The sequence below is a fragment of the Heloderma suspectum genome, chromosome 4 (genome assembly GCF_057233095.1).
Source record: "Heloderma suspectum isolate Gila_16-S chromosome 4, 16-S_ref, whole genome shotgun sequence".
NCBI classification, from domain to species: domain Eukaryota; kingdom Metazoa; phylum Chordata; class Lepidosauria; order Squamata; family Helodermatidae; genus Heloderma; species Heloderma suspectum.
The window spans coordinates 36,634,846-36,779,024 of NC_139461.1; the positions used below are offsets into that span (position 1 = coordinate 36,634,846).

The 144,179-nt window shown below is 44.6% G+C and overlaps 1 protein-coding gene, 1 long non-coding RNA gene and 1 other non-coding gene across 3 annotated transcripts in view; 2 read left to right on the plus strand and 1 right to left on the minus strand.

Annotated features, from left to right (window-relative positions):
• Positions 1–39,225: 39,225 nt before the first annotated feature.
• On the plus strand, positions 39,226–87,056 carry LOC146346701 (uncharacterized). Its single transcript, XR_014790018.1, has 5 exons — positions 39,226–39,610; positions 56,489–56,615; positions 64,867–64,982; positions 82,734–82,763; positions 86,499–87,056. It is a non-coding gene; the product is annotated as an uncharacterized LOC146346701 (long non-coding RNA).
• Positions 87,057–93,734: 6,678 nt separating this feature from the next.
• Positions 93,735–93,894, plus strand: LOC146346702 (U1 spliceosomal RNA). Its single transcript, XR_014790851.1, has one exon. It is a non-coding gene; the product is annotated as a U1 spliceosomal RNA (small nuclear RNA).
• A 21,937-nt stretch (positions 93,895–115,831) lies between these two features.
• The window catches only part of ZFPM2 (zinc finger protein, FOG family member 2), a 486,615-nt gene continuing 458,267 nt past the window's right edge, over positions 115,832–144,179 (minus strand). The window contains exons 6-8 of the mRNA XM_084848943.1: positions 123,472–123,678; positions 121,563–121,787; positions 115,832–119,381 (exon numbers count right to left, since the gene is read on the minus strand). Of these exons, the coding sequence (XP_084705069.1) occupies positions 116,884–119,381; positions 121,563–121,787; positions 123,472–123,678 (2,930 nt within the window). The 3' untranslated portion in view covers positions 115,832–116,883. The remainder of the gene's footprint in view (positions 119,382–121,562; positions 121,788–123,471; positions 123,679–144,179) is intronic.

Below are 144,179 nucleotides of genomic sequence, written 5' to 3' on the forward strand. Positions count from 1 at the left end.
GCTTGAGCTCAGTGGAAAGTACTTGCAGGCAAGTATGTCAAGTACTTCAATCCTAATAGGGATGGCGGAGAATTCCGCCACGGATTTCAGTGAGGCCTAATGCACTGGCATTCGGCCCCCCGAAATCCGTAGCGGAACGGCCTGCAACCTGAAGGTCACAGACTCCTCACAGAAAGAGGGAATGCTCTGCAGCATCATTTTGAAATGATCGGAGACATCGGTAAAGGCCGGATCGTGAAAGTGGGTGACTTGACTGCCAAGCGTCGACACTATAACATCAGCTTCACCCTCAAATACAATGACTTCAAGGTGGTAAGGGAACATCTTGCAAGTGAAGGACACATGAGAACCACAAGAATGGTGAGGCAGAGTGCTGCCATGTCTTCCTTCTTTGCCAAGGGCCACAGTCCAGAGACTCTCAGTAGTGCTGCTGCTGAGGCTGGCAGAGTGTGTGTCATGCTATCATGCATCAACACAGTTGTCTCACCACAGACTGTGGCATTAAACTCGTTTGTGCGATGTTTGGAGACTCTCTTGTGGCTAGAAAAATGCACCGTGGAAGAACCAAGGTAGAGTTCATATTGAAAATGTCCTTGGACCCAAATCAATAGAAAATTTTCTGCAGGCACTGGGTGGGCATTCCCATAAAAAAATTCCTTTTTCAGTTGCCATGGTTGCCTCTAACAAAGGGAACCATAAAATGTTTCCTGTGGCTGTGCATTACTTTGATGCTGAACATGGACTCCAGGAAAATCTCCCGGACTTCTATGAGTTACCATCAGAGACTTCCATCAGTGAAAGCCTGCCTGAAGAATGTGACCAATCTGAGGTTATCCACTAAAAATATTGTGGCGTACACTTCAGAAAATGCTGCTGTCAATTATGAGGCAAGGAGCTCTGTATTTTAAATACTAAAGGCACACAAAAGTTCACTTGTGAAGGCAACCTGTTTTTGCCATGTACTGCAAGAAAGCAAAGTGGCTGTCTGATAAGGCTTTACAAGTAGGTGAGGAAAGAAGGGAAGCGAAAAGCAAGGGAGAAAGGGGAAGATATACCCAACTGAATGCAGATTTCCAGAGAATAGCAAGGAGAGACAAGAAGGCCTTCTTAAATGAACAATGCAAAGAAATTGAAGAAAACAATAGAATGGGAAAAACTAGAGATCTCTTCAAGAAAATCGGAGGTATCAAGGGAACGTTTTGTGCAAAGACGGGCATGATAAAGGACAAAGAAGGCAGGGACCTAACAGAAGCAGATGAGATTAAGAAGAGGTGGAAAGAATACACAGAAGAACTATACAGGAAAGATCTGAATGTCCCTGATAGCCATGATAGTGTGGTCACTGAACTTGAGCCAGACATCCTCGAGAGTGAAGTCAAGTGGGCCTTAGGAAGCATGACTAACAACAAAGCTAGTGGAGATGACAGTATTCCAGCTGAGCTATTTGAGATCCTAAAAGATGATGCTGTTAAAGTGCTGCACTCAATATGCCAACAAATTTGGAACACTCAACAATGGCCACAAGACTGGAAAAGGTCAGTTTACATTCCAGTTCCAAAGAAGGGCAATGCCAAAGAGTGTTCAAACTACCGTACAATTACGCTCATTTCACATGCCAGCAAGGTTATGCTCAAAATCCTACAAGCTAGTAGGGGTGGATGAAAGTCACTTACCTGTCCTCGAAGCTTGTTCGCGGTGGGGGGGAGGCGCTTCGCTGCTCCCCCCGCGAAGTTCAGGCCGGGGGGGAGCCTTCCCTCCTCGCCCGGCCGAAATTCAGGCCGGGGGGGAGGCTTCCTGCCTCGCCCGGCCGAAATTCAGGCCGGGGAGGAGGCACCTCGCCTCGCCCGGCCGCGAACTCCAAAGTTTAAAAAAAAAAAAAACGCCCCCGTGATAGGCTACGTGACGATTAACGTAGCCTATCATGGCTAGATCTGCAAAGTCAGCCGTGATAGGCTACGTTAATCGTCACGTAGCCTATCACGGGTGACTTAAAAAAAAAAAAAAAGCGCATACGCAAATGGCGGCCCCCATAGGGAGCCGCCATTCGCGTTCCTTATTTGGTCGCTGTAGTCTACGTAAATCTTTACGTAGACTACAGTGACCAAATAAGGAACGGGAATGGCACCTCCCTATGGGGGCTGCCATTATCCGTACGCGCTTTTTTTTTTTTTTTAAGTCACCCGTGATAGGCTACGTGACGATTAACGTAGCCTATCACGGCTGACTTTGCAGATCTAGCCGTGATAGGCTATGTTAATTGTCACGTAGCCTATCACGGGGCATTTTTTTTTTCTTTTATTGGAATGGCGGGGGCGGCAGCTGGTCGAAAGACCGGCTGCCGCTCCCGCCCCGGACGAACACCCGCCGAACCGCCGGCCGGACCCGCCGCCGGGAGGGACATTCGCCAAAGGTAAGTCCCGTCCCGGGGGGGGGTGCGGGGTGCGGGGGGGTGCGGAGAATTTCTCCCCGAAACTTGTTCGGGGGGCTGAACACGTTGGCGCTCGGCCCCCCGAAGTTTCGGGGAGAAATTCTCCGCCATCCCTACAAGCTAGGCTTCAGCAGCATGTGAACCGAGAACTACTGGAAGTACAAGCTGGGTTTCGAAGAGGCAGAGGAACTAGAGATCAAATTGCCAACATTCACTGGATCATGGAGAAAGCAAGAGAATTCCAGAAAAAACATCTATTTCTGCTTCATTGACTATGCTAAAGCCTTTGATTGTGTGGATCACAACAAACTGTGGCAAAATCTTCAAGAGATGGGAGTACCAGACCACCTTACCTGTCTCCTGAGAAACCTGTATGAGGGTCAAGAAGCAACAGTAAGAAGCGGACATGGAACAACCGATTGGTTCAAAATTGGGAAAGGAGTACGACAAGGCTGTATATTGTCGCCCTGCTTATTTAATTTATATGCAGAGTATTTATTTATTTATTTATTTATTTCTAAACCGCTCAATAGCCGAAGCTCTCTGGGCGGTTCACAAAAATTAAAACCAAACAATACACAATAAAACAATTTAAAATAAATAGAACATTAAAACCACAATATAACAATACAACCACAATAAAACATAGCAGCAGTGCAGGAGTTTAAAATACAGATTTAAAACAGCAAAGCTAAAAATTTAGAAAGCTAAAATGCTAAAATGCCTGGGAAAATAAAAAGGTCTTCACCTGCCGCCGAAAGGAATACAATGTAGGTGCCAGGCGAACCTCACTAGGGAGCTCATTCCAGAGCCAGGGTGCCACAGCAGAAAAAGCCCTCCTCTTAGTAGCCACCCGCCTCCCTTCCTTTGGCAGGGGCTCATGGAGAAGGGCCGCTGACGATGATCTTAAGGTCCAGGCAGGCACGTATGGGAGGAGGCGATCCTTCAGGTAACCTGGCCCCATGCCGTTAAGGGCTTTGAATGTTAACACCAGCACTTTGAATCGGGCCCGGAAATGGACTGGCAGCCAGTGCAGCTGGAAAAGTACTGGCGTAATATGAGCTCGCAGGCCAGTCCCTGTTAACAATCTTGCTGCCCTATTTTGGACCAGCTGAAGTTTCTGGACCGTTTTCAAAGGCAGCCCCACATATAACGCATTGCAGTAATCCAGACGAGAAGTTATCAGAGCATGGATCACTGTAGCTAGGCTATCTCTGTCCAGATAAGGGCGTAGGTGGTATACCAGCCTAAGCTGATAAAAAGTGCTCTGTGCCACTGAGTTCATCTGTGCCTCAAGTGACAGTTCTGGATCCAAGAGCACCCGCAAACTACGAACCTGATCCTTTAGGGGGAGTGCAACCCCCTCCAGAACAGGTTGAATATCACCTAGCCGGGCAGATGAACCACCCACTAACAGTACCTCCATCTTGTCTGGATTGAGTTTCAGTTTATTGGCCCTCATCCAGTCCATTACCGTGCCCAGGCCGTGATTCAGAACAGCCACTGCCTCACCTGGTTTTGATGAGAAAGAGAGGTAGAGCTGGGTGTCATCCGCATATTGATGGCACCTCAGCCCACACCTCCGGATAACCTCCCCCAGCGGTTTCATGTAGATGTTAAACAGCATGGGGGATAAAATAGAGCCCTGTGGAACCCCATGGCACAACTGCCATGGCACAGAGCAATTATCCCCCAGCACCACCTTCTGGAATCGGCCATCCAAGTAGGAGCGGAACCACTGTAGTGCAGTGCCTCCAACTCCCAACCCAGACAAGCTATCCAGAAGGATACCATGGTCGATGGTATCGAAAGCCGCTGAGAGGTCCTGGAGAATAAACAGGGTCACACTCCCCCTGTCCCTCTCCCGGCAGAGGTCATCCCACAGGGCGACCAAGGCAGTTTCCATTCCAAAACCAGGCCTGAAGCCCGACTGAAATGGATCTAGATAATCCGTTTCATTCAACAGTGCCTGGAGCTGTCCTACAACCACCCGCTCAAGCACCTTGCCCAGGAAGGGGATCTTGGCCACTGGCCTATAATTATTAACATCCTCTGGGTCCAGGTTAGGCTTTTTCAGGAGTGGTCTAAGTACCACCTCTTTTAAAGCGGCAGGCACCACTCCCTCTCTCAAGGAGGAATTTACAACCTCCTGGACCCAGCCGGACATCCCCTCCTTGTTTGATGTAATAAGCCATGAAGGGCAAGGGTCAAGCACACAAGTGGTCGATCGGACTTGGCCAAGTACCTTGTCCGCAACCTCAGGCCTCAGTAACTGAAACTCATCCAATAAAACTGGACCAGATAGTGCTCTGAACGCCTCTACCAATGGAACTGCATTAATCGTGGTGTCCAATTCATGACGAATCTGAGCGACTTTATCTTCAAAGTGCCGTGCAAACTTGTCACAGTGTACCACTGAGGGTTCCGCCGGCTCTCTCCCTGGCCCAGAATGTAACAGGCCGTGAACCACTTGGAAAATCTCCTCTGGACGACACTGAGAAGATGCAATGCTGGTGGAAAAGAACTGTCTCTTTTCCACCCTCACCGCCACAGAGTAGGCTTGATAGTGCGCTCTTACCTGTGTTCAGCCAGACTCAGCACGTGTTTTCCTCCACCTGCGTTCTAGCCGTCTCCCCTCTTGCTTCATTGCCCTCAGCTCAGGTGTATACCAAGGAGCTGGCCAGGCTCTGCTCAGAGGGAGAGGGCGCTTGGGCGCGATTGTGTCAACTGCCCAAGTCATCTCTGCATTCCACAGAGCGACTTGGGCTTCAACAGTAGCACCAGCTGCACCAGCAGGAAAATCCCCCAGAGCCCTCTGGAATCCATCAGAATCCATTAATCTCCAGGGGCGGACCACTGTAATAGGTCCCCCACCCATGCAGAGGGGGAAGGCTGCCATGAGTCTAAACCTCAGCAGGAAGTGATCTGTCCATGACAAAGGGACAGATGTTAATTCCTCCACTTTCAGATCACCATCCTCCTGCCCAGCCGAGAAAACCTGATCAAGCGTGTGTCCTTTTATGTGCGTTGGGCCGATAACATGTTGGGACAGCCCCATGGTTGTCAAGGCGGCCATCAAGTCCTGAGCCGCCCCGGATACAGCGGCCTCGGCATGGAAGTTGAGATCCCCCAGGACCATCATCCTAGGGGTCCTCAACACCAGGTCCGAGACCACCTCCGTCAGCTCAGGCAGGGAGTCTGATGGGCAGCGGGGTGGGCGGTACACCAACAGAATCCCTAATCTGTCCCAGGTACCCAACACAAGGTACAAACACTCAAGATCTGCACTCGAATGAGCAGGAAGCCTAGAGAGGGAGATTGAATTCCTATAGACCACGGCAACCCCGCCTCCCTGACCCTTGAGTTGGTATTGCTGCTGCACTGAGTACCCAGGAGGGAACAGCTGGGAGAGGGTGACCCCTCCCAGTTCCCCCACCCAGGTCTCAGTAATACATACCAGGTCAGCCCCCTCATCCTAGGGATGGACGAAAGTCCATTACCTGATCCCGAAGCTTGCTTCGTGGTGGGGGGGAGGCGCTCCGTCCCTCCCCCCGAAATTCTGGCTGGGGGGGAGGTGCCCCGTCCCTCCCGCCTAAATTCTGGCCAGGGGGGAGGTGCCCCGTTCCTCCCCACTGAAATTCTGGCCGGGGGGGAGGTGCCCCATCCCTCCCCGCCGAAATTGTGGCCGGGGGGGGAGGCGCCCCGTCCCTCCGGCCGCAAAACCTCCTCTCCTGCCGGGACACAAATGGCGGCGGCCGTAGCCGCCGCCGCCGTTTGCGTCCCTGCAGTCAGCCGTGATAGGCTACGTAAATGTTTACGTAGCCTATCACGGCTGACTTTAAAAAAAAAAAGCGCGTATGCAAATGGCATACATAAATGGCGCGTATGCAAATGGCATTTGCGTTCCTTATTTTGGCACATGTAGTCTACGTAAACATTTACGTAGACTACAGCGAAAATAAGGGCAACGCTATTTGCATTGCCCTTATTTTCGTCGTAGTCTACGTAAATGTTTATGTAGACTACACGTGCCAAAATAAGGAACGCAAATGGCGGCGCCCATGGGCGCCGCCATTTCCGTACGTGCTTTTTTTCCCCCCAAATTCAGCCGTGATAGGCTACATAAACATTTACGTAGCCTATCACAGTGTTTTTTAAAAATCTAGCCGTGATAGGCTACGTAAATCTTTACGTAGCTTATCACGTTTGTTTGTTTGTTTTACTTGGAAATGGTGGTGGCGGCGGCCGGTCAGAAGACCGGCCGCCGCTGCTGCCGAACCGCCACCAAACCGCCGCCAGAGCTGCCGCCGCCAGGGACATTTGAGCAAGGTAAGCCCCGTCCCGGGGGGACGGGGGGGGCAGACCGTTTCTCCACCAATTTTGGGGGGCCGAATGTGCTGGCATTCGGACTCCCTGAGATTCGTGGAGAAATTCTCTGACATCCCTACCTCATCCACAATTAAATCATGGATGAGGGAGATTTTATTTTGGGCTGACCTGGCATTCAGCAGCAGCACCACCAGACCCGAGGGCAGACTGGTAAGGCTGCCAGGAACCATTAGGTTGGGGGAAGAACCAGAAGAGGGGACAGCTGTAAGGTGTCTACCCCTCTTCTCCTCAGCAGGCCTGTTAATCCCCCAATGCCATACCTCCCCCTGCCCGTGACCGCAGTTATAGTGGCACCTCTCCGACCCCCTGAATTGCCCAATAGTCCTCCCAGGCACATATTAAAATGTTGGAGTATAAAATGTTCAACAGTATAAAAGAATATAAAAGATAAAAGAGATAAAAGAGAACAGCAGCTAAGAAGGAGCAGATAAAGTCCACGTTTGCCCCTTTCTCCCTCGTCTTTAAAGCTGCTGCCCTCTGTTGCTGTTATTTGCTGCTGGTATCTGTGGCTGCTGGTGTCTCTGGAGAGGCAGGTAGGTAGGTCTTCAGGTCCTGTACTACGTGACTCCAAGTGCGACGCTAAGTGCGCACTTAGCGTCGCACTTGGCACGACGCCGAGGTGCTGCCTCTGACAGCCCCACCTTAAGTACCTGTTGGCGGGGGCAGAAGCAGGCTCAGGATCCACCTGGTGCAGCTGCTGGCTGGTCCTCCTTCCCCCAGGCTCCTTGCCAAGCAGCCTCTGGCAGCCCTGCCTTAAGTACCATCCAGCCACGCGCTCGAGCTCATCATGAGTACATCATGAGAAACGCCGGGTTGGATGAATCACAGGTCGGAATTAAGATTGCCGGGAGAATTATCAACAACCTCAGATACGCAGATGATACCACCCTAATGGCAGAAAGCAGAGAGGATCTAAAGAGCCTCTTGTTGAGGGTGAAAGTGGAGAGTGCAAAAGCTGGTTTGAAACTCAACATTAAAAAAACGAAGATCATGGCATCTGGCCCCATCACTTCCTGGCATATAGAAGGGGAAGAAATGGAAGCAGTGACAGATTTTATTTTCTTGGGCTCCAAGATCACCACAGACAGTGACTGTAGCCATGAAATTAAAAGACGCTTGTTCCTTGGGAGGAAAGCTATGGCAAACCTAGACAGCATAGTAAGAAGCAGAGACATCACCTTGCCGACAAAGGTCCGTATAATCAAAGCTATGGTTTTCCCAGTAGCAACGTATGGCTGTGAGAGCTGGACTATAAGGAAGGCTGAGCGCCGAAGAATTGATGCTTTCAAACTGTGGTGCTGGAGAAGACTCTTACGAGTGCCCTGGACTGCAAGGAGGTCAAATCAGTCAATCCTAAAGGAAATCAACCCTGACTGCTCATTGCAAGGACAGATACTGAAGCTGAAGCTCAAATATTTTGGCCACCTAATGCGAAAACTCCCTGGAAAAGACCCTGATGCTGGGAAAGATTGAAGGCAAAAGGAGAAGGGGACGGCAGAGGATGAGATGGCTAGATAGCCACTGATGCAATGAATATGGACTTGAGCACACTCCGGGAGACAGCGCAGGACAGGAAGGCCTGGCGTGCTATGGTCCATGGGGTCATGAAGAGTCGGACATGACTGAACGACTGAACAACAAGCACAATGCTGCCAAGCATGCCTGCCTGAAGAGCAGGTATGATGTTATACTTGGTTCATAAAGTATATGCTGAGTTCTCCAGGAACATGCTTAAAAGTGAGAAACTCAAAGACTGCTTTGAGGACCTAGGCATACAGTTCCATGCTCATTTCACCCATGGAAACACACGGTGGCGCTCTGTCTCTTCCCAGCTGTTGAGAGGCTAGGCTACTCCAGTCACGGCCTGCTGTAAAATCCTATTTGCTAGAACTTGGCGAAGAACAGATGAGCAATACAATCTGGCAGTTTATTGGTGATCAGGCAGATGAGGCAACCAGTGACACCACTTCCCAAATTTCTCATCCAGAGCTCTATCTCTACTTTGTACAGAATTTCATGCAAATTTTTATGAGGCTATAGGTATTTTGAAAAACACACACACTCAGTAAGTCCACAGCTTTACAGCTTGGTATGTGAGTTGAGGGAGAAACTGATTACTTGTAGGGACCAAGGATTTTATGGAGGAAAATTGTTTTCATGTATAAAACAGCTACCTGAATCTGAAAGGCTATCCTTCATTACAGACACAGAGCGGATGTATACTTGGGCAATAACGTACCTTGAGAAATGGTATGACCTTGAGAACTCACAACTAAAAGACTTCACAGCCTTTAATCTGGACAGAAAGTCAGAGGACCTATACCTGGACCATGTTTGTAAAGTGGCTGCAATGTAGATGACCTTTTGATGAGCTCCACCTGGTGCAGAAATTTCTGCCAGAGATGAGAAAATCACACCTTCCACTAGACCAGAAATGGGTAGAACTACTGAAGCACACAGAATCTCGATTTCTAGTATATGTTGTCAGTGCTGTGTGGGCCATCCCAGTAAGCAGTGCTTATGTGGAGAGGCTGTTTTCACACATGGGCAACATATGGACTGACGACAGGTATCATATGTTAGCTCCTCTTGTGAAAGCAGAGCTTTGTGTTTTAACTACAAGATGACCTGCTGCCAGTTTTTCAAATACATAAAGCGGCAACCACAGTTGCTGAAAGCTTGTATTTCTAATGTGAAGTACAGCCTAAACATTGCCTTTTGATTTTTCCTATAAATCCAGTTCTTCTGGCACTTGTGTAATGTTCTCTGATGTCAAAGCCTTTCTTTAAAACAGAGGTGGGCAAAGTGTGGCCCTCCAGACGTTGGACTGCAACTTCCATCAGCCCTAGCCAGCACAGCTAGGAAAGCTGGGAGTTGCAGCCCAATTACATCTGGAGGGCCACATGATTCCCACCCCTGCGTTAAAGCACGGGCATTGGTTGCCAGTTCTGCCCCTGCCAATAGTATTTGAAATGTACATAATAGCAGCGGAATGGCTAAAAACGCGTATAGCATCTTCTTCAGTATTGCTCTGCTAGTGATGCTATTTGTATATTGGGAAAACATCCTTATTCTGTTTGCTTCTGTTCTGAAAGGAAGAGAATAGCCTAAATCCAGTTGCTACTCCCAACTAGAGTAGACACAGTGAATCAATGGTTAAGTCCACACTTCTCTAAGTTCCATTGCTTCAGTGCATCTACTCTGGTGGGGACTAGCAATTGGACTGGTGATCTGACCTGCTTCTGTTATAGCAAGAAGTGCGGAATGAGATACTGCTGGACCCAGAGTTCAGCCAACTGAGAATCCGAGCTTACCTTTTTAAAAAAGGATCTAGCCCTTATGGTTGCAAAGATGTCACCGGAAGTGTGTCATAATGCCTGCTGAAATCTAAGTGTTTAATTTCTTCGATGGTGATGTAACCCACTTTAGGTTTTAAGAGACGTGTTACTAAAATAAAAATAAAAAAATGTTTCCCTGGCACTGTTGGTTCTCCTTTTCTCTTTTCCTACCTTTACCTTAATGCTAGAACTAATTCTGTAGTTGTGATTGTCCTGTCAACAGAGAGGATCCCCCCTCCCACCCCCCAAGGAGCTGCTGGCTATGGACTCATCTCAGCATCATGCAGCTACTACTGTGTAGATGTCAACAGAAGAAAAGCATTTCACATGCCTAGGTGTGTTTTGATAGTGGGGGAAACAATGTAAGAATCCCACTACTCTAGGATGTGGTATGTGGGCAAATGTCCTACAATTTCCATTGTGATGGCTGCATATGTGTAACACATGCGGTCGTGCTGGATTTCCTCACTGTTACAGTTGGGTGCAATACCGCAGTGTAGCTAGCTATATTACAGAAAAGGAGAGAAAAGGAGAGCCAGTGTGGTGTAGTGGCTAGAGCATTGGACTGGGAGTTGGGAGATCCAGGTTCGAGTCCCCACTCAGCCATGGAAGCTCACTGGGTGACTTTGGGCCAGTCACAGACTCTCAGCCCAACCTACCTCACAGGGTTGTTGTTGTGAGGACAAAATGGAGAGGAGGAGGATCATGTATGCTGCCTTGGGATCCTTAAAGAGGAAAAAAGGCGGGATATGAATGTAATAAATAAATAAAATTACAGTCTGAATCAAGGTATCTTGTGAAAAAAATGGTTGGATTTCTTTGAACACAGAATGATCAATGCAAGAAGCTTCAGTGGGCTGTGGATAATTTTGAGAGGGGTCCCCACTAGTCAAGCCTTACCAACAATAGCAGAATCCTAACCATGTCTACTCAGAAGTAAGTCACATTGAGTTCTATGGGGTTTCGTCCTCACTCAGTAAGTGTGTTTAGAACTGCATCCTTCAGGGCATCAGTCATTATCCTTGAGTGTTCCCATCTAACATCCCCACAACACTAGGCTCCTCCCTTACGAAAATGGCCTTCTGGTGACTGGCCTGAGGGTGCTTAAACCCTTCTTGCCAGAAGCAAATAGGCTAGATTAATTGTCCCCTACCCAGGCTTTGTAATGTAAACAGATGAGAAGGAATGATCCCCTCACTTCAGCTGGACCTGGGAACACCCCCTTTTAGCTAAGATTTCTATCTTAATTTCCAAGCACAGAATTTTTTTCTCATTTGTTAGACTGTGTGTTTTTTATTTGAATTACGTACTCTGAGCAACTGTGTTTGATGCTTAATGCATCATGCTTAATGACATCACCAGGACCCGCCTCCATAACGTCACCAGGGGCCACCCCGTCAGTCACATCACCAGGGGCTGTCTCTAGGTCTCACGTTTGGGCCCTGAAAATTCAGGGCCTGGGATGTTCCGGACCTGGCAACCCTACTGAAAACCAAGGTTTATTCCACATATGTTACGCACTTTTTGCAGCCTATTCTGCATCTTTTCCTTAATGATCCACAAATTATTTCAATATATTACAGACCGCTTCCAGTCATTTTGAACCCTCTGGAGGCCAAACTGGGCAAAATGTATGAAAGGTATATCCTGGAAACCTTACTCCAAATGGCTCACAAAATTCAATTTAGGGCTGTTCTTTTAAATGCATCCTACCAAAAAACTGCGGTGAATTCTGCATAGAATGTTAAACGCAAGCCCAGCGGGGCAACAGTCTACAAAGAAAATGCATTGCTTATATAGTCCCAGGTAGGTTGCTATGAAATTCATTTTCAACAGATTTTTTTTTTCTCTATTTGCCTCATGGCCTAAAATATATTGCTTGGCTCACAGATGAACTGTGGTTGGCTACCCCAGTTTATCTTGCAGACATTTTTTCCAAGCCTAATGACCTGGGGCTTCAAGGTCTGTTTTTGACCCTAACGGGGGAAATAACAAACTATCTAAACTACTGCTTGCCTCAATTGACCACAACAGCAATACTCTCAACAACATTGTGAATTTATCTAGCTACTCACTGAGTCTGGCAGAAGAGATTGTTCTTTCGTGGGGCCTATCCTTCTGCACCACCAGATCCATACATATGATACTCATTCTGTGGTGATCTAGAAGCTTTTTTCCACTGGCTACGACTCAAGGAATATTTCCACCATGACACTAATCATGTGTCCATGATTAGTGTCCATGACACTAATCATTCCACGACACCCAACTGACATCTTCCCAACACATCTCTGGACAGTGTACTGACACACATCAAGCATTCTCTCAATGCTACAGGAAGAAAAATTCTGCATGGGGTGTTCCAGTTTTTTGTAACCCTGGATTGGATTTCTACAGATCGCTTATGGCACAGCAACCAAGCTGAGGTAATCAGCAAAAAACAGTTTACCATACAATATCAGCCATGCGGAATGTGATGTGATTATGTGAGTGAAGGAAACTTTGAGGGGTTTCCTATGTTAGCTTCTTCCTCAACCCAAAATTACTTTGCCCTCCAATTTTTCAACTTGTATTGTCACCTGGGAGCAATTTCACACTTATTCCCCTGAAAACTATGACGAGTTCAGTTGACTTTGTGGTCCATTTTGGTGTATCAAGCTTTGCTAAAGTTTAACTCTAAAAATGTAGGAAAGTTTGATGGAACTCTCAAGTGATGGTGGACTTCAAATGCGATGCCGTAATCCATCCATGATGAATTCCTAGACTTGCTTGCTACTGTAAAAAAGTTGGTGCATTTTGCTTCATGCTACCTGAAAAAAATGACTTGCTTCATTCATGGCAATTAGAAACAAGCACTCCTAACAAATAGACCTGTCATCATGCTTGTGGCTAAAATATTGAATAGCTCAATATTGAATAGCTTTTGTGCAACACAACAAAACCCATCTGCTTCATTGAGTGTAATGAAGAAATGTGGTGTCTTTAATCACAGTTTTCTTATTAATAGTACTCTTTTTCAAGAACATCTCTAATATGCCAGGCTTTCCTTAATTATACTCTCAGCTTTCATATTTTTTAGGGGTATTGGAGAAATTTAAAAGATTAAATGGCTTTTTCACATGTGTTTTTGTGAAATGGTACCACTAGTTGCCATTTTAATAGTGAGCATCAGCACATTTTCTATTCTCTCAGGTGAGCGCTGGAGACAGAAAGTTTGAGACCTCCTGTTTTAGGCAATCCTTGCCCATCTTGATTGTCTTTTTAGTGCTGTTCACATTGCCACCTGGGGAAATAGTGCTAAACAGTGGGTGCAGAATGGATGCTGTCCGTAATAAGTCTGAGCACTATGCACACAGAGATGCATCGCGCACAGTGACTGCACACATCTGTCACAATCTAGCAGGACAGAGACGAATGCCAGAAACTGGCTTTTATATGTATGCTATTTATAAATCCGCTCTCAGCATTAGAGCTTGCTTCCTCGTTATATTATTATAAAATCAGCTTGGCTGCTGCCAATGCAATGCAAGACGTACTGGATTCCTGGCAGGGACCATATTCATCCCAGTGTTTCATGTTTTTTCCAGACTACACTTTGCATGAGAAAATAGGTGGATGGTAATGTCATATCAGAATAAGCCACAAGATATTAAACTCAGCCAGTTCAACAAAAGACAGAAGAGGCCAGGCATCCACTCTTCACATTCGTTTGCCAGTAAAGCCACCTTAAAAGAGCAAGAGCAGGACACACAGGCCTCTCCCACACCCAAGGAGTGGTTCTTGAGCAACATGCCTCCTACACCACCTTGCATCACAGGACACTGAGTAGCGACAGTGTTACTCCATCCTTGGCCTTGCCATACTCTCCCTATTTCTGGACCGTGTGTTCACCTATAAGTCTGTGGAAAACTCCCATTTCCACATCATTGTGCAATGCTTTTTAATCCGCACACAAAAATCAAAATAAAATCAGCCAGTGTGAGACCTTGGCATCTGGAAATGTAAGGATGAGTAAAAAATTACACATATAAAGAACACATTTCTAAACTTATTTTGTCTCAGTGTGATTTAAGCTTATTTTTATACTTTGAGCCGAAAACTGCACCAGAATATTTCGGAAGTGCAAAAGCCGGTGAATAACTAAGTTCCCTCCCATATATTAATCCAAGGAAGTGCAGATCAGGTCAGTTCATACCAGAATTCATAAACTTGTGCGAGACAGCAAGAGCTGACTAGATTAAGTGTTTGGGCGAATGTTTGCATTCCACAAGATGGGCTTGGAGGAATGGGGATGATCCCTAAATACATTTCAGCCTAAAGATGTTCCATCTGTAGGGACTTGAAGAAAAGGATTCCATTTGGTGTATTCAACCTGATGTTGAAAGATGCAGTGCTGGAACATGAGCCAGTTCATAGCTAAGTTGTCTCTCCTGGCCAACCTGGTTTCTTAACAGTGCCAACTTCTCAGAATAAGGACTTTAGATTACATCCAAGATCTACAGAGGCTAACTACTCAGGAGTGTTGAGACCTCTTGGATATTGTTTTTGCCCTGCTAGAACCAAAACCACAGAATTCAGCAAGCACCAAAGCAGCTGTGATGGACTAGTGTGAATGACAGCAATGGAAATGTCCAGCTCTGTGCAAGCTGCTTGCACCTTTGGCTGAAGCAAAGTGACAGCCAGTGTGAGACCTTGGCACCTGGATCAATAAGGATGGGAAAAACATACCTGAGAAGACTCCAAGGTCATTATGCAGTGGCACAGTAAATGGTGAAACCATAACATATTTGGGCTGGTTTGAGAAGATGCCAATATAAACTTGTCTGAGGACAGTAAAAGGCAATGGAAAATTGCAGGGAAAATGGTTACGTTTTCCCCAGAAAGATTTTGGACATGTACGGAAGGTGGGAGAAAATTCTACTGTCCGTCTTTTCCCCCAATTTCCTAAATGGTGTAAAGGTCTGGTCCATCTCTGATTAGCTTTCACCCTCACCTTTTCAATTCTAGTGTGAGTATTGTTTTTCCTTTTTCTCCCTACTTTCCTTTTTCTGTTTCTGCCTTGCTAGAGATAGAGAGATCTTTGTTGACCCACTACACTGGACTGATAGTATGTTTGGTACCAAAATGTCACACAGTTAGAACAGCTGGGAAACTTGGGATGCTTTAAAACTAGAATGGCTGGAAGAAGTATTAGGAGGTTGCAAGGCTGGGCCTGGTAATATATCAAATTGCTTCAACAGTAGTGTCTTTATCTATTATTCTGCTCTTTGATTCATATTACACAGCCTTGTTTATTCCATCATACTGCCTTAAAAGGAGATGCCATTATGTTGACACATACAGTCATTTAAGTTCACGCTATTATTATTTCACTGAGTATCAATTAATTGTTTAATTAGTTTCAGTTACAATCCTGAGTTTGTGGTCCTTCTGCCAAGTTCAGCTTTACCCACTGGGGTGCAAATTCAAACCCAGATTGGACACCATGACAACTATAGGTCCATCTCAAACAGCTAATCTATTAACAAAGTTATAGTAATACTCAAAACTCTGTTTCCGCAGCAGCTGTTATCAGTAAGACTCAATGGTTGGTTCTAGGTTCAAATAGGTGATCTAGAGATTACCAGCTTTGCCGGAGTTCTACAAAATACACTGTTGGGACACTACAGCTTTATGTACCAATTTAAAAATCTAAGAATAACAGTGATATGCTCCTGAGACAGGGAAATGTGGAATGTTCTTGTTTAATCTTTGAAATTTCGTAATGTATATGTGAGACCAATCAGCAAGAGTAATTCAAGAACAGCACCCAAAGGAGCATGCAGGTCAAGTCTTGCCTGATAGAGAGCAGAATGAGCAGTAGTTGCAGCTTGGACTTAACAGAATGAGTTGAGACAGAACTTTGGAAGTATATAAGAGGGCTGAGAGGACAGAGTGGGGGAAAATAAGCCAGGACAATCCTGAGTCCTAGCAGACTCTGTAGAAGTAGCAATTACGGAGTCCAATAGCTGTGAGGGGTGGAAAGGCACTATTTCATGAGAAGCCCAGGTAAAACAGCCTGTTTAAGGCTGCATTAGAGGAGGAAATAGGAGAAACCAAGGCCCACTCCTCCATCCTATGCTGCATGCTAGACTTGAAACAGCAGTTGGCCAGTTATGGAATGAGCATCACAGTGTACCAAAAGCAGAATGACAAAAGGTCCAGCCACAAAGATGTGGTCTAGGCAGAGTCCTAAGTCTGCTCCCTCACAGAACCTTGAGTTTAAGGCACACTGGCAAGGGGAGAAAGGAGGGTGAAGGGGCATAGTGAGGGAAGAAGAAACAGCTGGAATTGACAAGCACCGCCCAGAAATGGTAAGAGAAAGTAGGCATCAGAGCTAGAAAAGTCCACTTGCCTTTCTACCTATATGCAGGACATCAGGGATCCATACTTCAAGATCTTTTGTTTTATGGTGATGCTGTATTACAGTGTGAATAAGTTCACTCTAGTACTTTGAACACCGAGAACAGAAAAACATCTATTTGCCGAACAAAAATGTGTTTTTGTTGTTGCCCTATCTAAAAAGGTGTTGCCCTATCTATATAGTAGAAAATCATGGAGGATATAAGGTTGCAAATGTGTGACAGGGTGATGGAAGAATACATTATTTATTGGAGAAGCCAACCTGCCCAAGCCATATAGGAATGTTTATGCTGGTTTGTACTCAGTCAACACTCAACATAGATGGGTTTCTGGGAAAATTCTGAGAGGTTGCACATTTTAGCAGATTCGCCTCTCACCTGAGGTTCAGGGAAAAAAGCCTCTCTCTTCCCCCTCCTGCCCCAGGTTTTATTCCACTTTATCCATATACCCTTTGGGTTACATGGGGCAGAAGCCTCCTTTCAACACCTCATGGACAAGATCTCCATGAGGTGATTATTCTGCAGCTGCCAATGCAGAGGACATAATTGTCTTGGTCATAACATCTGATCCACCGCCAGAAGGTACTGCGAGTGCTATGAGAGGCAGGCTTGACCCCTAACTCAGCCAAATGTAAAACAGCAGAGACCAGTCTCTAGGTTTTGTAGTATGTACTGAGCAAGTACCTCCAGAAAAAGGCAGAGATGAATGCCCTGATGGATTGGGAAAGACTGGGGATTTATAAGGCAGTGCCACAATCCCTGGAATTTTTGAGATATTACAGACAATTCATTCTTCAGTTTGTTGTGACTGAGGCCACATGACAGAAAGAGTCAACAACGATGGACTGGATTATGGACTAGGAATAAGCTTTCCAAACTCTTTGGGTGGATCTTGTGAGTTCCCACCTTGCAAGCCCTCATTTTTGAGAATCCGTTCATTTTTACGAACAAATGCATTGGCTACAGGGCTTATCAGGGGTGTCCTGGCTAAGGAATAGGTTAGCTAGGAACATCCTATTCTGTAATTAAATAGAAAGGTGAACGCTTGAAAACAGTGATGTATCGGGGGGGGGGTACTGTGGGTTAGTTATTATTTTTGAACTTTGACAGCTCCTGTAGAGTTGGGAGTAACAACAGTGGGTGGAGCTTCTGTTAACCTCTTCACTTCTGTGTGTGCTGAATAAAGAAGAGTTGTGTTTGAGGCCTGCTGATTCTTGCAGTCATTCCTAATACCTATACAACATTTATTGTATAGGCAGCAAGGACTGTGAATCCAATTATACAGCTAACTGGTAAGCAGTCAACTAGGCCCACTTAAGGACTTGAGCAACTCCTGCACAAAAAAGAAAAAAGATCAAAATTAAAATGGTTGCTCTAGGACATATTGAAGAGTTTGCTAGGAGTCAACTTGTTTCCTGGGATTCTTATACAGAAATGCTTTCATTTTATCTTGAAGCAAATGAGATCACTAATCCTGAACAAAAGCGAGCTGTGCTCTTAACTGTTCGTGGGCCACAGCCATTTGCCCTAATAAGTCCCTCAGTGCTCCTATCTCATCCCAAACTAAGACATTTGATGAACTTTTAGGATTACTGAAGATACATGTCTCACCAAATTCTTCAGTTATTGTGCAGAGAGTTCAATTTCACAAACAAATGCAGCAACCTGGAGAGGGCATTGCTGCTTATATTGCAGAACTGCATCATCTTTCTCAATACTGCAACTTCGGGGATTTCTAGAGGATATGTTGAGGGATCACCTTGTCGGTGCGGTTTATGATGAAGGACTACAATGACGCCTCCTGTCCAAGCCAAACTTGATATTGCAATGGCTCAAGAAAAGGCATTAGCCAGTGAGACTGCATCACTATATGTCTCAGAACTCAAGAGAGATGCAAAGGATATAAATGCAATCCGGAGCTAGCAGGCTGAGAATTCTGGGCAGCGAGGTCAACAGAACGCAGGAAATGTACCCTCCATAAAATCTGCAGATAGGCCATGGCTTAGGCTGCTCAGGCTGTGGAGGGCCATATCAGCACTCTCTATGCAGATTCAAGGATGCTGAGTGCAAGTTTTGAAAGAAGGACTACTTTGAGTGAGTTTGCCATTCAAAATCTGTCAGCACAAGGCCAAGGAACTATAACAAAGCGTCACTCCACCTAGCATCCCATGAGGTTGATTGTCCACAGGGTAATGGAACTCAACAGCTATATCACATTCAGAAGGTCTGTGGCACGCAACCTCATGATTATGCGTTGAATGCAACAGTATGAATCAATGGCCGGAGGTGCAGAATGGAAGTGGATTCAGGGTCAAGGGTATCCATAATAATAGAGACACCTTTAAGCTCATATTTTCTGGGATCCTTGCTCCAAGGTTATCAAGTCCAACATGCGTTACAATGCAAAGAAGGTTGATGCTGCTGGATGCTGCACTGCAGATGTACCGTATGGCTCCTTCCAAGGGAAGCCTCCACTTATAATTGAGGAAAGACAGCGAAAAAAATCTCTTGGGGAGAAACTGGTTCTCATCAAGTGTCATTCCATCTGGTTCTATCAGTTACACCAATCTGCATGAAAGCCAGGAACGTGCCTTTTGCATTGTGGGAAAAAATTGAAGAGCTTGAGCATCTCATCAAACAAGGTGTGCTAGAACCAGTTACACAAACCCAGTGGGCTACACGCATTGTGCCAGTATGGCACAACCTAATGGGAGGTGAGACTGTGGGGGAATTACAAGTGCACTGTGAACAAAGCACTTAAGCACCATCCATATCCAGTGTCTGCTGTCAATCAACTCCTTGCTGTTCTTGGTGGAGGGAAGGTCTTTGCAAAACCTGATCTGGCCCAAGCATATCAACAGTTGGTCATTGATGATTCTACAGCAGATGCCTAACAATAACAACTCATCGAGGGGCATTCCGAGTAAAGCGTCTGCAATTCGGGATTTCTGTGGCCTCTGGACTGTTCCAACAATTCATGGAAACCTTACTTTCTGGAATTCCAGGTGTTGCACCTTATTTTGATGGTGTCCCGCTCAGGAGATCAACAGAGGAAGAATCTGCTGAATGTCTTCAAGAAGTCCTACATCATTTTGACACATCCGGCATTCATATAAAAAAGGAGAAATGTGAAATTGGAACCTCCGGTGAAACATTTTGGGGCTATCATACTGATGTGTCTGGTATTCACCCCATTGAAGACAAAATACGTGCAATTCACGATGCACCTCCTCCAAAAAACAAAGCAGGAACTTCAAGCTTTTGGGGGACTTCTCAATTTCTACCATGTGTTTCTTCCACAAAAGGTTACCATTGCTGAGCCACTGCATCGCTTGCTGGGAAAAGAAGTTCCATGGAAACGGAGCAGCCAGCATGAGAATGCTTTCCAGAATGTCAAACACTTGTTGAGTTCAAATTCTGTGCTTGTACATTATGCTGAAAAAAAGCCACTAATCCTTACTACTGATGCTTCTTCTTATGGGGTTGATACTGTGCTAAGCCACACATTCCCAGATGGTACAGAAGCACCAACTGCTTATTATTGGGACAGGAGGACCTTACCAGATGGATCGCGTTAATGGAGTTTACTTCTGGCAAAGGGAGCTGCTGCTGGAGGCGGAGCTACAAATCCATTCTGATACCTATGGCTTTAGGGTTATATTCAAGGATCGCTGGTGTGTTCAGCTTTGGCATTGGAAGGACTCTGGAATCACAAGGATCTAATGTACCTTTTAGGGATGTACGAAAGTCACTTACCTTTTCGAAGGGTGACATTCGCGGTAGGGGGGAGGCACTCCGTCCCTCCCCCCGAAATTCTCTCTGGCCAGCTCTGTTCCGCAGACATTCTGTGGAGCCGCCGGCCGGGGCCGCCCGCAGCCAGACATCTGGCCGCTGGGCAGCCTGCACAGGGACGCAAATGGCGGCTGCCATAGCTGCCGCCATTTGCGTCCCTGTATTTTGCCGTGATAGGCTACGTAAATATTTACGTAGCCTATCACGGCAAAAAAACAAACAGCAAACGCAAATGGCAGTGGCTATGGCGGCCGCCATTTGCATTCCCTTTTTTTTTTGCCGTGATAGGCTACGTAAATATTTATGTAGCCTATTACGGCAAAAAAAAGGGGGGGACGCAAATGGCGGCCACTACGCCATTTGCGCCCCTCTCTTTTGTCCTAATAGGCGACGTAAATATTTACATGGCCTATCACACGGCAAAAAAAAGGGAACGCAAACGGCAGCCGCTGTAGCCGCCACTATTTGCGTTCCCTTAGTTTTGCCATGATAGGCTATGTAAATACTTACGTAGCCTATCACGGCTTCCGCAGGGACACAAATGACGTCCCTGTGTTAGCCATGATAGGCTACATAAGTATTTATGTAGCCTATCACGGTTATATGGAAGAAGCGAATGGCGGCCGCAGATGCGGCCACCATTCGCAATGCAGCGCAGACGGCAGCAGGTAGGTAGGGTTGGCGGAGAATTTCTCCCCAAAACTTCGGGGGGCCGAGCGCCAACGTGTTCAGCCCCCCGAACAAGTTTCGGGGAGAAATTCTCTGCACCCCCCCGCCCCCGCACCCTCCCCCCGGGACGAGACTTACCTTTGCTGAATGTCCCTCCCGGCGGCGGTTCGTCGGGTCTTCGTCAGGGGCGGGGGCGGCAGCCGATCTTTCGACCGGCTGCCGCCGCCACCATTCCAATAAAACTAAAAAAAAACACGCCCCCGTGATAGGCTACGTGACGATTAACATAGCCTATTACGGCTAGATTTGCAAAGTCAGCCATGATAGGCTACGTAAATCGTCACGTAGCCTATCACGGGTGACTTTAAAAAAAAAAAAAAGCGCATACGCAAATGGCGGCCCCCATAGGGAGCCGCCATTCCCGTTTCTTATTTGGTCGCTGTAGTCTACGTAAAGATTTACGTAGACTACAGCGACCAAATAAGGAACGCGAATGGCGGTTCCCTATGGGGGCCACCATTTGCGTACGCGCTTTTTTTTGTTTTTTTAAAGTCACCCGTGATAGGCTACGTGACGATTTACGTAGCCTATCATGGCTGACTTTGCAGATCTAGCCGTGATAGGCTACGTTAATCGTCACGTAGCCTATCACGGGGGCGTTTTTTTTTTTTTTACTTTTAATTTCGCGGCCGGGCGAGGCGAGGCGCCTCCTCCCCGGCCTGAATTTCGGCTGGGCGAGGTGGGAAGCCTCCCCCCCGGCCTGAATTTCGGCCGGGCGAGGCGGGAAGCCTCCCCCCCTGGCCTGAACTTTGGGGGGAGAGCAGCGAAGCGCCTCCCCCCCACCGCAAAAAGCTGCGAGACCAGGTAAGTGGGTTTCGTGCACCCCTACAGGTAGGTGCTTCATTCTGGGCCCATTTCGCGGGGGGGGGGGGCTTCGTTCCGCCACGGATTTTGGGGGGCTGAATGCACTGGCATTCGGCCTCACTGAGATCTGCGGCGGAATTCTCTGACATCCCTAGTTCCTTGTGATCTTTCCTATTACAGTGGCAGTTTGGCTACGGGCAGATGTCCAGTCCAATGCTTTGGTACACTTTTGGTGTGACAACCAAGCAACTGTCCAGGTGGTTAAGTCATTGTCATCCAAGAATTCGCAAGACATGGAGTTGGTGAGATCTATGACTGGATACTGCCATCACTTCAATGTTCTTTTTTGCATGTCACATTCCTGGGCTGGATAACGGAATTGCTTATGCCCTGAACATGCGCAGCCCGAGTGTCTAGATTTGGGGAGCAGATTTGCTCAGGGAGATCCCTACGGCCAAGTGGGATCCAGATCCAATGCTGATAGTGTTTTGGGGTCTTTGAGAATTGAAGAAGAGGAAGCTATAAGGCAGTCATTAGCCCCCAGTACACGGGCAAGCTACGCAAGGGCAGGTAGGGAGTTCAACATTTTCAGGTCAGGATGGCGCTCCCCCTGTTATGGCCCATTTCTGTTGAACATCTTCTGGAGTTTTGCACGACCAAGGCCTGTCTATAGGTATGCTGAAAGGTAAGCTAGCAGGCTTGGCCTTTCGGGCCAAGATCAGAGGGACAGAGGATTCTTCTGCTGATTTGGGGGTTAGGTGAATGCTCGAAGGGTGGTCTTGATCATTCCCCCCTGTGGCTGATTCACAGAGTCCCATTACACAAGATCCTAGTCGGTCCATCCAACCAACAGGCTAAGCTGTGCTTCTGACAGTATGAAGCTGTATTGTTCCAAGCATTGTCACTGACGGCTTTTGGGGGGGCATTTAGAATGGGAGAGGTGCTAGCTGGATCTGGAGCTGACTGTTCTGACTGTGCCTTTGAATTATGCGGCCTGCAGATGGGTCTGGGAGTTTTTTTTTTCTGGCTTCGGTGGTCCAAGATGGACCAGAGATGTTGTGGATCATTGATATCTTTAGCTGCTGCTCCAAGGTGTGAGATTTGCCCGGTTACAGCCCTAGAAGCCTTCCTCCTGAGACAAGGCGACAATGCAGGATTTCTTTTCTGCCTGTTAACCCACTATCAATGTTGGTCTGTGGTAAAGAAGGCCCTCTGGGCTCTTGTCCTCGGGGCTTGTCAATTTGGCACACATTCTTTCCGTTGGAGCAGCATCTAGAGCGGACGATGCCTGGCTGGCTGGGTCAAGAATTCAAGCCACAGGAATATGATGTTCATGTGCCTTCAAAGCCTACATTCGCAAGTGAGTTCGGGAGTTATGTTCAGTTGGTTGTTGTTTATGTTATTGTTGTTTTCTTAACAGATCACTGGAGGAGACAGGAGCCTGTGAGGGTCCTTATTTGTGGCTAGAGTATGGTGTTCTGGATCAGCCGGAGGGCGGGCTGTTTGACTCTCAGAATGCAGTTGGAGCTCAGCCATATGGCCTCCATCCAGTGGGCTGGGAGATATGGCACACATTGGGGACATCTCCTCCATATGCTGTTTCAACCAGGTTTGGTGGGGGTCCCACCCCAGGTGTTGGTGCGCCACTGAGCTGGAATGACATGGGGCTTCTGAAAGGGAAGGCCCTGGTTCTGCAGGCTAAGGCAAATTTTGAGACCATTTGGCAGAGGTGGCCTGGTTCCCATATTGTGTGTGGTCCAATATGCTGCCTCAGCATAAGTGGATGGAGGGTGGGGGACCCTCGAAGCTTAAACAGGGCTAGGAAAAAGGTGAATGGTGGAATTAGGTTGGCCTTACAAGTTTGCTCGGGCAGAGTCCTGATGTAGCCTGAGATTCAGCCACTGAGGTTTGAACTTTACCGGGCCAATGGCACTCACCTGTCTAACACAGGCAACAACATATTTCTGCAGGATCTGTGTGTGAGGAAGTGGGATTTCATCCTCGGCAGGTGGGTGTAGGGGGCCAAATTTGAAACTTGGCCCCTTCCATTGGCAGGAATTGGCAGTTAAACAGGATTTGGTGGGCACTCAGAGGCACCTTCATGGTGAATGGCAAGTCCAGAGGGCTTCTGCTCAGGGGCTGTGCAGCCTAGGAGCCTGGATACGGTTTGTCTTTGGGACCAACCTAACTCACCTGCTCAGAGCTGTGAGGCACTGGGTGGAGGTGACTAAGGGAGGCCACCCCTTACACATATGGGTAGCTTAGGTAGCCGCGGTGGCTTAGTGGTCAAGACGCTGAACTGCAGACTGGAAGGTCGGCAGGTCAGCAGTTCGAGACCCGAGTGCTGCGTGACGGAGTGAGCTCCCGTCTTCAGTCCCAGCTTCTGCCAACCTAGCAGTTCGAAAGCAAGAAATTGCAAGTAGATAAATAGGTACCGCTTCGGCGGGAAAGGTGACAGCGTTCCGTGCACCTCGGTGTTCAGTCATGCCGGCCACATGACCACGGAAGCGTCTTCGGACAGCGCTGGCTCTTCGGCTTAGAAACGGGGATGAGCACCGCACCCTAGAGTCGGACACGACTGGTTGGGGACACCTTTACCTTTACCTTAGGGGAAGGGGCGGGACAGATCCCCCCCCCCAGTTTTATTATTTTATTAATTTCTTTTGGTAAGGTAGTCTTACAATAAGTTGTTACAGAAAGCTTACTACACTGTTTTTAACCCCCCCCCAAATAATAAGTGTGCTGTGTAAATTGCATTTAGTTGTTATAATGTCCAGATGCTCAGAGCAAAAAGGGGCATATATGGTTGTAAAGCCAGTTGAGATGTATGTTGAATAAAATTCCACCATAATGGGCCGGAACAGATCCTGCTTCTTAACCAGGCCAAGTGGCTCGCCCGGTATGGCAGGCTAGTTGCCTGCAGGCCCACTTAGTCACATTCCCGCACTTGCAGATGTAGATCCTGGGAGGGATTAATTTCCTGATTTAAATAAAGATGCCCTAATTTACCCAAACTCGGGGGTCTGAGTCATTATTTCCTCTGTTCCCTTCTCCATCCTTGATCAGATGCAACCTTCTCAGGTGTCCACACTTTATAAAAATGATGTATGTATGTGTACTTATTTGATTTATCCCCTGCTCTGTCCCATGGGCCCAAAGTAGGGATGTACGAAAGTCACTTACCTTTTTGAAGGGTGACATTTGCGGTGGGGGGGGAGGCGCTCCGTCCCTCCCCCCAAAATTCTCTCCAGCCAGCTCCACTCCACGGCGATTCCGCGGGGCCGCCCGCAGCCGGACATCTGGCCACTGGGCAGCCTGCACAGGGATGCAAATGGCGGCTGCCGTAGCCGCCACCATTTGCGTCCCTGTATTTTGCCGTGATAGGCTACATAAATATTTACATAGCCTATCACAGCAAAAAACAAACAAACAGCGAACGCAAATGGCGGCAGCTACAGCAGCCGCCCTTTGCGTTCCCTTTTTTTTGGCCATGATAAGCTACGTAAATCTTTACGTAGCCTATTACAGCAAAAGAGATGGGCACAAATGGCGGCCACTACGCTATTTGTGCCCCTCTTTTGCCATAATAGGCTACGTAAATATTTCGTAGACGATCACGGCCAAAAAAAAAGGGAACGCAAATGGCATCCCTGCGTTAGCCGTGATAGGCTATGTAAATACTTACGTGCCTATCATGGCTATAATGAAGCGAATGGCGGCCGCGGCCACCATTCGCAAAACAGCGTGAACGGCAGCAGGTAGGTGCCCCGTTTCACGCCTTTCACAGGGTGGGGGGGCTTCGTTCCGCCACAGATTTCGGGGGGGGCGAATGCACTGGCATTCAGCCTCACCGAGATTAGCGGCGGAATTCTCTGACATCCCTAGCCCAAAGCAGCATACAACAGTTTTTCTAGATGTTAGTAGCTTCATTCCCAATGGGGTCACAATATAAGGAATTCTTCAGTTCATCTCCCTGCATCAAGCTTTTCAGCTGAACACTTTTACAAAGCTTTCCCACTATGCCATCTTACTTAGGTTTATTTATTACATTCATGTCCTGCCTTTTTTTCTCCTTAAGGAACCCAAGGCGGAATACATACTCCTCCTCCTCCATTTTATCCTCACAACAACAACCCTGTGAGGTGTGGTTTCGCCTCAGAGTCTGTGACTGGCCCAAAGTTACCCAGTGAGCTTCCATGGCTAAGTGGGGACTAGAACCTGGATCTCCCGACTCCTAGTCCAACACTCCAGCTACTACACAATGCTGACTCTCATGTTTCAAGTACTTGAAAGGTTGTCACAGAGAGGAAGGCCAAGCTCTCTTCTCAATCATCCCAGAGTGCAGGACATGGACTCATGGGCTCAAGTGACAGGAAGCCAGATTCCGGCTGAACATCAGGAAAAACTTGTTAGAGCAATACAACAATGGAACCAATGACCTAGGGAGGTGGTGGGCTCTCCCACACTGGAGGCATGCAAGACGAGGCTGGACAGCCATCTGTCAGGGATGCTCTGACTTGGATTCCTGCATTGAACAGGGGGTTGGACTCAGTGGCCTTGTAGGCCTCTTCCAACCCTACTATTCTATGATTTTATTCTATGTAGTATATGTGAACCTGCTCATTCCTTAGCTCAGTGCCATGACCATAGGCAGAGCTTTATAAAGCAAGCACATTCATACTCCGTTCAACTGCTTAGTAGAAGGTGGCCAGGATCTGTTTTGGAAGATATTATACAAATCTGCTTTTGTCTTGACTCTGAAAGTCCAGCTCACAACATTAAAACCTATTGGGTACTGAACAAAGTAAAAGGTAAAGGTGTCCCCAACCAGTCGCGTCCGACTCTAGGGTGTGGTGCTCATCTCCATATCTGAGCCGAAGAGCCAGCGCTGTCCGAAGACGCTTCCGTGGTCATGCGGCCGGCATGAATATCAAAGTAGGAACATGTTATATCAAAGCACTTGTGTCCAAAGGCAAGAAAAGACACTTTACAAGCCATATACATACACCACCGCCCTGGTACTGTAGATGCCTGACAAACTAGTTTAATCCTGTGCTCACAAAAAGGATTATACTAAAAACCTTGATTTTCTTGATTCTAGTGATGGTGTCTGCTGATTGCTCACAAGAGAATTTTGTTTTAAAACATTACTACATGCCAATACAATCTTTCTTTGGCTGAAGTCTAGAAACCAAAAATTGTAAAATGTTAATGTTACTTTGTGCTCGAGATGTGGGGGTATCAGGCACTCGTTATATTTCCTTTATTTTAGTCCAAATTACTGTTTAACGTCCTCTAATAAATCAATATAAAAGAATTGGTTCCCCCCACCATATAAAACATTAATTCCCCCCAAAGTTCCCAGATAAGTGTTTAAAGTCAAATGTTTCCTCAAACCTACATGAACAGGGGAAGGGAGCAATCAGTGTTTAAAAATAGCATCCTTGAATACCTATTCTACATTTATTTATTCAGCTATAGTCTTCTCGTGAAGATTTGCTTATTGGGATGCTGGTTTGCATGCTGGAAGTTTGGCAAACCAGTCCTGAATACCCCCTGGCATAAGCAGCCATTCTCCAGTACCAGTGTTACGATGTTATACAGTTCTGTAGCTGTTGAATGCACAACCTCTTGGAAGAATGTTGTTCAAACAAATGCGCGCGCGCGCGGGGGGGGTGCTTTACTGCTTTAAGGCTAAAAATAGACCTGAAGTACTTTGCTTTCTTGTTTTCTATGTCATCAAATTACCATTGACTACGATAAACTATGTATTAATAGAAAGGCCAGACCTACGAAGCCAAAATCTGTGCTTTTATGGCAATGCTTATGAAAGTATAACAGTAAGTTCAAGCAGTAAATTATTCATCCCTTTATAAATCCTTCTCTTGGACAGGTCCTTTTCAACCTTGGCACAAGTCCATGTTGAACTGAGACATTTGTTGGAAAAGAAGATGCCATCTTGTAGCTAAATCACAAAGCATTAATCAAGGTGTGTCGCAGGGAAGGTAGTACAACAAAGGCCTCAGAGGAAATAAGTGAAGAGGCCTCTTACACGTGTGAGCTCCCAAAGCCTGCTAGTGCAAACAGTCTAGTCCAACAGTTTAAATAGCAGGATGCCATGCTCCCCATGATTTCCTCTTTGAGGAATTTGGAAAATGACCCCAGTAAATCAAAAGGAAGTATGACTAAAATGTCATCAACAAAAACTTAAAACCAGATTTCCCTCCCAAATGGACAAGAAGAAGTTTCATTAGGTATTGGGATAGGAAAAGAAAAAAAAAAGTGAATTTGAGTCAACCAACACAAGTTTATTTTATAAAAGGCCAGAGTAAATAAGTGAGTAGTCACTGATAGTCACAATATTTGTTTGCCCCCAAACTAAAGGTTCCTTCAGATGAGGATTCATTTCTTACAACTTTGAACTCAGTAGTTCTGCTGAACAAATGCAATCCACGCACGCACTCAGAGGGCAGTATCCTGGGGAATTGGTGCATCAGCTAATGCTATTAGTCTTGTACTACAGTTCACACTACTAGCACAACATAATTTATGTTATGCACTTGCACCCCATTTGATACTGCGCTCTGAGCACCTGCTGCTTTCTGTGTGTTCTGCATGGTCTATTTACGGTTCATATTAGCAGCGGCATGCACCCAAACGTGGTGTAAGAGTGAGACCATGTGCATAGTGTACACCCATGGAATGTAATTAGCACTGTCTGATGTGTACACATTGATATTTCTTTGCGATAAAGAGGGGAAATTTTAGAACAAGGTTGATCTTTCATCGACCTCTGTATTCCTTGCATTCCTGGCAAGAAGAATGTATGCATTAAGAAGGTATGGAGAGGAAGGAACTAGAGGATCGGCTATCCTTGAATTGATCGTAACCAACAGAGATGACTTAGTGGATAAAGTAGCAGTTACAGGAACTCTGGGGGAAAGCGACCATGTTGCACTTGAGTTCTTGGTTCTAAGGGAAGCAAAAGCCGAGTGTAGTCAAACGCGTACCCTGGATTTTAGGAAAGCTGATTTTCATAAACTCAGAACAATGATCAGTAAGGTCCCATGGCAAGTGACGCTAGCGAGAAAAGGAGTCCAAGATGGGTGGGAGCTTTTAAAAAAGGAAATTCTCAAGGCACAATCACAAGCAATTCCAACAAGAAGAAAAGGTGGAAGACAACAGAAGAAGCCAATGTGGCTTCACAAAAAGCTTAAGGATGACCTGAAAACAAAAAAGGACACATATAGGAAGTGGAAAGAAGGCCAAGTAACAAAGGAAGAGTGCAGGCAGGTAGCACAGAATTGCAGGGATGGTGTCAGGAAGGCTAAAGCTGAGAATGAGCTGAGGTTAGCGAGGGATGCTAAAAACAACAAAAAGGCTTTCTTCAGCTACGTGCATAGTAAAAGGCAGAGGAAAGAAATGGTTGTTAAGCTATTAAATAAGGATGGCAAAACGATAACAGATGACAAAGAAAAGGGAGAGGTGCTCAATTCCTACTTTGGCTCAGTCTTCTCCCAAAAAAGGGTCTATGACCCCCCTGGCAAAGGCGAAGTACAGGCTGAAGGGGCAGGATTGCAGCTTGAGATCGACAGGCATATGGTCAAGGAACACCTCATTACTTTGAATGAGTTCAAATCTCCAGGGCCAGATGAACTGCATCCTAGAGTCATAAAGGAACTGGCAGAAGAACTCTCAGAACTGCTGTCTATTCTCTTTGGGAAAACATGGAGGACGGGGGAAGTGCCAGATGACTGGAGGAGGGCTAATGTTGTCCCTATCTTCAAAAAGGGTAAAAAGGAAGAACCTGGGAACTACAGACCAGTCAGTCTGACATCAATCCCTGGGAAAATTCTGGAGCAGATGATAAAGCAATCCATCTGGAAGCACCTTGAAAACAATGCCGTGATTACTCGAAGCCAACATGGATTTGTCAAAAACAAGTCCTGCCAGATGAATCTGATCTCATTTTTTGATCAAGTCACCTCCCTTGTGGACCGTGGGAATGCTGTAGACATCATATACCTCGACTTCAGCAAAGCTTTTGACAAAGTGCCCCATGATATCCTGATGAGCAAACTAGCTCAAAGTAGGCTAGATGAAACAACGATCTGGTGGATCCACAGTTGGCTACAGAATCGGACTCAAAGAGTGCTTATCAATGGGACCTTCTCAAACTGGGGAGAGGTAATGAGTGGGGTACCGCAGGGCTCCGTCCTGGGCCCAGTGCTCTTCAACATTTTATTAATGACTTGGAGGAGGAGGTGCAGGGAATGCTGATCAAATTTGCAGATGACACAAAATTGGGCGGGATAGCTAATACTTTGGAAGACAGAAACAAAATTCAAAGTGATCTGGATAGACTGGAAGCGTTGGGCAGAAAACAACAGAATGACATTTAATAGGGATAAATGCCAAGTTCTGCACCTAGGAAAAAGAAACCAAATGCACAGTTACCAGATGGGGGATACGCGGCTCAGCAACACTACAAGCGAGAAGGATCTTGGAATTGTTGTCAATCACAAGCTGAATGAGCCAACAATGTGATGTGGCTGCAAAAAAGGCAAATGCTATTTTGGGCTGCATTAATAGAAGCATAGCTTCCAAATCCCGGGAAGTACTAGTTCCCCTCTACTCAGCACAGGTTAGGCCTCCTCTGGAGTACTGTGTCCAATTCTGGGCACCACACTTGAAGAAGGATGCAGACAAACTGGAGATGGTCCAGAGGAGGGCAACAAAGATGATCAGGGGACTGGAAACAAAGCCCTATGAAGAGAGACTGAAAGAACTGGGCATGTTTAGCCTTGAGAAGGGAAGACTGAGGGGAGATATGATAGCACTCCTCAAGTACTTGAAAGGTTGTCACAGAGAGGAAGGCCAGGATCTCTTCTTGATCATCCCAGAGTGCAGGACACGGAATAATGGGCTCAAGTGACAGGAAGCCAGATTCTGGCTGAACATCAGGAAAAACGTCTTGACTGTTAGAGCAATACGACAATGGAGCCAATTACCTGGGGAGGTGGTGGGCTCTCCCACACTGGAGGCATTGAAGACAAGGCTGGGCAGCCATCTGTCAGGGATGCTCTGACTTGGATTCCTGCATTGAGCAGGGGGTTGGACTCGATGGCCTTGTAGGCCCCTTCCAACCCTACTATTCTATGATTCTATGAAGGAAGAGTAGACTATGTGCAGCAGGAGGCTGATCTTTTTTTAAAGCATCCAAAGTACATGTGAAGTGAATTCCTCCTTGAGAGCGGATATAGTACCTTCTGTCCTTAAAGAAGCACAACCCTTACTAAACAGACCAACACTCAACCCTTTGAACTTTGTCAGCTACCAGCCAGTCTATACATATAATTTAGCATATGCAAATTTTGCCCTTTTTACTGTTATGTGTAAACAGCCACCCTAGCAACACAATACTGGAATGAGAGCTTATTAGAATAGTAAACAGGACTATAATAGGACTATAAAAACACCACTACAACTAATATAAAATCAAGAGCTTCCTAAGCGCCCTTTCCCACAGACGTGCATTCTCTGTGAATGACGCTCTAAACCCTGATCAGCCTCCAGTTCATTCTGAAGTGGATAATGGAATGGAGGCTCCTTTTCATCCCTCAGATAGCCTCAAGCTTTCTTCAAAGGACCCCAAAGAGGAGGAGCCTCATCATGAAGCTACTGAACATTCTCCACCAGTATATATAAAACATGTCAAGGCCTAGAGCGGGGAGCCATCATGAGGATAGACAACAGAATGTCTTTGAGAATTTCATGCTTTGTTAATTTCGATCAAATAAATTCATTACTCATAGCTGTAGAGGCAGTATACAATGCCACACAGCAGGTTTGGGGTGAGGTTAATAGCACCAGAGGTGCATTTTGGAGGCAATTTATGAAAGCCACTTTTCTGTCAGAATAGGGATGCCTTCATGCTGAGAAATGGCCAAGCTAATTCGTAAACTCTTGCCAACATATGCTGCAATACAATCATAAAGTGGTAACAAATCAATTCATCATAAAGCCACCTATCCCCTACATAGTATAAACCATTGATTTTAGAGGCAGTACTTGTTAAGATTTAGTTAGTGAAACCAATATCTGCTTTGTAGAGGTATCTAATCAATTACGGTCAAAGAATTCATAACTTATCGCCAGAGCTAGAACTGTACAAAGATTTAGGATGGTCAGAAGTAGTAGTCAGTGATGTTACATTTACTGAGAACCATTTACAATATTCAATATGTGTTCTGAAAAGGGGTGCAGCCTGCTGCTTTTGTATTTTACAGGAACCTATAGGGAACTTATAATTGAAAATAGCCCCCATGTGGCACTGGAGGATAAGAAACTAGATGTGTCAGTAAAATATAAATTTATGATTTTGAATGCACCTAGCTAGGCAAGCAGATTCTCAAATGTGTTTTGGTAACTTGGGAGTTTTAAGGATGAAATGGTTTGATTTTGTTCAGACAGTCACTAAATACAGTCAGTTCAAACACAGCTCCTAACGCCAAGGGATAGGATTCCTACTTTATCATTAAGACAGTTGACCAAAGAAAAGTTTAATATATCTCTGATTATACAAGGGAAAAGTTGCTGTGTGTTAATTGAACAGCCTTGATTCACTGATTCCCTTAGCTATGTCAATGGCACTCTGGGTGTTTCTTTACAAGGCTGTTAATCTGCTTTATCTACTTTTGGTTGTGTCGCAGAATTGAGATCCAAGCACTACACAAAGAATATTTCTCTTCCTGCTTTTCCACTACATAATCTCTAGATGGAACTGTGGTATAGAGGAATAACGCAAATACACATGTGGAAAAAGTGTTTTCTTTTACTTGAGAAAGAATACTCCATTTCCTCCGCTCTAAACCCCGCCCCCCTGGAAAGTGTTCATTAGAAACAGAAGTGAAACTGGAGGGTCACAATATTGTCTAAAGAACCCATAAAGAGCCATGAGTGGGGGAATGACAAGCACACAATAAATGCCTCATGTAGAAAAGCTCTCCCTTAACTTTCCAAAGGCCTTGAGGCCTTTGCAGTTGCAAGACCTGTGTTTAAAAACTTCGAATAAAAAATTGTTTATTGTGTGATTAATAACAATTTAGTACTTTAAATAGATGAGACACAACTCTAGCCAGATGTAAAAACTCCTACTCTACTCCTTGCATGTCCAGTGGAGGCTACTGCTATATAAAGTTTACTTCCTTCAGAGAAAGTAGAAATAAAAGGTCCATCAGAAGAGGAAAAGTGTCTGCCTTGTGGTGTGACCTTCCCATGAGCAAAAGTATTCAGGACAACTAGGGTACACTTTTGCAAGCTTCTAACTGAATACTTGTGGTTGCCCAGGATCTAGGTTGTTATTGCTCTGAATACACATTATCCAGATCCCCTCCAACACAGCAAGGCAAGTATACTTAAGTATGGTATTTCATCTTTGTTTTCTGAGAATCTGGGCATCTTGCTGCAAATTCCCTTTACCAATTTGCATTCACTTGAGTTCCAGTAGTGTAGTGGCAAATCCAGAAGTGCAGGATCCCTTCGAGATAGTCACAGCCACGCCTTTCTAAGATTGTACAACCTTGTAAGATATACAACCTTCAACTGGGTTCCAAAAACAGTGCAGCTGAGAGTAAGGCAGTGGTATTTCAACTGGATGCCTGAAAAAAAATGCAGGTGTTAAAATCTTTTTCACCCACCCACCCACTCACACACACACACACACATTTTAGGTTTTCAAAATAGGATACTCCATGGAAGCTTCACCCTCTCAACTCAGCCCTCATGGACAGATCCCTTCTCATTTAAACAGCCCCCTTGCACACTCCCATAGCGCCCCAACATTACCCATTAGCCTTGCCTAAGCGCCTTCATTATCTCTCTCCCATCCCGCAACAGAAACGTCCACACCCCCAGCTGGATTGAAACACACACACACACACCTCCTCTCCCCCCAACTGATTTTTTTCTGTTTCCCTTCCCTCCACCAGAGTTTGCCCAGATACATGCCAACCTTGTACCAAAAAGTGTAGCTGACAGAGCAGGTTGCATTTGGCAATCAGGCTTACTGTAGAAATTAATGTTCAAGAATTAACAGTGCAATCCAGTGGGTGTTTATTTTGGATTAAATTTACAGAGATCTTGGGAAGGTAGCTAAGGCTGAGTCCTATGCACACTTACCTGGGAGCAAACCCAATTGGCAATTGAACATGGTGGGACTGACTTCTGAGTAAACATGCATAAGTTTGTGTGATAAATCCTAAAAAGTGGCACAAACCAGCCACCTGCCCTGCCCCATAAGTAAATAATGGTGGCAGCGCCCCCCCTCCCCCCGCTGCCACCATGGCCAGCAGCAGCAGCCCTGAACTGTGGCCGGTGTTGCAGGAGATGAGGGCAGCGCCGGGCACGCAGGCACAGGGCAGGGACGGGTGGAGAAGCCAAGAGCTGAGGAGGGGAGGGGAGGGGGGGCAAGAGGAGGCTGCAGAGCTCCCTCAGGCTCCCTTTGTTTGGCCAGCAGCCAAGAGACAGCCGCCTGCACTCCCTCCACCTTCCCTAGCAGACTGCGACCCAGCTGGGTGCTGGCTTCAAAAAAGTGCTGGAGTGACGCCCTGGGGTGACCCACCACCACTACACCGCTGTTGAGTTCTAAACAAAAGAACTTCCCTTTTTTACTACCTCTTCCAGCAATAAATAGATACAATTTGGCTAAGCTCACCTCAAAACAATTGTAGGATTTGTCACGTTTGCTTAACATTATGATAGAAATTCTGTAATAGGCCTTAAGTAGGATTGCTGTTTTAAAGCTAACATTTGTGTGTGTGTTTTAAAGACAGCAAAAACAACCCTGAGTTTTAGTTCATCACAACCTCAAGAACCTATATGCAAGACTTCTTTAGGAGACATGTTTTCAAGAGAGTCACGTCCTATGTAGCTTAAACACAAAGATACAGATGCATCTCTGAAAGGTTTTGTCTAATTACATTTAATTAGTTTCCCCTCATTTCCTATCAAATTCTTCCTCAAAGTCCCTTTCCACAGGGACCAACAAGCACCAAAGTATGAAAAAGCAAAACACTTGGGAGACCTAACAGTGTTTTTACAAGCCTCAAAGTTGTTCAGGTTCTATTGATTAGATGTTTCCTATTTCCAAAATGCCACTGTTGAGTCTGTGTATTAAAAACCCTAAAACAAAGAAACAAACACTAGCAGCCACACAAACAAACAAACAACCCTGAGTGCCATCGAGTCAGACAGTTAACTGAGTGAACAACTCCAACTAATCCTCCCTGGGTCTTACTAAGCTCCTCCCAGTCAGGCCACTCAGACTACCCAGTTGCAGACCTGGACTGGGTTAACAGATTTCTAAAAAAATATTCTTTTAAAAAACTCCCCTAACACCCGCAGACAAGAGCAGCAGAGTTAGGAAAACTTTTCCCCCACAGAAGCATAAGGAGTTGAGGAGACCATTCTGCTGTTTGCAGAGCACACAAAACCATTCCAGGCCATCACACACTCCACCCTCAGCCTATTAAATATCATGATTGGAGGAGCAACTTGTATAAAAGTTTCTTTCTTTAAGTTCAGGTGAATAGCCAAATATCAGTAATTTGCCTCATCTGAGGGTATTTTTCAGACGTATTTCAGTAGAACTGCTGAGACAGATTTCAGTAGTCTTGGTTATACCACAATGACTCAGGCTACAAACTAGCATACAGCCTAAGGCCCAGAGTGTGCCCTGCAGAGCAGTATAAAACTAGTATAAGATTATCCTGCCTCTTCAAAATAGGCTGTTCCTTCACAGACTAGAATCCTGGAATGACTCCACTAGGAATTCTCCTCCTGGCTGTAGAATCAGGGAAAACTTATAAAAAGAATTCTACAATAAGGCAGTAACTTTATTAGAATCAACCACAGATGCACAAAACTGTCGACAACCATTTCAGACCTCCAGATCTGCAAGATCTTACCAAAAAAAAAAAGGGTGAGAGGTGAGGATGACAGTGTTGTTCATGAAGTCTGCATGGTCAGAGGCTTGAGGAAGAGACACAGACGTAAATATATGGCTCTCCTAGGCTGTTGTGCACCTATGACTATTGAACCAAACACATAATGGCTGTTTCCCCCATTTTTGAAAATATAAAATCCAGTAGTTGCTAGGATTTGATTCCAGCTTTAGTTGAAACACACAGGTTCCTTGGTCGGCAGAGAGCAGAAATAAAGGAAAGCATAGCAGCTTTATATATTAGCAAAGCTGGATATTAATTTGGGGCTGTGCACTAGGTATATTGCAGGGGTTCCCAAAGCAGCACCCATGGAGCACTCTAACAGTGGCCGTGAAGCTCTCCGCTCCCTGCCCCGTCCCCCCAAAATGTAATTTAAAAATAACTAAAAATGTTAGAGCACCAGCTTCTTCTTCCTGTTTCTGAACCTGCCACCGCTTCGCTGTTCTGCAGGCAGGAAGAGAAGGAAGAATTGCTTCCTGGGCCCACCCAATCTTGTTCCATCCCCGCCCCTCCTCCCTCTAGCCTTGGTGTTTATCTCCCCCGCCCCCAACTCTTTTCCTTGCTATTTCTCTCCCATCCCTCTAGCTTTCTTCTGTCATCTTAGCCCCATGCCTTGCTCTTTTTCTCCCACATATCCTTCAAACTTGCTGTTTCTCTCCACTCTCAGCCTCTAGCCTCAGTATTTCTCCCCCTACACCTCTTTATCTCACTCTTTCTCTCCCCTCTATCCTTTTGCCTTGCTAGTTCCCCCTGCCTCCCAGTCTCTAGCTGCACTGTTTATCTTCCCCCACCTCTTTTGACTATCCAGGCCCCTATGGCAGCCATTATGTGACTAGCCACATCCTCCATGGGAGACATTTTGTGGTGGTCCTCACAGCAGTTTCTTAAATTCCTGAATGTGCCCACAGTTTCAAAAAGGTTAGGGACTCCTGGGATATAGAGTGCAGCATTTTGCTATACCAATGAATGAGAAGTTTGCAGCAATGCAAAGTTTGTCCTAGAGGGTAAAACACAAGCAGAGATAGCAAACATTTGGGATATTGTGAGTCTAGGCAAATGCATATGTTGGTGGTTTTGACTGCTTAGGCCTTTCCTTGGCTGAGCTATTATCCCTACCAAGATCGATACACAGAGAGTATTTCCTCATCACAATGTGTAGTTCTCCATCCTGGCCCTATTATTCGATTCATCTGCTGTCTCAATTAAAAGTTTAGATATTTTTATATGCAAAGGGCAGGCAAAGGTCTGTGGTAGCAGGTGTATTATGAAACATCTGGTAATGGTTTAGGTGTAAGAATGGATAAGTCACAGATGAACCAGCACAGCCCACTCCAGGTTCAGTGCCTTTTCAGTTGAGTAAATTTATATAGTCAACATTTTATAATTTCAGCAAAAAAATCAGAAGCCCCTACTGCACAATGTACCTTCCAAATTTCCTCTAAGAACCCCCTGTTTTCCTTTGCTACAAGAAAGAAAAAGCAAACAAGATGGTTTAGAGGACAATCCTATACATATTTAGACAGAGAAAGTCCCACAGTTCCCAGCATTCCCCAGCCAGCCATGCTGGTGGGGAATGCTGGGAGTTGTAGGGTGTTGTTGTTGTTTTGTCTAAACATGCATATGATTGTGCCCTTAAAGTTGTTTGGCACAGGGAGTTCCTCCTGCATATTCAGTTTAGCCCAGTGCTCTTCAACATTTTTATTAATGACTTGGAGGAGGAGGTGCAGGGAATGCTGATCAGATTTGCGGATGACACAAAATTGGGCGGGATAGCTAATACTTTGGAAGAAAGAAACAAAATTCAAAGTGATCTTGATAGACCGGAGTGCTGGGCAGAAAATAACAGAATGAAATTTAATAGGGATAAATGCCAAGTTCTGCACCTAGGAAAAAGAAACCAAATGCACAGTTACAAGATGGGGGATACGTGGCTCAACAACACGACAAGAGAGAAGGATCTTGGAATTGTTGTAGATCACAAGCTAAATATGAGCCAACAATGTGATGTGGCTGCAAAAAAGGCAAATGCTATTTTGGGCTGAGGTAATAGAAGCATAGCTTCCAAATCCTGGGAAGTACTAGTTCCCCTCTACTCAGCACTGGTTAGGCCTCATCTGGAGTACTGTGTCCAGTTCTGGGCACCACACTTTAAGAAGGATGCAGACAAACTGGAGAGGATCCAGAGGAGGGCAACAAAGATGATCAGGGGACCCGAAACGAAGCCCTATGAAGAGAAACTGAAAGAACTGGGCATGTTTAGTCTTGAGGGGAGATATGATAGCACTCTTCAAGTCCTTGAAAGGTTGTCACAGAGAGGAAGGCCAGGATCTCTTCTTGATCATCCCAGAGTGCAGGACACGGAATAATGGGCTCAAGTGACAGGAAGCCAGATTCCGGCTGGACATCAGGAAAAACTTCCTGACTGTTAAACAATATCACAATGGAACCAATGACCTAGGGAGGTGGTAGGCTCTCCCACACTGGAGGCATGCAAGACGAGGCCAGACAGCCATCTGTCAGGGATGCTCTGACTTGGATTCCTGCACTGAGCAGGGGGTTGGACTCGATGGTCTTGTAGGCCCCTTCCAACCCTACTATTCTATGATTCTATGAAATTTGAGAACGTGGAAAGGCCAAGAAGTTGAGTAATCCACTGGAAGCCTATAGGAGGTGGCTCTTTTGGCACATAAGGGTCTGAGGATATTCCCTCAAGACAGTGTGCTGAGTGAGAAGCTCCTTGGTACTTCCAAAAGCATACTTCTGCCATTTAAAAACTTGCATAAAGGGATTAGATTAAGTCAGGGAGTGCCATGCAATTCTTTCTGAAGAGCAAGGTTTTGTCATCAGATGATTTCCCGTATTCGTTTCCTGTTATATTTATTTATTGCATTTATATCCCGTCTTTTTTCGTCCAAGGAACCCAAGGCGGCGTACATAATCTTCCTCCTCTCCATTTCATCCTCACAACAACAGCCCTGTGAGGTAGGTTGGGCTGAGAGTCTCTGACTGGCCCAAAGTCATTCAGTGAGCTTCCATGACCGAGTGGAGACTAGAACTCGGATCTCCCAGCTCCCAGTCCAACATTCTAACCACTACACCACATTGGCTCTCACTCTTTCTGGTGCAAAGGACAAAGCATGACAACTACTTAGGCCTTTAAAATGACTGCTCATGGTAGTAGCCATAACGACCCATACCTTGCTATTTTTAGGGCGCAATCCTATCGAGATAAATGTCATCCTCTGAACTCGGAGGTTGACGCCTATTGAATAGGCCGCCCTGCATTTGTAATTTTCACAGGTTTAGCTGCAGCTTGGGGGTGGGGGTGGGGCCTGGAAACCAGATAGGAAGATGTCTAAAACAGCTTCCACAGACCCCTCCCTACCCATGGGAACACCCCCTTTTCACCCTCTCTGTGCTTCTTTCGGGAGCACAGAGATTGCAGGGGTGTGGAAAGAACCACACCGGCTACAAGGGGGCAAACGACCTCGGTTTCCAGAAACCAAAAAATCCTATGGCTGTCAAGACAGTGTCTAGTGGCCATAGAATTGCTCTCCCCATTTTGGTTTATTGCATTTTCCAGGAGCGGTAGTGCCCCTTTACAGGTGGAAGGCTTCCATGCCTGCCTGCACTATTGAGTTCAAGGTTTGAGAAGATTTTACACACTATTTTCAGGGAATAGTTCATCTCTAAGGGCCCAGGAGTGAAGCAGGCCCAAAATACAAGGTAAGGCAAGTGTTTGCTTTCTATTACAGTACAAGTCTGTGCTCTGAGTTTTCCAGATAGCTTGTTAGCAACAAGTTCTTATTTTAGTACAGGGTGTTTTCATTTCTACTGTTCTTACAGCAGAAGATATTAATAAGGCTCATAGCAGTTTAGAATCGCATAGCTTGCAAAATAAAAAGTGTGGGATATTAAAATGCTACATTCCATTAGATTTTCTCTCGCAGCTAGAGAGTCTAATCTAACCGATGTCTTCACCACATCTCACAATAGTCTTGAGCAAATTGTAATCTGGTTTAACTATTCAGTCCTGACCAACCACAGAACTGTTCAGAGGACAAAATACATCAAGGTTGCAAGCTACTTAGCAATTTTTTTTAAGTGTTTGATCAATAATGGTTACATCAGTTCTTGCCTGTCACTGGTACTGTTTGCACATAACCGGCATTTGGTGGCAAATCATGGGTTGTCTCCCAGTTGCATGGACACATTCTATGCATGAGCCGCTTCCAGTTTCCAGCACCAGTCTACAAATGCCACATTTGTACGTTGCTAGCATCATATAGGAACCCCGGGCACTGTGGGTGATTCGTGGGTTAATCAATCTAAAGTTAACCCATGGTTTATTCTTGGGTTAATTTGGGTTGTTTAACCTTCAAACAACCCCAAGTGCCCAGGCTCGGACATCATAGTAACAACCTATGAATGTGGCATTCATAGGTTTTTGCTCAAAAGGGGTCATGCACAACACACACACACACACCCTGCAATTTGTGGATTAATTAACCCACAGTTTGCTGCCTTTATGTGCGAACAAGTTCTATGTATTTTATTTATTGGAAACAGAACCATCTTGCTCTATTTTTTTATGCTCCAGTAACTTATCTCCTGCCTTCTTTTTTATATTCCTTACAGAAACACTTTTTTAAAACATAGAGAACTCCATATACTCCATTACTTTGTAAAGCATAAGAAATAAAACAGGCTTCTAAATTTCTTAGGCTGTTCCTCCCAAATACTCTTTGTTACCCACCAAAATCCATCAAGCTATCAGAAATTCCCAGTCTTCTTTTTATATAGCCTTAAACACCAGCTGGTCAGTTGGTAATTGAAAACCATTAGCCTTCTTTAATCACCTTGCATTTTAACCAGTCCCAATTGCAAATCATCGCAGCCATCCACTTAAAGTATCTTGATCATTTTGTCTCCATCAGAAGATGGAAGAAAATTAGCCTGGTTACTTGTAGCTGAAGCCTGTACAGAATGGTAACTGCTAAGTTTGCCAGCTTGTTTTCTAACAGAGCTTCTTTGCCTTCAACAGCTACAAGTAAATCATTAGCTATATTTTTTTGCCTTTGCTTGGGGCTTCCTAATTATGGGCACTTGACTGTATATCACTTGGGGACACTTAGGCCAGGTTTAAACACTTCTTACACAGCCAGCTGATCCTTGCACACGTGGTACAGTGCCCCTTCCTTCCATCACACACATTATAGAGTTGCCACCTTTTCAACCAACCAATGTAGCTGTGCTTTTAAGAGCAGATTTATGGGCACGTGATAATGGGGTGTTTTTTCCATGCTGTGAAATGCTGTGTTCACCTACTGATTTCTGCATGTCAGACTGCTGGGATCAGGATCAGACAAAGCCAGTGAGACCCCATATGGGGCATAGAATCATAGTAGGGTTGGAAGGGGCCTACAAGACCATTGAGTCCAACCCCCAGCTTCCTTTAATTTTCTAACATTCTTTCACTCCCCATGTTTATTTGAGGGGGAAGAATTCTATGAACTGGACTTTTATTTGCCTGCCCTTGCGCTGTAAAATATCTGAACCAGCATTTGGGGTACTTTGTGCAGTTAGAAAAGTCAGTCTGCAACCTTAGACATCTTGATAATTTTAGACTTGGTTTTTACTTTTGATTTTTTAAAGGGAAGGGGCATGAAATTGAACAAATGAAGCTTCTCCCGCATGAAAATCAAGCTTTTCCTACATGCCATCATAGTAACGCTATATTTCTTTATACCTCGCAGGACACACAGTGATATTTGTCGTGGTATTTGGGATAATGTGGAATAAAAAGCAGGAAATCACACTATGATAGTGGTATATATCGAATGTGTAATGTGCCCCAACAGTTATCAGTGCACTTCAGTACCGCTATAAAGCAGTAGTGTCGATCTAGCCCATGTAGCAACATACTATAGAGCGCATATTGCTAAGTTGCTTATTTTTACTGTCCTGTTGAGTGACAAGGAGAACCTTAATACTCCCTGGTTCCTGATAGCTTCTGAAGCATTATAAGGTTTTTGTCACCACTTGACAAGACCAAATGGTTATATGCACAGCAGTTACTAAATGGTCATCTGTATTCACCCTCTAGACCAAGTTCTATGTGAGGAAAGGCACAGAACTACCATGTGGTCCAACTTACAAGAATATGATCAGAATAGATAGTGTTAATGATGTGTAAGACCTGTTTCTAGTTTCTCCATGATGAATAGCATGAAACCTCTAAGAGATTCATCACAGAAATGCCTCTATAACCTTGGTTTACAGGTATCTGAGTGTTATTTCACGCTGGCAAATTGGAATGTAATCCATCAGTCATCCTGTACCATTAGAACAGAAGTTGAATCAGAAGTGAACTGAATCAGACCGAGGGCCCAGCTGGTTCACTGTTCTGTTTCCCATCGTGGCCAATCAGTTGCCCATGGGAAGCCCACAAGCAGAACACAAGCGCAATAGCCATCTCTGGACTGTGTTTCCCAGCAAGTGGTATTCAGAGGCATGCTGTCTCCAGTCCTGGTGGAAGCATAAAGTCATCATGACTAGTAGCCATGGCTAGCTTTACCCTTCGTGAATTTGTCTAATCCCCTTGTAAAGGTGTCCAAGTTGGCAGCCTATCTGCTACATCTTGTGGTAGCAAATTTTATAGTTTAGCTTATGTTTTGCGTGAAAAGTATTTCCTTTTATCTGTCCAGAATCTATCACCATTGAGCTTCATTGGATGGACCTGGATTCTAGTATTTCCCCTTTCCAATTACACTATGTGTAATTGTTTATACATCTATTGTGTTCCCCCTCAAGCAAATGGGACTTGTAATGGAGGCTCCTGGCTCCTGCACTGAAAATGAATGTGTATGCTGCTGGAGCAGCTATGTGTTACTGAAAATGGACCACCTATGTGGCTGGACTAGGTTTGTCTTCAGTGAACCTATCTTGTTTCTCTTCTCTTAGAGTTATTTCTTCTTCTTCTTCTACTTCTTCTTCAATATTTTTATTGAATTTAACATTTATAACAAAAGGATGTAACAACCACTAACATCAAACATAACACAATGATCAAACATGGGATACACTTGATACACACAATCAACATCAATCCAAATTAATTAGGGGACACAGTAGGCTGATTGTAACAGTATATATACAAAGCTAGAGGAAAATATTTCAAAACATTTTTCCAAAGTCTTATCCTAACAGGTCTCTCCAGCATGATCCGTAAGTGGATGGAGGTGCAGTAATGTCCTTATCGCTATTAGCATAGTTAGTAAATGACTCGTGTCCTGCTTGTGGGTTCCTGATTGAAAGCTGGTTGGCCACTGTGTGAACAGAATGCTGGACTAGGTGGACCCTTGGTCTGATCCAGCAGGGCTCTTCTTGCGTTCTTATGACTCCCAGATTCCATATTTTCCTCTTTTTCCAACAGGGAATCCAGCCCTTTTTCTCTTTTCACATTCGTTCCTATATGGTCCAGCCTGAGCCATTCAAAACTATATCGGGCTGGGGAACTTGTGGTTCTCCAGATGTTTTGGCCTACAACTTCCCCTAGTCAGCATGGCCGGTGATGAGGAAAGATGGGAGCTATAGGCAACAACATCTTGGCTCCTTTGACCTTTTCGTCATCCTAATGAATTTATCTCCTGTGAAAAGTTGTCATCACTGACAAACAGGGTGAGGGGGGTTTTTCCCCCTAAATTTTCAGAAGGTAAGTAACATGAAATGCTGCCTGAGACAGTGATGTGCCCAAGGCCAGAGAATGTGTAGCAGTGGCAGAAAAACAGAGGATGTTATGACAGGAAAACAACACAGGCAGCTGTTGTTGTGTTTTCCTTCATGGAAATACAGTGATGCAAAAGCTGCTTTTCTTGAATGTCTGCGTTTACAAAGTTGTCAAAGACATAGGGCAGAATCCACCTGCTGATTCTCTCATACCCTGCCAATGGCATTATGCAAGCAGCCCCTACGGGCCCTACCACTTGCACAACAGCGATTTAGTGCTTTCTCGGGGAGGCCCCCAAATGAGTGGAATCACACATTTCTGGAAGGAGGCAGGTTGGCAGAGCTTGCATAGGGGAGTTCCACCAACCTGCCTCCTTCCAGAAACAAGTGTTTCTGCTCGTTTGGGGGCTTCCTTTAGGAAGCACTAAATCTCCCTTGCACAAGTGATGGGTCCCACTTGCATAACGGAATGGGCGGGACCCACCATTTGTGAAAGGGAACCAGCAGGGCAGAAAGGAATCAGTGGGGGTATAAGTGCCCCGTTGGATTTTGCCCATATTCCCAAGAGCATTGTCTGAAGGCACATGATGCAGCAACCTTGCTGAAGCTGAGCAAGTCTGAAGCTGGTCAGTTGTTCCAGATAGGAGATTCCCCATGGAAACTCCAGCTATGCCATATTCAGTTCCCTGATGAAAGAAAGGCAGGAAATATATAATAGGAGACTTGATCCAAAAAAAGGGCTCAGACTCAGATGACTCGCCTGAGGCTGAGCCAGACTGAGTTGCATAGCCTTATTATATCCATGCATTTCTAAAGCTAAATGTGAGCACCGTTCATCATAGGATTTCTTACAGCCAATTCTGGGTCACAGAATTTTTGCTTCCTCAGTAATACTGAGGGCCCCCATGGCTTGTTCTAGCCCCACTGAATGTGACACATTATACAAAAAGGGGGAAGGGCTGTAGCTGGGGGGCCAGAGCACATGTTTTCCCCAGCATCTCCAGGTAGGACTGGGAAAGACCTCTGCCTGAAACCCTGGAGAGCTGCTGCCAGTAGACCAGGCTGGTCCACCCTGGTGCTTTGACCAGCCATTGACCATTCTGGCTGGGGATGATGGAAACTAATCCAACACTTCTGGAGGACACCAGGGTGGGAAAGGCTGGGGTAGACAATACTGAGCTAAATGGTCCAACAATCTGGTTTTGTATAAGGCAGCTTTCTATGTTCCATAGTCCTACTATGGTCCTACTTGCATGAGACTGATCCTTCGTTGATACATTAGTCTGTTATTCGGGCTCTTTGAAAGCAAGGATCAAACCTACGAAGTGCTTATACCAGTAGAGTTCTTTCCCATCATGCCCCCCCCCCCCACATTTTACTTTGTGAAATAAATGTCGAATGATCACTGCAAAGTCTTTGACTAGTCAAATACATGTGGACTATTCACCAATAACTGGTGTTTGTATTTGACATCCAATGATATTTGAAATCAAAATATCAAAAGCCAATAAATATTTAATCCAATATTTGATATTGATAGGTGATATGCAGTGGTATTTTACAGCACAATCCTATCCATGTTTGCTCAGCCTCAGGCTGCAATTCCATACCTACATACCTGAGAGTAAGCCTCATTGAACTCAGTGGGACATACTTCTGAGTAGACAGATATAGGTTGCACTGTTAGTGTTTCTGCGTATTTGGCCTACAATAGGAGTTAATATTTCACAATATTACTTAATATTTCATAGCGCACATGCAGCGGTGTTCAACATTTAAGCATACTCTAAGTATAGCATGCAGATGTGTTTAGACATTCTATCAATGACCTTAAGGTGGCCGTTCTTGAACAAAGGAATTTCATGAGAGATATTAACAAGAATTGCTGAATTACAGTTCATCAAGAGATTCACTTCTATTTCTTGTGGTTTGAACAAGGACCAATTTATTTTTTAATCACACTGCATATGTCAATCTGTTCACCATTGCAATGACGTCTGTGTTACCACATGTTGTGAATGGCGTCTATTAAGAGTAATTACCACTGTCTGTACTTTTTGTATTTCAGTTCTCTCTTATCACACGGTTTGCATTTCCCCCACCCCCCGACACGTATATATAAATCTGCTAAGTTCAGATTATTGCTTCTGATGAAGTGAACAGTGTCCACAAAAAGCTTATGCCGGGGTAAATTTGTTAGTCATTAAAGTGCCAGAAGACTCACTGTTGTTTTAGTCTTCTTTAGGGCTCAGTCCTTGGCATGTTTAGACAGAAAAATGTCCTACAACTCCCAGCATGCCCCAACCAGCCCTTTTGAATATTTGTTACCATTACCATACATGTAGGAGCTGGAGATCCCAATTAACAACAGAATCCTATACATGTTTACTCAGGAGTAAATCCCATTAAAGTCAATGGGACTTCCTGTCTGATAAGTATTTGTAGAATTACCACCTAATAGGGCTGTGTGAAAGCTGGCAGCAAATTCTAAGTTTAAGATTCTGAAACATAGAGATTACTCAGTCACAACTCTGGAGAATGGCACGAATACATCATATCTAATTTTGCTATTACAGAACTGGCATACATGTGGAGAATTCTGAGAAGTATCGTTCCTTGCGTCTTCTTTTTTTAACTAGCAATCAGATTTTGCTGTACATTGTCTGGAGGCAGATAGAGTTTCAATTAACATATCCTTCCTGACACACAGCAATTTCTGGCAACCTATGAGACTGACACCAACAGCCCATATATCATTTTGCTACTCTTGAAGTTCAAAATAAGCCAGTGATCTGACAAGTAGATGATGATGATTGTTATTATTATTATTTTATGCAATGCCTGGAAAGGAGATGTAGAAAGTATTCTAGGTATGATACCAAGATATACAGTGAACTCTTGCCCTATTCAGGCCTTATTAAAAAAAAGGGTACATTTACTTTTTATTTATTTTAATATTACATTTTATACTGCCCGACAGTCGAGACTGTCTAGGCAGTTCATAACAATTAAAACCATAAAAACAAGATGATAAAACATAATATAAGACTTTGAAAGTTTAAGAGTAGCGTGTAAACCAAAGTAAAACCCAACAGCAGTTGCAACCCAGGGAAAGCCTGGGTGAAAAGGTGCATTTTTAGGAGGCTCTGGAAAGCTGCCACATTTTCTGCTTCCCGGACTGTACGGGGGAGCGTTTTCCAGAGGGTGGATCATGCCATGTAATTCACCATGCAAGTGAGGCTGCGACAAGTAGACTTGCCCACTAACATCACTCACATTACATAGTGCCTCCCCTAATGTCCATATCTACGATGCAAATGAGAGGTGGCTTTGCTTGTACAGCGGTACGCACAAAGCCCTCCACACAAGCTGGAACCCTGCACTATTGGGGAACCTTGCACTGTAGAAAGGCCCCCACCCTATAGACATTGCACGGCATGTGCAGACATGAAGGGAGGGGCTACATAATTGGCAATATCCTACGCTGCCCGTGCGCCAGCAGGACCACCGCTCGCGCAACAGGTTGCTAGTGGTTCTTAAAGCCACTGGAAATGAGTGGAAACGCTCGTTTCCAGAATGGGGCAGGTCAACAGAGTTCTCAGAAGGGAGCTCCAGTCACCTGTCCCAATCCAGAAACAAGTGTTTGCACTCATTTCTGGGGTTGCTTTAGGAAGCACCAATTCCCTGTTGCACTCTTGGTGGGTCCTGCTGGCACAGTGGAATGAATGGGAGTGCAGCAAAATCATATTGGTGAGTTAACCTTTTTTTTTTCTTCCCATAAGGCCTGAATAGGGCTTCTGACGAATAAGGATGTGCAATCAAAATGCTCTTAGCTTCCGTCACATGTTTTGCCCAGGCTCACACCTCCAAATGCTTCTCCAAAGTTGGTTAGGGAAAATTTGATAGTAACTCTAGCCATGACTGAGGCTTGGTTCTTTTGGTTGTTCTTTCTAGAGTTATCTTGCGATCTTTGGGCACGGAGAAGGGAGAGCTTCTGGACCTGTAATCATTGTATAGCAGTTGGAAATCCAGCTGTTTCCCGCCTCCCAGCTGAGCAGAGCAGAGCAGAGCAAGCTGCTCCAGCTGGTCCAGGGACTACAGAAGCAGGCAAGCTCCCAGAGAGCGAGCGAACAGAGCGAGCGAACGGGGGGAGCAAACAGGAGTTGGCCAGGGGAGTTCGGCAGGGGAGGTCAAGGGGGAGGCCCCTAACATTTTTTTTTTTTAACTAACTTTTTCCCCCCATTTATTTGTCTTGTAACACACACTTCCACACCAGTGGGACTCTGCTTTTAACCTCTACTGAGTAGAGGAGCAGGCACAGGCTAGTCTAGAACAATCACAAAGCTAGACACAAAAAGGGAAAAGAGGCTATGGAAGGACAAGACTCTCCAGTGGTGGTGACCTGCAAGGTGTGTGCAATGTTTGTTTTCTTGCCTGAGAACAACATGGCCTACACCTGCAACAAGTGCAAGTTGATCACGCTGCTGGAGGAAAAAATAAGTGGACTGGAGCGGCGACTGTCGACCCTTCGGGGAAGAAGAGAACACGAAGAGTTCTTGGACAGAATGGGGGAACTACAGCAGCAAAGGGCAGACCAGAAGCTTGAAGAGCAACAGCAAGATGAGGCAGTGGGAAATGCTGAGGTGAAGAAAAATGGAATAGAGGATACTCCTTGGAAAAGGGTGACAGTTAGGAGAAGAAGAACTAGACGCCACTCTGCACCAGTGGAAGCAGTGGAGCTGTGGAACCAATTCCAGGTACTTGCGGATGAGACTGGAGGACAGCCTGCAGAGGAAGAATCACAGGGGAACCTGCATGAGAGTGAGCAAGAGGCTAAAGGTCAGTCAAACAGAGGTGATGAAACCCAGGCCTACAAGAAGAAGAGAAGAGTGGTAGTAGTGGGAGACTCCTTGCTGTGTGGGATCGAGGCCCAAGTATGTCGTGAAGACCCATGGACTCGCCAGGTATGTTGTCTCCCGGGAGTACAGATTAGAGACGTGACTGAAAGGTTGCCTGCACTCATAAAGCCCACTGACAGGTATCCCTTTCTTCTCATCCATGTGGGAACAAATGATACCGCCAAGCGGAGCTACAAAGAGATCACGTCAGACTTTGAAGCTTTGGGAAGGAAACTCAAGAACTTTGGGGCCCAGATAGTTTTCTCATCCATCCTTCCAGTAGTTATAAGAGGGATAGAAAGGGAACGAAAAATAGTCCGGGTGAATGACTGGCTACGAAGGTGGTGCCGACGAGAGAGATTTGGATTCTGGGACCACGGCCTATACTTCCTGGAAGATGGGCTGTTGGCTAGGGATGGGTTGCACCTCACAAAGGCTGGGAAGAATGTGTTTGGCCACAGCATGAAGAACTTCATCAGGAGGGCTTTAAACTGAATCCTACGGAGAAGGGAGATGTAATGTTGGGGGTAACGATGGACATAGGCGCATGCACTGCAATGGAGAGAACAGCTCTGATAGCGCCCAATAATAGTCTTCAGACATATGTAGGAAGAAAGCCAGACTATGAAGCACATGGTCTTCGATGTCTATATACTAATGCCCAGAGTATGGGAAACAAACAGAACGAACTTGAACTCTTAATACAGGAGGGAAATTATGACTTGATAGGTATAACTGAGACTTGGTGGGATGACTCTCATGACTGGAATACAGCAGTTGAAGGATATAACTTGTTCAAAAAGAACAGGAGGAACAGAAAGGGAGGTGGGGTTGCACTGTATGTGAAAAATACATATCTCTGCACAGAAATACAGGAGGAGGAGCTTGGTAGCCCCATCGAGAGCATCTGGGTTGAAATAAATGGAGCAAAGAATAAAAGGAACCTGGTGGTCGGAGTCTACTACTGGCCACCCAATCAAGGAGAAGACAAGGATGAAACTTTTGAAAAGCAAATAGCCAATGTTTTAAGGAAGCATGATGTAGTAGTAATGGGGGACTTCAATTTTCCCGATATTTGTTGGGAGACAAATTCTGCAAAACATGGCCCCTCCAGGAAATTCCTGACTTGTGTGGCGGATAACTTCCTCCTACAGAAAGTAGAGGAAGGAACTAGAGGATCGGCTATCCTTGACTTGATCCTAACCAACAGAGATGACTTAGTGGATAAAGTAGCAGTTACAGGAACTCTGGGGGAAAGCGACCATGTTGTACTTGAGTTCTTGGTTCTAAGGGAAGCAAAAGCCAAGTGTAGTCAAACGCATACCCTGGATTTTAGGAAAGCTGATTTTAATAAACTCAGAACAGTGATCAGTAAGGTCCCATGGCAAGCGACGCTAATGAGAAAAGGAGTCCAAGATGGGTGGGAACTTTTAAAAAAGGAAATTCTCAAAGCACAATCACAAACAATTCCAACAAGAAGAAAAGGTGGAAGACAACAGAAGAAGCCAATGTGGCTTCACAAAAAGCTTAGGGATGACCTGAAAACAAAAAAGGACACATATAGGAAGTGGAAAGAAGGCCAAGTAACAAAGGAAGAGTACAGGCAGGTAGCACAGAATTGCAGGGATGGCGTCAGGAAGGCTAAAGCGGAGAACGAGCTGAGGTTAGCGAGGGATGCTAAAAACAACAAAAAGGCTTTCTTCAGCTACGTGCATAGTAAAAGGCAGAGGAAAGAAATGGTTGTTCAGCTATTAAATAAGGATGGCAAAACGATAACAGATGACAAAGAAAAGGCAGAGGTGTTCAATTCCTACTTTGGCTCAGTCTTCTCCCAAAAGAGGGTCTATGACCCCCCTGGCAAAGGCGAAGTACAGGCTGAAGGGGCAGGATTGCAGCTTGAGATCGACAGGCATATGGTCAAGGAACACCTCATTACTTTGAATGAGTTCAAATCTCCAGGGCCAGATGAACTGCATCCTAGAGTCATAAAGGAACTGGCAGAAGAACTCTCAGAACCGCTGTCTATTCTCTTTGAGAAATCATGGAGGACGGGGGAAGTGCCAGATGACTGAAGGAGGGCTAACGTTGTCCCTATCTTCAAAAAGGGTAAAAAGGAGGAACCTGGGAACTACAGACCAGTCAGTCTGACATCAATCCCTGGGAAAATTCTGGAGCAGATCATAAAGCAATCCATCTGGAAGCACCTTGACAACAATGCCGTGATTACTCGAAGCCAACATGGATTTGTCAAAAACAAGTCCTGCCAGACAAATCTGATCTCATTTTTTGATCAAGTCACCTCCCTTGTAGACCGTGGGAATGCTGTAGACATCATATACCTCGACTTCAGCAAAGCTTTTGACAAAGTGCCCCATGATATCCTGATGAGCAAACTAGCTCGATGTGGGCTAGATGAAACAACGATCCGGTGGATCCACAGTTGGCTACAGAATCGGACTCAAAGAGTGCTTATCAATGGGACCTTCTCAAGCTGGGGAGAGGTAACGAGTGGGGTACCGCAGGGCTCCGTCCTGGGCCCAGTGCTCTTCAACATTTTTATTAATGACTTGGAGGAGGAGGTGCAGGGAATGCTGATCAAATTTGCAGGTGACACAAAATTGGGCGGGATAGCTAATACTTTGGAAGACAGAAACAAAATTCAAAGTGATCTGGATAGACTGGAGTGCTGGGCAGAAAACAACCGAATGACATTTAATAGGGACAAATGCCAAGTTCTGCACCTAGGAAAAAGAAACCAAATGCACAGTTACAAGATGGGGGATACGTGGCTCAACCACACTACGAGCAAGAAGGATCTTGGAATTGTTGTCGATCACAAGCTGAATATGAGCCAACAATGTGATGTGGCTGCAAAAAAGGCAAATGCTATTTTGGGCTGCATTCATAGAAGCATCGCTTCCAAATCCCGGGAAGTACTAGTTCCCCTCTACTCAGCACTGGTTAGGCCTCATCTGGAGTACTGTGTCCAGTTCTGGGCACCACACTTGAAGAAGGATGCAGACAAACTGGAGAGGGTTCAAAGGAGGGCAACAAAGATGATCAGGGGACTGGAAACAAAGCCCTATGAAGAGAGACTGAAAGAACTGGGCATGTTTAGCCTTGAGAAGAGAAGACTGAGGGGAGATATGATAGCACTCTTCAAGTACTTGAAAGGTTGTCACAGAGAAGAAGGCCAGGATCTCTTCTTGATCATCCCAGAGTGCAGGACACGGAATAATGGGCTCAAGTGACAGGAAGCCAGATTCCGGCTGAACATCAGGAAAAACCTCCTGAGTGTCAGAGCAATACGACAATGGAACCAATTACCTGGGGAGGTGGTGGGCTCCTCCACACTGGAGGCCTTCAAGACGAGGTTGGACAGCCATCTGTCAGGGATGCTCTGACTTGGATTCCTGCATTGAGCAGGGGGTTGGACTCGATGGCCTTGTAGGCCCCTTCCAACCCTACTATTCTATGATTCTATGAGAAGGGAGAGCTTCTGGACCTGTAATCATTGTATAGCAGTTGGAAATCCAGCAGGTGACGCTTTCCCCTCACTTTATCGCCATGCTAGAAATCTCAAATCTTTAGCTCCATCTTCTGCAGCGAATGGGAGATGATTTCCTCTGTAGCGTCTCTCAGTACTATACTGCTGTCACTACTGCCCCCGCAATATTTTACTGCAGTCAAGGTTGTCTGAAAACGAGTCACACGGGTTGTTTACGCAAGTGCCCCTAAAATACAATTTAAACTCACCACCCATCCCAAAATTCTTGACTTTCAGTCACCTCTCATGACAGGTGGAGAATATCCTCCAGGATATCCTTATAGTTATGTTTTCAAGCATGTTACCAGATCAACAGTTTTAAACTATTATTTAATTTTATTGTTTTAAAAAACAATTTTATTGTTTAAACTGTTTTATTATACGCTGTACATCGCCCAGAGTGGCTGGGTGACCAGCCAGATGGGTGATTAATAAATTTAATAATAAATAAATAAATAAATATAACAGCTTATTCAGACCCAATACCAAGCCAGCATAATCAGGTACCTTTGGGAGCTGAACTATATACCACAATTTGATGAAGTGGAGTCCGTATGCTTGTTTCACCACCTTCTGGAGTTCTCAGTCATTAATCTCACCCACACAGTACTCAGCTGAGATTTTGTAGCACTGGCATTTGCAGACAAACAAGGCATGATGTCAGAGACAAAAACAACAACAAACCCTGCCATCTTTAGCTCTTTCCTGGCAACAGGAAGCTCTAAAATGGTTTTAGCCAATACCATAGCCTAGGGAAACTTGTGGGGAGGGGAGTTATGACTGAACCGTTGATGCAACCCTCATGAGTTATTAGCGATGGGGAGAAATTTGTTTGCTTCATTTTTTCATGCTAACTTAACTAATTTACACTTCCCAATCTGATACGTGAACCAAAACGCAGTTGTACTTCAGTATTCAACTTTTCTGAATTTTATGATACATTTCTCGGTTAAAAAAAAATGCATACAAAAATATGTATACTAGGGGCAAGCGTACAGAAAAATGTATATGTTTGTGAAAAAAAGATAGAAAAGATAAAATGTTTGTGCTGATTGGTTTAAAAACCACAAACTAATGTGAAAAAGGGATAACATTGAGGTCTGAAAAATGAAAAAACTGAACAAAACTGAAATTGACAGATATGTCCATCCTTAGGAGTTATGCAAGGGGTCCCCAACCCTTTTGGACCTGTAAGTGCCTTTGGGAATTTGAGAAATTGCTGTGGGCCCCACCACAAAATGGCTCTTATGGAGGATATGGCTGGTCACATAATGGTTGCCATGGGGACCTGGCTAGTAAACACAGTGAGATAAAGAGGTGGTGGGGCAGAGAAATAGTGAGGATAGAAGCTGGGAGGGAGGGGAAAATAGCAAGGCAAAGGGGTAGAGGAAAGAGAAAGAGCAAGGCTAGAAGCTGGGAGTGGGGAGAAACAGCGAGGTAAAGAGGTGGAGAGAGAAGTAGCGAAGCTAGAGGCTGGGAGGAACGGGGAGACAGCAAGGCAAAGGGATAGAGGAAGAGCAAGGCAAGAGGGGAGATAAACAGCGAGCTAAAGAGGTGTGTGGGGGGGAATAGTAAGCTAGAGGCTGGGAGGGAAGGGGAAATGGCAAGGTAGAGGGGTGAGGAAGAGCAAGGGTAGAGGCTAGAAAGGATGAGAAAGAAGTCTAGGGATGGCAAAAGAAGAGAAATAGTGAGGAAAGGAGTTGGGGAGAGAGAAATAGCAAGGCAGTTCAGGGGGTCCCTGCACGGCCCTGTTTTTCACTGTCTTTTTTTCCTTATTAACTTTCAAAGTTGTGTGAAGACAAGACATTTGTGACTAAGGTGATTCCCCAAGGGAAGGCCAAAAAACAAAGCAAATTCTTGGCCAGTATGGACATTATGAAAAAGTTCCTTCCCGTGAATGCAGAACCAGTGAATGCTTGGGTGTGTGCATGGGTCCTGCTGCCAGGCCAGGCTGACTCTGAAGCCAAGCTATGTGCGACAAGGCCTTGCATAGGCCTCGCCAAGGGCCAAACTAAGCCCTCTGTCCAGCATGCATGGCGGAGCCATGTATGCTAATTTTCTTTACCTCTGTGTAAACATGTGCAGCACCGATTCGGAATGAGACCATAGTGCTCCAGGAGTGGGGTGTTAAACCTTTCCCCACCACTCATTTTTTGTATGTGAAATTTCACTGCCCCCCCCCCGGGGGGGGGGAGAAAAGACATGCACCGGGGGGGTTGTTTTTTGCTTTGTTTTAGCCACACCATGCAGGTGGGGGGTAGAATTTCACACAAAAATGAGTTGGGAGAAGGTTTAACAACCTCCTCCAAGAGTGCTATTCGGGGCTTTGCACACATACACAGAGGTAAAGAAAACTAGCGTGCATGGCTCCCCCATGCATGCTGGACAGAATATTAGTTTGGCCCAAAGTGTCATTTAAAATCTCATGAGATCTGGGAAATCCCAGCTCTCCTGAGAATTTGGCCCCCTCATCTTGTGATGGTGAGGAACAGTCACTGCTGTTTGTTTGGCCTGGGTGTAGAGATGGTGTGGCACAGTTATGTCTAGATCCATTCCTAATCTGAAGCTTCCTATAGTTTTTTGAAACATTTGCAGTGGCAAGCTCAGTCCCCATTTTAGGCTATTGATTCCAATGGTGGTGTTTTTTCCCAGTGGGGGGTGGGGTGGAATTTCATGAAACAAACAGCTGAGAGGGAAGTTTGAGTCCTGGAGTACCATGGTCTTGAACTGAATCAGGGCCATACTCATTTAGAGAAAGCAACCCCACTATGCATGCTTTACCAAACTTTCAGTTTCCTTCAGATTAGGGCCAAATTTGGCTTTGGGACAATTTAAACAGCAGGGGGGATTCAAACGGGGGAAAAAACTTTTCTAAAAGGAAAAGAAAAGTTGAAATGCCATTGACCCATGGAGAGACCTTAAAAAAAAAAAAATTAAGGGCGCAATCCAATGGGGATAGTCAGCCGCCTCTGAACTCGGAGGTGACTGACTATCCAATGCAGGGCGGGCAGAGCTCAGAGGGGATCTTCTCCTCTGCACTCTGGCCACCCTGCATTTGCACCTAGATGGCTGATTTTGGCTATCTAGCTGGAGTGGCTCAGAATGGGTGGGCGGGGAGGGGGGAGGCCAGACAGCACATAGGAAGAGTCATACCAGTGCTTCCGCCATCCCTTCCCCGCCCCCAGGAACACCCCCCTTTCCCCTGCTGCTCTTAAGAGAGGGGAGCCAGGGATGAACCGCACCGCCTACAAGGTGGCGGGGGAGGGGGCAGGGAGGCGGTTTGCTGGGAACCAAACTCAGAGCGCGGGCTCTGAGCTCAGTTCCCCCAGAAAATGAAAAATCCTATGGCCATCTAGTTGCTGTCTAGCGGCCATAAGATTGCACCCTAAGAATATAAACCGATAGAAATGTCAGGGGGTAAGGCAATGAAACGGCTGTCATGTAGGAAGATGTCCTCAATTCTGGAGCTGGCCATACTTGAGAGCTTTTAATCTGCTAATCTGGATAAACCCTAAATTAAATAAACCAGGATAAACCCTAAATAAACCCTAAATTAGGGATGTACGAAACACTTACCTGGTTTCATCCAGGGACATCCATGGTGGGGGAGAGGTGCTCCGTCCCTCCCCCCGAAATCCTACCCCAGCCGGCTCCTCAGCAAAATACAAAGCTGAGCTGGGGGCAGGTGGGGTGCTGACATGTGTAGGAGTAAGTCACATTGAACTCAGTAAGACTTACTTCTGAGTAGACATGCACAGAGTTGGTTCTTCTCTCTGCTCAGCTTTGTATTTCCACATCCAGTTCATTATCAAACCTCCTGTTAGTTATCTCAGAAGACCCTTGGGTGAATGGGGGGGGGGAGTTCCAGGGAACAGCTGGATTGAGGGAGATTCCCCGCACACACACATAATGAAAGAATATAGTTCTTCATATTCCCTGGTATGTTTATTTCTCATTTTGTCCATTCCCTCAGCATGTGCAGAGTATGCTTTTTATTCAAACAAAGAGAAGGTTGCTGATCTTTCCCTTCATGCTGCATTTGTAAAAGTGTGACTGCTTCAGAAAGAACTTTTCATTATACTCTTTCTTCATGAGTTTCATAACAGAAGTATGGTGTAGTGGTTAGAGTCCAGCCCAAAGTCACCCAGTGAGATAACTAACAGGTTTGATAATGAGCTGGATGTGGAAATACAAAGCTGAGCTGGGGGCAAGTGGGGTGCTGACATGTATAGGAGTAAGTCGCATTGAACTCAGTAAGACTTACTTCTGAGTAGACATGCACAGAGTTGGTTCTCCTCTCCATTTTAGCCTCACAACATCAACAACAACGCTGGATGTAGAAATATAAAGCTTAGCAGGGAGAATAATACCTCGTGCAGGGCTCCAGACCGGCATGGTCATTTTAAAAGGTTTTTTCTTTCTTTAAAACAGCGTTGCTTTAAACAATGAGTGCATCGCTCAGGCACACCTAGGACAGCCTTCTTTTGGGAAGCCCCGAGGAGGAGGAAGTGTTTTGGCTGAAAGGAGGATTTGAAAAAGAACACCCACAAACAAGGCGGTGAGCACAATTCTTTTTTTTTTTTTTAAGTATGTATTTATTATCAGAATATACTACCTTGCGTTTTTATTTATGAAAATTTTGCGACTCTGTGCGGATGACAAAAAAAAGCCGCATGACTGCTGGCTCTGCAGGACCTCGTGGTACCGTTCCTCAGAGGATTCCGTCGCACGGACTGAAGGGAATTCGATCCCATTTCAGTCTGTGGCAGAATTCTCTGACATCCCTAATTCCGGGGGACCGAATTCACTGGAATTTGGCCTCCCTGGGATCTGTGGTGGAATTCTCTAACATCCCTACCCTAAATTGGGATCTGGATGCATGGTGAAATGCTCAGAAGATTAGTGATGTTGCAAAACTTCATAATCCCCCAGTTTAGGATGCAAATTTGGCCCCAAACTTCATAATCCCCCAGTTTAGGATGCATACCTGAATTCCAAGTTGGGCTCATTTCATGCAGTGGCAGCAGGAGTAAGGAAAGTCTCTTCCTCCTCCTCACAAGTGCTAGGATGGATGGTGCTATAGCAGTGTCCCAGGCACCACTGGGAAATGACATATCCCATGGTCACTGGCATGTGGGACACTATCATTGCAGCATTTGTTCCTGGTACCAGGAAGTGGACTGAGAGGGCGCGCGCTCTTTCCTGCCACCATTGCCTCAGTCGTAGGCACCCACACTAGGTAAGAGAGGTTGAAGACGACAATCACAAACACATTAAACTGTTGTAGGGTGAAATGGTTCCCCAGTTTCTCTAGTAATTTCCATCCCTGTTCTGAATCAACCCTAGGATAATTATCTAATCTTTCATGCCCCTGCTGGAAGACTCCTTGGAGGAGAAAGAGCTGGAGAACCAGGAACCACCCGCCACCAGCAATACTCAGGTTCTTCCAGTAGACCAGGAGGAGCTTCAGCCCTCATGGGTGACTACCATCAAGGCGTCACCTGCAGAGGACAGGGACCTGCTTAGAGGTGGAGGCAGAGAACCCCCCAAGCCCACGGGAGAGACACTGCCTGAAAAGACAGGAACACAAGAAAAGAGCTAGGCTGAGCCGGAGGCCTCCTTGTGAGAAAAGGTCTCACATGTAGGAGGCTTTCTCACAAGGAGGACCTTTTCAGCTGCAGTCACAAATAGCTCACAGCTGAAACTTGGGTGTGGCTCTGACAGCCTAGTATAAAACCAGAAGTATAAGGCTTAGAGAGTGGCTGGAAACAACATCAACTAGACTTTCGTGAATCTAGTGGCCCTTGGCTCTGGGGTGCTTCCTTGACTGATTCCTGGCGTGAGTACTTTTGGAATGAACTCTGACCCTCCTTCTGTCTTGCCTGCTGTGCTGCCTTGGGACTTTGTTGCCTGTTACCTGGACTGAACTCTGATACTCCTAGGGATGTACGAAAGTCACTTACCTTTTCGCAGGGGTGATTCGCGGTGGGGGGGAGGCGCTTCACTTCTCCCCCCGAAGTTCAGGCGAGGGGGGGAGGCGTCCCGCCTCGCCCGGCCGAAATTCAGGCCGGGGGGGGAGGCGCCCCGCCTCGCCTGGCCGAAATTCAGGCCGGGGAGAAGCGCCCCGTCTCCCCGGCCGCGAAAGAAAAAGTAAAAAAAACCCACAACCCCGTGATAGGCTACGTAACGATTAACGTAGCCTATCATGGCTAGATTTCCAAAGTCAGCTGTGATAGGCTATGTTAATCATCACGTAGCCTATCACGGGTGACTTTGGGGAAGAAAAAAAAAGCGTGTACGCAAATGGCGGCGGCCCATGGGCTATTTGCGTTGCCCTTATTTTCGCCATAGTCTACGTAAATCTTTATGTAGACTAGACGTGCCAAAATAAGGAACACAAATGGCGGCGCCCATGGGCCGCTGCCATTTGCGTACGTGCTTTTTTTTCCCCTCAAAGTCACCCGTGATAGGCTACGTGACGATTTACGTAGCCTATCACGGCTGACTTTGGAAATTTAGCCGTGATAGGCTACGTAAATCGTCACATAGCCTATCACGGGTGTGTGTTGTTGTTTTTTTACTTACTTTTTTATTTTGTAATGGTGGTGGCGGCAGCTGGTCGGGAGACCGGCCGCCGCCCCTGCCCCCCACGAAACGTCACCAAACCGCTGCTGGGACCCGCCGCCGAGAGGGACATTCGCTGAAGGTAAGTCCCATCCGGGGGGGGGGAGAATTTACCCAACACTTTCAGGGGGCCGAATGCCTCGGCGCTCAGCGTCCCGAAGATTCGGGGAGAAATTCTCTGCCATCCCTACTCCTTCTGTCCATTCCTTGTCTGTTGTGCTGCATTGGAACCTGTTTGTCTTTGACCTGGGGCCAATCTAAGCGGAAACATTTTATGAAGCGATCTGGGCAAAAGCCGCATTTTCACAGAATCAAATTAGCTCTTTCCACAGTACACACAGCGCTGTATTCCTCAGCTTTTGTGGTGTATACAGGAACTGAAGTCTAGGGATGTACGAAACGACTTACCTGTTTCGTTTCGTACATTCGCGGTGGGGGGGGGAGGCGCTCCGTCCCTCCCCCCGAAATCCTCGCTGGCCAGCTCCACTCTGCAGTGACTCTGTGGAGCGGCTGGCCGGGGCAGCCCACAGCGACATCCAGCCGCTGCTGGGCTGCACAGGGACACAAATGGCGGCCGCCGTAGCAGCCGCCATTTACGTCCCTTTTTTGCCGTGATAGGCTATGTAAGTATTTACGTAGCCTATCACTGCCTCCGCAGGGATGCAAAAGGCGTCCCTGCGTTAGCCGTGATAGGCTACGTAAGTATTTATGTAGCCTATCACGGCCAAAATGGTGAAGCGAATGGCGGCCGCAAACACTGCCGCCATTCGCAGAGCAGCATGAATGGCAGCAGGTGAGTGCTCTGTTTCGCGCACCTTTCGTGGGGGGGGCGGGGGGCTTCGTTCCGCCATGGGTTTTGGGGGGCCAAATGCACTGGCATTCGGCCTCACCGAGATCCATGGCAGAATTCTCCACCAACCCTACTGAAGTCGCATTAGCTGGGGTGGGCAGGTCCCGCCGCAAGTTGAAATGAACTCCAGCTAGGGATGTACAAAAGTTCCGCCACGGATCTTGGGGAGGCCAAATGCGCTGGCGGAACTCCGATCCGTGGCGGAACTTTCAAAGATCCGTGGCGGAACTTTCGAAATCGGTGGTGGAACGGCCCGCCCCCCCCGGGACGGGACTTACCTTGGGTGGATCTTCCTGCCGCCGCTGCTATTTCCAGTTAAAAAGCAAAACAAAACAAAAAAACATGATAGGCTACGTAAAGATTTACGTAGCCTATCACAGCTAGATTTTAAAAAAACACCGTGATAGGCTACGTAAATGTCTACGTAGCCTATCACGGCTGACTTAAAAAAAAAAAGCGCATACGCAAATGGGGAGCGAATGGGGAGCAAATAGCGTAGTAGACGCTACGCTATTTGCGTTCCCCTTATTTTCGCCATCTTAGTCTACATAAATGTTTACGTAGACTAAGACGTGCCAAAATAAGGAACGCAAATGGCGGCGCCCATGGGTTCTGCCATTTGCGTACGCGTGGTTTTTTTTCTTTTAAATCAGCCGTGATAGGCTACGTAAACATGTACGTAGCCTATCACGGCTGACTGCAGGGATGCAAACGGTGGCGGCTACGGCTGCCGCCATTTGCGTCCCTGCTAGCCAGCAGCCGGATGTCCAGCTGCTGGCGAAGCCAGCCGGCGGCTCCGCAGAATCCCTGTGGAGCGGAGCCGGCCGGCCAGGATTCCGGGGTGGAGGAACGGAGCGCCTCCCCCCCTGGCCAGGATTCTGGGGGGGGGACGGAATGCCTCCCCCCCAGCATCAGCATAATCCACGAAAGGTAAGTCACTTTCGTACATCCCTAACGCCAGCAATTGCGTAGGTGCAGGGCAGCCAATCAGCAGAAGCTGGGCTCCCCCCTCCCTTGTGTGTTCAATGAGGTGCAATGGAGGACTTGCTTACGAGTAGATGTTCATGACAACCCCCCCCCCCCACATACACACACGTATGAGGCGGGGAGGCAAGCAGGCAGAATGAGCAGGAGTGCAAGAGGCGCAGAGAGCACAGAGCCAGTGAGGAGGGAGAGCAACTAGCCCATTGTCTTCAATGTATATTAACTGCCCAATCAACAGGCTTCCCCTGCCCCAAACAAACACAGGCTCAATGAAGTGCCTCTGAGTACATGTTCATGAAAATCATCCACCCTGGCAATCACCCTTTCTTAGGTGTGCAGCTTCAAATCAACAGGCATCCACCGTTTCTCAGCTGTGCTCCTTCATAGATGCACATTTTCGAACAGCAAGGCTGGCTTCCCCCCACTCCCTAGCCCAGTGACTAATTAAAGTGAGAGGCAGCAACTGAGCCAGCCTTTCTCAGCTGTGCTCCTTCATAGCTGCACAGTTTTACAACAGCAGGGCTGGCAAAGTGGAATTGAAGGCAATGAGTTACATCTGGATAGACATGCTTACCCCTCCACTCTCCCCCATCCCATGCAACTCTCTCTTCCGCCAATCTGCGCTGCTGTCAGGGTGGAAACTGAGTCGATAGAACCCCAGAGCAGTTCTGATTCTGAGGAGAATCAGCAATCCATGGGAGAGGAGCCAGGTCATCCCTCACAGGCTCAGCACCTGGCAGAGATTCCTCCTGCCAGCATTCCTGAGATAGATAGTGATCCTAGCAGTGAGAAAGTGCGGGAGGGGGGCTTGCTAGACGCTTAACACAGACACAGGGAGCGACGAGCGATTGAGGGCATGGAAAGGAGGCGTAGCACCCGTTTGGCACGCAAGCAACGGCCACCTCCTGTGGACCCAAGGGAAAGAGGGAGGATTTCTCCCTAGCCCATAAGTTCAGGGTCTTCAAGTAATTCTCCTTCAAACGGGGATCAACTGCCTACTCGGAGCATAGGCTACTCTGCTGTTCATTGCTTAGTCGCTGGTGATTAGCATCTGAAAGAGTCATTAAGTTGTAAAAGGATTAAAGCCTTGAAAAGAATCCTTTCGTCTGTGTCTTGAGTTGGCTATTGGAGTAGACTGAAAGAGGCCACTAGGGCGCTCCTGACAGCTGCTTTCACCAGCCTGCGCTGAACCCAGCTGAGGTCACACAGATTCCCAAACAGCACTGAAGCCACTGTGACAGGAAAATCTGACACAAAATGAGTTTGGAAAAAAACTGGATTTAGGGCAAGAAATGCTGGGCTAGCTACAGAGAGCAGTGTGAGTCATCTGACACTATCAATTCGGGGGTGGAGTAGAACCAGAGGAAAAGCCCCATGTAGATGGGGCTCTGGTCTGTTCTAGGGATGTACGAAAGTGACTTACCTGTTCGCGGATTATGTTGATGGGGGGGGGAGGCGTTCTGTCCCCCCCCCCGGGAATCTTGGCCCGGGGGGGAGGCTCTCCGTTCCTCCCCCCCGGAATCCTGGCCGGCTGGCTCCGCTGCGCAGGGATTCTGCGGAGCCGCTGGCCGGCTCTGCCAGCAGCCGGACATCCGGCTGCTGGCTAGCAGGGACGCAAATGGCGGCGGCCGTAGCTGCCACCATTTGCATCCCTGCAGTCATCCGTGATAGGCTACGTAAATGTTTACGTAGCCTATCACGTCTGACTTAAAAAACAACAACAACAACATGCGTACGCAAATGGTGGCGGCCATGGCTGCCGCCATTTGCGTTCCTTATTTTGGCACTTCTTAGTCTACGTCAAGATTTACGTAGACTAAGACGGCGAAAATAAGGGGAACGCAAATAGCGTAGCGTCTACTACGCTATTTGCTCCCCATTCGCTCCCCATTTGCGTACGCGCATTTTTTTTTTTAAGTCAGCCGTGATAGGCTACGTAGACATTTACGTAGCCTATCACGGTGTTTTTTTAAAATCTAGCTGTGATAGGCTACGTAAATCTTTACGTAGCCTATCATGTTTTTTTGTTTTGCTACGCTATTTGCGTTCCCCTTATTTTCGCCGTCTTAAGTCTACATAAATTTTGACGTAGACTAAGACGTGCCAAAATAAGGAACGCAAATGGCGGCTGTAGCCGCCGCCATTTGCGTACGCGCGGTTTTTTTTTTAAAGTCAGACGTGATAGGCTACGGAAACATTTACGTAGCCTATCATGGTTTTGTTTTTTTTTAACCTAGCCGTGATAGGCTACGTAAATCTTTACGTAGCCTATCACATCTTTTTTTTTTTTTTTAACTGGAAATGGCGGCGGCCGCCACCGCTGCCGCCGGAGCCGCCGCTGCCTGGAAGATCCGCCCCAGGTAAGTCTCGTCCTGGGGGGGTGGGGGGGCAGGCCGTTCCGCCACCGATTTCGGGTGGCCAAATGCACTTGCATTCGGCCTCCCCGAGATCTGTGGCAGAATTCTCTGACATCCCTAGTTGAGACCCTGCCTTTTGCCTGATCCCTGTTTGTGCTGACCACCTTGGAACCCTTGGACCCTTGAACTTGCAACTGCTAAGCTCAGCCTCAGACTCTGGAAACATGGCGAGAGCTACAGAGAACCACTTCTCTGGTTCCACAGTCAGTTCTGCCTTCAGTCTGGACTACCATGCACAAAAATTAATCCCAGGTTGAAAATAAGCCCAAATTGGACTGTGTTAATCTTGTCCAAATGACTATACCTCACAACCTGAATCTACTTAATGGGCAAGGCAACTCTTATGATAGCAACTGAAGGAACCAAAGTGTTCTGCAAGCGGCTGCATTCATGGATTTTATTTCATGGATTTTTAAACCACCTTTCTGGATACATTATCCTCCCAAGGCAGTTTGCAATAATCAATAAAACAACATACTAAGATAATTTAAACACATTAAAATGCTAAAACATAACACAAGACAAAAAATTCCTAATAGCAGTACACAAATCAATATATTAGATAAAAGCAACCAGATAAAAATAGCAGCAAATAACTTTAAAATACATATTGTCAGAGGATAAGAACAGTTACAGCACCACAATCACTCAAAAGCTGACTGGAACAGGTAGGTCTATAGAACCACCTAAAGGCCTAAAAGGAGGGGATCAAGTGTATTTCCCTGGGGAGAGTATTCCGGAGATGTGGGGCCACCACAGAAAAGGCCGTATATGTGGTATTCATAGCTCTTGCTGATGGCCCAGAGAGCAGAGCCTCAGATGCTGAACTTAAGGCTTGGGCAGCTACGTAGGAATACAGGTGGCTCTTCAGACAGCCTGATCCCAAACAGTTCTGGGCCCAATCTACATGGAAATGGTATGAGAACCACTTTGAGGTTATATCCAGATTTTCATGAAATTGACTTTGGTCTGTCAGCTGCACACGAAGCAAGACAAGTGGAGTATACAGTACCTAAAAACTAGCCTTCACAGGCCGACCTGTACTTTAATCTGTATACTTTGAGGGTGGGTGGGTGGAGTCCAGCAAGTAGAACTGAATGTAATTAACTGCGTAGGTGCTGCTCAGCAAATGAGAGGGGTTTGTTCCCTGTCCCTGTCTGTGCTTCCCTGCTCAGGAAAGTTTAATGGAAGCACTGAATTAAGCCCTAGTTCACCCCCCCTCCATCCGCCACTGGGAAATTGTGAAAGATTTAAACAGAGCTACTGCGCTATTCTGAATGGGGAAAACAGGCTAATCTGCTATTGTGAATGCTTGAAACAGCGCTGCTGCTCTATTCTGGGCAAGTGACTCAATCTCTCTCTCCCCTCTTGCCTGGGCAGCTTTCGATAGGCTGCTCATGGCCCCCCATTTCCAGACCAGTACCTGCAAGAGGTGGTGGTGAAGTAGCAGCTGTGGTAGTAAAGGCCTGGCACCAGACGAAATGGGAAGGCGAGGAGAGCAGAAGGAAAGGGGAGACGCCAGGAGCATGCAAGAACTTTGTCCCTAGGCAGCCGCTTGGTGGGCCGAAGCTGGAGCCACTTGGGGGGGGTGGAGGTTGGGGTTAGATGATGGTGCCTCGCCTGGGTCCCCACACCTCAAGCAACAACAGCAGGAGAAGAGCACTGGCCAAAAGGCCAGAGAAAGAGTTCACCCTGCCCCTTCCTCCTCTCTCTTTTCCAGTTCTTGGTGGCGGCTGCTGCTGCGCCCAGAGATGGTGCCGGCTCCACCCCTTGACCAAGTCACTGCCAGGTCAAACAAGGCACACCCAGGTCAAACACGGCACACCCAGGATTTAATGCGGGGGGTCGGAGCACACTGTTGCGGAGCTGTGCCGGAGCTGCCTTTAAGGAAAACCATACACTAAAGCGACTTTTTGAAAATGTGCCTTCTCCAGAGGGAAGCTGTGGGGTTGCTGTGGATTGGCGACAGCGTCATCTCTCACCAACGACCCCGATGTGCTCTCCCTCCTCACTAAATCAGCAGTGTGGGCTTGCTCCTGGAGAAAACTAGGTAAGGAAAAGTAACCTAGAGCAACAAACCTACATGACAGCAGCCCCAGCTACATGACAGCAGCCCAGTGTTAAGTTCCATTGTTGCACACTCCAGTCTTCTGTCTGCATTACCTATAAAATTTGCTTCAGCAAATATTACAGTCCTGATCACCACGGCCCTCAATACGCTCACATAAAGAAGCATATTGGGTTTTCAAAATACATTCACTCGATGGTTTCCATGCGTTCAAGAGAGGCTTCATTTTACAAAGTTGCTGAATACCAATTGCTTCAACTCTGCAGATTTTACATCAGGACAGGAGAACAGTGATGTGACCTTTCCCATCTGCTTTGTTTGAATGCGGTATTTCGAAATGCTAATCAATTTAAGTGTCTGTTGTATTAATGAACAGAAAGTTGACATGCTCATGTGAAGCCCATATAAAACCTTTCTTTAGAAAATGTTCTCGCTAGTAGTTTCCCACTTACTATAAAGGTTACCCTGGAGTTGGCTAAACATATAAATATTAAGAATCCTATTGCTTTGCTGAAGCAAAACTCTCAGAAATTAATGTTCAGGTTGAAAGATATGCAACGATGGCAAATTCACAGATGGGGCTTTTCATTCTCCTCTGTAAAATGACTTTTTTGCCAGCTGTGTTGTGGTGGAGAGCAACACAGATCCTGATCCTGTGTATGGCCTCAGGCAGTCATACTCTAGTCACTTCCAGGTTAGATTACTGTAACATGCTTGACATGGGGCTGCCCTTGAAGACAGTCCAGAAGATTCAGTCCAGATTATTCTATACTTATCTAATAATCAGCTTTGGGGAGCAATCCTATGGGGATAGGCAGCTGCTTCTGAACTCAGAGGCGACTGCCTAGCCAATGCAGGGCAGGCAAAGCACGGAGGGGATCTTTGCCTCCATGCTCCGGCTGCCCTGCATTTGCAGCTAGACAGCCGATTGCAGCTGTCCAGCTGCAGCGCTTCAGAGCAGGGGGGGAGACAGCTGGATGACGCATAGGAAGTGTCGTACTGGAAGTCCCCACCCTCAGGATGCCCCCTTTCCTCTCGCTCCACGCTGCTGTTATGAGCGCAGAGCCTGGGATGATCTGTGCTGCCTATGAGGTGGTGGGGAAGGGGGCAGGGAGGTGGTTTTCTGGGAACCGACCTTGGAGTGCGGGCTCCAAGATCGGTCCCGAAAACTGAATAATAATAGTCCAGCCGCTGTCTAGCAGCCATAGGATTGTGCCCTTAGTAGGCTGACCGTATTTCTTTGAGACAAAAACGGGATATTGGGATGACAGAAACAGGAAGGGGTAATGTAATATTCAATATTCATGAAAAAGTAAGACGATAACGGAAGTTTTATTACATGAACATACTGAGCTAACAATTATTCTTCAGTGACAGAACTCATATAAAAATTTAGGTAGACGTAGAGGGGGACTGTATTTCACCACGATCGTACCATGAATATTTCTCTGATGAAGTCATCTTATGCAGCAAATTTCGGTCTTTCAACACCTTATCATAAAAATCCTCACACTCCGTGACACAATTTTGTTTTACAACTAACATAGCCCTCCTTGTCTCAACACTTAATCTAGATTAAGGATTAATCTAGGACTGCAGTGGCCAGACTGCAAAAAATCATAAACATGCACCAAAAAGAAAAACGGAATGAACACCCCGACTGCTATCACAAGTCAGTATATGCTAATGTCCCACCGGAGAGTTCCGCTGTAATAAAAAAATACCTAACAGCCTGTTGAACCAAAAATGAGTCAGAAAAGTCCAAATCAAACTGAATGTAGGGCAGAAAGAATATCTATGGGCGGAATAATGGTAGAAATAACAGTAAGACTCACCCTCCTGGCTCCCACAGGCTGAATGGGGCTTAGCGACCGCCTCTTGAATTCCCCGCCACTGCAGACAAGCAAGAGGGAGGCGTCTGATCGCCGCTAGGTCAAGAAGCCTGGCCCTGACTGGATAAAGTAAATGGAACTTCCTCTTTCGTCACACGAGTAGCTTTACTGCACACATTGATTAGCATAGGGCCTTATGATGAACGTGTTCAGTTTTTTTACAAAAAATTAAAAATGGGACAAAATTGACATACTTAAACAACGGGACGGTCGGGAAATATGAAAAAAATGGTACTGTCCCGTTTAAAACGGTATGTATGGTCAGCCTAGCCCTTAGAGATTGGTGTAAATTTTCTTCCAGTTTCAATTCAAGTCGCTAGTCTTGACCTTTAAAGCCCTAAATAGTCTGGGATCTGAATAATTCAAGAATCACCCTTCCCAATATGAACCTACCTGGGAACTTCATTCTACTTTTGAGACCCGACTTTGGGTTTCCCCTCCATTAGACATTCAGCAGGATAGGTACCAAAATAAGACCTTTCAACTATGGTACCCAAAATAGCCTCCTGAAAGAGTTCAGACTGTCCCCATTTCTGCTTGCTTTTAGACAGGCAAAGAATATTGGTTTTATTTTAGTGTGCTTTAAAAAAAAGAAGAAGATATTAATAGGTCTGTGCTACTACTGCCATTTTTAGTCTGCATTTGTTTGTTTGGGGGTGGATTTTGTTGTTGTAAATTCACTATTTTGCTGTGTATTTCTGTTTTTATTGTAAGCTGCCTTGAATTTTCTTTAGAAAGATGGTCTATAAATTCCAGCAATAATTAAGGATAAAATAATAAGAATGGTTTGTCAGACATGAACTCAAGTGATGATGAACAAGTATTGTCAGGCTTCTGGTGGAACATTCAGAAAACCACATATTACTGTGGGACTACAACATGTAAGGGGCCGCGGTGGCTTAGTGGTTAAGACGCTGAACTGCAGACCGGAAGGTCGGCAGGACAGCAGTTCAAGACCCGAGTGCCGTGTGACGGAGTGAGCTCCCGTCTTCAGTCCCAGCTCCTGCCAACCTAGCAGTTGGAAAGCAAGAAATTGCAAGTAGATAAATAGGTACCACCTCGGCGGGAAAGGTGACAGCGTTCCGTGCACCTCGGTGTTCAGTCATGCTGGCCACATGACCATGGAAGCGTCTTCGGACAGCGCTGGCTCTTCGGCTAAGAAACGGGGATGAGCACCGCACCCCAGAGTCAGACACGACTGGTTGGGGACACCTTTACCTTTTTACAACATAAAGCAAAAAAAAAAAAAAAAAAAGTTAGGAGTGGGGGTGGGGAGGAAATCAATGGAATCTGTCCTCAATAATGGCTGTACAAGTGAAAGCCAGCCAGTGTACATACAGGAAATGTATAGAGCCTTGGCTTAATGTAGGAGACTGGAGAAAATAACCTTTGGAAGTTATGGTCATGAATCAGCAGTCATACACTAGTATTAGGGACCCATCTCGTTTGTAGTTCCTTTGTTTTGTTTATGAAGTTGCGATGAAGTGACCGGTGCCAATTTGGTGCACTTATGTAATGCAGTAAAGACAGAAATATATTTTATTTATTATAAGTTTATTATGAATAAACTTGTTAAAAAAAACAATACCCCTGCAGTCCACAAGATGTTTTCTCCAGTCCTACAATCCCAACATCCCCCAATATGTAATTGCAAGATAAACACAATGGCCACATCTCTCCAGTCCTTAAAATGCTGTGCTGGCACCTGGTCCCTTTTCCTAGCACAATTCAAGGTGATGGTTTTAACCCCTAGAACCCTAAACAACTTAGAGTTCAGATCCCTTAAGAACCACCTACTCCCCCTGAAGTGGACCAGACGTTCATTCTCAGAGGGTCTTCTCTGGATACTCCCCCCCTCCCTGCCTTTAGACACGAATAGGGCCTTTCTGGTTGTGGTGCCCAAACTCTGGAATGCATTGCTGTCCCCAGGGAGGCTTACCTGGCACTGAGTTTCATGTCCTTTTGGTTTCAGGTGAATAGCTTTTATTCACCCAGGGTTTTTAAAGATTTTTTTAATTCTTATGTGTATTTTGTTAAGCTTTCTGTTTTAATTGCTAGTTCCCTGCTGTGTTTTTGCTATGTTTTAGACCAATTTGCATATTTTAGGCTGCAACCCTATACATGCTAATCTTGGGAGTAAATCCCATTGTAAGCCAAGCTGATTTCGTCTCAGCAGACCTATATAGGATTGCACTGTTTTGTGTTAGCATATTTGTTATCCGCTCTGTGAGTCCTTTGAGATGAGTAGCAAGGCATACACGTCTAAAACAAATAATAAAACATTTTTAAAATGTCTGCCAACAACCGGGGCCAGAATCCCAAGGACCTTTTTTTTTTTTTTTGCACAACGTTTGTTAGCTATTAATGTCCTCCTATTCAGTGGAGACTTTTGTGCGAGTGTGGTGGATTATATTAATACTTGGATAATTTCCGGCATTACCAGAAAAGGACAGCGACCTAAAAAACTTAAGTACAAAGAAGGCAATATGTCAGCATTCCGATTTGTGCTCTTTCTTGTACATCGGAGAGTCTTTTCCTTCTACCCATTCAGTCTCGGGATGAGTGACAGCACATGAGGTCTGTCTCCTCTGCCTTTTTGATCTTCAGACAGTAAAACAATGGGCCTGCCCTCTGTTTTTATTTAACACTACTCCTACTTACATTATTTAGTCCAAAATGGATAGCTTTAATCTAGATGAGATTTGGACAGAATAGGATCCTTTGTTCAAAATTGAAAAGGTTGAATTCCCTGCTTTAAAAAACACAATTTAAGCTACTCTCTTGTAGATCTGTTAGATACCTATCCTAGTCAGTTGCACATTCTGGCAATAACTTTTATGAAGGCTTTGTTCGCTGCAATTAAGCTCCATTTATACTTGTCAGGAAATCTTGTGACTGTACTTCGTAAGTGAATATAACCCAGCATCTTTCATATATATATATATATATATCTCATATATGTGGGCCAGAGTGTCCTCTTTCCTCTTCATTCCACGTTTCTTTAATTCTACTTCCTACACACACATCATGCACACACACTCACACTCCTGTCCTGCTGTGCATTGTTCCAAACAAAGTTCAGTAGCACCATCCAGTGGATGTATGAAATCACTACAGCAGCACATCTTAAACCATTCAAAACCTTCCTAACACAGTTCTCTCACACCCCACAGGAGTGGTTTGCATCGGAGGCGTAAAAGCCCTAGAAGCCACGGTACTGGTACAGAATAAGAAGCATAATGCAAGAAAGACGCTACCTTTTAATTTGGAGAAACCAGTGTTTGAAAAGCAGGTTGCAAATTTAAAACTTGTGCAGAACTTAAGGCTTGTTACTGGAGAGCAGGCAGGATAATTGGGGGGGGGGGCAAGTGACATTTCTCTGCCAGTTTATGATGTTTGACCAGCTTACCCCAAGTTTACAGACTCTTTTTACAGACTTTACAGCGAGGACACATGCAGGCAGAATATGTGCAATTTCTTGGTTAGTCATGAGGTGAGAATCTCATAAGAATGTCTCCATACCTTATTTTAACTAAGGCAAAGTATGTGTAATTTAAATAATCCCATACTATTTCATTTCATTTATTGTATTTCTATACCGCCCCATAGGTGAAGCTCTCTGAGCAGTTCACAAAAATTAAAACCATGAAAAATACATTATACAAAGTACAAAACCATTGACGTAAGAGCATATAAACAGATAACACAGAGACAGAAAACATATACCTAAAAACTATTTTTAAACAATCAACTAAAGACCATCCAGGACTTGATTAAAACTCATTGTATGCTGCCAAATGTCTGAGAGAAGAGGACAGTTTTAACCTGGTGCCAAATGTTGGCGCCAGGTGGGCCTTGTCAGGGAGATCATTCCATAATTGGGGGCCATCACCAAAAGGCCCTCTCCCTTGTTGCCATCCTCCAGGCCTCCATCAGATGAGACACCCACAAGAGGGCCTTAGATGCTGAACATAGTGAACAGGTTGGTTCGTGCCAGGAAAGGTGTTCCATCAGGTATTGTATTCCTGAGGCTTTATAGGTCTTTCCCCCCTGTTTCCCCATTTCCCCCTTCCTCTGTTGTGTCTATTTTAGATCGTAGGCCTCTCGGGGTAGGGAATTGCCATGCCTGCTCTTTGTAAATCATTGTGTACATCAGGGATGGGGGACCTCCAGCCTGTGGGCCAATTTGGCCCCTTAGGCTGGCCCATCTGGGCTGCGGGGCCTCAGGTGAATCATTGCCCCCTACCTGAAGCCCCAGCTTCAGGCTACCAGAGGTTTGGGGGAGAAGGCGGGATAGGCTTCCGCTTATTTCCCCTCTGAATTTGGGAGGGCAAGATTTCCCTGCCCTGCATCCTCTCCAATGGGAGAAGGTACGGAGCAGTGAAAACTTCAGGCTTTCCCTAGCCAAGGGAAGCCAGCACACAGCAAAGCCAGCTTCCCAGCTAAAGGGCCAGGGGGAGGAATGGCCCCCCAAGCAGCACTTTGGTCAGGGAGGCTTTTCTGCAGAACTGCACACTTGGTCAGTTCTTACAGGAGCTGTCCGAGTCCCGAGGTTGGGGCTCAGCTGGTGCCTGCAAACGTCAGCCAAGTGTGTGTTCTCCATTATTATCATCATCCCACCTTTTTTTCCAATACTGGGACTCAAGACAGCTTCACAACATTTAAACATATACAGTTAAAACATATAAACAGAAATACACAAAAGTTAAAAATATAATTAAATCATCAATAATATTAAAATTGTATAAAATATCAGAATTTAAACAGCAACAATATAAACAATATTCCATCATATTCTCACAGGTCCAGACTATCTATCCCCAAAGCCTGCCGGAACAAAAAAGTTTTTGCCTGCCTGAGGAAACATACCAAGGGGGGTGCCACTCTCGCCTCCCTGGGAAGGGAATTCCAGAGCCTTGGGGCAGCCATTGAGAAGGCCCTCTCCCGCATTCCCCCCAGGCGAGCCTGTGATGGTTACAGGACCGCGAGAAGGGCCTCCCCTGAAGATCTCAGGGCATGAGCAAGCTATAGAGGAGAATATGGTCTTTCAGATAACCTGGACCCAAGTTGTATTGGGCTTTATAGGTCATGACCAGCACTTTGAATTGTGCCTGGAAACAGACTGGGAGCCAGTGATGCTGTTTTAGCAGGGGCGTTGTATATTCCCTGTAGCCAGCCCCAGGCAACATGCGGGGAAGGCAAAGGACGCCCAAAGCTGGCTTTCTGGCTTTAGAGAAGAGCTCCAGCCAGCGCTTCGGCCAGGGTCCCAGTGACATCTGCATGTGAACTTGCTATAAAGTGCCTTAAGACCTTGGTATGGGATAGGGTGTAGATATAAACAATCTACGTGCTTAAGATGTAAATGTATCAATGGCCAGATCCAGGAACATTAAATGTGCACAACCTATTCGGTAATGCTGCTTAATGCAAATACTAACACTCTATTTCAGACGTTATGATGCTAATGTAGAGCCTTGAATGCCTTTTTTTCCTTTTTTTAGAAAGGCAGGATACAAATCAAACAAATGAATAAATAACATATGCTTGATTCTTTTAATGTACAGTGAATTTTAAAATTAAATATTGTGTGTGGGTGGACAAACCTTTTATGTGAAGGAGACAGGTCTGAAGTTTCTTAAACATCTCACAGCTGGCACAGAAGGAACACTTAACCCATAATCCTATACATGGTTAGGATCAGTTTGCAATTCTTTATGAAAAGTTGTACAGCTCATCTATTAGGCAAATACAGAATAACTCCCTGTTCCCTATAGAGGGAACAGACTCATTCCCAGCCATTTCTAGTGGTACTGTTCATTCATTCTGATATAAGCAGTGTTTGCATCTTGTATAGTGAATAGAATATATTGAATTGGTGCCCTCTTGTGGCCAAACGTTAATTACAGGCAGCTGAATTTATGTTTTGTAAAGATAAACTGCAAGTCCCCCCCACCCGCCCTTGGCACTTCTTTGCAGCAATTTTGGGCGGGGGTTTTGACTTCTTTATTGAAATTTTTATGAGGTTTTAAGGGTTTCTTTGCCCCCCCTTTCCACTTACTGTTGCTGCAAATGATGCCTTGGTGTGCAGCTATATGCAGCCATGCTGTTGTTCCTATGCAGTTAGATGCTATGCCTTGTGGGAACTATACTACATGATGATGAAGCATATTTCCCCATGGGCATTCTGGACCCCATTTGAATAGGAAGAGCAGTACAGCTGCCAAGCTCCATCTCAAGACATCACTTGCAGCACTTTTTTTTTTTTTTTTGAGTGGAGGGGGCAAAGGAGAGAAATCCTCACCACTTTGTAAAAATGTAAATTAAAAAACAAACATGCGAATTTTGCCCCAAACTCCCTTCTCATCTCCAGAAGCATTTTCGACTCCCCACCAATGCCACAAACCACAGATATTTGCTTCAGGTGTAATATTTTGCATGCTCAGATTGACTGTAAGATACACATATGAAAAATAAAAGTTGGCCAGGTTAAGCTGGCATTTTGCAAAAGGCCTTCAAATAGCAGGCCACATGCTGACACTGAAATCTGTCATGAGGCAATTTCACCTGCTCACAGAATTCTTCTACTATCTGCAAAAACATTTTTCAGAATTCTGCACCAAAGGAACTGAAATCCTGTACCAACAACAGCCAAATTCTGTGACCTCTTATCAATTGTGCATATATTTTCCAGATAGTTAAAATAAATGTGGCTGCTTACTAACCAAATGCCTGCCTGCTTATTGCTGTTTCCCTTAAACAAGTCCTGGGACATTTGTGGAAAGGTACTGAGGCAAGAGCATTCACTCAGATGCACAGACCAGGGGCATCATTTGCTTTATGGTGGGGGTCCTGCACTTCAGAGTAAACATTTAAGAAAGACATAGCTGTTAAGACACCCATTAAAAGTCTCTTTTGGCCCTTACTACAATCTCTTTGCATCCCACCCTGCAATGAAATCTGAAATGGCAACTCTTGCTCAGTCTGGATTACAACTTTATCATAATTTAATACAACCTCCACCACCGCCGCCAGGTATCTGTCAGCTAGTAATTTCAGATCACACCCTGGCATGGTATCCTGCAAGTATCTATGCTGTTTATTTGTAAATCTGTTGTCAGCCTTGATACCTCTGTGGCTTCTGGCATGAATAGATAGATTAACGCTCTGCTTTCTGTGCTGGTGTTAGTTAGCCAGCCAAGATGGACATGGGTCCAACTCTCGGGATGTCGCTAAAAGATAGCCCTGTGATAGATTGCACAGCTATGTGATAAATGGCATTTGTCATGCACCTTTTCCCAGCCCACCTGATTCTGCCCTTCCATCCATCTCAGCCAAGGTTATTCCTAGCACACAAGTTTGGCTTAGCTGCTTTGCAATTACTGAGTGCTAAAGCATATTGCTGTTCCTTGCCCCTGGTGTCTGGCCAGCTCACCAGGCCCCTCCATGCAATATCCAACACGGAAAGGCCAGTGGGGCCTGCCACCGATGTTTCATGGCTCCCCAACCCCACCACTTGATGTCCATGTGTTTCATGGGAATAGGAGCTGTCTAGGCTTCTATTCACTAACTTAATAGGTGTTTCTTCCTTCCTTTCCCCTGGTGCCTCTCCCAGCTTCCCACCAGCTACTCAAACCCAATTCTATAGCAAAGAAATAATTAATGGGGCTGGTTTTTACACAGAAGCCACCACATGCCATAGAAACAGCTTCTGCCTAGTAGCTCCACATAGCGGCCAAGATATGCATTACTGGCTCTCCACACAGACCACAGGAAGTTTCCTGATTCCAAGTCAAACTATTTGTCCATCTAGCCCAGTACTGTCTACACCAGGGGTGGGAAACCTCAGCCCTGGGGCCAAATCTGGCCCTCCTAAGTCCCAATCTGACCTCCCGGAGGTTCCTGAGATGGCAATTCCCCTGCTCTCCCTTTCCCTGAGCCACCAATAGTTTGCTGGTTTCCCTGCTTCTGTTTTTTCCCCATTCTAAAAGTTTGCAATACCTCTCCTAAGGCGTAGTTATTATTTATTATTCATTACATTTATACCCCACCTTTCTTCCACTGTGGAACTCAAGGTGGCTACATGTGGTTCCCAGGTGGTCTCCCCTCCAAGCACTGACCAGACCCAGACCTGCTTAGCTTCAGCAACGTGGCTGCCTCATGTGCCTTCAGACTATGACCTGGGACTTAGTTAATGGCAATATCAGCTTTAAGCCAAAATATGGTTGCCTTTGGCCCCACCCCATTTTCCTTTGGCTCTACCAACCACTGAAATCTGGCCCCTGGGAGCCTCTCCAAAATGAAATATGTCCCTCAGGCTGAAAGAAGTTCAACACTCCTGATCTACACTTCCTGGCACTCACTTGGGCAGAGGTCATTCCCACCTGCTACCTTATCATCAAAAGAGCCCTGCTGGATCAGACCAAAGGCTGACCTTGTCCAGCTTCCTGTTTCCAGAGCGACCAGCCAGATTCCTATGGGAAGCCCACATGCAGGACATGAGGGTGCGATCCCTTAACTGGATATAGCAAAGATTGAACCTGGACCTTTTGCAGGCATCCTATGTGGCCCTACCTCTGAGCGATGGCCCCTCCACAAAACCTGTTGGAGTGCTCCTGCAAAATCAGGATTCTCCATGCCAATGGATGAATGTTTTCGATGGCAGGTAGTGGGAGTGTAGAAATTCTCCATGCAATGGCAGTGGTCCATGTAATGAAACACTACAGCAGGGGTCCCCAGAATCAGGGAATTTGAGAAACTGCTGTGGGTGTCACCACAAAATGGCTCCCACAGAGATGTGGCTAGTCACGTAATGACTGCCGTGGCGGCCTGGCTAGTCAAAAGTGAACTACGATGTCAGGGCTAGGTGAGAGAGAAATAGTGACGCTAGAAGCTGGGAGTGGAAGAGAAACAGCAAGGCAAAGGGGCTGAGAAAGAGCAAGGCTAGAGGCCAGGAGAGGGAAAAACACTGAGCTGAAGAGGTGGCAGGGAGGGACATAGGCTAGAGGCTGAGGGAGAGAGAAAAAGCAAGGCAAACAGGTAGAGGAGAAAGAAAAAGCAAGACTAGAGATTGGTACGGGAAAGACAGTGAGGTAAAGAGGTGGGGAGAGAAATAGTGAAGCTAGAGGCTTGGAGGGAGGAGAAACAGCAAAGCAAGGGAGTAGAGTAAGAGCAAGGCTAGAGGCTATGCGGGGAAGAATCAGCGAGCTAAAGAGGTGGCAGGGGAAAGAAATAGTGAGGCTAGAGGCTGGAAGGGAGAGCAAGGCAAAGGGGTAGAGGGGATAGAAAGACCCAGGCGACAGGCCAGAAAGAGCAAAAGAAGACTGCCCTATCATTTTCTAATTTTTTTCTTAAAACTCTTTTCTTGAAGGGGGCAGTTTCAGGAGAGTTTTGTGGGTGCTCTGTTGCGGGCCCTTGCACTACAGATTATGTCTGTTATGTGAAGCAAGCAACTGTCACACAGAGATTGTTTCCAGCAACCTCCATGTGATAGTCTGAATGTATAGGCTCTTCCTCTGTCTCCCCAGTACACAAATTAGGCCAAGTCTAAACTGGCCCTTACAGAATTCAGAGCATCAGTGAGAGCGTCCTCCTCTTCCCCATTTTGTGTGCCCTTCAAAATGGCTTCCTCTCCTAATTGCACACACATACACACACCCCATTGGAAAAAGGGCACTAACTTTCACATCTGTTATAGCCACTATTCTCAGAAGTTAGAATCCAGAACTAGAAACTGCAGTTATGCCACCTGCTTACAGTCTATACTATCTGTAGTGACTGTTATGCACCAACCACTTCACAATAACAGATATGTGAACACACAGAAACACTCCCCAGAGTTTTCATTAGACTTATTTAATTTTAATTTTGTTTGGCTTCCCTCTAAAATCCTTTTTTGTCACAGGAAATAGTTTTGGATTTTTCAGATTTTCCTTCAGCTGAAATCCAGGCAGAACTTAGTGCACAAATCCCTGAGAAATGTCACTAGTCTTATCAGCATTTTCTTTTCTTTTTTTCTTTATTCCCTTAAAGTTCCTCACACTTTTTACCTGAGGAAAGACCTGCAAAGTTTGCCTCAAGTTTCGCTGTGGGGACATTTCTGTCCTTTCCTACCCATATGTAATTACTTCTTCCTTGTTGTCTGAACAACTTGGAAGAGACCTTTAAAAGAATTGCCTTGTTAGCTCTTGTCTGTTTGGTTCTTCATCCCTGCTTGTCTTTCCTTGTCCAGCTGCCTGAATTCCACTCTACAAGAATCTCATTTGCCCCAAGTTCTTGACAGGGAAATAATGAAATAATACACTGCATATTTAAAATAATGAAAAATAAGGAAACCTGACTTCCTTTCTGTGTCAGTTGAAAGATCAAAATTAGTTTTATTTATCCTTGACACCAGGCAACCAAATCTAGACTTAAAAACAGATGATCCAGTCATAAAAGCTGGATAGGTAGTAACCATACCAGAAGTGGCAATTTTCAGTTTCTAACAATCCATGTCCAATCCTTCAAACCGAAGCTTTATTGTGCCTCTTTGGGTCTCCCCCCTCCCCTTTCTAGAACAGCAGAAAATCCTCAGTAGCAAAAGCTATTTAAAGTCCCTGGCCCAATACTGAATCCGCAGATTTGGCAGTCAGAGGTTTCAGCTGGATTTTCTGGGCAGTAAGTAACTCAGCAACAAATTTAGTCTCTCTCTTTTTTTTTTAATACAATGGCAATAGTACTTGGAAGTAAGAGGAATGAGTTTGGACTCTGCCAAAATTTAAATGAAAAATCTAACTATAGTTGGCCTTAAAACTTGTTGGCAGGCCATGCTGCTTGTACATGGGAGACCAGAGGCTGCAACAAGAAAAGTCAAGGTCCCTATTAAACTAGCCCCGGAGACTCCTGAAAGAGACTTGGTCATGAATAAATGAACCAAGGGTGGCCTAGTGCTCCTTTTTCAGAACAATTAGCTGCCTGATCACAGCTTTCAAAGGACTTCAAAGTAGGTGTGCCTCAGTGCTGACTCTGTGTTTTTGAGGGCCCTTGGGCAAGGAACCCTCAATGGGCCCCCTCCCTCAGTGGCTCTCCCTTCTCACCACCTTTGTCACCAGCTGCTCTTGCGCCTCCTCCTCTTTCTCATCATTGCTACCACTTGCTTGCTTGACAGGCAGAGAGCTGGTGTGCAAGTAGGCCGGGGCATCTCCTGCTCCTTCTTCTCACAACCATCACCGTTGTCTGGGCCAGAGTAAGAGGCAAAGTGAACAAGCAGGTGAATGGTGAAGAAGAGGAGCAAGTCCAGGGGCCTATTTATTTATTTATTATTAAATTTATTAATCGCCCATCTGGCTGGTCACCCAGCCACTCTGGGCGATGTACAACATACAATAAAAACAGTTTAAAACAATAAAATTCTACAATAAAAACATTTTCTAAAATACCCTAACCCACCCCAAATGCCTGCCTGAACAACAATGTTTTTAATGCACGACGGAAGCTTATTAAAGAGGGGGCATGACGGAGTTCCCTAGGGAGGGAGTTCCACAGAGTGGGGGCCACCACAGAAAAGGCCCTCTCCCTCGTCCCCACCAGTCTAGCTGTCCTGGCTGATGGGACAGAGAAAAGGCCATCCGAGGCTGATCTTGTTAAGCAGCCTGTCTGGTGCTGCTGGAGGCGCTCCTTAAGATAGGCTGGGCCGGAACCATATAGGGTTTTAAAGGTCAAAACCAACACCTTGAATTTAGCCTGGAAAACCACTGGTAACCAGTGCAACTCCTTCAGCACTGGAGTGATGTGATCTCACCGGCGGCTGCCTTTAATCAGGCGAGCCTCCGCGTTCTGTACCAGCTGCAGTTTCCGAACCGTCTTCAAGGGTAACCCCACGTAGAGCGCATTACAGTAGTCTAAACGAGAGGAGACCAGGGCATGTACTACCGATGGGAGCAGATGGTCGGGAAGGAAGGGGCACAGCCGCCGTATCAGATGGAGTTGATACAGTGCTGTCCGGCTCACAGCTGACACCTGAGCCTCCATGGACAGCTGGGAGTCCAAAATGACCCCCAGGCTGTGGACCTGGTCTTTCAAGGGTAGCCGTACCCCATTCAACACCAGGTCAACATCCCCCAGCCTCCTCTTGTCTCCCACCAAAAGTACCTCGGTCTTGTCAGGGTTCAGCTTCAGCCTATTCCTCCCCATCCAGCCACTCACCGTCTCCAGACATTTGGACAGGGATTCTACGGCCAACCTTGGTGAAGATTTGAACGAGAGGTAGAGCTGCGTGTCATCCGCATATTGATGACACTGCACCCCAAACCTCCTGATGATAGCCCCCAGCGGCTTCACATAGATGTTCAATAGCATCGGGGAGAGGATGGAACCCTGTGGCACCCCAGAAGTAAGTGGCCACGGGTCCGAAACCTCCTCTCCCAGTGCTACCCTCTGGTACCTGCCAGAGAGGAAGGACCGGAACCACTGCAATACGGTGTCCCCAATGCCCAACTCCTCCAGGCGGTCCAGGAGGATACCGTGGTCAACGGTATCGAAAGCCGCTGAGAGGTCGAGGAGAACAAGGAAGGAGCATTCACCCTTATCCAGAGCCCTCCTCATATCATCTACCAAGGCGACCAAGGCCGTTTCTGTCCCATGCCATGCCCAGGCCTGAAGCCCGACTGAAATGGGTCTAGATAATCAGTTTCTTCCAAGTGTGCCTTCAACTGCACCGCCACCACCCGCTCAATCACCTTACCCAAAAATGGCAGATTTGAGACTGGGCGAAAGTTGTTCAAAACTTGAGGATCGAAGGAGGGCTTCTTTAAGAGCGGTCTTATCACTGCCTCCTTGAGGGCTGATGGCATCACTCCTTCCTCAAGGGAGGCGTTCACCACCGCCTTGATCCCCTCACCCAGTCTCTCTCTGCAGCTCATAATGAGCCAGGATGGGCAAGGATCAAGTAAGCAGGCGGTCGGCCATACCAATGAAAGCACCTTGTCCACTTCATCAGGAGGAAGAAGCTGGAACCAATCCCACAAAACCGGTTTGCCACAGGCCGCCTCTTGCTCACTAACTGTATCCACAGCATGCAGAGTAACACACCTAATCTGATCAATTTTATCTGCAAAGTGCCTTGCCAAGGCCTCACAGGAGGCCTTAGAATGCTCCAGTGGTTCCGGAGCCACAGGACCGACCAGGCTCCGGACCACTTGGAACAGCCTCCTGGGACAGCACTCTGCAGACGCGATGGAGGCAGCATAATATTCCTTTTTTGCTGCCTTCACCGCCACGTGATAGGCTGAAGATACAGCTCTAGCCCGTGTCTGATCGTCTTTGGAGCGAGACTTCCGCCACCGGCGCTCTAGCCGTCTCACCTCCTGTTTCAGAGCTCGTAACTGTGGATTGAACCATGGTGCAGTCCGAGCCCTGTTCAGGGGGAGAGGGCGTTTCGGAGCCACCCGATCTAATGCCCCAGTGATTGCGGCATTCCAGCCACCCACCAGGGTCTCGACCGAGTGGCCGTTGGCATGCCCCAGAGAATCCCCAAGTGCGTTCAGGAATCCATTTGGATCCATAAGATGCCTGGGGCGGACCATTTTAATGGGTCCTCCACCCCTGCAGAGGGGTTGTGGAACCGAGAAGTCCAACGTCACCAGATAGTGATCTGACCATGACAAGGGGGTGGTGGATGTACCCCCGACTTCCAGATCACTCCCCACTTCTCCAGAAACAAACACAAGGTCTAGTGCATGATCGGCTACATGGGAGTCATTGTCAGTGGAGCCCTGCTGAGATGTGAGCCCTCAGCAGGTGCCCAACCATACCTACTGTTGACGCTGACCGTTGTGTCAACAGACTGGTTGAGAAAGACCTACAGTGTATTAGTTACCAAGTTTCCAGGTGAATATTGATTGGGGGAAAAATATGGCCCATTTGTTCTTCTGTTCTTAAATTTGTTTGAACAAAGCCATTCAGGAAAAAGGGAAAGAAATATAACTCTTCTAAAGCAATACAGGCTGCAATTCTACACACATTTTCATGGGAATAAGTCCCATTGAACAGAATTGTGCTGTTAGGCACTTAGAAATAAGCATTAACCGCTAATATCATTGATTGATTTTTCTCTTTGTGTCACAAATCATTTTCTAAAGAATATCTGATACCACTGATTCCTGGGAGATTGTTAAGGGAAATTAACTTTGGGAGATTTGTATTTTGATTTCTAGGCCACCGGAAGGATTTAGGAGAACTAGGGCTTAGGCAAAACAATTTTTTCCTGACTTCCATTTTAGTTGAACTGCAAAATAGCCATCAGGTTTTTTTTCAGCACTGAAAAATGAGACATTTTGACAATGTTTTCAGTGACGCTGTCTTTAGGAAGCAGGTAAACTGGTGCAGAGGTGCCTATCCAAGATGGCAGCAGATAGAGTGCAGACACTCTAGGGGACAACAGCAATGCTTCCCTGACAGGTCTCATTCCATGAATGTGCTACTGTGGCTGCTAACATACTGCTGGTAATACAGTCAGCATTTTGGTTGATAAAAAGCTGATTGCATCAGCCATTCATGCCCATGGGATGTAGAAACTAGGGGAGCAGTTAAGCTGCTCCCTAATCAGTGCTAAAGGTGCATCATCTTAGATGCCTGTGTATCCAATTGGGTATATGACCTTATTTGATGAAGTCCTTCCTAATGAAATCAACATCAGTTTTCGCACAAAACTCACTTGAAAAAAAGAGAGTTTTCAAGTGATTTGAGAGTACCATTCACCTGGCATCCTCTGTCCCAATTGCATTTGTATCTTTGTATATTTGCCATAAGCAGAACCTCATAAACGTCATCCTTGTTCCCGGAAACCACCTGGCTAAGGGCAGAAAGTTCAATGATATCTGGAACTGCTGAGAGGCATGGTGTTAATGTTAGGTCCATCTGCTTCTTGGTACAATTGGGCATATGGAACACCTATGACATGTGAGAAATGTAATTATTTAAAGGGAAAAGCAGGAATAGTACAGCATTTGAAAAATACAGATCTTAGCTTTTAAAAAACTCAACTCCAATTGAGATTAAATGTAAAGTAAATAGCAGAATCAATCATCAAACAACATATGAAGGATAATACAGCAACCTTTGCTTTTGTATTAGTCCTCTTGATGGTCTATGCAACACATCAGGGAATCCTAAATGAGAAAGCAGGTGCATGCAACTTGTAAACAAATATCTCATGAAGTGTGTGTCTCTCCCCCACCCCGCTTCCCCAAAGCCTTTACAGCACAATCCTCCTATACATGTCTACTTGGAGGTAAGTCCCCTTGAGTTCAATGGGACTTACTCTCAGGTAAGTGTGCATAGGATTGCTGCTTTAATCCCTCAAGTCAGTCGCCAGAGTCTGTGCTGTAGCGATTGCTGTCAGTGCTTGGTTGAGCCTTAAAGTTTCAAGCTTTTCAGTCCTGCACAGAAGTCAGCCTTGACAGAACAATTTATCAGTAGAGTAAGTTTTCACTAATATGTGTGATATTAATGGCCATCTCCTTTTTATGCATTTTTGGTTTCTTCATATCAAATTAAACCTTCACATAGCAAGGTAACTGGGTTTTCTTTAAGAAGACGCTCACAAGGAGGGGGGAAATTTTAATGGGCAAAGGAAATTGACTGTAGCTTTTCCCCTGACTATAAATTGTATGCAGCTCATAGATTAGTCACATGCTGTGCCTGGGACTATTTCCTAGTACCAGTGTCATAATAGGTTGTGGCATCATGAATCCCTGCAGCCCTTAAGCAACCGGGGAGCTGTCAGATTTTAGAACTGGCTTTTTGGCTTCTTTTACTGCAGAGGTGAAATGTTTCTCTTTCTGTCTCCCTGTTTTCCATTTAGGACTCACCTTGAAGAACAGGACTGCAAAAGGTAGCCCCCCAAGCCTTGTCTAGCACCCGCTCTGCCATAAAAGGTATAAAACTGGGGGGGGGGCACTCTAGGAACAGGCTCTTTCCTGCCATAGAAGCCTCATTCTTGGAGAGTCCCTCGAGCATCCTAGGAAGCCCGCCAGCTTCCTAGGATGCTCTGGGGATGCTCTATGCATGAAGCCCATTCCTAGAGTGTTTTTTCCTCTCTTTTTGGTGATCAGGTTAGAGCGGCTGGGGAGGAGAGGGGAGTGGGGGAGCTGGGCACCTTGATGCTGTGAAATGGAGCAGATGTTGTTGTTCCAAGGCCAAGATCTGTGGTTGGTGGGGTGAGCGTGAGCAGTGTGTAATGTGTATGTGCCCATGTTCATCCCCCACCAATCCGGCCCTCAGGGCCAAAGGATTGTGCAACTCTGCTGTCTGTATAAAAAGAATGTTTACATCAAAACTTGCTAAGAAATTCAGATTCTTTTTTCTTGGATAGACAACTAGGCACCACACTCAGACTCGGTTAGTGGCTTGTAATGTGATCACTGTAAAATTCAGAAAGCCAAAATGTCCAGTGACATTGATCAGATTATACAATGGGTAATATGCAATGGTGTCATTCTGCAAACTCAAATAGCTTTAGCGGAGTTCCACCTAATCTTTCCATTGTGCAAGCAGTTGCGCATTATGCTTGCACAAGCATAATGCTCAGTTGCAGTTGCACAAACATAACTTTAGCTGGATTCTCTTCTTGTGCATAATTCAGAATCTAGTTTCTGCTAGCGCTGTGTCATTTGAGCAAGCGGAATGACACACTTGGATACTGCACAGTGTTTTCAGCATGTATCCTTTTGTGATTACACATAGAGGATATCAATAATGTGAGGAACAAAAGCTGAACATTTTAACAGAGAAAACTAGCAACTTTACCGAGAGCCTGAAAAAGGAAAACAAATGTCATTTGTTGTTGTTGTTCAGCTAGTATTCATTTCAGTTATATGTACTTGGGGATTTCATTCAGTCTGCATTTTTTAAGTGAACCAGCCTGATTCTTACTTCCCGGACTAATACTCAGGCGGGAATGCAGTTATTCTTCATTTTTTGTAATTTTCTGAATTGTCCGAATACAATTCTCTGCTCAAAAATGTACCATAGTGTGCATTTTAGGTTTAAAGTCACACAAAAATGTTTTATTTTAGGATAAAATATATACAATGCGAGCTTTAGGGTAAAGTGTGTACAAAAGTGTATTTTATGGAAAATACACTAAAAAGAATATCCATTTTCATGCATTGTAAAAAATCACAGATTAGTGCAGAAATGGGATGAAATGGATTTATGAACAAATAAATATGAAACTGACATGGAACAGAAATATAGGGATCCATCCAGCCCTAGTTACAGTGAGGTATGAGGACTAAGGGTTTGTGCCAAAAGCTTAATGAAAGGAATTAGAAGCTCTCCCCATATGGGAGAAGCCCTCTATGCTATTGTACCGTATGCTTGGATTTTTACCGATGTAAACATAGAGTTGGAGTGGTCCCTGTAGGTAATCCAGTCCAATGCCATACTCAGTACAGGACATCCAGAGGTAGACCATCACTAACAGATACCTTCCCAACAACTGCACCCAGTAAGGGAGAGCCTACCACCCCTGATGAACTGTTCTCACCATGAAGACATTTTTCCTAATGTCCAACCTTCCTGTTAAAACTAATAATAATAAAGAGGAAGCTCCTGGGACTCAAACCCGCACTGCAAACCCCAGAGAGCAGTTCCCTAACCAGAGAGCAGTTCTCTAATCACTCAGCCACATCACCTGATGAAGCTGAGAGGGGCCATATTTGACCTTTCTCTGTGGCTGTGCTTGAACCTCTGCCTCACACAGCCCAACTCCATGCCCTGGCAGCCTTTCCCGACCTTGGATCCCCAGATATTGGAATACAACTCCCATCATCTCTGACATCCTGGTCCCACAACATCTGGGAACCCAAGGTTGGAAAGGCTGCCCTACAGAGGTTGTCGGTCAGTCCAGTCCAGGCAAAGCTTTAACACACGATTCTGCTGACAGTAAAAGCCAGCATAGTTTTCAGTACAAGCTGTAAAGTGTTCTATGAGTTTGGGTTAGTTTTCAATACAAGCTGTAAAGTGTTCTATGAGTTTGGGTTAGTTTTCAGTACAAGCTGTAAAGTGTTCTATGAGTTTGGGTTAGTTTTCAATACAAGCTGTAAAGTGTTCTATGAGTTTGGGTTAGTTTTCAATACAAGCTGTAAAGTGTTCTATGAGTTTGGGTTAGTTTTCAATACAAGCTGTAAAGTGTTCTATGAGTTTGGGTTAGTTTTCAATACAAGCTGTAAAGTGTTCTATGAGTTTGGGTTAGCTTTCAGGAATTAGAATCAAGCTTTCAGAAGGGTGGAAGAATTGAATTGCTTTTACCTTTAATTTGTTATCCACCTTAAGACTTCAAGATAGGGTGGGAGGTCATACATATAAATAAATACCTTTATCCCTTTGGCTCTACCTCTACCAACCTACAGAAGCAGTGAATGTGAGTTTCAAATAAAAACACTACAAAAAAGGGTATAATTTTTAAAAACAATGAGGGCTTGTCACCTGGCCATGTGTGATTAACAGGGGAAAACACGGACTCTGGAGATCATAAAAGACAGCCACAACTCCTGCAGTATGAGCCAGAACTAAAATCTGCATTTGTCACAGACTGAATGTTAACAATGTCATTATCCTGTCAACATGATTGTCTCAAGTCACAGCTCAGCTCTTTGGATTAACTGTGAATGAGAGGAGGTGATTTTCTACCTGTGAGGTTGAACATAGCACAAGGACCCTGATCCAGTCCAAGGGGGCTGAATTTTTTAGTTGAAGCAAAGCCAACCACATTGGAATGTGGTTGGGCACCCATTTACCATACAGCTCCATAGCAGGTTAGGAGGTGCCCAACAGATAAATACATTCCCACAATGTTTCAGGAGACCGATTTGGGTCACACTTGAAAAGAACCAAATGGTTTGAAAATCAAGGGACACCTGTTTATCAACAAAGAGCACCCCTGCTGCTGTTCAGAAAGCTTTCACAACACCCTGCTTTACGGTACTGAACAAGAGAATTGGGGAGCAAATTACCCCTGGATAGCAAAATCAAGGTAGAATACTGCCAGGCACTTAATGGAAAAGCACTCATGCCCAGCTTTGGCTCTAAACATGAGTCTAACTCATAATATTATTGGAAGCAGCTGGACAGTCCCTATTTCTACATGTAACTGGATTGCCAACATTACTGCTGACCAGCTCTGAGTCCATGTATCCTTTTATCATTATTTGAGCCACTCGCTGCTTTTTTAAATTGGTGAACAAATTGAGTGCCATTTCATACAGCATGCAAAACTAAAATGTTGTTTTATTTTAACAATAGCAACTCTTGTCAGCATTTCTTTTGAGAAGCAGCTACTGATGCATTGAGAAATTCTCTCCCAGTTTGCATTTTTGGACTTCTTAAAATAAAAGAAACAGCATTTTTTTTTTCACATGTTAGCACTGAGCACACTATAGTAGAAACAACAGCAGCACCCAGTTTCAGTGATGGATGCTGCACACTTCACACGGGGGGGGGGGGGGATATTCCTACAGGGATGATATCAATAATTCAAAGGTCAAACATGGCAAATAATAGATATTGTGGACATTTTCCTGCAGCTCTGCCCCCTCCACGTACTAAGCTGCTCTCCTTTTTTCAGCTAACCCTGGGGTCAGCTCAAGAATCCAAGAGCCCGGCACCACGGATCATGGCCACTCCAGGTTGCTGCTCCCACTGCAGCTGGGAGGGCAGAGGAGTCCACTGAGCCTTAACATCACTCAGCACTGACTGTAGCGTTTCCACTTACCAATGGACATAGATAGACCTATTTTGTCTAAGATTTCATAGAATTTAAGTTAAATTAAGGTCTTGTATGGAAGGGTTGATGGAGGGAGTATCTGAACTTATTTTCTCTTTTTAAAAGATCAAGTAAAAACATATTCTTTTGCTAACGGTCAAAGTCTTGTTGTTACCATTTCACAAAAATGAAGCAATTCAGTCCATGCCTAATGTGACTATATATATTCACTCTAGTAAACCTGAAGCTGCATGATTTGTCGCTCATGCATATATCTATATTCGGAAAAGTGGGTAAACACTGCATAGAGAATATTTTGTGCTTCCCTGGTCTTGGACAGATTAGCAGAAATTAAATTTCACACTAATCTGCCCAAGACCATGAGTGCCACATTAAAATCTAGGGTGCTCAGTTAATTGTAAAAAAAAAAAAAAAAAAAGTCTCTCCATTTGTGCTATTTGTAGAACTTGGCCTTGAGCTTTGTCATTTACCTAGAAAGAGAGTCCATGTAATTACGTACTGGAAGTCTGTCTATCCACCCCTCCATGTGTGTTCTCGTATATGTATTGGTGCTGACATCTTTTTCATGACTTTTCCCATCATCTAGGGCAGGGATAAGGAATATGTGGCACTTCAGATGCTGTAGGACTGTACCTCATACCATCTTTTACTACTGGATAGGCTGGTGAAAGCTGATGGGGGTTGTAGTCCACCACCCCTGCTTTGAGGCTGAATATCTCTTCCTTCCCCGCCTTTGTCTTTGCTGCCTCTCTCACCATCAAGGCCTAGATTATAATGTCTTTGGAGCAGGGAACTTCCTTCCTTCCATCCTTTCTTTCTGATATTTATTAGCTAAGACTTTGGAAGACAGAAACAAAATTCAAAGTGATCTTGATAGACTGGAGTGCTGGGCAGAAAACAACAGAATGACATTTAATAGGGATAAATGCCAAGTTCTGCACCTAGGAAAAAGAAACCAGATGCACAGTTACAAGATGGGGGATACATGGCTCAACAGCACTACAAGCGAGAAGGATCTTGGAATTGTTGCCAATCACAAGCTGAATATGAGCCAACAATGTGATGTGGCTGCAAAAAAGGCAAATGCCATTTTGGGCTGCATTAATAGAAGCATAGCTTCCAAATCCCGGGAAGTACTAGTTCCCCTCTACTCAGCACTGGTTAGGCCTCATCTGGAGTACTGTGTCCAGTTCTGGGCACCACACTTTAAGAAGGATGCAAACAAAATGGAGAGGGTTCAGAGGAGGGCAACAAGGATGATCAGGGGACTAGAAACAAAGCCCTGTGAAGAGAGATTGAAAGAACTGGGCATGTTTATCCTTGAGAAGAGAAGACTGAGGGGAGATTTGATAGCGCTCTTCAAGGACTTGAAAGGTTGTCACAGAGAGGAAGGCCAGGATCTCTTCTCAATCATCCCAGAGTGCAGGACACGGAATCATGGGCTCAAGTGACAGGAAGCCAGATTCTGGCTGAACATCAGGAAAAACTTCCTGACTGTTAGAGCAATACGACAATGGAACCAATGACCTAGGGAGATGGTGGGCTCTCCCACACTGGAGGTGTTCAAGACGAGGCTGGACAGCCATCTGTCAGGGATGCTCTGACCTGGATTCCTGCATTGAGCAGGGGGTTGGACTCGATGGCCTTGTAGGCCCCTTCCAAACCTACTATTCTATGATTCTATTAACCACTTCTAAGTGACGTACAGAGGACAATTTACCGTTTTAACTTCCTAATCTTTTAGCTCTGGGGTTTTAAATCTGTATTTCAAATCTCTGCATTGGTGCTAGTTTTATTCTGGTTGTAGTGTTATACTGTGGTTTTAAGCTTTCATGTTTTATATTGTTTTATGCTGCACTCTGTGGTTTTAATTTTTGTGAACCGCCCAGAGAGCTAAAGCTCTTGGATGGTACAGAAATGAAATAAAACGAATGAACGAATGAATAAAATTACATTTCTGGGAATGTCTGTTTCCCAGGTATGTTTTTAATATGTGCTGAAAATCTGGAAGGGTTGGTGATAGGAGGTTCTAGAGAGTAGGCACTGACACACTAAAGGCCCTATTCTGAGTCATGATAAACAACCAAAGCCTTTTTACCAAAGCCTTTGAGGGCTAAATGCATTCCCTAAAGTTGCACACTGTTTTAACTGTTTCATAGAATAATAGAATAGTAGGGTTGGAAGGGGCCTACGAGACCATCGCATCCAACCCCCTGCTCAATGCAGGAATCCAAGTCAGAGCATCCCTGACAGATGGCTGTCCAGCCTCGTCTTGAACACCTTCGGTGTGGGAGAGCCCACTACCTCCCTAGGTAATTGGTTCCATTGTCGTATTGCTCTAACAGTCAGGAAATTTTTCCTGACGTTCAGCCGGAATCTGGCTTCCTGTAACTTGAGCCCATGATTCCGTGTCCTGCACTCTGGGATGATCGAGAAGAGATCCTGGCCTTCCTCTCTGTGACAACTTTTCAAGTCCTTGAAGAGCACTATCCTATCTCCCCTCAGTTTTCTCAAGGTTAAACATGCCTAGTTCTTTCTGTCTCTCCCCATAGGGTTTTGTTTCCAGTCCCTTGAGTGTCTTTGTTGATTTTAATTGGGATTAGCTTGTTTAATGGTTTAATATGTTTTTAGCTGTTTAAATTATTTATTGTTTTATACTGTTTAAATTGATTTTATTTGTATGCCACCCTGGGATCTTAATGATATAAGGTGGAATATAAATGTGATAGGTAGGTAGACAGACAGACAGACAGACAGACAGAGGCATCTATCGCCTGATGTGCGCAGCAACCAAGCAGGCTGGTAGGGAATTAGGCAATTCCTTAAATATCCCGGGGTAGCGTCCCACTGGGGCCTTGTGCGTGCAGCCAGCCCTGCCGGGTCCTGCTCCGCTCATGTCCAGGCCCGCTGGCCCCGGTCTGTGCTTGGCCCCTGCTGCATATAGCTCCATTGTAGTGCTTCCGGGGGCAAGCCCCTGAATAAGCGCAAATTTCGGGAAGGGGCGCTCATAGGGATGGCGGAGAGTTCCGCCGCAGACCCAAATGAGGCCGGATTCTTTTGAATCCAGCCTCCGTAATCCGCAGCAGAACGGATCACTGCGGGCAGCCAGTGTGCTTCCCTCAGCATAGGTGTAATTTGCTGATGGTAAGTCGCTGTCGTTACCAACCAGGCTTCAGCATTCTGCACCAACTGCAGGTTCTGGACCAGCCTTAAGGGTAACTCCATATAAAGCAGTAATCCAGTGCTGAGGTTACCAATGCATGGACCACAGTGGTCAAGCTATCCCTGTCCAGTAATAGCTGTAACTCTCTTATTTATTTGTTTGTTTGTTTGTTTGTTAATTTATTTTACTCTGTGAAGCTATATACAGGGTTGTCTATAGCTTCACAGAGTACCACTCTCTATATAGTGTTGTATTTCTATGGGCAGTATCCAGCAGAAAGCTACGCCCCCACTGATTCCATTGCGTCCCGGCTGTTTCTGCTTGCAAGCAGTGCTCACCACTTGCGCAACAGAGATGTAGCACTTCCGGGAGCAACTGGAAACAAGTGGAAATGCTCATTTCTGGAAGAGGGCAGGTCAGTGGAGCAGGGAGCTTTGCTGACCTGTCCTAGCCCAGAAACTAGAGTTCCTGCTCATTTCAGGGCTTCCTCTAGGAAGCATGAAATTTCTGTTGCACAAGCATTGGTTCCTCCTTGTGCAATGGAATTGGTGGGAAGGGCCCCTTACACAACTGAATTGATGGAGGCGTAACAGGATAGGCGGGGACATAGCACCCCATTGGATACTGCCCTAGGTATGATATTTGGTAGTCACCTTTTTACCCAAATCAGAGTACAACATAGTATACACAGTCATTAAAATATGATCAAATTCACCCAAAACAAAACAATAGTAATAAAACATGGTTTCTCAACTAGCTAGGGGCATGCCGCGTACACTAAAACCTACCTGGATCAGGGCAAATATATACAAAGAGCAGCAGTAAGTCATTTCATGCAGTATGTCCATGTGTGAAAACTGAAAACCCCTTTCTTAGCAGACAGCAGCAATAAATTAAAAACAACAATGATGAGAAGCATGCTGGAATTTTAAAAAGTATTCACTTTCCAGTGAAAACTAACTACATATATGCAACATGTCCTATCATTGCCAAATATTTATTGACCATCCATGTTTTTTCTTCCCTTATATGGGCTGATGTAATTCATGTTACTATCCTAGGAGGAGCGAATCACATATTTTTCAGCAACAAGTTCTAGTGAATCCATTTGATTGCTATGAGATGTAACTTGGGATGTACATTAAGGCGCTAATGGGGTGTGTATGGTTGGTATTGAGTTTTCATGATGAGCTGCGTGGATGTTTATCTGGTTTTATTATGAAGCCCAGAGTAAATCCGTACCCAGATATTCTATTTTAACTGAGAAACGAATGCTGACAGTTTACTGCAAGATGACAAATGAATGCTGACATTTTATTCTTACATGTTTATAGATCAGTCTAAAGGTTAAGCGTCGTTAATGTGGGCAATCTGAAAAATCCATATACATAAACAAAATATTCATTTCAGGATAACTATACGTCCAGTGCCATTCACAAAAGATGAAAGGAAGATTAAGGAGAGAAGGAGGAAAAACACAAATTTAACAGTATAAGTCTATTTTCTCAGTTGCTTGATTGATAGGTAGTGTGATCAACTCTCTTTGTCATTTAGTTTAAAAACAAACAATCCACTGCAACATCCCTCAATAAAGCAAAAGCCCCTCCTAATGACCCCATCATTACAATCACTTGCCAGCCAGTGATTTAGACTTCAGGACTTCCAAAAGTATTAGCCACTCAGTTGCCAGAAGAAGAGCAGAAAATCTCTGTGCTAAGGAAGAGATTTCCTTCCTTCCTTCCTTCCTTCCTTCCTTCCTTCCTTCCTTCCTTCCTTCCAATAATAATAATAATAGTTTCTTCTATGGAAACTTGAGCTACACTTTCTAATCCAGGGGAGAGCAGAAAGTAGCTCTCCAGATGTTTTGGATGTCAACTCCCAGAAGCCCCTACCAGAACGGCCAATGGTCAGGAATCCTGGAAGTTGAAGTCCAAAATATCTGGAGATCCACTTTCTGCCTACTCCTGGAATCTGTTAACTACCTTTTGATAAACTATAAGTGCTACATTATTAATTAGGACAAATTTTTTTAAAAGGTTCAATTGAATTCTATTTATTTATGTATTTATGCATGCAATCATTTCAGAGTTGCCTTTAGGGTCTCAAAAGCAACTTACAATTTAAAACTTTAGAACAATTTTAAAACTTTAAAACATCATCCACAATCCATCCATCCACATCCATCAAGAGCAGGAGAAAAACAAAAAATAGAGCATGGAGCGAATACACTTAAAATTGCTTGAAAGCCATACAAAACAAACAAAAAAGTTTTAACAGTTTGCATAAAGCTGAACAAAGAAGGGGCTAGTCTAACATCCTTAGGGAAACAGTTCCACAGTAAGGTGCCACCTCGGAGAAGGCCCCCTGCCTGTGTTCTCACCAACCTAGCCTCTCTTGCTGGTGGAACATACAGGAGGGCTTCAAAATTCTTATGATTAATTATCATACATTTCTTTAATTGTGCAATAGCTCTAATTAAAACATCGAAAAGAAACAACACATCAGATTTCTATTTAATAAGATGCAAAGGTAGCCAAGGGATTCTCTTTCATCCTCACTGACGAGAGTTGTTTATGACTGTTCTCAGATTTGAAAAGAGAACACCATGACCTTGAATACTCGTTGAAAAGTGGTGGGTACAGAATCGGGGAGGGTGCTGTGAGCTTGTGACACTAGTGCTCCAGAATTCGTGCAGTCTTCTTCTGTCAGGCCTGATCCAGCTCAACTTGATGCAGCAGTTTATGAATATACACGTGTGACCCTTACCAAAAGAACAGATTAGCTTTGTTTAATGAGAACAAATCTGTCAAAATTCCAACAACCATATCTGAGGAGATGAGTGTTAGTCTTGATCTTGAGGGCTTTAGCCCAGTGAATCGCTATGCCATCTGCAGATAGGATGGCCATGTGCTGAGCACAGTCCTTTATTTGAAGGTCTCTCTGTCCGAGTCCAGTTTAAAGGTAAAGAACCCTAAGAAGTGAGAGCAGCAGGGGCCTTGAAATTGCTCATCAGCGTTCGCACCTGGAAAGCAGACTGAGTAGGCAAATAGGTCACCTGCTCATGTTCTTCCCCAGTAAGGTATTGTATTTCTGTTTAAAGTATAGTAATTGTTTATGAAATTGCTTCTGTCTATATAAATCAGCATATGGAAATATTATGCAAACTTGTGTCCTCTTTTTGGGTGATGCATTTCCTCTTGGAAGGCGCTAAGAAATATCAGATATGAAACGAATATTTTTTGATGATTTGTAAGCAGTTAACCTGTCTGGAGAGGGGAATTGACTAGGTACAGTGTTGACATTGACAATGTGCTCGTTCCACAGTATAACTGCCCCCTGTTGGCAAGTCTGATCAGCAAATTCCAGGCCTGTTGAACCCATCTCTAGTTCTGTTGTCTTGTCTGGGGCTAGCCGTGCAAAGCTTTTCCCACTTTCAAGTTCCTCTCTCAAAAGTGCACGCATGTGACCCTGTTTGTTTATTTTTTCCTTTGACCCTTGAAGCTGTGGGTTGGCCAAGTCTCTCTTTTATTCTTTAGTAGGGATGTCAGAGAATTCTGCCATGGATCTTGGTGAGGCCAAATGCCAGTGCATTCAGCCCCCTGAAATCCATGGCGGAACGAAGCCCCCGCCCCCCCAACCCACGAAAGGCACGCAAAACGGAGCACTTACCTGCTGCCATCTGCGCTGACTTGCAAATGTCAAAAAATGCAAAAAATAATGTGTACACAAAAAAAAATTTGTACGCAAATGGCGGCAGCTATGGTGGCCGCCATTTGCGCTCCTTATTTTTCGCCATTTTAGTCTACGTAAATATTTACGTAGATTATTACGGCGAAAATAAAGGGGAACGCAAATAGTGTACCAGGCGCTATTTGCGTTCCTTTTTGATTCGCCGTTTTAGCCTATGTAAGTATTTACTTACCTACCAGGGGAGACACCATGATCACGGAGGTGGTTTTCCCAGGGTGAGGCTCATCCATTGCACTCCGGGTGTGCTGACCCCTGCGATTTCCCCAAATGCGGGAAACTCAACTACATAATTTGTGGTAGTATTTGTGGTAGTATATAAAATATGTATTTTATATACATAAAATATTTACGTAGGCTAAAACGGCAAATCAAAAAGGAACGCGAATAGCACCCACTACGCTATTTGCATCCCCCTTTATTTTCGCCATAATAGTCTACGTAAATATTTATGTAGACTAAAACAGCGAAAAATAAGGAACGCAAATGGCGGCCGCCGTAGCCGCCGCCATTTGCATACACGTTTTTTATTTTTTACTTTGCCGTGATAGGCTACGTAAATATTTACGTAGCCTATCACGGTTAAATACAGGGACGCAAATGGCGGCGGCTACGGCAGCTGCCATTTGCGTCCCTGCTGCCCAGCGGCTGGATGTCCGGCTGCGGGTGGAGCCGGCCAGCGGCTCTGCGGAATCCCTGTGGAGCGGACCGGCCGGCGGCTACACGGAATCCCTGTGGAGCCGCCATTTGCGTACGCCTTTCTTTTTTTTACCCAGACATGATAGGCTACATAAGTCTTTACGTAGCCTATCATGTCTGGGTAAAAAAAAAAAAAAAAGACCAGACTGCAAATGGCGGCTGCGGCAGCTGGTTGGAAGACCAGCTGCTGCTGCTGGAGCCGCCGCCACTGCCATCTGGAACATCCACCCCAGGTAAGTCTCGTCCCGGGGGGATCCACGGGGGGTGGGGGGGGGCAGGCCGTTCTGCCACGGATTTCGGGGGGAATGCACTGGCATTCGGCCTCACTGAAATCCGTGGAGGAATTCGCCGCCATCCCTAGTTTGTTGTTTATTCACTCAGTCGCTTCCGACTCTTCATGACTTCATGGACCAGCCCACGCCAGAGCTTCCTGTTGGCCATCGCCAACCCCAGCTCCCCCAAGGTCGAGTCCGTCACCTCCAGAATATCATCCTAGTAGTGGGCTCTCTCACACTGGATTCTCTGACTTGGATTCCTGCATTGAGCAGGGGGTTAGACTCAATGGCCTTGTAGGCCCCTTCCAACCCTACTATTCTATGATTCTACGATCCATCGATCTTGCCCTTGGTCGGTCCCTCTTCCTTTTGCCTTCCACTTTTCCTAGCATCTTCTCCAGGGTATCCTGTCTTCTCATTATGTGGCCAAAGTACTTCACTTTTGCCTTTAATATGATATCATTCCCTCAAGTGAGCAGTCTGGCTTATTTCCTGGAGTATGGACTTGATCTTCTTGCAGTCCAAGGCACTCTCAGAATTTTCCTCCAACACCACAGTTCAAAAGCATCTATCTTCCTTCGCTCAGCTTTCCTTATGTTAGGGGTGGACGAAAGTCACTTACCTGTCGTCGAAGGCCGTTCGCGGTGGGGGGGAGGCACTTCGCTGCTCCCCCCGTGAAGTTCAGGCCGGGGGGGGAGGCTTCCCGCCTCGCCCGGCCGAAATTCAGGCCAGGGGGGAGGCTTCCCGCCTCGCCCGGCCGAAATTCAGGCCGGGGAGGAGGCGCCTCGCCTCGCCCGGCCGCGAACGCGAAAGTAAAAAAAAAAAACAACGCCCCCTGATAGGCTACGTGATGATTCACGTAGCCTATCATGGCTAGATCTGCAAAGTCAGCCGTGATAGGCTACGTGAATCGTCACGTAGCCTATCACGGGTGACTTAAAAAAAAAAAAGCGCGTATGCGAATGGCGGCCCCCATAGGGAGCCGCCATTATCCGTACACTCTTTTTTTTTTTTAAAGTCACCCGTGATAGGCTACATGACGAATCACGTAGCCTATCACGGCTGACTTTGCAAATCTAGCCATGATAGGCTACGTGAATCGTCACGTTGCCCTTATTTTCGCCGTAGTCTACGTAAACATTTACGTAGACTACAGTGACCAAATAAGGAACGGGAATGGCGGCTCCCTATGGGGGCCGCCATTATCCGTACACTCTTTTTTTTTTTTAAGTCACCCGTGATAGGCTACGTGACGAATCACGTAGCCTATCATGGCTGACTTTGCAAATCTAGCCATGATAGGCTACGTGAATCGTCACGTAGCCTATCAGGGGGCGTTTTTTTTTTTTCCTTTCATTGCAATGGCAGCGGCGGCAGCCGGTCGAAAGACCGGCTGCCGCTCCCGCCTCGCTTGAACACCTGCCGAACCGCCGGCCGGACCAGCCACCGGGAGGGACATTCGGTGAAGGTAAGTCCCGTCCCGGGGGGGTGCGGGGTGCGGGGGTGTGTGCGGAGGATTTCTCCCCAAAACTTGTTCGGGGGGCCGAACACGTTGGCGCTCGGCCCCCCGAAGTTTCGGGGAGAAATTCTCCGCCATCCCTACTTATGGTCCAGCTCTCGCAGCCCTAGGTTACTACGGGGAATACCATTGCTTGAACTATGCGGACCTTTGTTGTCAGTGTGATGTCTCTGCTCTTCACTGTTTTATCAAGATTTGTCATTGCTCTCCTCCCAAGAAGTAAACGTCTTCTGATTTCCTGGCTGCAGTCAGCGTCTGCAGTAATCTTTGCTCCTAGAAAGACAAAGTCTGTCACTGCCTCCACGTTTTCTCCCTCTATTTTCCAGTTATCAATCAAGCTGTTTGCCATAATCTTGGTTTTTTTGAGGTTTAACTGCAACCCAGCTTTTGCACTTTCTTCTTTCACCTTCGTCATGAGGTTCCTCAGCTCCTCCTTGCTTTCAGCCATCAAAGTGGTATCATCTGCATATCTGAGATTGTTAATGTTTCTTCCAGCGATTTTAACTCCAGCCTTGGATTCATCAAGCCCAGCACGTCGCATGATGTGTTCTGCATACAGGTTGAATACGTAGGGTGAGAGTATACAACCCTGCTGTACTCCTTTCCCAATCTTAAACCAGTCCGTTGTTCCATGGTCTGTTCTTACCATTGCTACTTGGTCGTTATACAGATTCCTCAGGAGGCAGACAAGATGACTTGATATCCCCATACCACCAAGAACTTGCCACAATTTGTGATGATCCACACAGTCAAAGGCTTTAGAATAGTCAATAAAACAGAAATAGATGTTTTTCTGAAACTCCCTGGCTTTCTCCATTATCCAGCAGATATTGGCAATTTGGTCTCTAGTTCCTTGCCTTTTCTAAACCCAGCTTGTACATCTGGCAATTCTCGTTCCATGAATTGCTGGAGTCTACCTTGCAAGATCTTGAGCATTATCTTGCTGGCATGTGAAATAAGTGCCACTGTTCGATAGTTTGAACATTCTTTAGTGTTTCCCTTTTTTGGTATGGGGATACAAGTTGATTTTTTCCAGTCTGGTGGCCATTCTTGTGTTTTCCAAACTTCCTGGCATATGGCATGCATCACCTTGACAGCATTGTCTTGCAAGATTTTTAAACAGTTCAGCTGGGATACCGTCGTCTCCTGCTGCCTTGTTAATAGCAACGCTTCTTAAGGCCCATTCAACCTCACTCTTCAGGATGTCTGGCTCACTGACCACACCGTCAAATTTATCCCCGATATTATTATCCTTCCTATACAGATCTTCCGTATCTTCTTGCCACGTTTTCTTGATCTCTTCTGCTTCTGTTAGGTCCTTGCCATCTTTGTTTTTGATCACACCCATTTTTGCCTGGAATGTACCTCCAATGTTTCTGATTTTCTGGAAGAGGTCTCTTGTCCTTCCTATTCTATTATCTTCTTCCACTTCTGCGCATTGCTTGTTTAAAAATAATTCCTTATCTCTTCTGGCTAACCTCTGGAATTTTGCATTTAATTGGGCAGAACCCCTATCACCAAAGCTTTCCTTCTTCCTTGGGCTACTTCCAGTGTCTGAGCAGACAGCCATCTTGCCTTCTTGGTTTTCTTATTCTTTGGGACGTTTTTTGTTGCCACCTCCTGAACAATGTTGCAAACATCTGTCCATAGTTCTTCCAGGACCCTATCTACTAAATCTATTCCCTTAAATCTATTCTTCACCTCCACTGCATATTCATTAGGAATATTAGTGAGCTCATATCTAACTGATCTGTGGGCCTTCCCTATTGTCTTTAGTCTGATTCTAAATTGTGCAATAAGAAGTTCGTGATCTGAACAACAGTCAGCTCCAGGTTTTGTTTTTACCGACTGCATAGATGTCCGCCACCTTTGGCTACAAAGGATGTAGTCAATCTGATTTCGGTGTCAACCATCTGGTGAAGTCCATGTATAAAGTCATCTTTTAGGTTGTTGGAAGAGAGTGTTTGTTATACATTGGATGGTACAGGAATATCATTAATAATAATAACAATAATAATCACCATGCATGTTAATGAATTCATGTCCTTAATGCCACATCTAGTTGGGCTCTCACAGGTGTTTTCTATCAGAAAACCCTTTAACTACAGATACCAGGCACTGAATGTGGGAATGTCTACATGCAAAGCTTATGCACCAGGTAACGCTCCTTCCCAAAGCTGTCCCAAGAGAGGCTGTAAGTAAACTCAGTACAGAGTTAATTGCCACAGATCAGAGCACATTTCCATGCATGTACCCCCTGCTGGCTTGAGAATTATGTACCCAAAATGGTGTATAACTGCATCAATCACCTGGGCTGTGTGCACAGTGCTGGGACTATTTTATGGTACTGTCAGTTTTGACAGTTTCCACTATCTTTTCGGGGAAGATAGGAGACTGAACCAAGGTACATATCAAAAAATGTTTGCTATGGCCAAGTGGGGACACCAACCTAGTTGCTATTGTTTCTCTGTGATTTAAGGCGACTCAGTCACAAAACTTAAAGCAGGCAATGACAAACACAGAAAGAGTGTTTTGTAGAGCAGATAAATATAATGGAGCCATTTGAAAGGTCAAGAAGATTCTTGGCGTTCTTTTAAAAGCTGCCGTAGAAGTGAGTGATTCCATGATTCATTTCGATGGGAGGTGTGTTGATATTAGCCAAGGTTCTCAAGGCCTGACCTGAATTTTTATAGGGAATTTGTAAGATGAAGTAGGTAATTCTCTCAAAGAAAGCAGTAAGAATAGGGCTTGGTACATCTGGTGGTATTAACTTTACTTCAGTTTCAGATAGCTTTGTTGTCCAGGCTTTTGAAAATGCTAACAATTTGCATCAAAATGTTTACTGTAATGAAACAAATCATTTTGGCTTTATCAGGGACTGGATCACATCTCTCATTCGACTCCTGCTGATTGCTCCAAATGTCTATAAAATGTGCTTGAACTCTGCCTTTCTCTATCAGCTCAGAAGCCTGAACTGTATCTTTATGAGGGTAATGCAAGAATAACTAGCAAATGCTACAGGGACAAAGTAACACCACATTTCATTTTTTTTTTTTTTTACTTTTTAACCTTATCGGGAGGGGGGGGGAAGCAAAGAAAGGACTTGTAACTTGCCTTCCCATTGGTTATTGGCATCCAAAACTGGGTTTTTTTAACAATTTGAAAAGGACTCTAGTTTAATAGTGCTGCTTAGCAAAGTTATTTCCATTTCTCACAGCCTTAGGAAGGTCGTAGTCAAAATTATTTCTATATAACTACAATTTTCAACTGATGTGGCTTGCAAGAGCAATGTAAAGTGAAAGTGGAGAAGGTGAAAAAAACGTTTTAAAGATGGACCTGTAAGAAGAAGATGTGTTACTGTTAGTATCACAGTTTCAGTGGTGTCTGGTGTGCTTTTCTTTCGCCCATTGATAATCTCCATATCAGTGTAGTTGTGCAGTGGTAAAGAACTTCACATGGGTGATTGTGTAAATCCTGTGCTAGCATTCTTCGTCCTCCTAAAGTTGGAGCGAGATGTTGCGGCAGTTCTGGCTGCCACTGAAAACTGCAGCCCTGTGTGTCATTGACTTTGCATGACACGAAAACCTGTGGTGGGCTCTCAGCCTTATTTGTTTCTGGATGGCTTCTTGTGATTTCCGAACGTGGTGCAGTTTCCTCAGAGTGGTTTGTTAACTATGCACAAATTATGTTGTTTGGGTTGAGTCAGGGTTTGGCTTTTTGCTGGATTGGTCAGGGTGGCTTGTTTTCAAAGTAGTTTGTCATGACATGTGAACACCTCAGATTGGTTTGTGCATGTTTTGTTGGAAAGGACTACAGAGCCACCTGGCAAAAGCGGCAAAAAAACCCAGTCACTCCTCGCAATCTCAATAATGCTATCCCCCCAGTATTACGGCCTGAAATGACACTAGTCAATTTACTCCTCCGTTTTGTTGCTTCCCTAGACAGTGACACTCACCCCCACACACACGACCTTCAGGAAGATTTGTGCAAATTCCGTGTTTTCTCCCCCACATTTGGGAGATTTGTGTAAATTTAACTTTAAAAACATTTGGTGATTTGTGCAAATTCGCTAAAGTGTAGTAGTTACTGTGCTTTAGTGAATTTGCGCAAATCTCCCTGACAGATAAATACATAACTAACTAAATGTTACATTTGTGCTAGTGTCCCCAAAGGTGACAAAAGTATGTTAAATATGTTTAAATCTCCCCAAAGGTGAAAAAAAAATCTACAAAATAAATTCTACTCCACTAATGAGTGCATTTGCACTCATTAGTGGAGTGAACTGCTGGGGTTGTGCCGCAAAGTCCATGGGATGCATGTCAGGAGTGTTGGGAGGACTAAGGGGGAACTGCCTGACTGTCTGTTGGGAAGAACGTGGGTTAGTGAGTTAATAACCAATCCACCCCCTTCATGGATCACTGCCTTGTTGTGGCGAAGGGGCTTGCGTAACTCAGTGAAGCCATAAGCTATGCCGTGCAGGGCCACCCAAGACGGACAGGTCATGGCAGAGAGTTCTGACAAAATGTGGTCCACTGGAGAAGGAAATGGCAACCCACTCCAGTATTCTTGCCAAGAAAACCCCATGGAACATATCACAAGGCTAAAAGATATGACGCCGGAAGATGAGCCCCTCAGGTCGGAAGGTGTCCAATATGCTACTGGGGAAGAGCAGAGGGTATTTCCAAGTAGTGCCAGAAAGAGTGAAGCGGCTGGGCCAAACCCGAAAGGACACTCAGCTGTGGATGTGTCTGGTGGTGAAAAGAAAATCCGATGCTGTAAAGAACAATATTGTTTAGGAACCTGGAATGTCACATCAGTGAATCAAGGTAAGCTGGAGGTGGTCAAACAGGAGATGGCAAGATTGAACATCGACATCTTGGGAATCAGCGAACTAAAATGGACAGGCATGGGCGAATTTAATTCAGGTGACCATCATATCTACTATTGTGGGCAAGAATCCCTTAGAAGAAATGGAGTAGCACTCATAGTCAACAAAAGGGTGGGAAAAGCAGTACTGGGGTACAATCTTAAAAATGATAGAATGATCTCAGTACGAATCCAAGGCAAACCATTCAACATCACAGTAATTCAAGTCTATGCCCCAACCACTGAGGCCGAAGAAGCTGAGGTTGATCGGTTCTATGAAGACCTACAACACCTTCTAGAACTAACACCAAAAAAAGATGTCCTCTTCATCATAGGGGATTGGAATGCTAAAGTAGGAAGTCAAGAAATCACCGGGATAACAGGCAGGCATGGCCTTGGTGTACAAAATGAAGCAGGACAAAAGCTAATGGAGTTTTGCCAAGAGAACATGCTGATCATAGCAAACACTCTTTTCCAACAGCACAAGAGGCGACTCTACACATGGACGTCACCAGATGGTCAATATCGAAATCAGATTGATTATGTCCTTTGCAGCCAAAGATGGAGAACCTCCATACAGTCAGTAAAAACAAGACCTGGAGCTGACTGTGGCTCAGATCATGAGCTGCTTCCTGCAAAATTTCGGCTTAAATTGAAGAACGTCGGGAAAACCACTAAACCGTTCAAGTATGACCTAAATCATATCCCTGATGAATATACAGTGGAGGTGAGGAATAGATTTCAAGGATTAGACCTGATAGACAGAGTGCCTGAGGAACTATGGACGGAGGTCCGTAACATTGTTCAGGAGGCAGCAACTCAATCCATCCCCAAGAAAAAGAAATGCAAGAAAGCCAAGTGGCTGTCTGATGAGGCTTTACAAGTAGCTGAGGAAAGAAGGGAAGCGAAAAGCAAGGGAGAAAGGGGAAGATATATGCAACTGAATGCAGAGTTCCAGAGAATAGCAAGGAGAGACAAGAAGGCCTTCTTAAATGAACAATGCAAAGAAATCGAGGAAAACAACAGAATGGGAAAGACTAGAGATCTCTTCAAGAAAATTGGAGATCTCAAGGGAACGTTTTGTGCCAAGACGGGCATGATAAAGGACAAAGAAGGCAGGGACCTAACAGAAGCAGATGAGATTAAGAAGAGGTGGCAAGAATACACAGAAGAACTATACAGGAAAGATCTGAATGTCCCTGATAGCCATGATAGTGCGGTCACTGAACTTGAGCCGGACATCCTCGAGAGTGAAGTCAAGTGGGCCTTAGGAAGCATTAGTAACAACAAAGCTAGCGGAGATGACAGTATTCCAGCCGAGCTATTTAAAATCCTAAAAGATGATGCTGTTAAAGTGCTGCATTCAATATGCCAACAAATCTGGAACACTCAACAGTGGCCACAAGACTGGAAAAGGTCAGTTTACATTCCAATTCCAAAGAAGGGCAACGCCAAAGAGTGTTCAAACTACCGCACCATTGCGCTCATTTCACATGCCAGCAAGGTGATGCTCAAAATCCTACAAGCTAGGCTTCAGCAGTATGCGAACCGAGAACTACCGGAAGTACAATCTGGGTTTCGAAGAGGCAGAGGAACTAGAGATCAAATCGCCAACATTCGCTGCATCATGGAGAAAGCAAGAGAATTCCAGAAAAACGTCTATTTCTGCTTCATTGACTACGCTAAAGCCTTTGATTGTGTGGATCACAACAAACTGTGGCAAATTCTTAAAGTGATGGGAGTACCAGACCACCTTACCTGTCTCCTGAGAAACCTGTACAAGGGTCAAGAAGCAACAGTAAGAACCAGACATGGAACAACCGAGTGGTTCAAAATTGGGAAAGGAGTACGACAAGGCTGCATATTGTCACCCTGCTTATTTAACTTATATGCAGAGTACATCATGAGAAATGCCGGGTTGGATGAATCACAGGTCGGAATTAAGATTGCTGGGAGAATTATCAACAACCTCCGATATGCAGACGATACCACCCTAATGGCAGAAAGTGAAGAGGATCTAAAGAGCCTCTTGTTGAGGGTGAAAGAGGAGAGTGCAAAAGCTGGTTTGAAACTCAACATTAAAAAAACGAAGATCATGGCATCTGGCCCCATCACTTCCTGGCATATAGAAGGGGAAGAAATGGAAGCAGTGACAGATTTTACTTTCTTGGGCTCCAAGATCACCGCAGACGGTGACTGTAGCCATGAAATTAAAAGACGCTTGCTCCTTGGGAGGAAAGCTATGGCCAACCTAGACAGCATAGTAAGAAGCAGAGACATCACCTTGCCGACAAAGGTCCGTCTAATCAAAGCTATGGTTTTCCCAGTAGTAATGTATGGCTGTGAGAGCTGGACTATAAGGAAGGCTGAGCGCCGAAGAATTGATGCTTTCGAACTGTGGTGCTGGAGAAGACTCTTACGAGTCCCCTGGACTGCAAGGAGGTCAAATCAGTCCATCCTAAAGGAAATCAACCCTGAGTGCTCATTGGAAGGACAGATAATGAAGCTGAAGCTCCAGTATTTTGGCCACCTAATGCGAAGAGAAAACTCCCTGGAAAAGACCCTGATGCTGGGAAAGACTGAAGGCAAAAGGAGAAGGGGACGGCAGAGGATGAGATGGCTAGATAGCATCACGGATGCAATGAATATGAACTTGAGCACGCTCTGGGAGAGTGCGCAGGACAGGAAGGCCTGGCGTGCTATGGTCCATGGGGTCACGAAGAGTCGGACACGACTGAATGACTGAACAACAACAACAACCAATCCACGTCTGTAGCTTATTTTCAGGATGGTTTATTGTGATGTGCGAACTGGCCCATGTCTTTCTCCTTGACAATGTCTGTTTCCCTGCCCCTGCAAAGCCTCAGCCAGTTAAGTGGAGTGGAGGCCAGGAAAACACACACAGTTACAACAATGCTTTACATTTTGTATCATTACATATTACAAGATGCGGAAAACATGTGAAGTTATTTGTGGGCAGCAGCTACGTACGTGTCTTGTCATAATATTGAATTCCAGGCTAAGACTGCAATCTATGCATTATTACTTGGGAGTAAGTCTCATTGGACTTAGAGTGACTTACTCCTGAGTTAATATGGATAGTCTCTCCCTCTCTCCCTCTCTCTCTCTCTCTCTCTCACACACACACACATACACACACACACACACACACAACACATAGTAAAATAGAGGCAATGCACAAGAGACACCAGAAGCTCTATTTCTTTTCCCATTCCATCTAGGGGTGCAATTCCTATTTCGTTTTATTGTTGGTATTGCCACTCCTGTGTCCTGTTACAGGATATTGCTCTTGGAATATTGGAAGACTATAGAGAATCAGAACAGCATCTTAAGATGCTATTACCCACAGCTTACCCACAGCTTACCCACGTCTGTGATTCCCTCAATGCTGAAGATCACATTGGAGAAGATCAGCAAATAAACCTTTAAAAACTACAAAACATGCTGCTGTCCTCCTTAACCTTTCATATACTAAAGTGACAATGTCCTCAGCTAGCATTGGAAGAATGCTGTGTGCCTGGCACAAGGAGCCCTGTAGCTTCCAGGGCATTAGAAGTACGTTTCCCAGAGTTCCTGCCCCCCGGGATGCTGCTATTGCAGCATTGGAAGTACCAGGGCAGACTGAAGGGGAGTAAAGGCCTCTTGGAAGTCTTCAGTGACAACTTTCCATCATCGCTACTACAAGATAAATGGGAGCTGGGGTTGAGGTGTTAGGAGAATTATGGGGGTGATTTGGCAGAGTCTTCAAATCCCATCTCACTCTCAGCCATGTGACTGGAGTACACACAGCCTGAATTGGGGACAGGGTCTGGCCTTGGGGGAGACAATATCTATGTAAATATTTACATAGACTAAGACAGCCCAAAATAAGGAACGCAAATGGCGGCTGTAGCCGCCGCCATTTGCGTACGCGCGCTTTTGTTTTTTTTTAAAGTCAGACGTGATAGGCTACGTAAAGATTTATGTAGCCTATCACGTCTCCCCCCCCCCCAACACTGGAAATGGCAGTGGCGGCAGCCGGTCGGAAGACCAGCCGCCGCAGCTGCCGCCGCCGCTGCTGGAGCCGCCGCCGCCCGGAAGATCCGCCCCAGGTAAGTCTCGTCCTGGGGGGGGGGATCCGCAGGGGGGTGGGGGGGTGGCAGGCCGTTCCGCCACGGAGTCAGGGGGCCGAATGCACTGGCATTCAGCCTCACCAAGATCTGTGGCAGAATTCTCTGATATCCCTAGGTTTTGGAACAGAAACTGCCTTGGTCGCCCTGTGGGATGACCTCTGCCGGGAGAGGGACAGGGGGAGTGCGACCCTGTTGATTCTTCTGGACCTCTCAGAGGCTTTCGATACCATCGACCATGGTATCCTTCTGGATAGGTTGTCTGGGTCGGGAGTTGGAGGCACTGTACTACAGTGGTTCCGCTCCTACTTGGATGGCCGATTCCAGAAGGTGGTGCTGGGGGATTATTGCTCTGTGCCATGGCAATTGTGCCATGGGGTTCCACAGGGCTCTATTTTATCCCCCATGCTGTTTAACATCTACATGAAACCGCTGGGGGAGATTATCCGGAGGTGTGGACTGAGGTGCCATCAATATGCGGAATGCACCCAGCTCTACCTCTCTTTCTCATCAAAACCAGGTGAGGCAGTGGCTGTTCTGAATCAGTGCCTGGGCATGGTAATGGACTGGATGAGGGCCAATAAACTGAAACTCAATCCAGACAAGACGGAGGTGCTGTTAGTGGGTGGTTCGTCTGCCCGGCTAGGTGATATTCAACCTGTTCTGGAGGGGGTTGCACTCCCCCTAAAGGATCAGGTTCGTAGTTTGGGGGTGCTTTGGATCCAGAACTGTCACTTGAGGCACAGGTGAACTCAGTGGCACGGAGCACTTTTTATCAGCTTAGGCTGGTATACCAACTATGCCCTTATCTGGACAGAGATAGCCTAGCTACAGTTATCCATGCTCTGATAACTTCTCGTCTGGATTCCTGCAATGCGTTATACGTGGGGCTGCCTTTGAAAACAGTCCAGAAACTTCAGCTGGTCCAAAATAGGGCAGCAAGATTGTTAACAGGGACTGGCCAGCGAGCTCATATTACGCCAGTACTTTTCCAGCTGCACTGGCTGCCAGTCCCGATTCAAAGTGCTGGTATTAACATTTAAAGCCCTTAACGGCTTGGGGGCCAGGTTACCTGAAAGATCGCCTCCTTCCATATGTGCCTGCCCGGACCTTAGGGTCATCGTCAGCAGCCCTCCTCTGTGAGCCCCTGCCAAAGGAAGTGAGGCGGGTGGCTACTAGGAGGAGGGCTTTTTCTGCTGTGGCACCCCGGCTCTGGAATGAGCTCCCTGGTGACGTTCGCCTGGCACCTACATCTTATTCCTTTTGGTGCCAGGTGAAGACTTTTTTATTTTCCCAGGCATTTTAGCATTCTAAACTTTTAGCTTTGGTGTTTTAAATTTGTATTTTAAACTCCTGCACTGCTGCTAGGTTTTATTGTGGTTGTATTGTTATATTGTGGTTTTAATGTTCTATATATTTTAAATTATTTTATTGTGTGATGTTTGGTTTTAATTTTTGTGAACTGCCCAGAGAGGTTTGGCTATTGGGCGGTATAGAAATGAAATAAATAAATAAATAAATAAATAAATAAGGGCAAAAATCTAAATTGGAGCCAGAGGAACTGTTCTAGGACAAAGCTAGTCTCAGTCTCCAAGGTATGGACTGCCACCTCAGTACTACACAATATTAAAATATGGGGATCTGAAATAATAGTGAGATACAGCAGTAGGCGAATACTTGGCAAGCAGAAACAACCCTAGTTATATGCAACATATTTGTGTTGTATACACATGCTCAATGCGTGGGTGCGAAGAATACACTTGTATTGATATTCAATATTCAATTAAATTCTCACTGGTGAAATTATGGTGTTTGTTGTTGTTTTGCTCAAATGTGTATTGTTTCACAGATACATTGGATCCCATTTGCCATTTTGTTGCTCATTCTCCAAGTTTAGAGGTATAATTTTGGAGCTCTTCACAGTCTGTTTGGTTTTCCCTGTCCTGAAAAACTTAGCATCATAGAGGTCAGAATTGTAAGGGCCTACTGATATGACCACCTGAACCTGTAGCAGTCCTAGGGCAGTATCCAAGCGGGCTGCTCCACAAGAGGGGGTCACCACATTTCTCAAGCGGAACCTATCACATGTGCAGTGGGGATTTAGCGCTTCCTTTAGGAAGCCACCAAATGATTGGAAATGCTAGTTTCTGGATCAGGAGAGGTCAGACGATTTCCCTTATTTTTAAACCCTACCTGGAGATGGGGATTGAGCTCGGGACCTTCTGCATACAAAGCAGGTTCTCTACCACTGAGCTACGATCTCTTCCCTGCGTCCTCTTCTCAATTGTTTGTTCAGCACCATTTCCCCTCTGACCTTCATTTCTTCAGGGCATTTATTTCACTTCTCTGAGGTCACTGCTAACTACTCTGTTGCTTTCCTCCTCCGGTCCTTGTCCCTCCACTTGCCTAGTTCTTGGACCATCTTCTAAACAGAGAGGCCACTTACACATCACTAAAACACATCACTGAAAAAGAGGCCAAAAGAGGGTACAGATCTACATGAACTTTGTGTATGCTGATTTATATGTTTAGGTGCAAATTTGGAAATAATGGGTTGGATCCAGATTTAGTCATACTGAGACCATTGAAATCAGTAGAATGTAAGTTAGTCATTATTAAGTCCTATTGATTTCAGTCAGGGGCTGTGGTGGCTTAGTGGTTAAGCCGTTGAACTGCAGACCGGAAGGTCGGCAGGACAGCAGTTCGAGACCCGAGTGCCGCGTGACGGACTGAGCTCCCGTCTTCAGTCCCAGCTTCTGCCAACCTAGCAGTTCGAAAGCAAGAAATTGCAAGTAGATAAATAGGTACCGCCTCGGCGGGAAAGGTAACAGTGTTCCGTGCACCTTGGTGTTCAGTCATGCCGGCCACATGACCATGGAAGCGTCTTCGGACAGCGCTGGCTCTTCGGCTTAGAAACGGGGATGAGCACCGCACCCTAGAGTCGGACACGACTGGTTGGGGACACCTTTACCTTATTGATTTCAGTGGGTCTCTACTTAATGTATGACTACATCTGGCACCAACCCAGTTAGTACATTTAAATACAAATACAGTGCATCTCACTATACTGGGGAAGACTTGGACCAGGTGACCCATGTGCCAGCTCAGTCTGTTCTCAAGTTGCTTTCTAATTGTTGATGGGCAGTTTCAGGGCCCATTGCTCTCCCTTCTAATGGTTCTTTATCTTTACCAGACTTGGACTGGACACCCCTTCTAACAGAGGATTGTCCTCTCATAACCCTTCAATTAGAGAATTGTCCTTGTAAGCCAGGACATATGACCATCCTACTTCCAAGCCCATTCAGCTCAATCCTGTGGATATCAATGAGACTTTACTCCCAGGCGGGGATGGTGCAAGATGTCCCACTGCCTGAGGCAGGAGGGCACATGCTGCCTTTCCTCTGCCACCCCTCCTTCACCACCACCTCTCCTCCTCCTTCCCCTTCTGTTGTTCCTTCTTCTCCTTCACCCCTCTGATGATTCTCCTCCCCTCATTGTCGGCAAGGTGACCAGAGAGATGGCCCTTGATGCCAGGGCATTGGCAGTCTCCAAAGCCACTTCCCCCACAATGCCTCACTTTGAGGAAGGCCCCCTCAAAGCGAGGTATTTGGGTGTGGCGGGATCTCTTGAGAGCTGCTCTGACTGCTTTCCTGCTGTGGCATTGCTGCAGAAGAACAGCCAGTGCAGTTCTACAGAGCACTAGCCGGACCAATGCCTTGATTGGAGGACCACTGGAGGAAGGCATCAGGCCGGCTGCTCCAGAACACGCACCTGCTGCTCTGATGCCTTGGGGCAGAGCAGTGGTGAGGGGCAGAAGGCCCTTCCAGTGGTGGGGCACACAAGCAATCCCCTGCCCCTCCTAATCCAAGGCAGGGGATTCATTTTGTTTTATGGGAGGGCCAGCCCTGCTCCCAGCTAATTGTGCACGGGATTGTGGCCTGAGGGTCTCTGTGCAAACTGATCTTTCACTTCCCTCCCAGAAGCTACATTGTTAGCATTCCATTGTTGACAAGCTACCCTGTACCAAGCTGAAGCAGCTTAGACTGAGGCTAGATAGGCAGACAGGTGAGGGGCTATTGCCAGTGTTAGCCCATATATTTAAAAAGGTTTTTGTTACAAATCTATGAATTAATCCTTCTGACAGACACTCTTCTATATAGCTTTGGTTTGTGACAAAATCACTAGAGGTGAAAAGAAACCAAAATGCACAGTTACAAGATGGGGGACACGTGGCTCAACCACACTACAAGCGAGAAGGATCTTGGAATTGTTGTCGATCACAAGCTGAATATGAGCCAACAATGTGATGTGGCTGCAAAAAAGGCCAATGCTATTTTGGGCTACATTCATAGAAGCATCGCTTCCAAATCCCGGGAAGTACTAGTTCCCCTCTACTCAGCACTGGTTAGGCCTCATCTGGAGTACTGTGTCCAGTTCTGGGCACCACACTTTAAGAAGGATGCAGACAAACTGGAGAGGGTTCAGAGGAGGGCAACAAAGATGATCAGGGGACTGGAGACAAAGCCCTATGAAGAGAGACTGAAAGAACTGGGCATGTTTAGCCTTGAGAAGACTGAGGGGAGATATGAAAGTGCTCTTCAAGTACTTGAAAGGTTGTCACAGAGAAGAAGGCCAGGATCTCTTCTCGATCATCCCAGAGTGCAGGACACGGAATCATGGGCTCAAGTTACAGGAAGCCAGATTCTGGCTGAACATCAGGAAAAACTTCCTGACTGTAAGAGCAATACGACAATGGAAACAATTACCTGGGGAGGTGGTGGGCTCTCCCACACTGGAGGCCTTCAAGACGAGGCTGGACAGCCATTTGTCAGGGATGCTCTGACTTGGATTCCTGCATTGAGCAGGGGGTTGGACTCGATGGCCTTGTAGGCCCCTTCCAACCCTACTATTCTATGATTCTAGGTTTACCTGTTTTTCAGCTCAAACTGACAGGGTCAATTTGTGATGGGGATGGTTTTAAAGAAAGTGTTTGGGAATGAGAACATATGGCACTGAAGGATGCTCCCCAAAACATGAGCCTTTCCAAAGGAGTTGTACGTGGGGCTAATGGGCTCCTCCAGTAGTTAAACTTTACCTCTGGAAAATTGACTCCTAAACTGAGAAGAGTCTGTGTGCATGGTGGCTTGGTTGGGCAGAAACTCCCTGATGTGGTTCTCAACTATTATCATGCAAAATAAATAACTTTAAATAAAATTAAAATACTTGGGAGCTTTGTCAGTGAAACACCCCTTCCTTCCTTCCTTCCTTCCTTTCTTTTTTAGAAAACTCACATCTGTCTTGCAGATTTGCATTCAGTGGTATTTTTAAAACGTTTTAAAGAAAATTCAGTTATGCAAATTTGAGAAAATCTGAATGTTCATATTAAGAGATCTCCACTCAGTTTACATCTAGTGACTATCCACTGAATAATGGCAGTGTTTTGTAGTGTAGAGAGAGCCACCCCGCTCTCCCCAAATTAAAAAAAGTCTGGGGCTTTGACTTGCTCCAGTACTCCCTGTAAATAAAATGTAACAGTGTCAAATTTCAACTTACTAGCTTGATTGAAATAATAGTAATAGTAAATAATAGAAATAATATTCCTAATATTTAGGAATATTATTCTCCTCTGTAAAACTAAAGCAACTGTTTATTAAAATTCTATTTAGCTCTCTTTTGATGCCTTTCTAAATTATATGTAAGAAAGTCAAACTATAGGTTGCAAGGCAAACATGTGTAGCAGTTTCCCAACTTTTTTGGGGGGTCAAGTTTTCAATGAACAGTAGCTGTAGGAGACTGCGTTTGAAAAAAGGAACAGAGAGGTGCTGATCAACTCCTTTTCTCCTCTGGCTATTGCAACTCGAAAATCCCTCCACCCCCGCCACTGCTTTTTCACCCAAGGGGAAAAGATATGGGTACCATCTAGCAAGAGGAGGGATTTCAGTGGGGAAAAGCACCCACAAGGGAATGGATTGACCATTTCCCACTGCTAGCTCATTCAAGTTTGCATCCTCCTGTAGCTGCTTTTCTCATATATTATCAGTGTATAATGATTATACATTTTCTATGTAACAAACTTAGCCTAGCCCTGAGTTTGGTGGCAGTTGTGATCTTTGTTCTCAAAAAGACTCTAACCCCATTGTTCTATGTATTTTATGCTACTTTTTAATTAATCTGGATTAAGTTCCATTCCCTGCTTGTAGCCCCACAATAATAAGTGCAGATAAGCATACTGATATTTTATTAGCACTCTTTAACCAGACTGATTGTGAGTACGATGGGAAGTTTAAAAGGATATTAAGGCATAATGAATCCTTGTTAAGTAATTCCTGTGTACGCAACCCCTAAACCAGGTTTCCCCAGCGTGGCTGGCTGGGGAATGCTGGGAATTGTAGTCCAACATGCCAGGAAGGCATCAGGCTGGGGAAGGCTTTCCTACAAATTCACAACTAGCATCACCAGTTCCATGTATTCCCCCCTCCCTGGTTCATTTACCTACTTGAATCTTATTTGCTGGGTCCATTTTGAAGTCTTGTGTTTGTTGTCAGCTACTGATATCCTTATCATGGATCTTACCATATTGGCCACAGAGGGCAACAGGGACAACATCAGTGATGTAGGGGTGTATGAAACTCCGCTTACCTGGCTCCGCCGGGCTCCGCAGGTGGGGGGAAGCACTCCTCCCCCAGAATCCTCGCTGGGGGGGAGGCGCTCCGTGCCTCCCCCCCGGAATCCTGGCCAGCCAGCTCTGCTCTGCGGCCAAGCTGCGGAGCCGCTGGCCGGCTCTAGCCGCCCGCAGCCAGACATCTGGCCGCTGGGCAGCCCTGCAGGGACGCAAATGGCAGCTGTCGTAGCTGCCGTCATTTGCGTCCCTGCAGTGAGCTGTGATAGGCTACGTAAATATTTACGTAGCCTATCACGGCGGGGGGAAAACCCCAGCGTACGCAAATGGCGGTAGCCGCTGCCATTTGCGTAAGCTGGTTCCCCCCCCCCGCCGTGATAGGCTACGGAAATATTTACGTAGCCTATCATGGCAGGGGGAAAAAAAACCCAGCGTCCGCACCCCTACACCCCTAAAACCCCTACATAGGACGCCATTTGCGTCCGCACCAGCCCAGCAGCGGCTGGAGGCCCCGCTGCGGGTTGGCCCGGCCGGCGGCTCTGCGGCCTGGCTGTGGAGCGGAGCCAGCCAGGCAGGATTCCGGGGGGGAGGAACGGATCACCTCCCCCCTGATGAGGATTCCAGGGGGAGGAACGGATCGCCTCCCCCCCGATGAGGATTCCGGGGGGAGGAACGGATCGCCTCCCCCCACCTGTGGAACCCGGCAGAGCCAGGTAAGCGGGGTTTCGTACACCCCTAGATTAGCAGGTAGTAGGAATAAGGGGACTGGTTGCAAGGAACTAAAGATGATAAAGGAAGAGATACATTAAACTTGGCGTTGCCAGGACTAAACATTTTTGAATACTATTTTAACAATTGAAATGGCCATACACAAAACTCATTTTCCGAATGCAATAATTTGAAAGCAAATCCTGTTAGCAAGTAAATCTGACTTGTATCTTTCTTTCCCTAGAGAGGAAGGAACTAGTTCTTTTTAAATGTGAGGCCTGCACACAATAGCTAACACCTGTCTTTTACAGAGAAAGATTATAAATGTACTACATTTTCTCTTTGTTCTTCTCCCTTAAGAGCTCTTAACTCCATGCCAATATCTCAGTAATCTCATCTTGCTATTAAATATTTGCATACCCAACCTGAAAATGAGAGAGTTAATGGGTGCAAAGAAAAATTGGATATATTCAATCCATTTATAAAATTCCCTATCTGTCCTTGGAGATGTGGAATTCTGGATTAATCACCCTAGAATAGCCATGGGAGCAACTAATATCATTAGTTTAAAAACTCAGTTGGCTACACTTATAGAGGATATTGCGTGATAAATTTTAAGATGGTGCTTACACAGTGGCCCAGTGGGAATGGAAAATGTTATTTCTCCCTGTGGCTATTCTGTCAACCTCCACAGCATCAGAGATGTTCACAACTGAGAATAGCAGATGAAGAATTAAGAACATTTTCTCATGGGAAATTGCAATGATGGCTTAGTACTTTAACCCACGAAATCCAGTTGACCGAAATGTTAAGGGGCTGAAACAAATTTTCTGCAGAAGAATTGTACCACGGACTGATAGCATTGGGCTTCAGCTTTATTTCCTGTCTTCTTATATCTCCTGGGTCTGCTCCTTGTCTTTGTATCACTGGTGTGCTACATATTGCTGGTTCCTGCACTCTGCTTAGGGCTGGTAGCATGCTGTGACTTGAAAAATGTAGTCCTATGTGTTGAAGTTCAGGATATTGTAGACCCTGTATCAGTCCAGAAAGTTGGAATAACAGATATTCCTTCCAGTTGTAAAATTATGTAAATGAATCTTACACAAATGGGTTTTACCAAGGCATTTCTTTTGTTAGATAAGCTCCGTAAATTCATCCATGTTTTCACTTGTGGAGGTTTTAAAGGTACACATGACTTACTCTACCTTTGTCTGTTCTTTATCTGTAATGAAGTTACCTATTGTAGTCTTGGCTTCCACAAATCACTTCTGGGATTATCCAAATCTGGTTACCAAGTACCTTTCCGGGCGTACCATGAGTACATTCCTTGAGTCAATAACAGAGAGTAGTGCTGTGCCAAATCCTGCTCCCTACTGTCGGGAACCTTTCCTCTCCCTGTGAAAGAGGCATTGTTTTTTCTGCCTCTTTTGCAGGGAGGAGAATTTCAGATAATTTTCTCCTTGGGGAGGGCATATGTGGAAAAGGTTTCCACATACCTTTTTAAGTGCAGGTAATTCTTGAGGGGTCTTCTTTCTTTCTTTTTTAAACACACACACACACACACACACACACACACTGCATTTGCAGGAGCCCAGCACTCTTTTCCAGCCCAGTTCTTTCTGGAGTCTCAGGAGACCATGTGACCTTGCCCTCTCCATTAGGCAGTCAGGAAGAACTCCTGGCTGGAGAAAAGTCCTGGGCACCTGCAAGTGCAGGGTGGGTTTTAAAAAGAAATAGAAATAAGACCCCTCCACAGCAGCCTACACTTAAAAAGGCATGTGGAAACCTTGTCCCTCTCCCCAAGGAGAAAATTCTCCAAAATTCTCAACTCTCTCAGCCTCTTTCACCAGAGTTTTCATTTCACCCCCACCCCCACAAAATGCCAAAAATGGAAGAATCAAAATTTTTGGCACAGCACTAATAGAGAGCCCAAGCATTGGGGTGTGTGTGTGTGTGTGTGTGTGTGTGTACAAACTTTTAACGTTGCTCCTCTCCCAAACAAAATGATCCCGCTTCACCTCTCACTAGCTGTCTCTCTCTCCTGCCTATGCAGAAGGAACTCTGGGACTGGTAGTTCTTGAGAGAGCATGTCACATAGGAAAGCACAAATCTTTAGTTTAACAGCATGAGCACATTTTCTATGCTAGGCTAGAAACTCACTCTTCAGGATGTTGCTTGTTCTGCTCTAACACTGCTTATGAGTGGCTTCAGATCTTGACAATAGATACAAGGAAATAAGTTTCCATAAATATCCTCAAGCTTGGCCTCAATTTGTTTTGTTACGGTAATGGGGTTGCAGCCTGGGCTGGGCCCCCCCTAGATCTCCATGCCTTGGTAAAGTGTACCCATTTCCATCCCCTTCCCTCAGTGCTTGGGTCCTGTGGATGAGCATTCAAGCTACTGGCCTGGGATGGATATAGGGATGTAGTGCTGCTAGCCCTTGTAAGTTTGATGCCTTGGGACCAAGATACCTAGCAGTCCGCCTTCCTTTAGGCAACATTTAAGATAATCAGTGGAGGCCTTGTTGGTCATTCCAAAAGGTATGGAATGTTGCCATGAAGAACCCTGATGGAGGGCTTTCCCACCCTCTGGAAGACCCTCCCTTGTGTAGTTTGGGAGGCAGAAAATGGGACATTTTTTAATCGCCTCTTGAAAACACAGCTTTTCACTCAGGATTTCCCTGGGCTGTAAATAAGTTAATCATGTCACTCCATTTTGCTGCTTCTTGAATTGTTTTTACTGTAGTTCTTTCAATTTTTGTGCTTTAAATGTTGTGTTTTTAATGTTGTATTCAAATGTATTTAAATATTTATTGTGAACCGCTGAGGGATTTTATATTCAGCAGTATGAAAACGTCACAAATAAATAAATAATAAAATAGTTCAGTGAGGTCTGAGCAGAGCAAGGGTGGGACGTAGATTTCAAAGGTTTAGCTGGTGCATTCATATAATTCTTTGATAATGGGTTTGAACCTCTTATGCTTCATGTATTCCTCGACACGATAATGAAACTGAATTTACTGGTGTATAGTTGCAACAGTGATGGTGTTTACCCCCCATCTTTCCTGATTATCTTTTTATTCACCCCGACTGGGCTTGTTCTGAGTTGCAGATCTGACTGCGTGTGCTAAGGGGTTAATGATTGTTCCTGACATGTGCTGAGCCCCGTGTGGATTGCCTTTTTAGCAAGCCAAAACAAACATACTGATTATGTCAGCTTGCGCTAATATTCTCAGTGTGTAGTGCTGAAACTGGAACTCAGGACAGTAAGATGAATATTGTCCAGTGGCACCACCAACCCTGAGGGGGCAGGGGGGAAGAGGTCACGTGACTGGATCTAGAGCAGCCTGATGAAAGACTACATGCTTGAATAACTTCAGGCCCTCTCCTTGCAGGGTGTTTATTGGGATATCGGTATTAACTGTAGAGCATACAACATCAGTATATTCCACAACCAGCCACTTAATTTATTGAGCTTTAGAAGTATTTTCAAACAAATAAATTACTGCCAGACCAGTCTGACGATCTGGAATTTTATTCCATCCATATACATGCATAGTAACAACATTTGTTGAGAAATTATTTCTATCAGAAGTAGAACATTATCTCTGTGATCACCAGTTGCAGTATTGCTACTTTTATATTTAAATATATCTTATAAATGAATTAGATTCATACTTGCAGCATTGAGTTAAGGATTTCATTTTGTCTGTGCCTTTCAAAAGAAAACTGATAGATATGACCTCATAACTTACAATACTGCTTCCAGTAATTTTTGTTCATTTATAAAGTATTGCATTTAACAGCAAAGGTTTAAAAATCGAGACAGAGATGCATCAGCGAAAGAAAATACAAGTACTATACAAGGAAAAAAATGCCATCTTCTTTTTAACGGACGTTTCAGGTTAAGAAAGTAGACAGAAACATACTGCTACATACAAATGCAAAGCCTAGTGACTAAGGTACTGTATTTGCTAAAATATAAAGTGCAAACTGAGCCAAATTCTTCAAAAAAATTGAATTTTTAAGGCGAACTCTACAGCATAGTTGAAATTTTTTTGCAAGTTATATTTTAGCATCTACATATATCTGCAATAGCATTTAAGGAAAAAAATAGGATACACAGGTGCTTTTGAAGCTATTTCTAAAATGCTTTTCCGTATAGTTTGTGACTATTTTCTTTAAAATCTACTATACAGTGCAAACCATATGTGCTACACAATAACTATACAATAACATTACAAATGACTTTAATATAAAGTTTTTTTAAATAAAAAAAACTACAGCTATGAATACTGCTGGTAAAATAAATTAATTGTTTTGAAAATGGCACCAAGAATACACTTTACTAATGGACCGTAATGGAAGTACACCTTTAAAGTCTTCAACTCAGCAATAATGAAGTAATGCCTGATTGTCCAGAAGTAATACAAACAGGTCTCTTTCAGACTTGCATGGAACAACATACTAAACACAGGTACCAAAGGCGGGCCAAGTACTTTCATTTGACATGTTCTGCTGCATGTGACGAGCAATAAAACTTCTTATGAGTTATAAAGTTTGATAGGTTGTTGAACTGGATGTCACACAGACGGCAATACTTTCCACTGGTGGGAGCCTGAGTGGATCCATTCACACCCTTTGCTATACTAGATAACTGTTCTTCTGCGGCAGGAATTGTTGGAGATACATTTTCATTGGCAGCTAAAGCATTATCAGAGGCCCAAGATGGAGATTTGTGTCCATCTTCATGCTGCTGAGGATTCTGGGAAATGTTCTCTTGCTGTGGGTTTGCTGCAGGCCTTTCCTCCTGTTTTAGTCCACCATTAACTATAACCATGCCTCTGTTTTTTGGCAATAAGGGCAGCGACTCCTTCTTCTGAACAGGGCACCCGTTTGAGGGGGTCTGACCTTTCAGAGAATCACCTTCTGCATTTGTGCTTTGATCTGCATCATTATTATGAACGGCAAGGGAACTAGAAATGTAATCACTTGGCTTTATTCCATAATATGGAGAAAGCTGATCTGCTCCTTTAGCTTTCTTTATTGCTCCTGGGTAAAGGCATTGTGGAAGAAACAAGTGTTTGCTTTCTTCTTTTGTAGTAATGAGCTGGGCTGCTTCGCTAAAGACCTTAAGTCCTTGAAGAGTTGCTAAGTGCGTAGAAAACAAGTTTCCATTGGGAGAAGACTGTTTCGAGTTTCCATTTTTCTCACATTTGATTATGTTTCGTTCGTAACTGACCTCAGGGCTGTTCCGTTCACTTTCTGGGTTTTGAAATACCTTGCCATCAAGTTGTCCCATTTCATTACGCTGATGCACAGTGACAGGGCAAAAATTCTGCTTATGGGCTAAGTAATTCTCTACCTTGTTAAAACTGATCTTGCACACTGTGCATTCATGGTAGTCCAGTAATCTTTTAGGGGACGTGGACGTCCTGTCGGATTGGGGCAAACATTTTTTACTGAGATCTATAGGTACATCCATCTCCAAACAGGAAACTGTGGAATGTGGTGTGTCACACTTTGAGGCTGGGACACATTTATTAATGGACAGTGATGTTTCTAAATGCTTTGAGACTATTCCTGGAAAGATATCACAGCGAGGATGGTAGCACTCTCCAAGGCTGTCTGTTGGTTCTTGAGAAGATGTACATGGATTGGCAAGATTAGCCACATCAAGAAAACGTTGTTGGACCAACTGTGGCCTTTGCTCTTGGTCTGGTAAGCACATCTCATACATCTTCCTTCGCTTGCGTGTACGCATTGTCCTCTGCATGGCGGGTACTTTGTTGGAAGCAGATCTTTTAAGTGGAGGATCATGGCGTGTGGCACAATAATACTGCTTGTGGACCATGTACGTTTCATGCCTACTGAAAGTAATATTGCAAGCTTCACATGTGGTTTTGTTGGGATCACTTTCTCCTTCTATTAAAGGAGCAGTAGCTGAGTTCTTGCTATCGGATGGTTTCCCATTCATCTTCTCATCACTGTTGGCAGCATTTGACAGCTTCTTTACCTGTGCTGAAAAGTCTTTTTCATGCCCCTTACTGTTTGGCCCAATCATATCTAATACAGTTGAGGAGTTGATGCAGGATGCTTGGAGGAGCTGATTCTCTGGGTCTGAAGTGTGAGGTGTAGTACTTAAAATGTTGATAGAATTTTGACCATTGTTGGGACTCATGGCCTCAGGCATTTTTTCCGAAACACTGCCAAAATCCGGTGACTTTGCCATTTGTTGCCATCGACTGCTGCAGTAATGCTTTTTGTGTACTAAGTAGTTGTCCAAATTGTTGAATGTTATGTTGCACTCAAAACAGGTAGCTCCTTTTGGCATCAGAGGACTGTATATGACGGGGGGATAACTGTTACTTCCATGCCTCAGCCTTCGATGGACCAACTCAGACATTTTGGCTAAGATCTCAGAAGCCTGAGGAACCACTGTGATGTCCTGGGGAAATGCAAACTGAGACAGAAAAGGTCCCATGGGGAAAGAAGGACCGAGATTAGGCTGGACTGGGGATGAGGCAAGCCTTGGGCTAGATGGCTCAGATTTTATTTTTGTGTAGGAAAAGCTTTGCTTATTTGTGGCTGGCTGCGTTTCTGGCCTCTGATTTTGAAGGAAAAGGGGAGTCTTTTTTTCACATTTGTCGAGCTCTGTGTCAGAACTTGCATCCTTCGTCTGCATTGTCTTTTGGCTTTGGGAACCATCGTTTTTGTTCAGCAGGTCTGCAGTTGCCTGCAAAGTCTCTTCATTGCCACTTGGAGAGTGTTCAGCATCGCTTTCTCGCTGTAGTTTGTTGCCAGAGACATGTAGGTCCTGGTGCTGCAGCAGCTCCCTCTGAGTCTGGAAGCCAAAATGGCAGTGTGTGCATCTGAAGGCAGCTTGAGTGAGATGGGAGAACAGATGCTGATGGAAGTTAATGACAGAGTCTGCAGTGTAGTTGCAAACTGTACATTTCAGGCTAGAACCCGAAGGAAGAAATTCTTCAATTTTTACTCCTGTGAGAAGGGTAAAAAAAAGATTATTTTTTACAGCAAGCTAATTTGACTCTTTCATCCCCCATTAAATACTTCATGAAAAGCAATTATAAATCTTCTTTCTTTACTTCTGAAATTTATATTCTACCCTTCAAGGGCCAATAGGCATTCCCAGGGCAGTTTACAAAAGAGAAAAAAATAAAATACAATTACATATATTACAAGACACCGACAAGAACAAAAGAGCTCAATAAATATAAAACTCCAAACAATAAACTCACAGCGGCTGAAAAGAATTCAAAACTTCAAAAGTTAACAATGTTAAAAGGTCTGGGAAAACAACAAGGTCTTCACTGGATGCCAGTATCACAGCAAAATGAGCTAGGCAAGCCTCCCTGGGAAGGGCATTCCACAGGCAAGGTGCCACCACTGAGAAGGCTCTTTCCATGCTTGCCACTTGCATTGCTTCTCAGTGGCTGGGGCAGCTGTAGAAAAGAGCCTGAGATGCAGATCTCAGTGCAAATAGGGCTGCAAAGAAATGAAGGAAAGAACTTTCTGTAGCTTTACAAGCACTCAAGCTGTGGCTTTTTATGTTTGTGGTGTTTGGCACAGCACAAGTGCATGGGCAAACTACATCCTTCTGGTGAATTCTGATAACACACTAACAATTAAAAGGGCAACTGAAAAGAAGCTTGTGCTCCACACATTGCTGATGGCAAAACTAAATGGAACGGCAGTGGACACAAGTTTCTTTTCACTTATCTGGCCTGCTCACCTATAAAGCATAGAGGCATCTTACTTTGCTAACAGGAAAGTACCCAAGGATTCTAAGGAATTCTTCAGATTCCATCATTCTCCAGGGGCAGACCATTCTAATGGGTTTACCAGTACTGCAGAAGAAGCAGTTTCAAGCAAGGAGTCCTTTGACCATGGGTGTCACATAGAAGTCACCCACCCACAGACACCCAAATCCTCACTCAGTTGAGAGCACCAAGATGTGACTAAGCCATGTCTGTTGGGCTATGATATTTTGGGGCAGCCCTATGATGACCATGAACCACATCAGACAAGGCAGTGTTGCCGTTGTTGTTGAAGTCCACAAATCTGGAACTCCTCAACACCAGGTCCAGGACCATCTCCATCAGCTGTATGGGGATAATTGCAACGTTTTTAATTCTTTCTTTCTTTTTATATTTATATCCTGCCTTTTGTCCCCTTGCAAGGAACCCAAGGTGGCTTACATGATCCTCCTCCTCTCCATTTTATCCTCACAACAAGCCTGTGAGGTGGGTTGGGCTGAGAGTCAATGACTGGTTCAAAGTCACCCAGTGAGATTCATGGCCAAGTGGGGACTAGAACCTGGATCTCCAGAGTCCCAGTCCAATACTCTAACCACTACACCACACTAGCTTTCTCTGCAAACTGCTTCTCCCTCTTATAGCACCACTCCCAGGACATCTGTGTATGGCTTTTGACTTGTCTCATGTATGTCATTCAGACACTTTCCATTTTGTTCAGATAAAGCTAGACCAGGATAGGTGAGAACTTTGTTTGGTTCCCAATTCAATGCAACCTTACCAAATCCGCTCTTCCCAAATCTAAACACAACCCAGAATGCAGTTTGTCATAAAAATCTATTCATTTCTGATGTCTGTGATGAAGGATGTGTGTTTGGGGGGGAGGGGGAGAGGCAAACAAAACTATTTCAAAAAAATGCACACGCAAATGTCTATATTTGGACAAAATGTGCAGAAAAAAAATCTTTATTTGGAAAATCTATTGTAAAATACTTATGTTTGCAAAAGTGCAGACAAAAATGGGCACCTTTTAGAAATGCATACAAAAATGTATTTAAAATGTACACAAAAACACATGCAAATTTTCATGTCAACTTTAAAGAAAACCCACAATCCGATAGGGAAATGGGATAGACCAAATGTAAAAGTGAAAAATGAGAACCCAAGTGAACTCAACATTTATAGCCCGTTTGTAGCTAGGACAGTCATGAAACTGATATACCTTAAATAGCACAGGTAAGGAACAGATGAGTAAAACAAGGCAGCAGAAACCAGAAATCATTGAGTTCAGTGCTTGATTTCACCTTCTTACAACTTTTCATGGCAGATTGTTAAAAAAATAACAAGTTTGAAATGTTTAAAGAAAAGCTGACTCTAGTGGAGCAACTATTTCACTTCCACTTACCACTGTGAGAATTTAGATGAATTTCCAGGGCTCTTGCATTAGAAAAGCTTTTGGTGCACTGTGGAAAGGGGCAGATGCTAGATATCTGCTGAATACTTTCGTCATTCTCCTCTGCTAGCTGAGCTCCTTCTCTTTGCCTCCCGCTGCAGTAGTACATGAGGTGAGCCTGTAGATTTCGCTCACTCCGATACCAAATGCCACAAGATTTGCAGGGGAATATATCCTCTACGAGAAAAAATACCAGGTGCGAGTAAGCCACAGTTGATTCCTGCCGACAAGACTTAGTGCAACAAGTTTAAGCTGCTTGATCTTCTTATTTTAACAATACCCATTTAACAGCAGGATGATAGCACAGCACACAATTAATAAGTAACACACACACGCTAGAAAGAAAACAGGTGTGAGGAGTAATTTTTTGCTCGGTTGGTTTAAATTGTGTGCTTAAATGTGTAATATATACAACTTGCTTACCTAGAAACACATGTCCTCTAGAAAACAACAGTCAGAGGGACAGCAAACTGTTCATTATGAATTTATACGTTATGTTTTCCCTAAAAGCCACATTAGTGAACTATTCAGAGGATCCCCAATCAAGCATTGTGTAGAAATTGTCCCCAGGAAACTAAAACAATTGTTTACTGGCTGAAAAAACTGTCCAATTAAATAGCACTGTCTTTGAAGAATGTATAAATTCATAATAAACAGTTTGCTGTCCTTTCAAACTCATTCCCTGAGTATAGATCCATATGTGGCCATAATGGCACTATTCACTCACAGGAACCAGGTATCATCAAGGTTTGCAAAAGTTGTTTAAAAAATAGACAATTAACTGTCTTGGGGTGGGGGGACCCAATCAGCACTATGAATACCAAGCACAGTCAGTGAACCTTTAAACATCATAACATCATTTTATTATCTATCTCTGTTGAAGGATGATGGTTACAGGCTGTGGTGTTTGGGGTTTTACCTCATTTATGTGATTTTTACTAGCGTTGGCATTTGCCTTATCCTTTTATGTTGAATTTGTATCTTGTTGCTTTTATTTTATTGCTGCTTTTAAATTATGTTTTTATTCTATATGTTTTTATGATTGCTTTAATTAAGTTTATTTTAACCTTGGTTTTACTACTGTTAGGGCACGATACTATACATGTTTATACAGAAAAAAGTCCTACAATTCCCAGCATTCCCTAGCCAGCATGGCTGGCTGGGGAATGCTGGGAGTTGTAGGACCTTTTCTGTCTGAATATGCATAGGACTGCACCTTTAGTTGCCTTGAGCACCATTTCTTTGCTGGAAAGGTGTAGTATAAATCAAGTAAATAAATAAAATAATACTGTAAGGGCGCAGTCCTATGCATGTTTGGACAGAAAGAAGTCCTATAGTTCCCAGCATGGTTGGCTGGAGGGATGCTGGGAGTTGTAGGACTTCTTTTCTGTTTAAGCATGCATAGGATTGTGCCTTTCATTGCTGTTTTAATTTTTTTTGCCATTTGCAGAATGTATTTTATAAAACACTGACAAATAATAATAATAATAGTAAACAAAAATGTTGTTTTTGGACCATGACACTTCAGGTTGTAAAGGCGATATTGCATGTTTGAATGTTCTTCAACAATTACAAATAACAACTGGCTGCACATACAAGTGTACTGTGTCAGGAAAAAGTCTAGGCCAAAATGCTTCCCCTGATACCTGGTTTTCTATTCACAGAGAATGGTTTATTTGGGAGAGCATTCAGTCACACAGTCTCTCACCTGAAGTTGTACAGTTCAGAAAATAGCTTGCTTTTCCCTTATCTTGAAAGTTTATGGAAATCTAGACCGAAGCATTTGCTATTCTTATGAGACATGGTAAATTTTTAGTTTTATTAATACTGTTTTAGAAACAAATTGTGGTAGAGCACTTACTGTTCACAATAGCTGTCGGCAAAATGGATGCCATAGCAGCTTGCTGAGGGAGCAACTGTATCGAGTCCAGCAGTCGAGCAGGATACATCCCATCAGTAAGAGTCATCTGACTGGCAGCTTGTAGCCTTGAGTCAAAATCCACAACAAAGGCAATTAGCTCTTCACCCTCGGCAATGGCTTTTGTCGTCGTGCACCAAAGCTGGCCCCCTACGCACCGAAATACACAAAAACAGAAAGATTTAGTTGGCAAAATTATATTGTGCAGAACGTCAGCTGTAGTGCTGTGTTCTAATTTGGGTGGCTGTTGGGGAAAGAAGGCAAGTCTCTGCCTTTAATGCTCTCTTTCTGTCCTTACAGGAGTGTTAACCAATGCTTTGAGGCAGCCATGCTGAAAATATAGCTAGAAGCTGCATAAACATTGCTGCAAATGAACAAGAGGCAATACTTCTTTAACTCTTGTATGAACCACTGTCTCATTCAAATGCAGTCCTTTGTCTTATGAAAGATGGACATTCCTAGAACACTAATATAGATAAATGTATTTTGATGGGTTTCTATTCAGTCAGTATTTTTATTGAACTTCCTGTTCATTCCCCTTCGTCCTGACAACATGTCTTATGTATACTGCGTCTATTTGTATACAATATAATATTCATTCATTGTAAGGGACTATTCACAGAGAAACAAGTAACAAACAACAGCAAAGCATAGTTCAGATACGCTTGTAAAGTAATTTTTACCCTTTGCTGGAATTTGCTGCCATCTTTCTCTGGGAAAAAAATCCCGTATATAATAACATGCATCATCGCATTGACTGTTTTGCTATCTCTATGCCAACCAAACTTCCTATTCAGATATGCCAAAGATCTGTTTCATAAAACCTTATTCAAATGAAGCTTTGTTTAAAAGAGGAACTTTCTACAAACAGTGAGATACACTATAGCTCTGTGCTGTAAGTGTCACGTGGTGTGCATTAAAAAGAAAATTAACTATGCAAGTAATGCACTAATGTATTTGAATGTGATAGTGAATGCTCATTTATTTAACATGTTTAGACAGGCAAAGCACTTATATGGTGTTATCTCTACTCTCAGGCCTAGATACATATCCAGCACAGTTATGGCTGAAATGATGCTGCATACTTTATAGGTTATAATGCTTTTTCTTCTACAGGTTTTGTATATATAGCAAAAGCTAAGATGTTGTATTAATTAGGCAAGGAAAAACACACACAACCGGGTACCAATTTGATAAGTAATATTGCTATGTTTATCTTTCAGCATAACTGCCTTTTCAAGTACACTTCATTTTTTTCCTTCCTCAAAGAGATTACAGTTTTAAAACAACTTGTTGAAAAAATCTGGTGGAAGAGATAACAACAGTGTATGATATGCAACAGCTAAATAGAAGAATTAGGACATTGTTTTAGAGGAATCCTGGACAATTAATTAATCCAGTCCTATTAGCTTTCAAAGATGAGCAAACAAAACAACATCACTGACAATATGTTTGAGAGGAAAAAACTAAGGCTGAGTTCTCAGACCTCAAAGTGAAACAGAAGTTTCAAAGCAGAGAAAGTTCCTTCGCATGCACGGTGCACCCTTTGCTAGTAATGCCTTGGGAATGGGATTTGGTTACAACCACTGCAAGCAAATGTATTATACCCATTCTAATGTCAAAGTTCCATGCTTTCCAGAATTCAGAGCACTGGAAGTAGCTATCATACTGGCAATGTACTTGTTGTGGAAAAAAAGCCAAATGCTTTGAAAAATCTTGGATGCGAAATAAATAATGCAGAATAAGAAGTTGAAGATTTGTTTAATTTGAATCCTTTGTTTGAATTACTGAACTATTAGGTTTCCTTGGTGCACACAGGAGTTTTTGGGCACAGAATACAAACAACCCTGAATGAGGGATCTAAACCTCCATTATGACGCTTGCAGAGAATGAGTGTGTGCCTGCTGCCACCTTCCTTGCATAAATCTCCTGGGTGATAAGGAAGAGACGATGTCATGTGTTTCCCTATAAGTAGTGTTCCGCATGCATTGCTAAGTCCCATGGAAATAAACCAAAAAACAGAAGTCAGGGCTGGCCCAATACATTTCCTGCGAGAGGTGGAGAAGGAGATGGCACCCTCACCCCACTCCAAGCAGTCAAAGTGCAAAGTACTCAAGGCCAGTCAAGTTATTTTGGCACTTGAGGCAGAAAATCCCACAAGCACCTCCCTCCTTCCCTCCCTCCCTGGCAGTAAAAATTAGAATAATAACAAATTAAATAGCTAACAATTTGCTGACCTTTCATGACACCTCAGATCAGCAGCCTGAGGCAGTCACGTCACTCTGCCTAATGGTAGGGAATAGGGATGGCCTAGACATCAGTCAGTTCAATTCGCTAAGGCTGCACTCCTTCACACCCTTATGCACTTGAATAACAGATTTGGGTCAGCAGTTACTTAAGTAGTTCCTGTTAATGGGCATAATGGACCTATATATTTTCTTACGTATCGTACATGTATTTACACTACAGAATACTACAACTGCCAGGGTTCCATCATTTCTTTTTCCCACTAGACTTTCTGCTTTCTGCATTACCACTTCTTATGCCTGTGGCAACTTTAATCCTCTACCAAGCCCACTTATTCTTACAGTATCAATATTCACTCATGCTCTCTGCTTTTATTTGACCCTCTCCTGATGCAAGCCCCTTCCATGTGTGATTTCTCTCTCCATTATTTGTAAAATGAGGCACTGAGGCTAGTTACCAGTGGGCAATCTGGAGATTATGTCCACTATGCCTTTGAATGGACTAAAGCCAGTAAAGCAGTGAAAGTGGAAGCAGCCATTTTGATTTCCATCCCATTTCCCACTTTTGTGTCCCTCCTGTGGGCAAAACCACCTTCCTATTGTCTACAGCAAGTAGGAGGTGAGGGTGGGAGAGGAACAGGTGGAATGGAGGGGAGAGGCACAGCAGTTGTACCCTATCTTGCTCCAAAGGGGCAGGTCTGAACTCTGAGTAGACACTGGCAACTATAACTTGAAACAATAACTGATAATCCAGTTTGCACCAAATGGAAAGGCTATCTTAGAATGCCCCCCCCCCTTTACTTCTTTGGTTGTTCCACTAGTGCAACCAGCACCTTTTCAGAAATGATCACTAACTAAATTAAACATCTTCTTAAAAAAAAAAAAATCAGTACAAAAGACGCCCTGGATTGTCTTTGTAATGTTCATGACCTGGGTTCTTGTGAAAACAGATCTGGTTTCCAGGAAATGTATAAATGACCTTCATAATTGCTGTCAAAACTGCTGTGAATTTGCCCTGCAAATTTTGAGAGGAAAGAATAGAGTCACAGTTCAAAGTTGATTACATTTTGGAAATTCATGCTGCTAGTACAAGAATCAGTTGCCTCAAAAAATCACCAAGTCCTGCCAAAAAAATTTATGTGCTCTTTTTATTATTTATGAAATCAGTGCCTGCAGAATGTCATGCAGACCTCTGCAGATAAACTCTAATTAAGATTAAGACAAGTCCTTTGGAAAGGATCCCATCATTAGCAAACATGATAAACACAAAAAATACTCCTTACTTGTCAAACCGGAACTATTCAGTAGCCTAACAGTATTATCTGTTGCTAGGCTACAGCACTGACAAAGGCTCAATTATTTTGTATGGCCATACCTATAGCATAGTGTATAAGGAAAATGTACCTCATGTAAAGGCATAGAACTTCAGCCAAGGTATCTGAAATTCATGGCTCCTTACAATGGAAAAAGTCAGGTTAATAACTACACAATGCATTGCAAAAAAAAAAAAAATCGTTGAGATGCCTTATTTTGCATAATTGCTTCTAATTTATCTCTATGATTAATAGACATTTGTTTTGTAACAGAAGAAAATGCAAGGAATAGGGAGCTGTAAACCACGAAACTACATCTGGGGTCATCAAAATATGGAAACCTAGCTCAACACACGTGCACGCACACACACACACACACGCTACAGAGATAGATAGATAGATAGATGACAGAGTGTGTCTGTGTGTGTCTAAAAATTGAGTCAGTAACAGCCTTACTCAGAGATATAGTAGTATGCACACTCTGATCCAAAACACATCATAAAACTACAGCCTAATTCATATTATGGCATGGTTGCTGCTTGCACTGCAACTGCGGGCACAGCTCCATATGGCAAGTGGGTTGTGTGTGAACCACAGAGATCTACAGCAGTTTGTGCAAATGGCTTGCTGTAGCAGGGCTCTGTCCACATGGTGAGTTCAAAGTGGCAATTACACCGTAGATCGGATGTAGTAGTTCGGTCTTATTTCTACATAAGCCGTCCCAGCTCAGGAGCTTCTTGTAGGTGTTGGGAGCTCCAATCTGCACATGCAAATGTTTCTTCATTGAAATCTATGTCGGGGGTCATTTTGCATGAACAACCCTGAAGAACTGCGCCCAACATTCATTTCCACCAAGAAGCCTATTTCCACTGGACCAACTGGCAGAACTGTGGGCGGAAGTCAAATTGTTAAAGGTGGAGCAAGCAGGAGGATGGGGAGTGCAGAGTAGAAAAAAACTGGTTACAATCAATGCAACTGTGTTGATTGATCTGGTTACAATCAATGCAACTGTGCATACTATCAAACCTTAACATAGTAAACATGGCTAGAAATATAACAGGAACCAATTTCGATGATGTCTTCTTCCTCCCTTTGTTTACAACAATAATTATCTTAAGAGAATTTAGTAAATAGTTCATCTTTATTTGCGATTTGGTACCATTCATTTGCTTTAGGAGTAATATAAAATACAAAGGCTGTATGCAGTTAACGGTTTTAAAAGAGCATTAACTGCTGTCTATAGTTGGGGAGGTTTCCTTCAAAATCAGTGGTACCGTATGGCTTCCGATTAGTCCCTCTCTATTGCTTTTAAGAGTGCTGGCTTTCCAGGGGAATTGCTAAAAATAGTTTAAATTTCCTCCTAAGACAAAAGCAGTGGTGAACTGCAAGAGAACAATGCTCTCCCTGGATTCTGAGTATCTCAGAAACAGAGGCAAGTCTAGAGCGCTTCTGTCTTAATGGTTGTGTGAATTCAAGCTCCACCTATTACACCAACAGTGCTTTGCTAACCACTTAAAATGGGACTCTTGCCATGTGCACATATGATATCTGGATGTTTACAAAGAAAAGTTGCTCTTGAAATTCCTTTTGGCTGGTAATCAGCCTCAGTCCGCAGCCTACAGTACAACTAAGTTATGCAGATTCTCTCCCCCCTCTCCTTCTTCTAATTTGTGTGTGTAATGCCTTCGACTGTCACTGTGGTAGCAGCAGAAGTGTCCATTTCCTGTGTACATATGTTTTTGTGAAGGAGGGTCAGGAGACTATCAGAGCGCATTGAATCGACAACCTGCATTAGTCTGCAGACTTAAAATGACACCCAGGCACAGCCAGCCTGGTACTATCAGAATGAATAGCTTCTATTTTGTGAAAAGATATTTCAAAAACAGCCCTATAAAGAATATGTTTGTTTGCATTCATCTTTTATTTTAAGTATTTAAAGGAAATTCACAAATCCACAATCAGATATTTCCCATGGGGAGGTGTCTGCGTTTACTCAACTATATAGAATAACTTTTCTGAACCAAAAAAAGTTTCCATTTATGCTCCCTAGTACCAGTCTGGATTTCTGGGTTTTGACATTAACAAACTGCATATATCTATACGTAGCCACACTGCTTAATTTTTTTCTTAAAAAAAATTCTAATAAATTCAAATCCAATACTGTTGAAATTCTTGACAGTAGAGTGGTGCAAGGAATGGAACTTATAAATTATGTGTGCCCCTTTTTTGAAAAATGCTTTGGAGGTTTCTTTGTGCATTGGCAAATACAGTAGGAATATGAGGTATTGTGTAGTTCCTTCTGCACAGTACCTGATAAAAGAATAAAGAGCTTTGACATATTCTTAAAACAATAGAGGAATTAAAGAGAAACAATGGGCCAGCTGCTTCATTAATACAATCAAAAGAGAGCCCAGCACAGAGGAGTCCAGATAATTAAGCACTACTCTTTTAAACCTTCTTTCTATAATAAAATTGCTTAAAATTTATTAACTACTTCACAGTTGTTTGATAGATCTGTGCACTTGTTTATTTGGGTTGATTAATGCCTTTTCAGTATTTTCCAACATGCCAACTCATGGTTTATACACATTTTTGAATAAAATAGTGTAAGAATAACCGATAGGGATCTGTACCATACACAGCAATAAATCAAAAGCATTTTGTGAAGAGTCTTTACTGTTGCTAAACAATTCTCAACATTTTTTACTTGTATATGTACCTCCTAAATATTCTGTAGAACGTTATTCCCCCCCCCCCCATGCATATATTGAGTAGCCCATTCACATAGAGGATTTCAGCAACAGCTCGTGTAAATTTACACTTCTATAAAATTAATGGAAAGTGCTTTCAGTATTACATTAGGATTAATGAGATGGTATCACAGAGTTTTTCTGTATTTCTTCCTTGGTTACTGATCAAAGGACGTTGTAAAATGATACTCAGCCTCTAAACTTAATTTTAGCTCCTACATGTACAAACTCTGCAGCCTTTGATGGCAGGCAACATACAATTTCTATGATGCTCCGTCCAAAACTACACCATTTGTTTCTCCTATCCCGGATGACAAATCTGATATATTTATTGTTATACTGCAATGCACGTAAGACTTTTATTATTTTACATCATGTGTAGCAAAACGAATGAACCACTAAAGTAGTATGTTGCAGAGTAGATTCAGTCTAACTATGCTGATCATCTTAGAGGCAGAAAAACTCAATTTTTTTCATTATAATCACCAACTAGGTATATACACATTAAGAGAACAACATGCCTTTTTTTCATTTTCACTGTGGACTCTTCTGTACTAATAGGATCAGGTCTGTAGCAAGAGAGTAGAGCAGCAAACGGACACATCTCAGCTCCAAATCAGCAAGACCCTTCACATGCACCCAAGGGACTATGTGTATGCTGCAGGAATCTTGCTTATTTTCCCTGAGTAGGAACTCCTCTACACAACATCTCAAGTACTCAAGTTTTCAAGTTATGGCAGCTTTAATCAGCAGCTTGCAAGGTGATATGCTGTGCTACTGTTCAGCAGATTTAAAACCAAATATCAATTGCATGTACTGATCTCTCATTCATGCTTCGTTTTTAAAGGAAGGGAGATAATGAAGTTAATTCACTGATAACTTTTTCCAAATTGTTTGTCACACATAGCTAAGAAAACCGAAAAGTTACATTTGCCATTTTGCAAGTTCTTTCTTTGCATGCCAAGGGTTGCTTGTTGAAAGGTTGTTGTTGTTCAGTCGTTCAGTCGTGTCCGACTCTTCGTGACCCCATGGACCACAGTACGCCATATGTCCTTCCTGTCCTACGCTGTCTCCCGGAGCGTGCTCAAGTCCATATTCATTGCATCAGTGATGCTATCTAGCCATCTCATCCTCTGCTGTCTCCTTCTCCTTTTGCCTTCAGTCTTTCCCAGCATCAGGGTCTTTTCCAGAGAGTTTTCTCTTCACATTAGGTGGCCAAAATATTTGAGCTTCAGCTTCAGTATCTGTCCTTCCAATGAGCAGTTGAAAGGTAGCACTGCCCAATGACCTTTCTTTTAGAATACTGAAATGTAGCTTATTGAACTGAAACAGCCTGTTGCTAAAAAGGGACCAGTTTACCTTGCCACGTGACTTGCCTTATTTTAACCTTGTTGGTAGTCTGTGTTTTATGGTTATCCGTGGGTGGCTCGTCTGCCCGGCTAGGTGATATTCAACCTGTTCTGGAGGGGGTTGCACTCCCCCTAACGGATCAGGTTCGTAGTTTGCGGGTGCTCTTGGATACAGAACTGTCACTTGAGGCACAGGTGAACTCAGTGGCATGGAGCACTTTTTATCAGCTTAGGCTGGTATACCAACTACGCCCTTATCTGGACAGAGATAGCCTAGCTACAGTGATCCATGCTTTGATATCTTCTCGTCTGGATTCCTGCAATGCATTATATGTGGGGCTGCCTTTGAAAACGGTCCGGAAACTTCAGCTGGTCCAAAATAGGGCAGCAAGATTGTTAACAGGGACTGGCCTGCGAGCTCATATTACGCCAGTACTTTTCCAGCTGCACTGGCTGCCAGTCCATTTCCGGGCCCGATGCAAAGTGCTGGTGTTAACATTCAAAGTCCTTAACGGCTTGGGGCCAGGTTACCTGAAGGATTGCCTCCTCCCTTATGTGCCTGCCCGGACACTAAGATCATCGTCAGCGGCTCTTCTCCATGAGCCCCTGCCAAAGGAAGTGAGGCGGGTGGCTACTAGGAGGAGGGCTTTTTCTGCTGTGGCACCCTGGCTCTGGAATGAGCTCCCTGGTGACGTTCGCCTGGCACCTACATCGTATTCCTTGCGGCGCCAGGTGAAGACCTTTTTATTCTCCCAGGCATTTTAGCATTTTAGCTTTCTAAATTTTTAGCTTTGCTGTTTTAAGTCTGTATTTTAAACTCCTGCACTGCTGCTAGATTTTATTGTGGTTGTATTGCTATATTGTGGTTTTAATGTTCTATATATTTTAAATTGTTTTATTGTGTGTTGTTTGGTTTTAATTTTTGTGAACCGCCCAGACAGCTTCGGCTATTGGGCAGTATAGAAATAAATAAATAAATAAATAAATAAATCCGGATTTGTGTCTGTGTCTTTCAAGTGAGTGGTACAGTGTACTAATTAATGAAAAATTCCACTAGACTGAGACACAAACTACATCAGTCCTTAGAAGAAAAGAATTCACAGAAAAATGTGATAAATTTTATTTGCCTTTTCCCCCTGATTGAGTTGTCACAGCTTATTTACCACTGGGGGAGATAGTTAAATTCATATTCTTAGAAGTTCTGTTCTTTTTAAGAGGCTTACAGGTTTCCTTCTGGGGCCTTAGTTCAAATCCTGAGCTAATCATAGTCAATACGCATCTTTCTATTAGGAGGTTGTAAAAAAAATGTCTTAACATTAAACCATTGCAAGAGGACCAGTGTCCAGAATACAAAACTATTAAATATTTGACATAAATACCAATCCTTGCTTATAAGCAGCTGAATTTAAAAGGACACATCTTCCCACTGCCATGAATTTAGGTCTCGTGGCTGTCAGTAGAAAGTGATGTCCTTCTGCAAGCAAAGGCAGATGATATAGTTTCTTAATTTATCTAACAACTGGGCTGAATGTGTGTTTTCATGAATTCCTTAGAAATAATTCCTCACCTTGGGCTGGGTTCATATGTTTGATTTCCTGCAAGTAAGGGTGAAATAGCAACCGTTGGGGTTTCTAGAAGTAGGGACTTCCTTAACCAGCCATACTTGGATTGTTTTAGTATTTATTCTCAGCACTAACATTCTCAGTAATGGAAATACGTTTTTGTAAAACGTCTGGAAGGAAAGTGCCACAAAAAGAACTGTGTGTGTGCACACTGCGCTCTCACATTTGTGGGCTGCCCTGTGCATTTCAAGAAAGGTGGCAAAGGGATATGCATCTGCATATTGAAATGAATGGGGAAGCATTTGTGGATGGGGGACGTTTGCATGTGCACCATAGATATTTCTCATGTAAGCATTAGATTGGTGCAAAACGCATTCATTTCAATCAGGCACTTTTCCTTTAAAATTAGAAGCGATAGGCATCTGATGAGAGAAAGCGATGTCTCTGCTTCTTCCTCCACCACTCCTGATATAACCTTTATTACAACTAGCAGCATACATTAAGCAATCTACAGGTGCACAGGGGGCTGCCTGTCAGCATCCCTGCATGGTCAGCATGAGTTCTAAATGACCAAGGAAGATGTGTTTGCATACCCCTTCAGGCAAGCTGTCAAAAATCAGGCTACAGCTGATAAACTGATTATAAAGCTGCTTAAGACTTTGCTTGTAAACAGAAGCATTTATCAACTAATAATTTGCAATAAACTGACGTAACTCCCAGCTGAGCCCCAAACTGTAATTGTCTCTACCATCTGCCTATTAAAATACCATTCTTCATCACCAAGCAGGAACAGACGGGAGAAAACCTCTAGCAACTATGTAAAATGCTGGATGAATAATCCGTGCAAGCATCACATCCTTTGATTATGACTCATAGCTTCTATGCACTTCCCTCATTGTGTGGCATTACTTTCTTGTGTGCAAAATTATTACATACGTACAACATGCTGCCAGAGGAAAAAATACAAGTTAATTATAGTCTGCCTATCGTATTAACATTTCTATTTTAGTCACTTTGTAGAAATGTTTTAATGGCAGGCCTATTCAAGGACGAACCTGGAGAGGAAACTCTCATCTCCTCGGATGGTTTGCTTCATTATCTTTCTTTCGTATCCATTCCTCTGAGCAGTGCGTATGCTCCAGTTGGATGTCACTAAAACATTCTGAAAAATTATGGTGAGATTTTGTAGGAACCTGTACAGTTTGCGCAAACGTATTGAACCAAGCTGTACAGTCCCTTTGAATATATTTTTGGAAAGACAAGTGGTCTTTTGTGCCATTTAAAAGAAGAAGAAATTACTGTTCTTAATCCTGAGAAAAACTGCTGATATTTTATTATTAATGCAAAGAGATGCAGATATTCTAATACCCCAATGGTTGTTTTTAAGCCAAGCACAAGCCACAGTAGTTTCGCTAGTTGCTGCACAGCTGGCCACAATGCCTTCAGTTATGCCTTGGTTTGTTGGGGCTGAAAGGTCTAGTGAGCATCAGCAACAATCCCCCGGTTCCCCCCACAGTGCCGCATGGTACAACCAGCTTGTGGATCAGGCCCTTTCTATACAAACAGTTATTTTTAAAGTCCCTCAGTTCTAAAATTACAATTCATCATTATTTTTGGATGCTAAAGGCGGCTTTGATGTTCACAACTATGGGTCTAAAACCCATTTTGAACTAGAGTTTGCATAGTATTTACTAGAGTAGTTTTTGCCCTGGGTTTTACCATCCTGGGAAAAACTTCACTAGTCCTAGTAGAAGGCATTAATATCTTCTTCAATTGTCTTCTATTATCACAATTGCTTCATTACCTGGATGTCTGTAGTAGATTATAATTAAGTTTCAGTTTCAATTTCAAAATTTTAGGACTGTCAATCAATTAAAGAACTTTTAGTTAATTAATCACTTGCTTCTTAAAGTGATTAACAGATTAAATTAAAATAACTCTGCATATGATCAAAGGTGGCTTTTTGAGATATTGATGAAAATGTAAGATAATTTAGAATTTAATAAACAAAGGTATCGTACCATTCATTGTTAGAAAGAAAGTCATCTTTAATACTTTCTTTTTTCATTTTCTATTCTATTATAGGAAGACACTAGAACTGAAAGAGCTCAAAAACAAATAAGCACACAATTCAGCTCTACAAATTGAAATTTGACCTCACTAATTACAATTTGCCCTCATTTGATAGTCAACAAAAGCCTAACTGAATTAAAGTGATTAAGGGTGCAATCCTACAACTCCCAGCATGCACAGAATTGTACCCTAAGGAAGTTACCCTATCACATTTAGCTGGGACAAAGTCTCATTCAACACAGTCAATCTTACTTCTGAGTAACTATGCACAGGATTGGGATGTAAAGCTTGCAGCCCTGCAAGAAAAGTGAGAAATGTATTTGTGGTTGTCATATTTTTCTACTGATAATAATATGTAGACGCACTTTCAACCTTAGCTCCACAGCTATAAAATGGAAACAGTTCATAAAGCTGGTGTGAGAGCAACTATGCAAAATATTGTATTGTAAAGGTCTTAGCAAAGTAAAAAAAAATACATAAAAGGCAAAGTATACGTTAAACTGTAGTCACCCCTTTATTTTCCCTTGCAAAGTGCAATTTAGAAGAGTCAGAACAGAGTTTGGAGGGAGAGGTTAACACTTCCACTACTGGTTTCCTTCCTTCACTCCAGCCATGACCTGTGTTTACCTTGACAACATGGCTAGAACCTCACAGGGGTGAAAACAGCAGGTCAGGGGAATTTGGAGGAGAGAGGAAATGTGTGGCAGGAGAAGGGTTACGTAGGCATGGCCCATAAGCGAACACCCCTCTTTGGATGCTTGCAAGCAGGATTGAGATTGCAGTCCCCTTGATCCTGCAAACCACCAACACTTTCTCCTCCCTCTTCTGGGGGGTGCTTCTTCAGCTTTATTCCAAAACCTATGAAAAGTCCTCTTCTGTTTCACATCTATTTTATATTAACTACTGAACTGACATTTTATCATACAATAACAGTAGAAAAATCTATGACTACATATTTAGTAAACTAAAGTAAGGATACAGCATCCAGAACTTAAGCACTGTCTGCATCAAATAATTCATTATTTTTCATGTCAAGCTTTTTCATGCCCCAATTTTATATTTCAGGCTTTCCGTACAGTCTGTGGGGCAGGCAATGAGCATCAGTGGAGGCACCTCTGCCTTGAACAGATACCTCAAAGATTCAGTCTGATTTTGTACTAGGGCTCAGTATGAATGCAGCCATTCACTCTAATGCAGCTGGGGATGGGTGTACAAGAAAAATTCAAGCATGCTGAAGTTCTCCAAATTCCACCTTGAAGTTTGTTCCATCTTGTGTCCATCTCAGATTGTAATCTTTGTTTTTTTTCATTTTTGCATGAAAATCCATGTGTGTTTGTCCAAATGTACACATCAATTGGGTGCACCTTTGGAATGTACACATTCTTCTCTCATTGATTAAAGTGTATTGTGCATATTTGTCAAAAGTACGCATTTTCATGCGCATTTTTCAAATGTACGCTTGTGGTCAAATGAATCACATTGCAAACTCAGAAATGACTTTGACCATAGATTGCATTCAAGTCTGTGTTTAGTGCGGGAGGTGCAAACAGGGTAATTCCTGATCAATATCAAACAAATATCTCATGCATCCTTAGATGCAGCCAACAAGCAATTTTATGAATGGTCAGTATACACATGCATGCCTTTCAAATTACATAAGGAATTACCCCATGTAGCCAGCATGCTGCTTGTGTCCATTAAGAGTGTAATCCTACGCATGTTTAGATAGAAAAAAGTCCTACAAGTCCCAACATTCCCCAGCCAACCATGGTGGCTGGGAAATGCTGAGCATTCTAGGATTTTTTTTTTTTCTGTCTAAAAATGTGTAGGATTGCATCCTACGTCACTTGAATTATACATTATGAAGATCAGGTTTTCTTTAAAGAAAAAGGAGAGGAAAAGATTGGCATTCGTGTGGAAACAGCTGTTGAAAAGAAGTTACATTTTATGGAATGAGAGTGGAGTTGATTTTTATTTTCTTGCGTTATTGATAGCATAAATTAATCAATGATTATTCTGTCACACTGTTTCGTTGAATTTGCTGGTGTTACAGCTTTCCAACACAGAGAGAGTCCCTGCCAAAACCAGTTTGTCCCATGTGCAGCTCAACCAGCCAGATGGTGCAGGGGAGGGTTTATTTTTCCTTACATTAACTTTTCAAAGATCAACATTTGATAGCCACAACAACAACAACAACAACAGTTATACTGTCAGAAACAAGCCATCAACTTATTCATCTTAGAAATTTTGCAAAATGAGTGAAAATGCAGTTGCTCCCTTCCCTAGTTGTTTTTTGTTTCATTTGTTTTAAAAAATCCCAAACGAGAGCACATCACCCCCACAACTGTGCAAGAAGGAGAAGAATGCATTGCTTCTATGAGCTCAGGATAATTTGATCTTTACTCTTTTTCCTGATCATTCATTTGCATATATTTAAATTTTAGCAATGACTTTCAGTGGTCAACTTCAGAATAAAGCTATGATTTTGCAGAAACAGCAACAACCAACATTTGGAAACAATAACCAGATTGCCTGCAGATGGCATCCTATGCATATTGTGCGCATTTTATGAAAAGGAAAAGAAGCTATTATTTATTTAATTTAATTTAACACTACACTGAACATTTGCATTTTTGCCTATACAGCTGATAAAAGTGAGAGATTTTAAGGGGTCTAATTAAGCAGTCTTATAGATCCGTGCTTGTACCGTCAGGGGTGATTTTTTTTTTTTTTACTAGCACATTTTATCAGAAGGAATCATTCTACAAGACCCAAGATAGCAGATCATGTATGTCTCAGTCTTAAATTCATTTATTTGGAAGCAAGTCCCAGTGATTTCAGTTGAACTTACTTTTAAGCCAGCGTGCATAGGAAAACAGCCTAAAACATCAGGGGTATAGAGATAATGTCATTGCTAAGGTGCCAAAATGGGAAGAACAGGAAGTCCATGATGGCTGTGTTACTAACTGAATTATTGTGAACAAGAACATAAGTAGACAAAAGTGTGACTTCTCAGTACATATTATTTTCATGCACATTTCAGTGAGCTGTGTAACTGAAACACTCAAAATGTACTAATTAACATACTTCTACAGTGTAAATACATTTACTTATCTGGGAAGTCATTTCAGCAACACATATTATTGGAGTCTCCCCAAGTTGAAGGTAATGGAAAATGGGGACTCATTTGTACCACAATAATTGAATTTTAACTACTTGACATGCAGTTTAGTGGGACTGACTTCTAAGTTAAGTGTGCATTGGACTCTAGCTTTAGTTGCCCTGGGAATAAGTTGCCTTCACTTCAGATTCTGGATTGCAGAGTTAGTATCCTAACTTTTTGCTCTGCTGACAAATCCTCTCACTTTTGTTCCTAAACATTTTGATTCTAATTTTTTTGCTTACATTCTCTGTTTCTGAGTATGCATATATTAGCTGATTAGTGATCCGCTCAGCTAATGTAAAGTGCTGTTCTCACAGTTGGAAGAAAGAAAATTAAAATGGTTTCAAATTGTCTAACAAAAAGACTTGTTTTAGACAATACTGTTACATAAGAAGGCCTGCCATGTGTCTGCGGTTTGCATATACTCATGAAATGCTGGCCCTTCCTGACAGCAAATCTTATGAATGAAGTCTAGCTAACAGAAGAACTCTTTATTTCTGTGGGGACAAGACAGCAGCACAAGTTAATTAAACTGGTAACGCTGTGATTAGTTTCAATCAGGGATCAGCTGAGGCTGGTAGTTGTAATGGAATGTGTATTTTCTACAGACATGAATAAGGATCCTTGTAACTTTTTTTTTTTTTTTACATTTTCTGTGTATCCAATAGTAACAGTGACAAAAGCACATAAACAGGTTAGAAGTGCAGAAAGAAAGTGGAATTCCAAAAACCCATCTAGTCATTGTAAAACCATTATTGTAATGAGTATTTGAGTTGGCTGCTTTACAGTTCAATTGTACAAATGTCTACTCGGAAGTAAGTTCTACAGAGTTCAATGAAGTAGCCTAAAGGCAGTATGCAAATTAATAAGGATGCAACTTTTAATTTTGGTTTTATTCTGTTTTAACCTTTTAAAGGTTTTGTATTATGTTTCATAATACTGTATTTTAGGGTTTCAATTTTTGTGAATTGCCCAGAGAGCTTTGGCTATTGGGAGGTATAGATATGTAATAAATTATACACTGCTAAATATACAGCATAATTAGGGATGGGTGAACTCACTGCGGCCTGCATTGCACAACACTCGCTGGCTGGACCCCTGCTGCCGCCCACTCCTGTTCGCTGAGCATATAATCTTACATAAATGACCCCTTTAATGGCTGCCGTTTGTGCAAACGGATGTTTACAAACAAGGATAAGCCGCCATTTTTCCTTGGTGAGGATGCGGATGGCCGCGTACTTGCCTGGCCCAGCCCAGCACACATTGAGATGGACAAGGGGTGGTGGTCTGCAGACTGGCATCCGGGGGGCCGAGCCAGCAATTTCTCTCTGGGCTTCAAGCCCCAGCCGGATGCCTGCAACATCCCTAAGCATAATCTAGACAAAAGAGCTTCGGCTATTGGGCGGTACAGAAATGAAATAAATAATAATAATAATAATAATAATAATAATAGTTAAGCATTTTGAAGTTACATTTATTTCAACAGGAGTGAACAATATGCTCATTTGTCTTCCACTGAATGAACTGGGCTTTCTTCACTTTGGCTGAATTGTGCTTTTTGTGGTAAACAACAGCTCAAAAATGATTCCTAGATGCTAGCAGTGTGTCATGTGTTTTTGCAGAATTGATGAATCTAAAAAATATATGGTAATGCACTAAAGATTTAAAGCATAGGTTTCAATCCTAAACTCTCTCTCTCTCTCTCTCTCTCTCTCTCATTCTTCTAACACAAGAGGACTTATTTCTGAGCAAACATATTTAGGATCACACTGTTAGAATCAAACTACATATTACATTGGAAATACTAGATTATCCTGAGATTTCCTGATTAGATATCCAGATATCCCAAAATACAGAAAGCTGTCAATTTGTTTGGAGCCGTGGTGGGAGGTGTTTCATACCTTCCCCATGAGCTGTTTTCCTGATTAAAATCTCTCTCTCTCTCTCTCTCACACACTCACACACCACGCTGCTGTTTTGCTGTTTGCCCCACAGGGGAAAATGACAGGTACCTGTAGCCCCCACCCCACACCCCCTAGGTTGAACAAACAGCAGCTTGGCAGTGAAGGTCCTACCATTAGGCAAAGTGATGCAAATGATTTTGGATATCACGAAATGTATTATTACTGCCAGGAAGGCACTTGTGGGATTTTCTGCCAAAATAACTTGACTGGCCTTGGGTATTATCATGCATCTTTCCTTGGGCCAGCCCTGCAGTGATTTTGATCAGGAAAAAAGCAAGTGAAGGGTTAAACACCCACACTCCCCCCACACCCAACTCAGTTGACAAGTGTGCAGCTTTCCCCACCTTGCATCTGTGTTTAAGTTTCAAAGAAGTTGGGAAGGCATAGATATTTGTCCTGCATAACATGCAGTTTGGCTGATAGACTCACTGCTCATCAACAAAGGAGCCAAGGGTAATGCTTCCTCCCACAGTTGTGCAGCAACTCCACGTCTCCCTCTCTTGTTTCAAGCAGCTACACCATCTTGCTCCCTCCTCTGCACTTTCCAATAGGTGCTGAGCACTCATCCTGCACAGGTCGCTGCTGGTGGCCCACCACCCTTAGCAGCACAATCAAGGCTACCTGCCAGGATTCTATGCCCAATGTCTGCCTTGAATCATGTCCTCTGTCTGATGCTTCACTCAAAGCAGGCGTGGCTGGGTGACTTGAAGTCCAGGCACTGTGGGTTACAACTAGTGGCCAGCAGCAGCAACCGCTTCTGCCATCCAGCAGCAATGTTGGGGTGGTTCAGTTAGCAGTGTGCCCCTTCCTAGGCATGGGCCATGGACTCCAGTAGGTTCCCAGTTCCCACTTGTTTGATCCTTAACCAATCCCGGGCAGCTGAGGTCAAGTGGATGTGAACAAACAAGATGTATGGGGATCCAAACAAGATTGCAGTGATAACGGCTGTGGATTCTGGGGAGACTGGAGATACCCTCCCCCCATTTGTCACTTTCTCACTACATTCATTGGTTAGGTGACAACGTTTCTGAGGCCATCATTACTTTAGAGGCTCATGTACTACTGTGTCCAGGAGTATAGTGTCAACCTGTCTATAGGCTGTAACCTCAAAACCTCTTCCACGCCTTTGACATCTCCAGGATTCACTCCTACAAGGGAGGGTAATTTCTGGCCCGTGGGCCTAATCTGGCCTGCAGGCTTGCCCAATCCAGCCTTGCACCCACCCTCCCCAAGCCCCATCCCCTGGCCTGGGAAGAGGAATCCCCCTCTGATTAGAGATAACAAGGGTAAATTGGGTGATGGCACAACACATTAAAAACATACAGTACAAACAGTAAAAAAATAGCACAAAATAAAACCAAGATAAAACCAGCAGCAAACAATAAAACTCTTACAACATCATACAACCAAATTAAAACCAGCAGCAGAATAGAGTACTAAAAACTGTTCTTAAAAGGTTTTGAGGTGAAAGCTGTGGAATGTGGCAGCTCTCTTCCTAATGAGGTTTGGGTGAACACACACAACTGTTCCACTGACAATCTTGGCTTCCATAGTTAATTTGAGGGGCAAGTGCTAGTAGGGATGGCAGAGAATTTCTCCCCGAATCTTCGGGAGGCCGAATGCCAATGCATTCGGCCCCCCGAAATTGGTGGGAAAATTCTCCACCGCCCCCCGCCCCCCCCCCGGGATGGGACTTACCGTGGCCGAATGTCCCTCTTGGCGGCGGGTCCCAGCGGCGTTTCGGTGGGGACGGCGGCCGGTCTCCTGACTGGCTGCCGCTGCCGCCATTGCAAAGTAAAAAAGGAAAGGAAAACACACACACACACACCCGTGATAGGCTACGTAACGATTTACGTAGCCTATCACGGCTGACTTTGCAAATCTAGCCGTGATAGGCTACGTTAATCGTTATGTAGCCTATCACGGGTTGTTGGGGTTTTTTTACACTTTGTTTCGCGGCCGGGGAGACGGGGCGCTTCTCCCCGGCCTGAATTTCGGCTGGGCGAGGCGGGACAGCTCCCCCCCTTGCCTGAACTTCGGGGGGAGAAGCGAAGCGCCTCCCCCCCACCGCGAAGCACCCCTGCGAAAAGGTAAGTGACTTTCGTACATCCCTAAATACAGCAATTGAAGGATATAACTTGTTCAAAAAGAACAGGAGGAACAGAAAGGGAGGTGGAGTTACACTATATGCTAAAAATACATATTTCTGCACGGAAATACAGGAGGATGAGCTTGGTAGCCCAATCAATAGCATCTGGGTTAAAATAAATGGAGCAAAGAATTAAAGGAACCTGGTGGTTGGAGTCTACTACCGGCCACTAGGGGTGGACGAAAGTCCCTTACCTGTCGTCGAAGGACGTTCGCGGTGGGGGGGAGGCGCATCGCTGCTCCCCCCGCGAAGTTCAGGCCGGGGGGGGAGGCTTCCCGCCTCGCCCCGGCCGAAATTCAGGCCGGGGGGGAGGCTTCCCGCCTCGCCCGGCCGAAATTCAGGCCGGGGAGGAGGCTTCCCGCCTCGCCCGGCCACGAACGCGAAAGTTAAAAAACAAAACAAAACACCCCCTGATAGGCTACGTGACGATTAACGTAGCCTATCACGGCTAGATCTGCAAAGTCAGCCGTGATAGGCTACGTCAATTGTCACGTAGCCTATCACGGGTGACTTAAAAAAAAAAAAAAAAAGCGCGTATGCTAATGGCGGCCCCCATAGGGAGCCGCCATTCGCGTTCCTTATTTGGTCGCTGTAGTCTACGTAAATGTTTACGTAGTCTACGTAAATGACCAAATAAGGAACGGGAATGGCGGCTCCCTATGGGGGCCGCCATTATCCGTACGCGCTTTTTTGATGAGGTAACCTCCCTTGTGGACTGTGGGAATGCTGTGGACATAATATACCTCGGCTAGATGAAACAACTATCCGGTGGATCCACAGTTGGCTACAGAATCGGACTCAAAGAGTGCTTATCAGTGGGATCTGCTCAAACTGAGCAGAGGTAATGAGCAGGGTACTGCAGGGCTCAGTCCTGGGCCCAGTGCTCTTCAACATTTTTATGAATGACTTGGAGGAGGAGGTGCAGGAAATGCTGATCAAATTTGCAGATGACACAAAATTGGGCGGGATAGCTAATACTTTGGAAGACAGAAACAAAATTCAAAGTGACCCTGATAGGCTGGAGGGCTGGGCAGAAAACAACAGAATGAAATTTAATAGGGATAAATGCCAAATTCTGCACCTAGGAAAAAGAAACCAAATGCACAGTTACAAGATGGGGAATACTTGAATTGTTGTTGATCACAAGCTGAATATGAGCCAACAATGTGATGTGGCTGCAAAAAAGGCCAATGCTATTTTGGGCTGCATTAATAGTAGGGATGTACGAAAGTCACTTACCTGGTCGCGGATTATGTTGAGGGTGGGGGGGGAGGCGTTCCGTCCCTCCCTCCGGAATCCTCGCTGGGGGGGGAGGCACTCCGTTCCTCCCCCCCCCCCGGAATCCTCTGCGGCCGGCTGTGCTCCGTGGCAGCTCTGCGGAGCAGCCGGCCAGGCCCAGCCAGGCCAGAGCCATCCGCAGCCGGATTTCTGGCCACAGAGGGCTCTGGGTAAACAAACAAACAACCGTGTACGCAAATGGCGGTGGCCATGGCCACCGCCATTTGCGTTCCTTATTTTTGCCCTCTTAATCTATGTAAATATTTACATAGACTATAATGGCGAAAAGAAAGGGGAACGGAAATAGCGTAGCGGGCGCTATTTGCGTCCCTTTTTGATTCACCGTTTTAGCCTACGTAAATATTTACGTAGGCTAAAACGGGGAATCAAAAAGGGACGCAAATAGCACCCGCTATGCTATTTGCGTTCCCCTGTCTTTTCGCCGTCATAGTCTACGTAAATATTTACGTAGATTAAGAGGGCAAAAATAAGGAATGCAAATGGTGGCGGCCGTAGCCGCTGCCATTTGGGTACACGTTTTTGTTTTGTTTTTTAACCCACCCAGCCATGATAGGCTACGTAAAGATTTACATAGGCTATCACGTCGTGTTTTTTTGTTTTTTAAACCTAGTCATGATAGGCTACATAAATCTTTACGTAGCCTATCACATCTTTCTTTTCTTTTTTTTTTTTACAAGAGTGGAAATGGCGGCGGTGGCAGCCGGTCGGAAGACCAAACGCCGCCGCTGCCGCCGCCACCTGGAAGATCCGCCCCAGGTGAGTCTCGTCCCAGGGGGGATCCAC